We start from the raw sequence: 142,846 nt of genomic DNA, 5'->3' as shown, positions 1-142,846 counted from the left end.
GGTGTCCCGTCTGCGTCCCCTGTCCCAAACATGCAGGGGGGAGTGGGGCTGCTTGGCCACCCTGGCCTGCGCAGGGCGCAGGGAGCACCCAGCACCCTCGGGGTGTTCCCCACAGTGCCCGTGAGCAGGACAGCCCGGCCAGGAGAGAAGGGGCGAGGGGTGCCCGCCCCAAGAGCCTCCACGGGCCGTGCCTGTGCCGAGTGAGGCAGAGCCCATCCTCCCCTCCCAGGGCTGCCGTGGCTCCTCTGTGGTTCCCAGGCAGCGCAGGCATGGCCCTGCAACCCCCTTGGTGCCACCATCGCCGCTGCAGATCCCTGCCCTGTGTTGCTGCCCTGTGCCCAGGACATCTCCCAGGGCTGCGGGCACCAGGGACCCACTCCCACGTGCACTGTGGGGAGCAGGGTGCAGCGCTGGGCCTGGGGCCATGGGGAGGGAGTGGGCAAAAGTGATGGGTTTTGGCTGCTGTGATAAAACATCTGGGGCTGGGATTGCAACCACGGTGCTGACATGCTTCGGGCTGAGGCTACAGAGTGGGTCTAGGAAAAGTGCGATAGGAAGGAAATTCCCCCAGACCCCCTTCTCAGATGGCTGCGTGTCCTCTGTGACACCACAAACGTGCACGCCCAGGCTGGCCGTGTGTTTGTGGCTGCCGCTGTGCTCCACGTGCCCCGTTCTGGCCCCCTCTCTGCAGCCATGTCTGCGTGCGGGTCACAGCGACCGCGAGCATCCCGCGCCCAGGGCCGCAGTGGCAGATCCTAGGACTGCACTTCCAGGGCACAGGGCCATGCCGCGCATGCCTGCTCCACCGTGAGCCGCCGTGGGCTGCGAGGCGAGCACCGGGCGGGGGCTGACCCCGGTGTGAGCGTGACACCAGCTGCGAGCCCGGCTGCGTGAGTGTGCTGGAGGACGGGGACCAGCCCCATTGAAGCGTGGCTCTACCCCGTGCTCACAACACGGCATGAAGGAGCGGTGCAGAGCAGTCCCTGCACAAGGGCTGGGGCCCAGGGGCTGGGGGTTCTGGCACCTACCCACATTCTGGAGGCGTCCCTGGTGGCCAACACTGTCCTGGCGAGCACGTCACGCTGGAGGGCCCTGGGGGAGGCCAGCTGCCCGGTGTCCCACCCCGTGGCTGTAAGGTAACCTGCTGGCTGCCACCATGCCAGCGTCAGGCCATGTGGCTTTTCGGAGTACCCCTTCCCACCTGCTCCTCGGCAGCTGCAGGCTAGCCGCCAGCCCTGGGGCAGACTGAGCGGGAGGAGGTCACTGGCTTGTGTTGCTGAGCGGCCACATTGCTGCCTTTCCTGCGGCCAGGCCCTCTCGGGATCAGCTCTGCGGCAGCTCTCCCACTGCTGCTCCTGCCAGCCCCGCCGCACAGCCTGCCTGGTGCCTGGGCAGTGTCTGTGCTGGTGCCCCGGCTAGCCCCCAGCCCGGGGAGGTACCGGGCCCCGGGAGCAGCTTCTACAGGAATGGGGCTCCCATGCTGAGCAGGGCACCTGCCTCCCAGCCCAGGCCCTGAGGAACAGGGCTCTCCAGCAGCTCTGGGAAGGAGACCCCTTAAAAGGGTCACGTGCAGTGCTGGGAGGTGGAAGGGGTTGAGAAACCCCAGAGGATCCCCTTTCCCCCACCAGCCATGGATAAGCAAGCAGAAAACGGGCACTGCCTTCTCCTCCCACTCCAGCTTGGCCTGGGATGGGTCTCCCCTCACTATCGGGAAGCAGGTTCAGCCATCCCCATCCCCAGGGCAGCACGGGCAGACTGGCAGGCTGCTGTGGCTGTGCTTGCTGAGCAGTGCATCCCTGCCCTGGGAGCATTCCTCCCCAGCCCCGTGAGCTCCTGCGGAGAGGGGGCCAGTGGGGACGGCTCAGCGTCCTGCTGCACCCAGGCTGCTGCGTGGCTTGGGCAAGCGGCTGGGGAAGGGCAGGGTCTGCAGCCTGCAGTACCCCGGCCAAGCAGGGCCGGGAACACCCGCCTGCTCCCAGCCTCTCTCAGAGCAGAGTACCATGAAGCACCATCCTGCCAGGCGCCGGTCTGAGACACCATGAGCAGTACAAGGAACCATCGCCCTGGGGTGCTGGCACTAGGATCAGCAGTCCATAGGGCATCAAAACCAGCGCTGAATCTGCCAGACCACAGGGAGTGACAGGAGCCAGCAGCCCCGAAGGACACGGGAACCCACAGCCCACGGGGGCCCCAGGCCAGGCAAGGTGCTGGGAGAGCAGGATTAGCACCCATACAGAGCAGCCCTGGGCTCGGCCCCGCTCCTGACCCCACGGCTGCGGGGTGGGGCGGAGGAGTCCATGGGCCCAGGTCTAAATCCTGAGCTCGGCCTCCTCGGGGGGCTCCAGCGAGTGCTCGGCACTGATGGCGGAGGCAGAAGGCCCCTGTGAGATGCCAAAGGGTGAGACCACGGGGGAGCGGGCAGCCAGCGGGGACAGCGAGGGGGAGAAGCTGGGCGACATGGCAGAGGACGAGATGGAGCCCTCGTGGCTGATGGGCGAGCGGCGCAGCGAGGACGGGTGTGGGAAGGTCCTGCCTGCCGGCGGCTTGGGCGGCACAGACTTGGCACCCGGGTGGGCCACTGAGGTGATGAGGGGCGGGGGGTCGATGCGGGGCTTGGGCTCTGCCTTGGGCTTGGTCGGGAAGGGCTTGCGCAGCGAGCTCTCGTCCTTGAGGCGGGCAATCTCTGTGAAGACGCTTGCCAGCGGCTGGAACTGGGGGCACCAGTTCAGCAGGTAATCCCAGTTGTAGCTGCCGCGGAGCTCCTCATCACTGGCCACGATGGCGGTGAGCGAGCCCTCCACGGAGGGCTTGCCGTCCTCCGGGAAGGCATAGTCCTGGGGCTGGGAGGAGACGCTGAGGCCGCAGCGCACGCCGAGGAAGGCGCTGCCTCCCCCATCCTCACGGTACAGCTGTGGGGGCGGCCCCGGCAGCAGCAGCCCGGAGCCCTTCTTGCTCTTGAACCACTGGGTGCTCTCCAGGGCAGCCGGCTCGCAGGAGATGTCGGAGAGCTGGTCAGCATCTTGCTGGATGCCGGAGTCAGGGCCACGGGCGGAGATGTGCTCCTGCATGGAGGCTGTGATGCTGGCCACACGCGGGTACTCGTTGATCATCCGGATCTCATCGTCCTCAGCGGCTTCGGCGGAGCCTCGGCCGCTGGAGTGCGAGGGGTCCAGCGAGCCGCCCCGCGTGTAGGGCCCTGACGGCTCGCCCCCGTACCCCGGCAGGGCCTGGTGGTAAATGTGCTCGCCCCCGGGAAGTGCTGGCTCCTCGCGGCCGAGCTTCTGCAGGGAGCCGCTCTGTACACGGCCCAGCGGACCATCCCCCTCCGGCTTCTCGCGGCCCCGGCGGTGACGAGAGCGGACCAGCGCCAGCACAATGGCCACGGCAGCCAGCACCACCACAACCCCCAGCGAGGCAGCCACGGCCACCAGCAGAAGGTTGAGGTCCGGAGCCAGGCCGAAGGAGGTGTGCGTGACGTCGATGGTGACCTGCGCGGAGGCCGAGCGGGAGGCAGGCAGGGGGCTGCGCGCCTGCACCTCCAGGCTAATCTCACGTGGCTCCCTCTTGGCACGCCCGGCCCCGGCCTGGGGCTGGCTGTCCACGCGCAGGTAGATGGTGCCTGTGGTTTGGTTGACGGCAAAGTACGGTGAGGGCTTTGCCAGGGAGTACAGCACAATGCCGTCAGCCCCCTCGTCCTCATCTGTTGCCAGCACCCGCCCGATGCTCTGCCCTTTGCGGGCGCCCTCAGGGACCTCAAAGTTGAAGGAGGGGCTCAGGAAGATGGGATCGTATTCATCCTCCCCTGTCACCAGCACCCGCACGGTCACCGTGGCAGAGGCGTTGCCAGCATCAGTGGCCCTGACTAGGAGCTGGAAGGCTTTGGCTCGTTCATAGTCGAAGGTAAGTCGGGAGCGCAGCTCCCCAGAGCTGCTGTTGACGGCGAAGGCATCCCGGCCCTCTGCCATGCCGGGCTCCCCCACTGGCTGCTCCAGCACTGTGTATCGCAGTTCCCCGAAGACACCGGTGTCTGCGTCGATGGCACGCAGCGTGGTAACCAGCGTGCCAGGAGGCAGGTTCTCCCGCACGCTGGCACTCAGCACCTCCACCGGGAAGTACGGCTTGTTATCGTTGACGTCCTTCACCTCGATCACTACAGGTACCAGTGCAAAGTGCCCGCCCGGTGTGTCTGTGGCCTGCACCACGAGCGCGTGCAGTGCCCGGGCCTCCCGGTCCAGGGGCCGTGCCAGGCTCAGGGCCCCTGTGCTCTCGTGAAGCTGGAAGAGCCCATGCTGGTCACCTGAGCTGATGGTGTAGTGAACGTGGCCGCGGGGCCCCGAGTCAGCATCGTGGGCCACCACGCGCAGCAGCTCTGTGCCGGGGGGTGCGCTCTCGCTCACCGCTGTGCGGTACTCGGCTCGGGTGAACACAGGCGGGTTGTCGTTGACATCCTGCACGGTGATGAGCACAGGCACTGTGGTGCTGCGCTGTGGCAGGCCCCGGTCTGAGGCCGCCACAGTGAGGTTGTAGACTGGGATGGCCTCAAAGTCCAAGGGCTCCACAAGCACCAAGGCACCTTGCGTGCGGAGATGCCCCCCCACCCAGGCCACCCGGCTCTCCACCTGGAAAGCGTTGCCGCCATTGCCACTGACGATGGTGTAGTCGAAGCCAGCGTTCTCCCGGGAGAGGTCAGCGTCACCCGCCTCTAGTGTCAGCACAGTGGTTCCTGGGCGCAAGTCCTCGGGGACGCTGGCATTGTAGCGTGGCACCTGGAAGCTGGGGCTGTGGTCGTTCACATCCAGCACCTGGAGCTGCACTGTGGCCCAGGATGAGAGGCTGGGAGAGCCATGGTCACGGGCCTCCACCACCAGGTCCAGAGTGGGCTGGCTGGCGTTGAATTCCACCCGCCGGATGGTGAAGAGGGTCCCTGTGAGGGCACAAAGCCAGAGTCAGCATGGGGGCCAACAGGGAGCCGGGGAGGGTGTTAGGGTTATTGGCTGGAGGAACAGGCATCCGGGATGCTGCGGTGGGAGTGCCCGATAGACACACCACCACTGCCTTACTGGCCACCTCAGACAGCGACCTGGTGAGGAGCTGAGCCTGGACCAGCATGGGGGCACCTCCCTCTGCAGGCACTGTCAGAGCAACCCACAAGATGGGCCCCACACAGCAGCCGGCCCCACGCACCATTGCTGGGGTCGATGGCGATGTCAGGGCTGGGCACGGCCAGGTGGAAGGTGACATCCCCATTGCTCCCCGAGTCTGCGTCAGTCGCGCTCACAGTGAGAACGATGCTGCCTGCAGGCGTGTGCTCCGGCAACGTCACCTGGAAGAGGAGGAAGCCCCAGTCAGTGCCAGGTCCCCCATGCGTGCGCCTGTTCCCCCTTGCCTGGAGCCAGCCAGCAGGGCTGGGAGGTCTGGGGCTGGCCAGGGCAGTGATAGCCAAGGTGGCCCAGCTCCTCGCTGGCCAGGGCCTTCCCCACCTCGGCAGCAGGGCCATGGATGGCAGACTGAGGGGGCCTGTCCCACGGGCACAGCCCCTAGCCTTGTTAGTGACTCGCTCCCGGCCAGCTTCAGCATCCAGCTCCTGATCCTTTTCTCTACTTTGCTATTCTGAAGAACTCTTTAATAGCTGACATTTTCTCTGCAAAAGGTACTTTACACAAATCAAAACAGCTCTTGTCTTTTTGGTGTGCCAAACAGCGTGTACAGAGCTCCATTGGTCTGCGCTCTCACAACCTCCAAGCTTCCCAGCTTCTTGCACCTCTGCTCCAGAGATGCAGCACATTGCACGGGTCAGCTTTCATCCGGTGACCTGCCCATGGGGCCCCAGGCCAGGCCTCACCAGAAACGCTTGTCCAGGTTGTGAGCCATCTCCCAGCACTTCTGGCCTTCCCCCCTATTCCAGCATGCACCGTCTGCATGCAGCTGTGCAGGCCGCAGTTGCCGATCCCAGTGCTGCGTGCCCGGTTTCAACCTCCTGTCCACGCCACAGTGACAGCACAAGGGGTGTCAGGGTGTGGATGGGAGCCCAGGAAGAGAGGAGCCAGGACGGGCTCCGACCCATCCTCAGCGGGATATCTGTGCCTTGTAGGGCCAGGTGCGCCAGGCAGGAGCAGCAGAGTGGCTCGTGCAGGACGGCCCACGCTGCCTGGCACACCGCTGTGGACAGTACCTGATAGAAGCCCTGGCTGAAAGTCGGTGCGTTGTCATTCACATCCTCCACAACGACGGTGAGGTTGGCCTCGGTCTCATGGCGGGTGTCAGAGGCACGCAGGGTGAGGGTGTAGTGGCTGCGCTGCTCATAGTCCAGGGGCCCTGTCAGGGCAATGCGTCCCCCATACCGCAGCACGCTGAACGTGCCCACGGCATCACCATCCAGCATGAGCATGTAGGAGAGCGTGGGGCCCGAGTCCACATCATTCCCAGTCAGCTGGGCTATCTGGGTGCCCAGCAGCGTGTCTGTGGAGAGGCGAGGCATGAGCAAGCGGCCCCATCTCCTTGGAGCAAACCCAGCTCACATGGTGAGAAAGCGGCTCAGTCCGGAGCCTGAGCACTGGGGACAAGGGGAGATGCTAGGGGCAAAGGGCAAGGCCTTGGGAGCTGGGCAGGGCGCGTCCAGGCTGGCACAGGCACAGGGCACACGGGCCGAGGACAGAGAGCGGGCAGGGCAGGCGTGTGTAGCCAGAGCCTACAGTGCAGGCAGGGCTCAGGGATGAGCTGGGAATTCAGCTGCTTCCCTCGGGACACAGCTGCAGCACAGGGGCTGTACAACCCCCAGCACAGGCCGTCACGGACAGGGCAGTGCCAAAGAGCTCAGGGGGAGCTCGGCCAGCGGGTCAGCACAAGCCAGCCCTTGGCAAGGGAAGGGACGGGCCTCTCGGGGGGCTTCTCCCGGACCCACGGGTGTCCATCGCACCTCAGCTCTTGCCATCGGTGACCACTACCTCACGGGGGCTGAGCTGCACTTACTCTCTGGGACCCGCACCTCCCAGGGAAACGGGATGGTGGGGCTATTGTCGTTGATGTCCATCACCACAACGGTCAGCGTGGCAGAGCCCACAAGAGGCGGCGTCCCTCTGTCCATTGCCGTTACCACCAAACTGTGGGCAAGCACAAGGGCACAGCACAAGGTTGACAGACGTGCGGCCATATGTGTGAGGTAGCAATGCATGCATGCACAGCATCTGGAACATGTCGGGGGGGTACTGCATGTGTGCACGGAGCTGGAGCGTGTACATGTGGCAGTGGAACTGTGCGCAGCATCTGGAGCGTCTGGGGCAATGGATACGTGCGGAGCATCTGGAGTGCACGTGTGGGGCAGTGGATGTGTGTACATTGAGAGCGTGGCGGGGCAGGGCAGCATATGGATGCGCATCTGAGATGCGTGTTTGAAGGGCAGGGGGTTTGTGCCCCACACCTGGAACGTATGAGCAGGCACCGAATGTGGGCACAAGTGCTGGGAGCGTGTGGTGGGCAGTGCGTTCATGCACAGCCCTGGCATGGGCACATGGGACAAAAGATGCAGGCATGATTGGAGGCTTGTGCAAGGGGAGGTAGTGGATGCACCCATAGCATGTTCAGTCTGTGCAAGGGGCAGGTGTCTGGAATGTGTGTGGGAGACGATGCAGGCAGAGCATGTTGTGGGGTGCAGGGAGACAGGCATTTGGAGTATATCTGGGTGTTGGGGAACGCATGGAGCCTTTTTGTGGAATGGTGATGAGTATGTGAATGGAATGAATGCCCTAGGCCTCCCCATGCCTGGGAAGAGGGGAGAGAGACACGTAGCCACTGGAGCATGCATACATAGCCTGAGTCGGGTGGCAGAAGTTGTTCCTTGCATCTGAACCATGCATGTGTAAAAGGGTAGGGGAAGACTTAAATTCGCTGTGTGTAGTGTTTGCCATTACCTTACGTACGCGTGACTAGACTGGCTGGACGATGTCTAGAGTGTGTGCACACGGTGAGGGGCCGAGAGGACCTGGGCTGAATGCAGGAGGACTTGCAAGAGGGTTCAGGGCAGTGCACAGCACCTGGCGTGTGTGTGGCAGGGCAGAAGGGTGCAATGCACGGGAGCGGGAAGGGACTGAGCATATGTGGTCTGGATTAAGCAGGCAGGACAGGGAATGGATGCAGCCACTGCCCCCTCACAATCTTCTCAGCTTTGCAGAGACCAGGCTGAACAGAGCACTGGCTCATCTCATGGCCATCTGTCAGGCCTTCGATACCATTTGCTCCCCAAGTTAACACTAAGCCTAAGTTCCTGCTGTTTGGCAAAAACATTTTACAGGCAGGGCTGAGACAGCTTTGGGCAGCACCAAGTAGCGGAGTATCCTCTGCAGCTTGGGGATGCTGCTCCATGGCTATGCCCTCCTCGTATCTGTGAGTTAGTCCGGCTCCACTCACCGGGTCTGGGACCAGATCTCCCTGTCCAGGATGGCAGCAGTAGTGATAGTGCCGGTCTGAGGGTCGATGTGGTACAAGCCTGTCATTGGCAGGGACTGGTTGATGGCATAAGTCACCTGCCCATTTGCTCCTTGGTCCAGATCATCTGCCAGGACCTGCGAAGCCACATGAGAGATTCAGCAGTGCAGCAGTGGAGCCCTGCAACCCACAGCCCTCCAAGGCTAGACCTACCCGTAGGTGCCAGCCCCAGGCCCGTGGCACAGCACCCCATGCCCTCACCCCAGCAGAGAGGCAGGCCAGGGGCCCGAATGTCCCCATTTGTACCCCCAGTGATACCTGGATGACTGGCGAGTCATAGCTCTGTGACTCCCAGATGAACGCCACGTAGTTCTGCAGCTGGAAGCGTGGCAAGTTGTCGTTCACATCTTGCAGGTTAAGGTTTATGGCCATAAAGCCGAAGGAAGCCGCTGTCTCTGCCTGGACCACAAGGCGCAGCCTCGGGCTGGCCTCGAAATCCAGGCTGCTGGAGTCCTGAACTGAGATGGCCCCTGGGAGCAGGGAAAGAGCAGGACGGGGTGGGTGAAGAGGGCGTGAGTGATGCACCAGCACATCCATCCCTCACCTTCTCTTTTGTTCCCTTGCACTCTGTCCATCCCTCTGCCCATCCATCCATTCTCAAACAGACAGAGCAAACACACTGAGCTCTTCTGAGCCCTCTCCAAACTGACGCCCTTGTCATCAGTCCCAGTGATCTGCCCCGGGTGATAAATCCTGCACCTTGCTCAGGAAAGACATCTTCTGCTTACATTAAAGCATGCAATAGTCCTCCCACTATGGAGACACCATCTGGGGTATGGCCAGTTTAAAAAAGACCTGCTCCGTGTCAAGCCCCATACACAAGCTCATCAAGCCAAAGTCACTTAACTGCAGCTATTAGTCTAGGTCAAATCCTTACAAAGACACTGTATGAGCCGCCACAGTTCTCCTGCTAGGGGTCTGAGGACGGGCATCCATTCTTATCCTCCTGAGCCACAGTGCACCTGGGCTTTCGTAATGGCAAGGTATTGCTGTCCCACCCAAGAAGGTGGAGGGCATCCAAAAAGATACACTAAAATGACTGAATTCCTGCCCTGGGGAGCCCTGCAGAGCCTCACTCTCTCTGCAACCTGTTTCAGCATCTACATGCAACCACCCGGTGAACTGGTCAGGCAACAGGGACGCAGTACTCAGCATCTGGAGCAGCTGTGTGGCCTTGGACGAGCTTCACTTCTGCATGAGCTCTGCTGCCAGCTCTGCATGATAACGTGAGTTCCAATGCACACAGCTGAAACCAGGGCGTATGTCCAGGAATGGAAAACACAGATTACAGCTCCCAGCATGGCGGCCTGGTTTGGAGACCGGCTGTGCCCTCACCTCCTGCAAGCCAAGGGCTGGGAGCTGGCTGTGCTCCCTTGCCCCTCTGGCACCATTTGGCCGCCAGAGCAGGCCCTGGCCTCCAGGGCTGGCTTGGCCCGGAGGAAATGCAAGGAAAGCAGTCAGCAGCAGTCCGCTTTCTGAAGGGTTGTTCCTGCCTGGGACAGAAGCAGCAGAGCCTGAGGTGCCGCAGTATGGGGCTGATGATGCTCCTGTGACATTCCCCTGCTCTGGTCTTGTCCACAGCAGGCACCTCAGCATGCTCTCCAATGCCAAGCTCTCACACAGCTCCTGTGGACGTCACCTCTGGTCCTCCGTGGAGAGGAGATAAGCCTGGGGATGGCCGAGGACAGTCACGGACTGGTGCCCATGCACTGGCCCATAGTCGCAGCAGAGCTGAAGGACAGGGGCCCAGCGTAACACTGCTCGGCAGCTGGCACAGGGCAGGAGAGCAGCACTGTGCCAGCCCCCCTCACTGGTGCTCCAGCACCCTGGATCTGGTTGCAGCATGCAGCCCCTTGCCCTGGGAGAAAGCAGGGCAGTGTCTCACACACAGGCAAACGGGAGTCAAGCAGGGACGTGTTTTAAGGGAAAAATCCTGTATTCTGGGCACTTTGCCCGAGGGAAATGTTTCCTCGTTGAGATGAAGTGGTATTGCCACAGCAACCAAGTGCAACCGAGGTGCAGCCAGGACGTGGCCAGGGTGTTCTGAGAACCACTGGCGCACATAGCTCTAGCAGAGACAAGATGAAGGGATGCGAAGGGACAGGGATCACGGGGGGGTATGTGATTCTGTGACCCCATCAGGCCTTGCTGCGGCACAGCGTGGCACCTTGCCATGCAGACCAGTGTCACAGCCACACATGGTGGAGCAGAGCCCTGCCTATGCTAGCCAGGGCAGCAGGCAGAGGGGACCTCTCTGCGTGACTGACCTCACAGGTCTCGGCCTCCCATCCTGGGGAGCACGCTCCCTGCGTGCAGGGTCTGGCTGCAGAGCTGGGTGGAAGAGCAAGGCGCAGGAGCAGGGCTCTGTGAGGCCTGGCCCAGCTGTCGGCACAGGGTTTCGGTCGTGAGCCGGTGCAGTGCCGCACCAGGTCTGCTCAGGGGCAAAGCACTGGGCAGAGCTGAGCAGCTGCTGTACTCACACAGCCTGGCTCTGAACTGGGCAGATGGGACAAGGCACGGCTCTGCAGCCCCACGGGCAGCCTGGGAGTCACTTGGGGTTGCTTTCATCCCCGGGCTATAATGGCAGCCATGTAGGCTTCAGCTGAGACCTGGGTACACAGAGGAGCATGGTGACTGCTGGCTCAGAGATCTGAGTGCTGACTCGGGGACCAGACAGAATTGGCCAGGGTGCGACCCTGTCAGCCCCTCTTTCATGGACATAGGAGCTTTGGCCCAGCTCCACAGCTATGAAGTGCTCACTTCTGAACAGCAGCTTCAGACAGACACGCTCCTATGGCAGTACGCGAAGGCTGCTCCTTCAAAGACAGAAATCCTTGGGACTGAGAGCGTGCAGGGGAGCCCTGGGCAGAGCCGCTCTCCACAGTCAAAGACCTCTGTGAGCCCGACTGGGGTTTCAGTACACCTGCCCGTTGGCTCTGGGTTTCCCGAACTGCAGAGTACCAACTCCTGAGCTCAGTTTGGGGTTGGAGGTTACTCTGTTTGGGTGCCAGCATGCACCAGCTGACAGAGGAATCGCGGTCAGGCTGTGCACGTGGCTTCGTTGCAAGGTGGCATCAGGCCCTCTGGGACAGCCAGGGTGCAGGCAGTCCCGCAAGGGCAGCTCAGCATGGTGCTGGCTGCTGTGATGCAAGGCTGCGGCAGGAAACCTGCAGCGGCAGCTCAGGCTCGTCAGGACTCAGTGGGGCCATGCCCCAGTGGGGGTTGGGACTCCCTTCATGAGGTACAGTGTGCTCGTCTGGCCTCTCCACAGTGCTCTCAGTGCCCATGCTGTGGCTCACTTGCAGCAGCAGCACAGTGCAGTGAGTGGCTCACAGTGACACCAGGGCGTTGAGGAAGGAGCCTGTATGGTGCCTGAGCGGATGCGTGGTGACAGTGGGCTGCCATGGGCACTGGGATTTCAGATGGGTACTTGTGCATGGCTGAGCATTTCCCACCATGCCCATGGGTGACTTTGCAGTGGCCAGTACATAATCATGGTGCCAACGGGTTGCCTGCTGTGCCATACCATGAGTGGCTCGCAAGGACCTGCCCAGTGGCCATGGGCTGCGGAGGGCACAAGCAGAGTGTCAGAAAGATCTCTGTCAGGCTGGGATCCTGTCCCAAACCCAACCATCTAGCAGACACAAAAGAACAGGGCTTTAACAAGAAGCTCCAGCTTGACGTCTGGGCTCCAAGGACTGACTGTCTCGTATCATAGAATCATAGAACAGTTTGGGTTGGAAGGGACCCTTAAAGGTCATCTAGTTGAACTCCCTCCCTTGCAACGAGCAGGGACATCTTCCACTCGATCAGGTTGCTCAGAGCCCCGTCCAACCTGACCTTGAATGTGTCCAGGGATGGGGCACCTACCACCTCTCTGGGCAACCTGTTCCAGTGTTTCACCACCCTCAGTGTAAAAAATGTCTTCCTTACATCCAGTCTGAATCTACTCTCCTTTAGTTTAAAACCATTACCCCTTGTCCTATCACTACAAGCCCTACTAAAAAGTCTGTCCCCAACTTTCTTACAAGCCCCCTTTAAGTACTGCAAGGCCGCACTCAGGTCTCCCCGGTGCCTTCTCTTCTCCAGGCTGAACACCCCCAACTCCCTCAGCCTGGCCCTGTAGCAGAGGGGCTCCAGCCCTCGGATCATTTTGGTGGCCTCCTCCGGACCCACTCCAGCAGGTCCATGTCTGTCCCGTGCTGGGGACCCCCGAGCTGGGTGCAGGGCTCCAGGGGGGTCTGCCCAGAGCGGAGCAGAGGGGCAGAATCCCCTCCCTCGCCCCGCTGCGCACGCTGCGGGGGATGCAGCCCAGGATGGGGTTGGCTTTCTGGGCTGCCAGCGCACATTGCCGGCTCGTGTCCAGCTTTTCATCCCCCAGCACCCCCAAGTCCTTCTCTGCAGGGCTGCTCTCCATCCCTCCATCCCCCAGCCTGTGCCGATACCGGGGGTTGTGACATCCCAGTCTCTTCCAAAGTACAGGACAAGCACCAACCTCACAGCAAGGCACCCCTCACCCTACCCTCGGCAAGGCTTTCCCCGATGCCAAGGGATGTGTGGCCCTTCAAAGGCTGCCCTTTGAAGCAGGCAGTGCAAACAATGCCGGCTTGCCCAGTGTCCCTGGGCGCACCCTGCAACCTGCCTCACGGCTCTGCCTGGGGTATCAGCCACCCACAAGCGCCACTCATATGTTCAGCACCTGCTGATGGCTCAGGGGACAGTCTGGTGCAGAGGCAGGGCTCCCTCAGAATGCCCGCCGGACAGTAGTGGTTCCCCATTTATTGTCACCGTTGGGACTGCACAGCCAGCCATGAATCCATAGCAGTGCTGCAGTCACAGCAGCTTCATGCACACCAGAGAATAAAGCGCTGCAGCCCAGGTGCCTGGCTCCGAGGCCCCAACATAGGATGCGTCATTTGGCTGAACTTGCCATCCAAGGCAGGGGCTGCACCCAGATTGCATCTTAGCGATGGTCCTGGCCTCTGCTAACTCCTGAACTAGGCCTAGGAGTTTTTGAGGAAAGGTCCAGTTAGGAGGGACCAAAATTGTGGCGTGAGCTGTGCTAAGAACCTCTGGACAATGACAGGTTACTGCCCATGTCCAAATACTAATGCTATTTCATTTACTGGTATAGAGGTTCCTGTGTCTTTGGGGGGGGTCTGAGCGTGTGATAGCTGAGCAGGCGTGGGCAGAGCACCGGTGGCCTCCCACTTGCTGCTTCCCCAGGCGCCTTGGTGCCGTACCTGAGCTGGGCTGGATAAGGAAAGCATTCTTCTCGTTGCCGCTGACGATGCTGTACGTGATGCGCCCAGAAGAGCCCCCCATGTGCATAGCTTGGACGATTGCCACAGCAGTGCCTGGAAGAGAGTGAAACAGTGTGAAAGGGCCACAGAGTGTTGGGGCAGGTGGCAGAGGGGCAGGGTGCTGTGTGGGCAGCACGTGCTGTATCACAGGAACACAGCTCTGCCTGAGGACACCGCTGCCAGAGGAAGCGAGATCTAATGGTAACTTTGGGCTGGGAGCCAGGATTCGCGGGGCCCGTCCATGGCCCCTCTGTGGTCTCACTGTGACCCCTGGAGACCTTCCAGGAGCAGCTGGACACCTGTGACTGCCTACAGTGTTCTGAACACCCGGACACAAACCCACAGGGATCACCGCCCTGAACAGCCTGGGCACCAGTCAGACCCTGCAGTCCCTTGGGTCTACCCGAAGCATAATGGGGCTTCCCAAGGCCCTGCAGTGCTGCCTGGTTTGAGTTTCCCACAGCTTTGCCAGCACAGCACCCACCTCCCCTCCTGTCCTGTCCCATTTCATCCCAGCACTTGCTGGTCACTCTGCCCAGCTGATACCTGGGGCGGCATTTTCTGGCAGGGCCACGTCACTGGTGCTCCGGGGAAAGCGCAGCCCCCGGTAGGGCTCTTCCTGCAAATGGATCACCACCACACCAGTCGAGGAGAGTGCCGGTTGCCCCAGGTCTGTAGCCAGGATGAAGAGCGTCCGCTGGCGCTGGCTGAGCGAGCCCAGGGGCTGCAGCAGTTGGATATCCCCTGTGTAGGAGTTGATTGCGAAGGCAGAGTTGGGGGTGGCAAGGCGATACAGGATGGAGGCGTTGGCACCTGCATCCCTGTCCTCTGCCCTCATGGTGGCCACGACCTGCTTGAGTGGTGTGTGGCGGGACAAGTTGACAGTGAGTGGGCTGTGCAGGAAGGCAGGGGCATGGTCATTGACGTCTCGCACCGTGACCGTGACACGCACAGCTGCGCTCTTCGGCTCCCACGGTGCCGAGTCCACAGCCTTGGCCAGGAAGCTGTAACTGGGGTGACGCTCCCGGTCCAGCGCTTGGGCACTTCTGATGCGCCCACTCTGCGGCTCGACCTGGAACATGCCAAGTGACTCATTGCCCAGGTAGTAAGAGACCTGCCCATTGGTGCCCTCGTCAGGGTCCTCAGCCTCCAGCTGCAGCACCAGGGCACCAACAGGTAAGTCCTCTGGCACCTCCACCACATAGGTGGCCTGAGCAAAACCAGGTGCGTTGTCATTTAGGTCCAACACCCGCACGTTCACTGACATGGTGGCACTGCGCGGCGGGGTGCCGTGGTCTTGCACCACCACTGTGAGGCTGTAGGAAGCAACTTGCTCCCGGTCAAGGGCACGTGCAGTGGAGAGGACGCCGGAGACTGGGTCTAGGCTGAAATCCTGCCCCGGGTCTCCATCTGGAAAAGAAGAGAGGGAATAAGAGCATGACTATAACTGGAACAAGGAAGGACCTGCCCTATGCTGCCCAGAGAGGACAGCATGAAGTCCATCCCGGTGTGGCCTGGCAGGGAGGGTACAGCGAGCTGTTCTCTGTAAGGCCCCAGTGGGACTGAACCTCCTTGGTCCACCTCTTGTGTGTGTGTGCAAGAACCGGCTCCACCAGCTTACAGGCCAGTGTTGCTGCCACAGGGAGCCCCCAGACAACGCATGGCGTGATAACAGCAGAGATCTCACTTAGCAACCTGTAAATTCAGCCCGTCAGAGCAGCCAAGAGAGGTATGGAACTAGTCCAAGCCTGGGGAACCAGACAAGAGTCTGGGGAATGAGGAAGTGGAGCCTGTCCAGATCTTGAGGTGCTCTTTACTGGGGGCAGAGAAACTAGAGTGCTGAGAGGTGGCAGCAGCTACCTGTGGTTTGGAGCAGGAGAGAACTGAAGCGCAACAGGAACTGCCACAGGTGATGCTTCCCAGAGCCACAGGCAACCCAGGGTGAACTGCCCTTACCTCCCGCTGAGAAAGAAGCTACCGGGCTCCCTGCGCGCCTCACCTGCCACGTGGTATTCCAAGCGCCCGTTCTCGCCTCCATCAGGATCGGTGGCCCGCAGGGTGTAGAGTGCCACGCTGCTTTGGTTCTCGGGGACCTCCACAGAGCAGGACTCACTCTCTAGGTGTGGTGCGTGGTCATTCTCGTCCCCTACTGTTATCCGCACAGTTGCCTTGGAGAGGTTGGGGGGCAGGCCGCCATCCCGCGCATAGACTGCGGGAACACAGCAAGAGCACTGCAGGCTACCCCGCCGACTGGGCTACTGTCAGGGCTGTCACATGCCAATGCCCAGACAATCACAGGGGCAGCCAGGCATGGGGTCACTGGCGTTCCTGTGTGCTTAAACCACCCAACAACCCTCGTGCCTCACAAACGCCCATCCCTTCTCACAGCCTGCCCTCCCTGCAATACTGCCCTACCCCAGCAGCGGGGAGTACCCACCTGCCTCCCCTGTGCTCCCTACCCCCACGCCTGCCGCACCCTTCTCAGGCAGCAGCACAGCCCTACCCATCAGCACGTGTTGCTCCTGCTCCTCGCGGTCCAGGCCATGCGTGGTGACAATAAGCCCCGTCTGTGGGTGGATGGAGAACGGCCCCCCAGAGAGACCCCCATAGGACACCTGCCCATTGGCACCTGCAGGGAGGAACACGGTTTGAGGGCAGCTCAGCAGCAACCCCAGGAGCATCTCATTTGGCTCACAGCCCTGCACCTCCCTCCTCCCAGGCTTCCCACCCAGGGGACACCCCTTCTCCCAAGTAGCTAGTGATAGGACAAGAGGAAATGGGCTCAAGCTGCGCCAGGGGAGGTTTAGATTGGAAATTAGGAAAAATTTCTTCACGTAAAGGGTAGTCAAGCATTGGAACAGGCTGCCCAGAGAGGTGGGGGAGTCCCCATCCCTGGAGGTGTTCAAAAAACGGGCAGATGTGGCACTTTGGGACATGGTTTAGTCTGGTCTACCCTTGATTGGTTTAGTGTGGACTTGGTAGTGTAGGTTAATGGTTGGACTGGATGATCTTAAAGGTCTTTTCCAACATAAACGATTCTATGATTCTATGACACGTAGGCTGTGGGAGAGGACGATCTCACTCCCTGGCAAGCAAAGCTGGGGCAGAGATGTGTGGTGGAGGGAGGTACCAGCCCAGCTTCTGGAGGGGAAGATGGGCCAAGGAACCTCCAAGGAACAAAGGCCTTGGGGAGCAGAGGGAATCACAGTCCCTGTTCTCATTCTCAGCTTCCCCAGGGGTTCAGTCCATCTCTCATCTCCAGGCCAGGTGCTGATCCTTCCCTCCATGGTCACCCAGGCTCTCCAAACCAGGTGGGAGGGAGCAGAGTTCACCCAGTCCTGGGTGCTGCATCTCCATAAGGGCCCCTGACCAAACTGGGCAGCTCACCCTCGCCCTGCATCCTCACCCAGGTCCCGGTCCGTGGCCAGCACCTGCAGCACAGGGCTGCCAGCTGGCAAGTTCTCCATGATGTGTGCTTCATACTCAGGTTTCTCAAAAGTGGGAGCCTCATCGTTGACATCCAGCACCAGCACAGACAGCAGCTGTGTGGCGGAGCGGCGTGGGAAACCGTGATCCATGGCCACCACAGTCAGGTTGTGCTGCACCACCTCCTCCCGGTTCAGGGCCCGCACAATGGAGAGCGCGCCTGCAGACACAGGGAGAGCGCTATCGCGAGGCTGCAGGCACCGGGGTGAGCCGGCGACAGCCAGGTCTCAAGAGAGACAGCAGTGTCATGCCAACCAGGTGCTGTGCTCGGGGCTCTCCGCACCCCACAAGTCTCCCTCCTCCGGGTTCCCCTGCTCACGCCCTCCTGTGCACCATGCTACATCCCCACATATCCCTGCACCCTCCTCAGCCCCCATGTTCCCAGTGTCCCTGCTGCCCACCCTGCATCCTCTTGGGCCCTCACCAGTGCTGGGGTTAAGGTGGAAGCGGCCATCGCTGTTGCCTGCTCGCAGCGAGTAGCTCACACGCCCGTTCTCTCCCAAATCGTTGTCCTGGGCCACCACATGCAGCACCACGAACCCCGTCGGCTGGTCCTCCATGACGCTGACAGCAGCAGGTGACAGGAACACGGGCGCATTGTCGTTCTCATCAGTCACAAACACACGGGCCGTGACAGCTGCCGAGCGGCGCTGGCTAACGTTGCGGGCCTGGTCCGTGGCCTCCACCACCAGGAGGAAGGAGGCAGCAGCCTCCCGGTCGAGGCCCTGGCGAAGGGTCAGCAGCCCTGAGCGGCTGTCGAGCTGGAAGAGAGGCCCGGGGGGCTCCTGGTGCAGCAGGGCGTAGCGCACCTGGCTATTGGGACCCACACCATCTCCGTCCAGCGCCTGGAAGGTGAAGATGGACGAGCCAGCCTGGGCATTCTCGGGCACCACGATGGTGATGGGGTCTTCAGGGAAGGTGGGCGCCTGGTCGTTGCAGTCCTGCACATGGATCTGTACCAGCACCAGTCGGCTGGAGGGATAGCCGTTCTGCATGTCCTCAGCACTCACCTGAAGCACATGCCGTGCCCCAGCTTCATAGTCCAACTCCCGGGCAGCGTAAATCTCCCCTGTCACGCTGTCAACCACAAAGGTGCCATCCCCACCACCTCCTACCACTGTGTAGGTCAGCTGTCCTCGTGCAGGGGCATCTGGGGGTGCCACTGAGCCGATCACAGACCCCGGCTTGACCCCCTCGAGAGGGTGCAGGGTTAGTACAGTGGCATCAGGCCGTGGCAGCACCCGGGAGGATGGCAGTACCTGTGAGGAGAGGCAGCAGTGAGGGGCACGCACCAGGGTGCGGTGTGCCAGGAGGTCCTAGCGGGGAGCCAGCGGAGAGGGGGACGTGGGGCCTGCAGAGAGCAGGTGTCGGGAGGCAAGGTCTCAGCCCTTGTGGCCTAGCAAATGAATAGCGACCTGAAAAACGTACTGAGAATAAGTGTGGGTTCGACGGGGTGAAAGACGAGCTTCACCTGTGGAGCTAGGGTAGGTCAGGACAGACAGAGCTGCTGACTGGGCAGGGAAGGCTCAGGGGGGATCCTACCAAAGTCTATCAATACCTGAAGGGAGGGTGCACAGAGGAGAGCCAGGCTCTTCCCAGTGGTGCCCAGTGCCAGGACCAGAGGCAATGGCACAAGCTGAAACGCAGGAGGTTCCCTCTGAACATCAGGAAGCACTTTTCACTGTGAGGGCGACCGAGCTCTGGCACAGATTGCCCAAAGAGGTGGTGGAGTCTCCGTCCCTGGAGACAGTCAAAGGCCACCATGGTCCTGGGCAACCAACTCTAGACGGCCCTGCTTGAGCAGGGTGGCTGGGCAAAATGACATCCACAGGTGCCTTCCTGCCTCAACCATTCTCTGAGTCTGTGGTGATTGTGTTACACACTGCAAAGGCAACAGACTCCAGCAGAAACAATGCTGCGAAACATAAGCAAGAACGGGCAAGAGCAGCAGTACAAAGATAACCCAGTATGACCCAAAGATATATAAATACTATCACTACTTTTATTAAAGATACTGAAGTTAATTTGGGGATGAGATGCACCTGTGGATGGGAGAGAGGATGCATGAAGAGCCCTGGTGTAATGTGAAGGGAAAATGTGTTGCAGAACTCAGTGCACTCATGTCGAGGAGCTGGGGAAAAAGAGAATACAGCAAAACTGTCAGCCCAGCCCAGAGGGGTGTCAAAACTAACAGCTGTCAAGCAAATAGCTACATTATAGGGATGCAAACAAGTACTTCAGGGACGGCCAACCTGGCCGCAACACTTTGAAAGCTGCAGAACAACTTTAATGACAAGAACAGTTACAGACATGACCTCTCCTCAAGGTCAAAGGAAACGCAGTGTGTGTAACAGGCGTGCGTTTTAGCTGGGCTCTGACACAGTAGCACACGGGAGATCACTCATTAAGCTGGGGAAAGGCACAGTATGAGTACGGCTGTGTGATAGGAAGGACTAAAAGAGCAACTGGCTCAAGGAGAATGATTAGCAGGCCTTTGCAGAGATGGCTCTTGGTGCTGACATTTACTTCTGATAGGTGCAGGGGCAAAAGAAAGCTGAGTACGTTATGAACTCGCTGATGATGTTAGAGGGCACTGCCAGCACAGAGAAGCAGCAGAACATCAAACAGAGAGTCAAATGGCCTTGGGAACTGCGAGAACAGGGACAGGAAGATGTGAAAAGGTGTACTGTGAAAGCGCCTTGACTGGGAGGAAGCCGGAGTCTCTGCTGCGAAAGGAAGCTCATTACTAACACCACAGAAAGGACTTGGTTGCCTGGGCCAATACACCAGTGAGTGCCGAAGTTATACAGATGTGAAGAACACCCTGCATGTCAGGAACACTGTTTTCAGTAGATGCTGGGAAGAACTAATGTCTCCGTGCAGGGGACCTCTAAGGTCTTCTCTGCAACAGTATATCTAGGACAGGGTGGGCTGTCCCAGTCTGGAAAAGACAGAACCGCTTACTATTAATGCTGTTGACCACTTTACAAATGAGAACACGCACAGTGGCAGGCAGACCCATCCCTTCCCATCCCAGGTTCTCCACACAGATTTTAGGGCTGGATCAACAGCTGAGCAAGGGCAGGGGGTGCCCTGGGATGGAGGCAGTGGAGGGTGAGAAGGTGGGGAGGAAGGCTGCCAAGTAGCCCGATGGTGTCCTCCAAGAGGTGAGCAAGGGGTAGATGGTGCAGGGACAAGAGGAGCTGGGGTGCTGGATACCTGAATGCGAATGATGGCTGACGTGCTGCGAGGCACCGTGCCCCGGTCACTGGCTGTCACGGTGAAGATGTACTCAGCACGGTCAGACCGGCGCAGAACCGTGGCAGTCCGCAGCTCTCCAGTAGCCATGTGCAGTGTGAACCGCTCTGCCCAGGCTCCTGCAGAAAGAAAGCGAAATGCTGCAGGGAGAGGCAGAGAGGCGGGAGGGCAGGGGGCAGGTTGGGGCGGAGGAGGGAGCGCGGTGTGGCCGGGCTTGGGCAGTGGGCACCCATCTGCCTGCAAGGGTGATGGCTGCAAGGCAGAGAGCAGCATCAATTCGTCAGTTCTGCAGCTCATACCTATCAGTGAGTAGATGATGGTCCCATTCTCACCCTCGTCGGGGTCCTTGGCCTGCAGGGAGGCGACTAGAAGTCCCGATGGCTTCTCTTCCAGCACCTGCAGCACAGCCCAGGGAGCAGCTGAGTGGCACAGGGCACCCTTCAGATGACCCCCCCAAGCCCCTTGGCACGGCACAGGATCTGCACCTTCCTACTCCAGCCCTGCACCTCACCCAAAGTCACAGACTCCCTGGCAAGACTCACAGGCTGTGCCTGAGGCTGCACAACATGGAGAAGTCCACAGCAAAGCTGACAAAGGGAGGTTCTGCCTCGCCAGCCCTCCTCCCATTCTGCCCTGTTTAACAACCAGCTTAGCAGCACTGGGGCATGCTGCAGCAGTGAGCTGCAAGCTGATGGGAGGACACCATTTCACCCATGTTACATCCAAAGCCTCTACAGCTAGGAAAATCCAGGGCTCCACAACAGTCCCGGTTCTCTCCGCCCACAACAGATCCCTTCAGCTGCAAATGCAAAGGTGTGAGCGCTGACAGGCTCAGAGGCCAGTCACCCTGGCAATGGAAGGTGATTTCCTCAGTTCCCACCAGCTGGCCCAGGGAGGTTTGTGATTGCTGGACATGCAGCTGGCAGTTCCTCCTGGGCTTGGACACCTGGACTCTCAGGGCTTTTCCCTTCTCTCCTTTGCTCCTAGTTAGCACTGCTGACTGCCTGTCTGTAGGCACTTAAGATCACCATTTTATGCCAGTGCATCACAGGACCATCAAGACATTAATTACACACGTGCTCAGCTAACCCCACATTCTGAGGTGAGTTACCAGCTTCCTGACAGAGACCACATGTAACAGCATGCAAGCACCTTTCCTGGATAGTTATGGAAACGGAGGCATCCCCACCACTGCCCCTTACCACCGGTCAGTTTTTGGGAGTACCCTCCGCAAACAACCCACGCCCGCTGGCAGCCCTGTCTCTCCTCCAGCACAGACTCCTTGCACCTACCCACACCTCAGTGGCAGAGCATGTTCCCCACTTGGCACAGACGCTGCGGTCCCTTCCACACCAGAAGACATCAAATTCACATCCTGAGGTTACAGACCTCAAACTCACATCCTATCAGCACATCCCACAGCACAAATCATCCTCACAGATCCAACTGTGCTAGGTGATCTCTGTGTGGTACCACTTTAATGCATTTATGAAAAAGACAAGTGGAATCCCAGCAAGAATGCAAGGAAAGAGGCTGCAAGCTCCTGAGAGGAGGCAAGTATCAGTGCTGTTGCACAAGCTGCTGGCACCACGCTGGTGGCGCTTGGGAGGGGAGACCAGAGGAGCTGGACTTGTTTAGCCAGGCCAAGCAGTGATGTGACTGCACTCTGTAAACACTGGGGAGAGGGAAATTCCAGGGAGAGAGAAGAGCTATTTAAGCAAAAACACAATATTGGCATGAGAACAAATGAGTATAAAGTGGTCAGAAATTAGTTTAGGCTGGAAATTAAGAGATGGTTTCTAACTACCAGATCAAGGAATCTGGAACAGCATTTCACAGTAGTGATGGAGGCAGAAGACCTTCTAAATATAGCTCGGCTGTTTATGAAAAGGAGTGTCTGCGTGGACACCTCTGAGTGGGGCCATGCTTAGGAGGCCCCTTCCAACCCCTCTTCTGTAACAGGCTGGGGCACAGCCTGCCCCCCGTGCTGTCCCTAATTGTCCTCAACCAGGATACAAGGGGTTCCTGCTTCACATGCATGGTCACGCTCCTCTTCCACAAGGAATCGAACTCCGTCTGAGGAAAGCAGTGACTCAGCAGAGGAGTTAAGTAAGCAGCATCCACACAGGCTCCATGTCCAAATGCCATTTCAGATGCAAAAACAGAGGAATAAACAGCAATAGGAGTGGTCTTGCCTCTGCAAAAACCTCAGCCTTAGTAAAATCGCTACCAGGCAGGCTTGTCCAGGTCTGATGTCCACGCTCCAAGAAGGTTGTTGCAAATACCAGCTCGGTCCAAAGATCAGAGAGCCATCTCAACCACTGGCATAGCTCTGACAGTGGCTGGCAGTGGATATGTAGAAAAGATGCAAGAAATAGGGTACGTATGGAATAATCCTCCTGTGAAACCTTCCCAGCTTCCAGCAGTCTGTGGCTAAGTCACTTCCTGAGCCACAGATCATATTTTTGTTCAACAGCCTTTGATGGATTTTTTTTCTTTCCATGAATTCATCTAATTTTGAACCCATGCAACTTTTGGCAATGATTTCACAATTTAATTATGTTCTGCATGAAAAAGTACTGCCTTTGTTTATTTTAAACCTGCTGCCTGGTCATTTCTTATGAAGCTGCCTAGGTCTTGTATTGTGAAAAAAGCAACTTTTAGTTTCCCCGTGACTTTCTCTGTGCCACTCACTGCACACCTCTGTTATATTCCTGCAGTTTCTTCCATGCCAAAGAATGTTCAAGTATTTTCTTTCTGCATGGAAACCATTATCTACTGGAGATCACATTAACACCCTTCTCTGAACCTTTTCTAGCACTACTGCTTATTTAGTGGAATGGAGACAGGGCAGAGAGTGCATGCAAAATTTGAGATGTAGGGTAATGATGTTTTCTTTCATTCTCTGTTCCTTTTCTAATAAAACTCAGCATTTCATTTGCCATTTTGACTGTGGCTGAGCCCACAGCTGACATTTTCACAAAGCATTCATGGCGATGCCGCGATCTTCTCCCTAAACTTCAGTAGCCAATTCAGAGTCCACCACTGTGTAAGTGAAACTCATATTGCTTTTTGCCATGTGTATCCTTTTCCAGTTAGCAACAGTGAACTTCATCTCCCCTCTTCTTTCCTAATTGAACAGTAAAACAAGATCCTTCCACAGTTCTTCACAGGGAGCCCTCACCTTTATTACTATGAATAGACCAGTAACACCAACAAACAATCACCTCTTCTGGAGGATATATGAAAATGCTAAATACCAAGGATACCAGCACCAGTCCTGGGCACCCACCAGTGACATCCCCCCTCTGTGAAAACAGACATCTTCCTTCCCTTTGCTCCCTCACCCCTTTCCTAGTGATCGTTCCTTGGGAGGATCCATTACTACCGCAATTCCTGTGCGAACACCACCTGGTCCCGCCAGCGTGTTACCAATGTGCTTGAAAAGCTCATCTTGCAGCCCTGCAGTGGGAGATACCCCTCTAGCTGATGCTTAGAGCAAGGTGCTGATACAGAAACCTCCCTCTGCTTTGCCTAATGAACATCGATATGAATACTGCACTGAGCAAGTCTGCAATAAATCACTGAGCATTTACCATTCAGTTTTTACTTCTCCCTCCAAGCCTTTCTTCTACACCTAAATCATGATTAGCAGTGGCCTCTTCCTGTGCTTCACCCTTCTCTACCACTGTTTCTAGCAGGAGAGCTTCAAACCAAAGTGCTCAATTACTCGTTCAGTTCAAAACTGTCGTAGCATTTACTTGCCTTCAGGGCTCTAAATCTGTCCCAGCCTTGCTCTGTCTCCTGAAGGATGCGTAAGCTTTTGTGGTACCTTTGTACGAGAAGAGACCTCCTGAGCTCTAGCAGGACACTCCCAGCATTTCATGCCCCCAAACACTGGAATCAACTGCAGAGCCTGCTGTGCGAGTGTGTTGCAGGTGTCCCTGCACAGGAGACAGGACACTCAGCAGACTGCGGACACAGCGTGAGCAATGCCATTTTGCAGAGCCTGTTCAGCCGCAGTCTCAGCAATGCCACAGCTGGCTGGTCCCTGGCCTGCAGGAGTGACTCCAAGGCCAGAGCCTTGCTCAGAGAGAGGACAAGACTAACTTTGCCTTCCTCTGCCTCCACCAGGCCCTGAGAGATGCCTTCATCCAGGCCAAGCCTTGCCAGACAGTTTTGCAAGCAGAGAATGCCACCTGAACATGCAAGAAGAAGGCTGGGTAAGGGACGGCTGCAACCTGGAACAGGAAGGGAAAAAGTAATGAACAGGGAAGGCCTGACTGGAGTTGCAGTGTCCCCAGGGTCCTGTGCTCATCGCCACCCAGGTGCAGCAGTGACCTGCCAATACAGCCCTGCCTGCTCTGACCTGCCTCTGCTGTGCGGCTCAGGCAGGACCCGCGACAGAGAAAGGTTGCCATCACCACGGTGTTTTAAACCCAGCACAGCGCAGGTGGCTTTGAGCACGCTGCCTGAAGGGCAGCAACAGGCACAGCAAGCACATCCTTTCAGCCGCAGGTTCTCCCCACTCTGTGCAGAGATGAGGACAGGGCCTCGACTGCCCATCCTGCTCCGTTGCTGCCAGCGCCACTTGGCTGGCTCCAGCGAGCCCTCGCCACACGTGCTGCTCCACAGGGGCCACAGCAGAGCCGATGCAACCAGACGAGCACAGCGGCACAGACATAACGAGGTCTGCAGCACGCTCAGTGCCCGGGTGACCGCTGCCACCACACAGTGCTGAGAGGGAAAGCTGGGCTGGGACCCACAGCAGATTCTCAGAAAACCCTTGTGAGCGCAAAGTCCAGCTGGGCAGTGCTTTCTTGACCTCCCAGAAAGCCAAGTGGCTATACCAAAAGTCCCAAAACTTAGAGGTTAACTGCACCCTGTGCCTCCCTGCTTAACCAGTGTCTTACCCCTGGCTCTGCTGGGTCAGGTTTACGGCTCCCTTTCGCCTTCCCTCCTTGCCGGCATGTGTGAGCCAAGAGCTCCTGCCTGCTGGTCAGTCCTATTGGTCTCAGAGCCCTCTGCAGTCCTCACCTGCTCTGCGCACAGGGATGTCGGTGTTTCCCGAGGACATGCGCATCTTACCACATCTCGATCAGATTTACCAGGCTGCCCTGGCTGCTGCACGGATGCGACTTGTGCCTGCTTATCTCCCACCCTGAAACTCTCCTGGGTGCCCCTGCCCACTCCCTTTTCCCCTGCAGAACCGCTTGCCCCAAACCCAGAGGCTATCACACCCCTGCCTCACCAGGGCTCCAGCCCGCTGTCCCTACCTGCACAGGCAGCTCCTGACCACTGCCCACGTGAAGGAAAGCAGGAGCGTTGTCATTCTCATCCAGCACAGTGACATAGATGGTTCCTGTGGCACTGCGGGGTGGTGCTCCCCCATCCTGCACAATCACCAAGAGCTGGTAGCTGGACTGCTGCTCCCGGTCCAGGCTATGCTTGGTGCTGAGGTCCCCTGTGAGGGAGAAGTGGGGACACAGCTCAGCCCAAAAACCTCCTTATAGAAGAGCCTGTGCTCAGGTACCTTGCTGGGGAGCCCAGCACTGCAGGGGTAGGAAGATGAATATTCTGTTGCGGCATTGGCCTGGCCCACATCACTTCTGACCTGCCCTGGGCTTTCTCCCCAGCCAGCCCCAGTCTAGGAAGCCAAGAAGTCTCTCACCTGTCTGTGTGTGGATAAGAAAGTTGGGATCGTGCTGGAGCAGGCGGTAGGTGAGCCGGCTGTTCTGCCCAGCATCCCGGTCACTCGCCATCACCCTCCCCACACTGCTACCAGGAGCCTGATTCTCAGGAACAGTGAAGAAGTAACGCTCCTCACTCAGCCGGGGGCTGTTGTCGTTCTCATCAGTGACGCTGATCCGTACAGTGCTCGTGCCTGTTTTCCGTGCCTCCCCCCCTGCACCACTGCCTCCTGCCGAGGCCAGCACTGTGAGCACATACAGGTCCCGTGTCTCCCGGTCCAGTGCGCTTTTGACATAGAGCCAACCGCTCTCAGGCATGATGCCAAAGCTGGCAGCATCCCCATCTGCACGCAAGTGGTAGGTAAGGGTCATGGATTCTGCATCGCGTGCCAGGGCCCGCACCTGCAGGAAGCGGGTGGAGACAGGCACACCTTCCCGCACCTCCACGCGGTAGGTGAGTGTGTCAAAGATGGGCCCATTGTCGTGCTCGGCTTGCACATGCACCAGCAGCGTGAACGTGGAGCTGAGCTGGGGAACGCCACTGTCTCGGGCCACAATGGCCAGCCTGTAGGCTGCGCTGGCTTCATATTGCAGGGCCCCGATCAGTCGCACCGCCCCCGATGAGCGCTCCACACTGAAGGTGCCATCACCTCCTGACACCAGCTCAAAATTCACCTGACCGTTGGCACCACTGTCACGGTCCTCAGCCTGCAAAGTGTACACTGTAGTCCCAGGTTCTGTGGCCTCTGGCAGCAGAATGGAGTCAGAGGGGGCTGGGAACACTGGCACATTGTCATTCACATCTGACACCGAGATTTTCACACGTGTGTTGCTATAGGCAGGAGGTGAACCGCTTCGGGCCTGGACATCCAGAATGAGGACCGCCTGGGACTCATGATCAAGAGGCAGGTTGGTGTGGAGCTGCCCAGAGGCAGAGTCAATGGAAAAGTAGCCATGAGGATCCCCCGAGGAGATGGAATAAAAGATGTCGTCAGCATGACCTGTGGACAAGGAAATGAAGACAGGAAGAATGATCTGTGTACCCAAGTCACCTCCTCAGCCCCCTGCAGACAGCAGGAGGGCTGGGCAGTGGTGTCTGCAGCAGACCCTGGTTGGGAGCTGCACAGCAGCACTGTGCACCCGGGCATGTACGCACAGATGCACGTGCACAAGTTGAGGGACAATCACGCGGGCGCACGTTCGGATGCGTGTGCCTCTGTGCACGCACGGAGCTCCCAGAACAGGGTTGCTCTGTGAGGAAGCGTGGTACTGGACCTTCAGGATGGTGCAGGGACAGGGAAAGTGACTGCATACAAAAGGGACAAGCCCGTACCTGGAGGGTTCTGGGCCCGGACAGCCCCCACACTGGCACCCTGCAGCATGTCCTCAGGCACTGTGAAGAAGTACTGAGCTTGCTCAAAGACAGGGGGTGAGACTGTGCCCTCCACGATGCTGATGTTCACCCGGGCATTTGGCTGCGCCTGCAGGCCCCCACCATCTTGTGCAGAGATCACCAGCTGCACCAGGGTGTTGGCTTTACCACTCAGGGACCATGAGAGGGAGATGACACCTAGGGAAGAAAGCAGTTCAGAAGGCACCGTGCCTGCACCCCTGCCTGTCATCTGGCACCAAGGGAACAGGCCAAACCATAAGCCTGAAAAGACAGACCTAAGGGGGCAGCAAACAATGTGTGTCACAAGGGAGAGCTCTCCATGGAAGAACTGGAGTAAAGAAGAGGAACCCTCCTGGGAAAGCCTCCCCAAGTCCTCCTTTCTCAACCTTACGCCCAGCTCTGAGCTAAGCAGTGGTAAGGGCTGGGGGAAACGAGCCAGAGGGCAGGTCTTGGGAGAGGGGAAGGGGGGACTAGGGCTTCCAGTGTGGGGCGCAGGGTGAGGGTCACGGCATAGCAGGTGGGATCTGAGCTGGGGGGAGGCTCTTGGAGGAAATGTAGAACTGAAGGACCATCCCAGACAGGCCCTACAAAAGAGGCAGCCCTGCATTAGGATGGCTGGTAGGCCTGTCTCATCCCAGTCACATTCTGGGAACTTGGGGAGCAGTGTGGAGAGACCCCGATGCCTGTGCTGAGCACAGGACAGCTTCCTGTCCTGCTGAGAGCCCCTGGCACCACACGCCCATGCACTCACCTCCCCAGCAGAAACTGCTCTGGCTTTGGTGGCCAAAGCAAGGCAGAGCAGAAGTAGCCAACGAGAAAGGTGGGACTGAGTGCGACAGAGAGTTATAGGGAAGGAGAGTAAACTGAGCGGGGGAGAGAAGGGAACTGGGCAGGGACAAGAAACTAAGCAGGATACAGCCTGACGGGGCAAAGCAAGCAGCATGCAGGAGGAAAGGCACAGCGAGTCAGGGATGGGGAATGGGGGAGAGGAAGGAAGATGGACAAATGAGGAACAGAGCAGGGAGCAGAAACCAGAGGTCAGAGACTGAGTCTGGGAAGGGGCTGCCATAGGCTCAGGAAGCTAAGGCAGGGAAGATGTGGCAGGGGGAGGAACAGACTTATTCTGGTGGCACATTGCACTGCTGAGAAGGCCAAGCAGTGACCCTCAGGCTGACTTTTATACCTGCCCAGATCCCACTGCTCTGACTGCTGCCCAGTCTGGCTGCCCCCTGAGCGCTCTCTCACCTGTGTCCTTGTTGAGGGAGAAGAGAGGGGGCGAGTTTCCCAGGGCGATGCGGTAGGTCACTTTCCCGTGCAGCCCCTCGTCCTTGTCGTGGGCGGTAACACGCAGCACAGCTGTACCTGGCATGCTCTGAGTGCTGATGCTGGCAGCGTACTCCAGTGGGTAAAACACTGGCCGGTTGTCATTTATGTCCTCCAGGAAAACCTTCACATACACCATGGAGTTCAGGCCACCCTGTGGAAGGACCAGATCAGAGACGGTGCAAAGAGCAGGGGCGAGGACAACAGTATCCCCTGCACAGTGCTGAGTCAGCAGCACTGCATCCCCGCGGCCCCTCCAGCACTCACCCCATCAACAGCAGTGATGGTGAAATCATAGGCAGACGTGCCCTCATCACGATCCAGAGGCTGCACAGTGCACAGCTGCCCTGTGTGCTTGTCGATGCTGAACTGTGTGGGGACAACACTGCCGATGCCAGAACCGATGGAGTAGGAAAGGGAGCCAAAGCTGCCGCTGTCTGCATCTGTGGCTGTCACCTGGATGAGGGAAGGCGCTACATGAGCAGGGCCAGCATCACAGAGAAGACCACGAGCCAGACCCAGCCCATCACCACCACTGCCTCCGCAACCCGGTGCTGCCCTCTGCTCCATGGCCCACAACCACTGCACAGTCTCAAAGCTGGCCAGAGTAAAGCAGCTGACAGTTACTGCCTCAACCCTGCCATTCTTGTCCCAGACAAGCCACCAGTTCCTCTGCAGTCCTCCCTGCAAGAGGACAGGGCCTCCCAGGGGCTCACTGGTTGCAGACAGTGCCCTGGGCAGTGCTGCAGGCAGCTGTGGGGCACCCCAGGATCAGTCTGTGCTGTCCGGGTCCCCATGAGGGGACAGAGGTAGGAGAGCACAGCACTGCAGGCTCGCAAGAGCTGCACCAGCACTATCTAGTGCTGCCATGGGTCCCTGCACCACCAGAGGTGCCTTGTTTCAGGTGACACCTCCCCTCTTGCACCCCGGGCCAACATCCATGACCCAGGTCAACAGACTTGCCTTAGCACAGGAAAAGGCCATACGGAGAGGGTGCAGAAAGGCCAAGCCTCGCACAGATGCTACGGATCTAGCAGCCAAGCATCCTCATTGCACCCAGCTTGATCGGCCAGCCAGGGACAATCCGCGCTTTCACAGCAGCTGCCCCTGGCCCTCTGCTCCTTCTTTTCTGCAAAGACGCTTAAGACAAGACAGGAAGAAAAGCAGCCCCCTTTTCACCACGACCCTTGCTCCGTCCTGCTCTCAGAGCTCCGTGCCCAGCAGCGCCGGGCTCTGAGGATGGTGACTGAGGGTGGCATTGCCCTGTGCCAGCCAGGGCCACCGGAGCCTGGGGCACATGAATTGCATTAGCAGTTACAGACACAGCAGGAGGATTAGAACTGCTCCCTGCTTGCAAGGCCCCAGTTCCTCCTTGGGCTCCTTGCAGAGCTCAGGTCAGCAGAAAACAGCTCCTTCCCCCTGACCCCAGCATCACTGCCCGTGGCTCATCCACCAGCTGGGAGCTCTGCACGGAGAACAAAGCTAGAGGACGGAGCCAGGAGGGAGGCAGCTGGGCCAGGCCCGGGTGAAGTGGAGTTCAGGCCTCGTCAGCCACAGCTCCTCCCAGCAGCAGCGCTGGGGCCTCGGCTCCCGTGAGCGAGAAGCACAGGAACGTTGCACACGCGCCAAGGAAAGGGCCCAGCTGGGGGCTGCAAACAGCTCTTTCCTTTGGGCAGGGCCCCTAACCTGAACCACTCATCCGATCATCAGAGATGGAGGAACAAGAAGAGAGAGTGCAGAGAACAGCTGGGCCAGGGAAGAGAAAGTAAATCAGGCAGAGGTGGGACCTCCCTCCCCCAGACCATATGCTCCGCACCTCAGGGAGGGGAGGCAGCACCTCAGCCCCTCGCCAGTTCTGCTGCCCAGCGATCCGCAACCTCCAGGGAGGGGAGGCAGCACCTGCAACACACCCTCACCAGCCCTCCTGCCCTGCTGCCGGTGCTCTAAGGGGATGCCTGAGGGGAGGAGCTGAGAGCGCATCTACAGAGCACCACGCTCCCTGTACAGAGTATTTGCTCCCCAACCCTGCAGCAGCTGCCAGAAGAAGCACCATGAAACAGGATCCCCCTTCCCTGCTCCAGCTGCAGAGCACTCAGAGCCACAGGTGCCATGACAGCAGCCTGGCCAGAAAGCACTTTGGGAAATTGGACCCACCTGCCTCCCCGCCGAGTTCGACATCCTCCCTCCCTTCTGCCCCAGCTCCCTTTGCTGTGGAGCTGCTCATCTGAGAGTGCAGATCTGACCTCACTGACGTGGCTGAAACCTATGTTCGGGTTACCTGTATTCTGGCTCCGTGCTGGATGTTATTAGTGCGTACCAATACACCTGAGCTGTGTGCTGTGCCTGGGTTTCAGCTGGTAGCATTCTGCACCACTGCAGATGGGAGTGCACCTGAAACTGATAAGCTGCCACGGTGACTGGAATAGGCACTACGGGGCAAATTAATAACTCCTTTCCTTCAAAATGAACTGCTTATCACCTGAAAGTGCTCTAAAATGCATGTCAGCTGCTTTAATACGCTGTACAGCAACAAGCTCTGCAGCAGAGTAAGATATTTTCCTTAGGCTCCTCAGGCCAAGGGCTCTGGTGCTTCCAGAGCAGCCTCACTTCCCCACCTTAACTATCCTCTGATGGTCGCCATCCTAAGAAAGATATACACAGGGGAAGCTATCTGGAAATCCAGCTTTCTGCCACAGGAGCTGGGTCAGATTTGGGGAACAAGGGAGAAACAGATGAGCTCTCACTGTTATGCAGTACGGCACCATCTCCCTGCCAGACTGCCTCATGGAGCCGGAGGCAAAACTAGCTGTAGAGCCAGGGCAGGGCACCCTCAGAAAAGTTCCCCATTCACATGTGCCCTGCACTCCACCACCCCATCCTGTCTGCGGGACCGTCTGTGGACCAACAGTCTAACACAAACCCTGCCTGTACGAGCCCACTCGGGATCCGAGGGGTCACGTCACTGCTACACCAGCACTGGTGCAACCACCACGGGAGACTTGTGTCTGGTCCTAGTCTCACTTGGCAGGGTGGTGCTAAACTAGTGCCCAGAGAAAAGCTACAGGAACAACAAAACACCTGAAGGAGCAACTAACTGTGCTAGCTCAGTGTGGGGCGGCTGGACAGTTTGCTTAGCGTCTCTGCCACTGTGTGGAGAGGCAGTGGGGCTGTGGCTGGGGCACCCCCACGCCGAGCTCTCCTGCCTGCAGGCAGCGCCTGCAGACTGCTGCTGCCCGGCGTGTGCGTTCCTTGGGATGGGGCTGACCGCCCGCCTGCGGCCAGCCCCCGCTCAGCAGCGCCTGACGCAAGCCCCGACGACAGCACAGATCCCCGCTGCGGCTGGGGTGATGCCTCCTGGGGACTGACAGGCAGGACAGGGTTTGATCAGCCACTAGGTACGGCAGACGCCTCAGCCTAGCTGGCATGCGTAGCTGGGACCCACGGCTGCAGACTGCAGAGCACACGCAGCCTGGGACATGGTGCACATTTTTAGCTGTAAGGATAATCAACCACCAAAAGGGCTCATGAAGGCCTGTGGTGAATTCACCACTCCTGGAAATTTTTAAACCAGGTCTGGATATTTTTCTAGGAACTTTGCTAGAAACTAATGCAGGGCAGCCCCGGGCTCTGTATTTAGTGCCTACCCCAAATCTTGGATCAACAGCTGGTTTTACTGTAGCTTACTTATGAGGCTCCTGATGTTTGCCTGAGAAATAAGAAGGAAATGAGGTCAAGCTGTCAATGGGACAGCCCGGGAAATGCTCCATTCGGGGCTGTGGAAGGCCTGCTGCTTGAATATGTGGGAGCAGGAGTGAGAGCTCTGAACCTGAGTGGAGCCCCTACAGCACCCTCACCTCTGACTTCTCTGAACATCCTGCAGGGCCAAGACTGGCTGTTCCCAGGAGGAGCTGTGTGAGAGGAGAAAAGAGAGAAGGAGAAGGCTGCAGCTGGGAACAGGGCACCTGCATGAGCTTGCAGGGTCAGCATGCAGATATGAGATGTGCACAAAGCTGTGGGGTCACCTCATCTGCACAGGACACCTGCACAAACTGGCAGGATCACCACGGATGCACCAGGCACAACGTGCAGAGGTGAAGTGCGTGCTGTGTTTCTGCCCAAGACTACAGTATGTGCAGCTGCAACCCCATGTGCCAAGAACAGAGCTGTTCACAAAGCGCAAGGGCAGGGGGACTCCCCACATTGGGTGAAAATGTTCTGTGCCGTGTCGGTGGACAGCAGTGACACCAGAGCCCAGTACTCTCTCCCCATGCTGGGACTCCAGAGGGTGCTCCATGAGACAGGGAGCGCGGTGACTCTGGAGCTCTGACATCAAGAGTCCAGATGTTCCCATTCACAGACCCAGCCAGATCAGTCCGTAGTGAGAAGGAAGCCATGGTGAATTGTTTCTATGGTTCATTACGTTCTCTGTTGAACGTAATCACTTCCAATCACTGCTGCTACCCCTGCGTCTGATTCTGCCCTTGTCAGACTAAGGGGCAATTGTTCTCAGAAGCCCTCTATGTATTGGTATTGGTGAATGGACCAGGCAACCCATCCCCCTCCTGGATAAACCAGCTGCACGGTCAGAGTGTTTTCTGGCCTGTAGCTTTCCTGTTCTGTCTTGTAGGACCCCATTCTCCAAAGGGAAATCCTTTGCCATCGGGAGATAATGGCTGCATGAATGCATCCTGCTAGTGCATACGGGATGTGTTGTGACAGCAATCAGCTCCTTGGTCTGGAAGAGAGAGGGAGTCTGAGACTCAGAGTCCTGCAGAGCGTCCTGCTCGAGTCCCGAATGAGGCCAGGGTTTCTGAGCCGCTCAGGACCAGGGCTCCCACCTGTCTTTCGGCCTTGTTAAGATGTGCTTGGCTGCAAGCATGGTATTTCTCTGGAACCTGCTGCAGCTGTGCACAGCACATGGAGCATTCCTTGTCCTCTCATTCTACCCACAGCATGCTCCTGGGATAGCCCAGCCTTCACACAGCCTCATGGCTGCAGAGCATAGCCTGGGCTTGAGGCACTCGATCTCTCTTCATGTCTGCCTTCCCTCTTGCAGGGCAGCAAGCAAGGCAGCACAGCACAGCCTCAACCTGTGAGGACGTGCTGGCAATGCCTTGGTTCAGGGCCAGCCGGAGCTGGTTGCTGTCCAGCAGCGCAGGGTTCAACAAAAATGCAAAAAAATGTGGAATTCCTTGCTTCAGGGCACAGTGATATCTAATGGTATAGATTCAGAAAGCAACTAACCACATTCAGAAAGAAAAGTCCACTAAAGGCTTTAAACACAAGGACATCAATGCTGGGCCAGGAAATCCCCGAGTTGAAGCTGGGACAGTGTGCCAAGGAGGCAGCAGTACCTGAGAGAAGCCTCTGGATCATAGACCCTGGATCTCACAAAGAACTTCAATTTCACAGGCCAACCAGGGGTGACACACAGTTGGATCTGCTGTTGACTAGCAAGGAAGAACCGACTCAGGATGTGGTCATCAGCAGTAGCCTTGGCTGTAATGCCCATGAAGCGGTATTGTTCAGTATCCTAAAGGGAGTGAGGAAGGACAGCAGCAGAGTACAGACCCTGGACGTCAAGCAAGGCTTCAGCTTATACAGGGAACTGGTAGGTGGGAGGGATCCCATGGGAGGCAGCTCTGAAAGCCAAGGGAGCTCAGGAAAGCTGGCAAGGCTTCAGGACAACATACTCCAGGCACAAGAACAGACCATCCCAGTACTCAGGAAAACAAGGAGACATATCGGCAGATGGCCTTGGCTAAGCAGCAATGCAAAAAGGCAGCATATGGGAGGTGGACGCAGAGGCAAGCTACAAAGGAGGAATTTATAAACATTGCCCAGGCATGCAGGGATGGTGTCAGGAAAGTCAAAGTTCAAGTGGGGTTGAGACCTGCAAGGAAAATTGAGGGTCCTAAGAAGAGTCTCTACCACTACATTGGTAATAAAAAGCTGAATAGGGGTCCATTTCTGAATGTGGTGGGTGATTTAGTGACAGCAGACACAGAGAAGACTGAGACACTCAACGCCTCCTTTACCTCAGTCTTCACCAACAAGGTCTCCCAGGCCTCCATGCTTTTTGAAAGAGTTCAAAGAGCTACCAGACAAGGATGAAGACTGAGTCAGGATTTCTTCAGGAAATTTGATCCATATGAACCCATGGGATCCAACAGGCTGCATCAATAGATGCTGACAGAAATAGACTTGCAGGGCTGCTCTTTCAGATGTCGTGGAGATCAGGGGAGATCCCTGACAACTGGAGGAAAGCAAATATTGTACCCCACCTTCAAAAAAGGCCAAAAGGATGATTTGAGGATCTACACTCTTGTCAGCCACACTTTGGTCCCTGGGAGAATCATGGAGTGAGTGCTCTTGGAGCATGTTTTTGGCCACATGGAGGAGCCTGGGAGGGGAACAGCGAGCACAGATTGACCGTCCTGTTTGCTTTCTGCGATGTAATGATGGGATCTGTGGTTGAAGGGATGACAGCTGTGGATGACAATTGCCTTGACTTTAAGAAGGATTTTGACACCTTCTCCCACAATCCTCATATCCAAGGGAGGATGTTATGGTTTGGAGGGCCGGACAACCGGGTGGGTCCAAACCAGGTTGCAGAGTTGGGCTCAGAGGGTGGTGGTTCATGAGCTGTGCTCTGCATGGAGTGGAGCACCACAGAGACCAGCACGGGGACCTCTCCTGCTTAACATCTTCAGCAATGACCCAGTGCAGGCACAGAGTGCACGCTCGCCGAGGTTACAAATGACACCGACCCGGGGAGGGGGAAGCGGCTGACACGCTCGAGGGCAGGACCGCACCCCGAGGGCCTCGGGCAGGCGGGAGGAACGGGCCAACAGGAACCGCGTGAAACTCGGTGAGGACAAATGCCGAGTCCTGCTCTGGGAAGCAGAGCACCCCTGCGACAGCACAGGCCGGGACTGCCAGGCTGGGGAAGTGTCTCGGAGGAAAAAGTCCTGGGGGTCTGGGTGGGCAGCAAGCAGGACATGAGCCCCAGTGCACCCTGGCGGCAAGGAGAGCCCAGCAGCACCCTGGCCTGCGTGAACAGGGGCACGGCCAGGAGGCTGAGGGCAGGGATTATCCCCCCCTCTCCTCAGCCCTTGCTAAACCACATCCAGACACCGCATCTAGTTCGGGCCCCCAGTCCAGGAGAGACCTCGACAAACTGCAGCGAGTTCAGGGGTGGCCGCTGAGCCGGCCAGGGGCTGGAGCACCTGCCCCGTGAGGAGCTGCTGAGGGCCCGCGGCTTGTTCAGCCTTCAGGAGAGAAGGCTGCAGACCTCACAGCAAGCTGCCAACACTGATGGGGGGCTTATCAAGGAAACAGAGCCAGGCTCTTCACAGTGGTGCACAACAGGAGAAGAAGAGACCGCAGGCATTGGTTGAAACGAGAACTTCAGGCTGGATACAGGGGAAAGTTTTTTCCCTGTGAGGACCCTCCAGTGTTGGAGCAGGTTGCCGAGAGAGGTTGTGCAGCCTCCATCCTCGGAGGTTTTCAAGACGCTCCTGGATGAGGCTGTGAGCAGCCTGCTCTGACCCTGCTGCTGCCCCTGCTTCAAGCAGGAGGTTGGACCAGAGACCTCCCAGCGTCTCTGCAGTCTGAATTACTCTGTGACTCAGTGATCCAGCTGTTGCACCCTTTCCCCAGCACAGGCTATTGGACACTAGTAAAGCAGCATACTCTGCTATAAAGAACTTTGCTGTCCTAGAACTGCTCTTTGGCTCCTTGTCCATCACTCAGCGTAGCCCTGTGCTGTACATCCCTTTATCTTGAACACTGTAGGATTCCTGTCTCAGAACTCACAACTGTTGCATACTCAGCAGTAGCCCCGGATTTGCTGCTGCAAATCCAGCCAGTCCCAGCAATAGATGCTCCCTCTCCTCTTCTCCCAGTGACACACAGGCTAGTTCACAGTTCTTCCTCTGAACCCATGCACTCCTTTCCTGTGCAAGGCATTTGGGAGGGCTCCAACACCACAGTCCCCAAACCCCTGTTAATCTTATAGGCAGAGGGCTGCAGGACTAGTTGGGTTTTCCTCAGATATCTGTGTCCCTACAGGAGGGCAGGAGCCTTGCACCAAGCCAAAGGCATACAGCATCCCTCCACATGCATATACCACCACGTGGCTCTGCAGCTGCCCCGACTTCTGTTCATAACCCACAGCAGGGGTCACAGCATGCTGAGGTCCAGTGGGGAACAACAACAGGTACAGATTCCCAGGAGGTCTTTCCAACAGAATCTCCATCTCCAGACACATAAACATGCAGTGACACTCGCAGACACTGCAAACAACAGTGATTCAATATATTACATCCTACAAAGCCTCCAGCCACCAGTGTCACATAGCAGAATGTACACATGTTCATGTGCTCATTCTCTGTTCCCTCAACCTTGCCTGCAGGAGGCTGCTCTCCTGCAGCACTGCCTTGGCTTCACTGACTCCCTGCACTAAACCTGGGCCCGTCTCTAGCACCTCCTGAACTTCTGCCTTGGGTGTTTTCACAGCTCCAGCATGTCCAGCGTCCATCTTTCATACAACTCTTTCCACTCCTGGGTACTAGGGAGGGTAAAGCCTCCTTGTGCTGGCACAGGCTGAGAGTTTCCAGGTGATATATAGTCAGAGAGAGAAAATACTCACTGGGGAAGGAAGAAAGAAGCATGAACCAACCCCCTTCCCAAGGGCCATAAGACACCCACTGTATTTGGCTTGGAACAAGTTTACACTAAGGCAAAAGACAGCAGTGGTCAGCAGGATCCTGTGCCCTTCATTAGTTAATGTTTCAGTCCTAACAAGATAGGCTGGCAATTTTAAGGTTATTTGGAAATAGGTTGTATGCTTGGGTTTTGTTGTTTCCTCCTTACACCAGACAAGGCAAATAAGAAGAGAATAGAAGAGAGAACAAGTGACACACTGCGTAGCGGTGCAGACCAAGAGCTGGGCTGCAAAGGAAAACCTGATGGAGGGGAATTAAGATTTTGCTTACTAAACAAGTGAAGCAAGAGGAGGGAGAGGCAGGGGGTAGCCAGGGAGGATATACCACTTCAATATGAGGGGACAGCCTGAACCAGAGGCCAGCATCCTGGTGCTGCTGAAGGAAGCAGACAACCTGGAAATCCAGCTGGAGATCAGGTGCTGGAGACTGAATCAAGGGCCAGAAACTAACAGCATCCTTAGGGGAAAACCTGTATTTCACTACCGACTTTGGAGACAAGATGCTTAGTATAGGCAGTTACTAATCAGTGCTGCAGCCATGCTGGTAAAGGGTCTGGAGAACAAGTCTTATGAGGAGCGGCTGAGGGATCTGGGGTTGTTTAGTCTGGAGAAGAGGAGGCTGAGGGGAGGGAGACCTTATTGCTCTCTGCAACCACCTGAAAGGAGGTTGTAGTGAGGTGGGTGTTGGTCTCTTCTCCCAAGTAACTAGTGATAGGACGAGAGGAAATGGGCTCAAGCTGCACCAGGGGAGGTTTAGATTGGAGATTAGGAGAAAATTTCTTCACGGAAAGAGTGGTCAAGCATTGGAACAGGCTGCCCAGAGAGGTGGGGGAGTCCCCATCCCTGGAGGGGTTAAAAAAACGGGCAGAGGTGGCACTTTGGGACATGGTTTAGTGGGCATGGGGGTGTTGGGTTGATGGTTGGACTGATGGTCCTAGAGATCCTTTCCAACCTTAGTGATTCCTAGTTTTACTTTCATTAAAAATAACCCAGCCACCAAGCCAGGAAACATGAAATTACTACAAAACCCTTAACTGGTTTAGTGTGGACTTGGTAATGTTAGGTTAATGGTTGGACTGGATGATCTTCAAGGTCTTTTCCAACCTAAATGATTCCACGATTCTGTGATTTTATGATTCTATGCCCCAGAGCAGGATGGGGGAGAGGGGAAAAAGGTACTCAAATGCTCACAGCTGCTGAGTGGGCAGTGAGCCCTTACAGACAACCTCAGCAGGATGTTTTGTACATTGGACAGCCGCTCCATGTCTACAGAAATTGTTTGCGACCACCATAAAAAGGCTGAGGATGTTCTCAAGTCTATATGTATGACAAACAGTGAATATTTAGAGACAGGATTAGCCAGATACTGTAAACTCAGACTTGGGAGTATCATGACAGTCATGTGAACACTAGTATGTAAAAGGCATGCCAGCAGGACAAATGTGCTAACTGAAAACCACCCAAAAATGCAAAATGTTAAAATAAAATAGCTACAGTTTGGCACAAACACCATCTGTGTGCCAGGGAGGAGAACTGGGAAAGGCCTAAAGGTTGAGAGGCAGGGGGAAAAGGGATAGGACAGTAAATGCAAAAGGAACTGCACAGTTTAGTGGTAGCATAAGGCTGGGATATGTCATTGTTGGTTTTGCATTAAAAATCATAGAATAGTTTGGGTTGGAGGGGCCCTTCAAAGGTCATCTAGTCCAACCCCTCTGCAATGACCAGGGACATCTTCAACTAGATCAGGTTGCTAATGTCAAGTCAGGAAAAGAAACTGGATGAAAGTGACAGACAAAATATATTCTTCCTTTCATATAACGGATGCAAATGACATGGCATGTGCCCCTTGGGACCATCCAGGGGATGAACCTGATGCTATGTTTTGAAGACTTTTCTTTGATAGGTATAGAAGAGGCTACTACCATCTGGGGCCTTTTCTGCTGAAATCACTAACTGAGCATTGTAATGACATGAAAACGTAGCTGTTTGCATTCAGTTCCCAACTGGATTTGAATCTGGCAAGGGATGTCAAAGTCAGAGAAGAAGGGCTTCTATAAGCGCACAGGTGACAAAAGAAAGGCTAGGGAAAATGTAGGCCCACAGCTGAAGGAGACAGAGGACCTGGTGAGACAGGACATGTAAAAGACTGGGGTACTTAATGTCTTCTTTCCCTCAGTCTTTACTAGTAAGACCAGTCTTCAGGAATCCCAGGTTCCAGAGACCGGGCTGAATGCTGGAGTAAGGAAGACGTACCCTCAGTTGAAGAAGATCAGGTCAGTGAATTCTTAAGCAAACTGGACGTACATAAGTCCATGGGCCCTGCTGGGATGCACCCACAAGTGCTAAGGGATCGGGCAGATGTCATTGTGAGGCCACTCTCAATAACCTTTGCTCAATCATGGTGTTTGGGAGAAGTCCCTGAAGACTGAAGGAAAGTAAATGTCACTCCTATCTTCAGGAAGCAGGAGAATCAAGGTAACTACAGACCAGTCAGCCTCACCTTGATCCCTGGAAAGGTGATGGAGCAGCTTAATCCTGGAAACCATTTCCATGCACAAGAAGGAGAAGAAAATCATCAGGAGTAGTCAGCATGGCTTCACCCAAGGGGAAATCATGCTTGACCAACTTGATAAATGACTGGCCTGGTAGATGAAGGAAAAGCTGTGGATATTGTCTACCTGGACTTCAGTAAGACCTTTGACACTGTCTCCCATAAGATCCTCATACACAAGCTGTTAAGGAACAGTCTGCATGAGCAGACAGTGAGATGGATTGAAAACTGGCTGAATGGCTTGGCCCAGAGAGTGGTGATCAGTGGCACAAAGTCTACCTGGAGTCCAGTAGCTAGTGGTGTACCCCAGGGGTCAGTACTGGGTCCAGTCCTGCTTAACATCTTCATTAATGATCTAGATGATGGGGCAGAGTGTACCCTCTGCACATTTGCTGATGACACCAAATTGGAAGGAGTGGCTGATATGCCAGAGGGTTGTGCTGCTGTCCAGGGGGACCTCGGCAGGCTGGCAAAATGGACTGACAGGAACTTCATGAGGTTCACCAAGAGGAGGTGCGAAGTCCTGCACCTCGGGGAGGAACAATCCCGTGCAAGAATATATGCTGGGGGCCACCCAGTTGGAAAGCAGCTTGGCAGAAAAGGACCTGGGGGTCCTGGTGGACACCAAGTTGAAGATGAGACAGCAATGTGCCTTTGCTGCAAAGAACACGAATGGTATCCTGGGCTGCATCAGGCGTGTTGCCAGCAGGTTGAGGGAGGTGATCCTTACCCTCTGCTCAGCACTGGTGAGGCCACAGCTGGCGTGCTGGGTCCACTGCTGGGCTCCCCAGTGCAGGAGAGAGTCCAGTGAAGGGCCACGAAGATGATGAAGGGACTGGAACATCTCTTCTATGAGGAAAGGCTGAGAGAGCTGGGACTGTTCAGCATGGAGAAGAGAAGGCTCAGGGGCGATATCATCCATACATGAAAGAGGACACCGAAAGGATGGAGCCAGGCTCTTCCCAGTGGTGCCCAGTGCCAGGACCAGAGGCAATGGCACAAGCTGAAACACAGGAGGTTCCCTCTGAACACCAGGAAGCACTTTTTCACTGTGAGGGTGACCAAGTTGTGGCACAGGTTGCCCAGGGAGGTGGTGGAGTCTCCATGCTTGAGCGTATGGAAAAGCCACCTGGACATGGTCCTGGGCAACCAACTCCGGATGGCCCTGCTTGAGCAGGGCGGGGTTGTACTAGGTTATCTCAAGAGGTCCCTTCCAAACTCAACTGTTCTGTGATCTCCAGCCAGAGGCCCTCCTGAACCTCCCAGTTCCCCATTCAGCTCCAATCCTTCTGAGATCGCTGATCTGCTCCACCAGCCCTGCACCACAGCCCTGACAGCACTGTGCAGTAGCATCCGCTATCTACCCCTTCTTCCCTGCAGGCTTGGTGAGAAGGCTTCACTTGTGCACCCTGCAGCTACTGCAGCTGGGTGTGCTGCGGCTAAAGCAGAGCAGAAGTGGACGACAAAGAGGAGCAGCAAGACGCCTCAGGGTTAGGCAGGACAAAACCAGAGCACCGGTCTTGGGGATCTATGCCTGCTGTGAGGGAAGGAGGACAGGTGCTGGGCCTGTGTGCCTCTCCCACTGCATGGAGAGCTGGGACGACAAAGATGGGCCTTGTCACTTGTTACTAGGCCTTGTTACTTCACGCCCTCCTCCCAGTCCCCCAGCAAGACAGGAGGGAAGAGTGGAGCCAGGGCACCGCAAAGCTCTTACATTCCCCTGAGCTGGGCATGGATGGAGAAGCACAGCCCCACACTGGGGACATCAGCTGCATCACCTGTAGGAGTCAAGGCTTCTCCTTCCCACAGACCCATCTAAAGGGCAACGCCAGAGCCCCTCGAACACAGCCATTCCTTGCGTTCCCAGCCTTACTGCTGACCCATGTATCCCCCTACACAGTCCACAGTGCTGGAAAGGGATGGAGTGCTTCTCAGCAGCTCGGGCCTCCATTCTCTGGCTGTCCTCCCCATCTCCAGCGAGCGCAGTCAGCAGGCAGGGAGCTCATCTGGAGCCCTGCCCTGGCTGGATCTCTGCTACGCACATGTTACGCTGTGGCTTTGGCAAACATCTGGCTCTGGGCTCCCGCCCCTCAGAGTGACGGCTCTTGGTGGGAGAGGAGGGGAGGCTGGCGCCAGTGTGGTCAACGATCCCACGCACGGCTCCCTTTGCCTGAGCGTGTGCCAGGCGTCCTGCCCTCCCCAGCCCTGGCACAGCTGCTGACCAGCTAAAAGCAGCCAGGGAGCGGCCACAGCTGCTATTTCAGGAGCCGTCTCTGGCTCCCGGGCTGCATCTCAGCCTCCAGCATGCTCAGGCCTCGGGGGAGTAAGCGGGGTCAGGGTTTGGCCCCAGCGACTGTCCAGCACACGTGGCCAAGGCGGGGGTCAGACCCCGAGGCTGCAGGGAGCACCATGTCCGGCTGGAGCCCTCTGCACAGCTGCAGGCACTGCCTGCTTGCACCACTGGCTTCCCGCAGCCCAGCAGCTACAGGGCACGGGCAAGGGCCCTGGCTGGTGGCCCCACAGGCACAGCCTAGGCACGGACAGGCGCAGGGCTGCCACAGCCACGCACAGCAAGGTACGGAGAACCGGGGCAGCCTGTGTCCTCCAGCACGGCTCTGGGATGGGGTAAAGGCCTCAGTTTTGAGGAGGGGAAGCAGTTTAATCATAGGCATTGGCAGGGAGGTAGGAGCGTGGAGGGTGAGGCTGGGCAACAGGCTGCAGGAGCCTGGGGGTGAACACTGACCTTCTGGGAGTCCCGGTGCCTCTGAGCGCAAGGGCAGAGCAAGGCACAGAAAGACAAGGAGCGAGGCTCGCACACACGGGCACCCGGGTGTCCCTTCTGGTGGAGCAGCAGGGAGGTGAAATGGGAACTGTAGCAGGGAGCTACAGGGCACAGGGAGCCCCAGCAAGCGTGCAGGAGCTCGGGAGCCGAGCAGGGCAGGGAAGCTGGGCCTCTGCAGAGGAAGAGTGCTCAAGGTGGGGGGCTTGAGTGGGGCAGCAACAGCGCGGGCTGGCAAGTGACGGGGTCTGCCCACAGCCTCCTGGGGGGCACCGGTGCCAAAAGGGCTCCAAACCAGGGTGTTGGGCTGGGTGTCAGCTGTGCAGAGCTCGGGCAGGGAGTGCTCACAGAGCTCTACACAGCGAGATGGGACACGGCTGGGCAAACCATCCAGGTGAGACTGGGGTTCAGGGCAGCACGAGATCTAGCATGCCAACCAGGGTGACCCTGGGCAACGAGGCAGGGATGGGGAGCAGGCAGAGGCTGGAGTGTCCCACGGGCCATGCAGGTGAGGGAGAGCACTGCCAGTGAGAGCTGCCCGGGGGGCAAAACAGCGAGGGTCCCTGCGGGGAGCAGGCAACAGCAGCTGGCAGCAGCCAAGGGCTGTGGAGAAAACAAGAGGGAGCAGAGACTGAGGGGCGGCATGCTGGCGGGCTGGGGCTCCGGGAGGGGAGGCGCAGGGACTGGCACTTTGGAGGACAGCGTGCACAGGTGTGGGGCTGTGGGGGGACACGGAGGAGGGAGGGTGTGAGCAAGTACTATGGGAGGAAGGGGAGTTAGAAGGGGCCTGGAGCTGAAGCAGAGGTGAGGGAAAAGGGGCAGCTGTGAGGGGGCTGGGGATCGGTGTAGAGGAAGGAGGGAGCTGTGCGAGGGGGCTGGGGGGAGGAGCAGAGCATGGGGGGAGAGGAGCGCGAGGGGCTGGGGCCTCTCGGCTGCAGTGGAAAAGCTGCTGCAGCTCCAGGGGAAATGCTACTTGAATTAATCATGGCGCTGGCTGCTGTGCCAAGCCCAGGAGGAGGCTGCTGGCAGCGCAAGGAAATAACTTTCACAGGAATTTGGAACAAATGCAGCTCTTCTGGCGGTAACAACAGCACTCACCTCCCCCACAACCTCCCCATGTACCAGCATCTCCCCTATGTCCCCACTCCTTGTGTACCCCCAGACTCTCCCACATGACCGCCTGCTCTCCCAGAAGCATGAGGCATTCCCTCCCCTCACGCTGCTCCCCAGCAAGCTCACAGGCATCTCCCCATCTTGCCTCAGGAAGCTTGCCTTCTTGTTTCTGAGGAGGGGAGGCCTGTTTTATGTCGTGCAAAGGTCTGAAAATAGGTTAATGCTAAATCCCTTGTCCCAGGAAAACGAATGCATGTAGTAATGTCCTCTCCACCTCCCGCCACTCTTTGGCAGCAAAGTCAGCGAGCATTAGTCCTCTTGCTGTTCCAGTCCCTATGCACGGCTACTCCCCGGGTCCTGTCACAGCTGCCCCGTTCAGTAGCATAACCGACGCATCAGGATCATCGGTCAAGACTCTCTCAGTAATACAGTGTTTGTGGCCTGGTCTAGCCTACAGCACTTAATGCAGGTCTTTCTATCTGGGGCACAGCCCAAGAGGCTGTCCCGGTGCTGTGCATGCAGCACAGCCAGTCCCACAGAATCACAAATCACTACTCAAACTTCAAAACTCACCAGACTTGTCCTCAAAATTGCAAGATAAGACTACACGTTAGGTGTTGCTGGTCAGCTTTTGATTTCTGATGTTCCCCAACAATTGTGTGTATGAATGCAAAGGAAATATGTAAACCCTGGTTCCAAAATCATTAATACTGGATCTGTGCAAGAATCAATAATCCACCATCTCATCTCATCTCATCTCATTCACATTTTTGTCAAATCAGCCTGTGCTCACAACATGGGGTTTACACAGCTCTCTGTGCTTTATGCTGGCTGCCAGAGGACAGACAATACTTGATTTAGCATGAAAAGTTAGAAAGGCCCAGAAAGACAATATCTGACCATGCATGCAGCTTGCTGGTACAAAGTCAAGTGTTTAAAACAAATTTAAGCCAGCAGGATAAATTTATACCAGAACAGTGCTTCACATCATGTAACCCTAGCATTTGAATGTAGTCCGATGAGCCCTAAAGCTTCTATATTATCAACTCATGGCCACAGGGAGAAACAGAGACAACCCATCAGTGACTATCCCTTGCTCTATTTTCTGCTGGTGTCGTGTTTGCTGGTTCCCTGGGCTCCTTCTCCACTGGTACTCCTCTCTCATCTCAGACTTGAACTGTGAGTTTGCTATTTCCTTTGCTTAGTGCTCGTGCAGAGTCTGCTACTGTGGGACCTGGCCCATGATAAACACGAGTAATAAATAAAGAAGATGTTATGAGATCTTTTTTCTTTCTCAGGATCTCAGGCCAGCAACCTCCTCTGCTCGTCTCTGTTCGTACACCAAACACAAAGACCGACCTTGCAGTGAGGATGGGGTGTGTAACGGAGCAGGAGACCTGCAGACGTTCAAGTCTCTTCTGGTCACTCACATGGCCTCCCCACTTCCCCACTGTTCGGCCCACAGAGAGCAGACATCACCATCTGAAAATAGACCTGCTCCTCCCAGGGATTTTTGCTTAGAAACATGGCAGTCCAATGGAGAATCGAACGCATTCAGTTCTGTGCTGACCTTGGAAGCTGTCCTGTGTCCTGCACATCACGCTGACAGGGCCTGCCCATGGCCTAAGCTCTCGTGACCATTATGCGGGTCCGGACCAAATCCAGACCTTGACGGAGACCCTTTAGCCTCCCAAGGCAGGATGAGCCCTGATGCCTAGAAGCCACGGACAGATGGAGTCAAGTGGTAGCAACACCACACAGGGGCTGTGGGGCAGCACACCTGACATGGGTGACCCCGTGGGACACGGTGCCGGCTGCCGTGCACCCTGACAGCGTCTCTGAAGCCCTCCTGTCTGGGGCGGCGGGGGCACTGTGGCTGAGCGGTGGCCACACCGGGCAGCTGTACTCTGACACCTGGGCTCCCTGCCCCAGCTCTACCCAGCTCCCCGACCTGGCTCGCTCCTCCTGCGGCCCAGTGCCGAGCCGGCAGCCTGGCCAGCCTCCTTTCCCATCCTCTCACGTTTCCCGGCTCAGAGGAAGCAGCAGCAGATGTGTGAGCTGTTTGCTTTGTGCCGAGGCCACGCGGGAGTTACCTGCACTCAGCCCAGACGCGCCGTTTCCAAACGAAACATGAGGGCTGAGCCAAGACCATCGAAATCTGGCCAAACCCTCAGTTGCTGCCGGCCGCCGGGCCAGCACCTTCCCCTGTGCAGTGTGGAGCTGGGCTGGCCCCTGCGCTACACCGGCCTCACCACGGCCAGGCAGCCATGTGCTAGACCACCTTCTCTGTGCCATCCCCGTAGCCCTGCACCGCCCCGGCCTCGCCGCGGATCCCGCTCTCCCTCCTGCCTGTCCCCGCACATGCAGTCAGGAGCCCAGCCGCCATCTCCAATTGCATTTCCAGAACGCCTTCCCACACGGCAAGCGGCACTGAGCAGGAAGGCACGGAGAAGGAGAGAGAGGGGGGCCTCCCTTCAGGGGCTGCCGCAGCCGAGACGTCCCTGCACACGCCTGGGGCCTCCACGCTCACCCAGGGACGCATGGCTCCTCCACTCCAACCCTGTCCCTGAACCCACCCCCGCCCTTGACCCCTTCCCCATCTCCGTCCCCAGCCCTGGTCCTGTCTCTGTCCCCATCCCCACCCACCTGGGACAGTGTGGAGTGTTGCCCTGCACAGACCAAACCCAAATCTTCCCCCACCCAAATCTTCCTCCTCATCTCCCACCCTCTTCTTCTGCCCAGACTTCCCCCCCAATCCCATCCTGACCCGTCCCCTACCCCCACAGATCTGCCCCATCCTAAACTTGGCCCTGCCCCACGTCCCTTCTCTGTTCTACACCTGGCCCTTACTCTGACCCAATTCCTCCTTCCTCCCACACTCTCCCCCGCAGCTCCGACCCCCCATCCCCTGCACTCACCCACCCCACAAGCCCCTCTCCAGCACTCCCATACTGTCAGTCCCCTGCAGTCACACACCCTGAGCGGCTCACACCAGCCCACATGCTCATAACCCCCCCATGCCCCAGCAGTGCAGCCACAGCACACCCCTAGGCCAGTTTTTCTTGCCAGCTCCACTTCCTCCTCCAGGCCCATCTGGAGGCCCCTTTCCCTGGCCAGGTTGCAGGATCTCCTCCTGCCTTGTCACCTGGGCCCCAGAATTCCTGCTCCCCCTCGCCCCCTCCTCCTGGCCCCATGGGCACTGCTCACCACCTGGCCCCAGAGACCCTCACGGCCCCAGCCAGACATCCCAGGGCCCCATGACTCCAGCAAAGAAGTGCCCCAAACTTCACAGGTGCTTGTCCTGACGGACAGTCTGGACGCTGCCGTGGTTGGCAGTGCCTCGCTGCAGTACCACACCAGTTCCCCACTGTCAGCCCCAAGCCCCGCGTCTCCCCATACTGGCTCAGATGGGCTGCATCGCCTGTCTCCAGCAACCAGGGCGCCAAGGCCTGAGCTGTGGTTGAAAGAGCAAATGCAGGGAAGACAAAATACAAATGGCATCACTGACACATCTTGGGGTCCGCAGAACCTGTCAGAGGGGCAGCACCTCTCCAGGCCTCACCTGTGACCTCTCACTACTTGAAGACTGATGCAGCACGTGTGTCTCAGCTCAGATCCCACAGGTGCTGTTTCCAAGGTAATATAGTAATACCAATTGTGCATAATTAATGCTAGTGTTCTCAACCAGCCTTACAAACACTGATGAACCCAGGCTAATGACCTCACAGGGGGAGAGACAAGTTAGCAGCTTGGCTACAAGCAGCTTCCTAGAGATCTTACCCATGTTCCTGAGCACCCTTTTGAGTGTCCTGGCCTGCAAGGCAGCTCCATGCTTGTGCAAGCAAGGCCTGGCACAGTGGGCTCCAATCCTAGCTGTCAACACCATGCTTTGCACAATGGACATCCTCGAGGTGTGCCCATAGGATCAGCGATATCACCCAGTACTTGCATGCAGAAAGGGTGTCAGCGTGTTCTGCCCCATTTCCAACTCACACTGAGCATGGGGCTATCTGTTCTAGCATTCCTGCTGCAACCATTGCCCGTCTAAGCCACGACAACCGCACCAAACAGCCTTCAGTGGCAGGTCTCCCATCCCACACCTCACACAGCCCTGGCTGTGCCCGCCTCAAGCTCAGCTCCCGACAGTTGTACCTACCTGTAAGAAGCAGGTCCCAACAGGGGTGTTCTCCTTCAGGGACACGTTGTAGAAATTACTCCTGAACACTGGCTCATTGTCATTGACATCCTGCAGGGCCACATGCACCACAGCGGAAGAAGAGAGGGCAGGGGTTCCCCTGTCTGTGGCCAGCACAGTCAGCTGAGGCTGAGGATCCTTCTCATAATCCAGTGGGGCAGCGGTGGTGATGATACCTGTGGCAGGGTCAATGGCAAACCAGCTGGAGTGGGTGTCACGGCCATGCACAATACTGTACCGCACCTCCCCATTGGGACCCTGGTCCTTGTCACGAGCTGTCACCTGCAGGACAAAGCTGCCTGGGTACACAACCTCGGGGATGCTTTGTTTGTACTCCTGCTGGTCGAAGAGTGGAGGGTTGTCATTGATATCCATCACTTGCAGGACAAAGGCTGATTCTGCCCGGAGTGGAGGTGTTCCTGAGTCAGTAGCTGTCACCCGCAAATCATAGGAGTCTCTTTCTTCCCGATCCAGAAGCTGGTCCACACAGATCAGGTAGATGATGTTGTCCTTGGTAGTGAGGGCAAACTTACCATCCCCTCCCTCCAGTGTGACATTGACATTGGAGTACTCACCATAGTCTGGGTCAGAGACAGAGATGCGTGCCACATACTGGCCAGGCTGGGCTCCCTCAGAGATCTGAGGGGAGCCATCTTCACTCAGGAAGATGATAGTCATGGTGGGCTGGTTGTCATTGTAGTCACGCACGTGAATAGTGACAAAGGCTGTGGTGACCTCAGGATGGACAGCCTTATCCCTTGCCTGCACCACCAGCTCATGCACCTTCCTTACTTCATAGTCCAGACCCTTGTTGAGCTTGATGACTCCAGTCCGGGAGTCAATGGTGAAGTACTGGTCAGGATCGCTCTGCCGCCGGTTGATCTCATAAATCACATCCCCATTGTCACCTTCATCTGCGTCAGAGGCAAAGACCTGCAGGATGCTGCTGCCAGGTTTCAAATTCTCTGAGATGAGAGTATGGTAGCGGCTCTGGTTGAAGCTAGGAGCATTGTCATTGATGTCCTGGATGGACACATCCAGCGTCATCTGGGTACTCCGGGGAGGAGAGCCACCATCATAGGCTTCCAACAGCAGCGAGTATGATGAACGGTTCTCCCGATCCAAGACGTTGCTGACTACCAGGTCCAAATACAGGACCCCGTTGGGTCCTCGACGTGTTTCCAGGCGGAAAGCCTGTCCCACATTCTCTCCCTTAATCACATAGCCTTGTGTATTGAGTAGGCCACTGTCAGCATCAAAGGCTGGGTCCAAGGGAAATCTGCTGCCAATGGGTGTGTGCTCTGGGATCTGGAAGGTGCTGTGTTGTTTGGGAAAGGCTGGAGCATGGTCATTGATGTCATTCACTTGGATGTTCACTTCTACTGTTATGCCCTCTGGGGTAACAGCAATGAAGCTGTAGCGGTCTCGAGTCTCTCGGTCCAGGACACGAGCAGTTTTGATGATACCGGTGTTCTCATCTATCCCCAAGTCAGTGGTAACACCGCTGCCCTCCTGTGCTGAGATGAAATACATGTAGGCACTAGTTCCAGGGGGCAGGCCAGCACTGATGTCCCCAATGATGGTGCCAGCTGGCTGTTCCTCATCTATTTGTAGATCCAGGGTGCCCAGGACAGCAGAGCCCTTCCCTGCTCTGAGGCCCCCAAGAATTAGCAGCTCCAGCAGAAGCATGGCTGACCTCTTCATCTGCTCCATTGCTAGTGACTTGCAGAGCAGAGGGTGGCTCGATCTCCTTTGCAGCGTACGCTTTAATCCTGCATGGAATGCAGACCAGAGGATGCTGGTTAAGAGGGAGCAGCAAAGGAAGGGCAGGGAAAAAAACATGGAGAGGGAAGACCTGCCATGTACTTGCTTGCCCGAGTGCTCCGTATCACCTGTCCCTCACAAGGAGCGAAGGTGAAAATGTGTCAGAGCAGAGGGTGCCCAGACTGAAGGCCTGGGACAGCATCTAAAGTCGGCCAAGCAGGTCACACCTGACGGTGCGCAGAGGTTAGCAGCTAGTACCCTATCACATAGGCTGTTTCCTACATAGTCGAACATTCCTCCCAACCACCCGCCCTCCTGGCAACACTGCACCCAGCTGCCCTAGAGCAGAGTGCTCCTCTGCCTTTGACAGCTGAATGCTTCCTGTGAGGCTGAGAGAGGCTGGCTGCAAAACGACAAAGATTTTTGGGCAAACAGCAGCCTAGCACCTCTCCACCCTGACAAAAACTGTTTTCAAACTGGGAGAGAGCTCAACAAGTGACTGTGTTGAGAGCCCTCCGCCCCCCACCCCCAGTAGGCCTTTCAGGACCACAGGGATGTAGGTGCCAAAAACCCATGAAGTTCAAATCTGGTGTCCCTGGGAGGGAGCAGCAGAACTGGAGCGGGCTTACATCCAGCGAACAATAAATCAGAATGGCTGTATTGCAGAGGATGTACCCACAGCTGGGAATGCCCAGGATAAAATCAGACAGGGCCCATTGTTTTGCCTGGCACAGAGATCTGTGGATGCCCCAAGCTGGTACCATGGAGGGTGGTGGCAGTACAGTAGGAACGCAGCAACTCCCTCTGAACTGCCAGCTGCTCTGGCTCCTTCCCGGTCCCACACCCTCCACTGCTCACTCTCCTCCTTTGTCTCCTTCTCACTGCTCCTTGCTCGTTCTGGCTCCTTCACTCCATTTCCCCCTGCCGTAGCTTCATTTCACTGCAGCGGTGGGGGAGGGACGAGCAGGGAGGAGCAGCTCCCTGCAGCAACACCACTACTGGACACGCTGGACGCGCTCCCGGTGCCCAAAGGCTGTCAGCCCCCCAGGGCTCTGCCCACCCTCCCTGTGAACAGCCAGAGAAATTCAGCAGTCAAGGAGCTTGTGAAGAACACCAGCCCCAGGGCTGCTTTCAGCCCCCGGTAAACGAGGCTTAGTGGTCTGCAGGGATGGCGGCAGCATGAGCTCACACTTGGACTCTCTTGAAAGCATTTGCTGCTGGTCCCATAACCACACTCAGGAGCCGCTCATGTCAGATGCAGGATGGCAGGAACCTCCCTGCCTTGGGGGATGGAGGTGGCTGACATTGCCTAGTTTGGGGACTAAGAATGTTAGCCCTTGATCTAAAGAGCCCTACAGCAGTGTTAACCCTTTCCAGAGGATGTAGGATGATTATTCCTGGGTCCTCTTTCCCACCTCGGGTCAGCTGTTTAGATTGGGTTTCCCTAAAAGAAAAATATTAAAAAGTGTTTTCTACATATAAAGAATTGTTTGTTTACTTCAGTGGGCACCCAGTGTCTGAGGTCTATGGCAAGTAAATCCACATACCCTTCTTGCACCTAGCAAGTATGAATCCTCATTATCTCTCAGGAGCAATAGTCAAGAGAAGCTACTTTTATCCCTGTGGGATGCTAGCTGGGGATGTGCACTAACTCAGTGGTCCCAGACAGGTCTCTCTCTCTCTCTGTTGGAGCCAGTGAAATTTCCCCAGCTGGAGGGGCAACTGTATACATCCAGAACATGCAGTGCTGGGGGGATGCTGTCCAAGTTTGCTTCTGTGATGAAACTGTACCATCCTAACTGTGACCCAGCTGCTCTGGTCATGGGAAGGTACAGGGCAGAGGGTTAAAGCCTTGGTAAGAGGATAGACAAAAACTAAATAAAAATGAGAGTAGAAAAACAAGTAGAGGGACAAGGCTCCCTGGGGCAATCTCAGTGGCTGAGGACAGGATGAAGCTGAAAGGTCTTGGGTAGTGCCTGGAACACACCAGGGCACAGATATGGGGGAAAGAAACACTCGGTTTGATTAGTGATGTGGCTCTTGAGAAGCAGAAGGGAGTGCAGCAAGGCTTTGGGGGCTGCTGGTGGGGAGGACAGGAACTGGAAAAGCTAATCTGGGGAGTGTGAAGAGCGGCGGAGAGCATTGGGGCAACCGGAGAATAGAAATTAGGGTCCTTGGGGTGGGGAACTGGTGATGAAAGTCTGTGTAAACTTCTCCCTTTCCATCCTCCCTGGATACAAGTGGGTAGTTTCAGAGCCTAGCCACCTCTTGGGTAAGACATGCAACTGCCAGGTTGCCAGATTGCAGCAGTCCAGGATGGGCAAAAGGCCGTCCATGGGACTAGCAGCCCTCTGTTCCTATGAAGTTTGCAGGCTTGGGTCATAGAGGAAGACAGCAGTGACCTCAGTGGATGCAGAGTCACCAAATCTGAACAGCTGCTTCCAATTAGCAGATAGCTCAGCACTAGGGGCTGGCTTGACTGGTCCAGGCCCAGCCTGTGTAATGTGAGCCAGACTGCCCTGCTCCCTCTCTGTCCCTCCCACCACCGGGCACCGAGTTCCCTAGTAAAAAATGGCAGCAGAAGCCTCTGAAGAAAACTGCTAGCATGAGAATCTGTCCAGAGAGGCGTTTGGGGTCCAGAGCCATAGTAAGGAGGTTGACAGGAAGGGCATCTAAAATGGAGTGAGCTGCAAAATACATAAGCATCTCCAAGCCTAGGGCTGACAGGCCAGGGCACGGGGAGAGCACAGCCTACACTTAGCAGATGTCACATTTAGGAAAAAAAAAAAAGATATGGAATGACAGAGGGACCACTGTATGCATCCCTGCCTGCCTGCCAGTGGCACCTCGCATCTCATGTCAGCCATGAGGAAGGGGAAGCAGGCCCACACCGGCCCCAGCAGAGAAGCTGGAAAGACGGCACCCACTGTGCATGCCACAAACAGATGTCAGAGTGCTTGCTGTGCAAAAGCTCCATCAAAGCTACAGATGCTGCTGATGCCATACCCAAAATCTCACATGAGCGGCCATGACTCATGTAATGATGTTTTTGAGACTCCAGTCCAGATGAGAGAGGATTCAGAAGCCCGTTTAATCTTTGCTGAGCACCAGTCACTAACCTGGAATATGCTTTTCTCTTCTACATTCACACAGATCTCGCTCTCAAGAGTTTCAGATTCTCTGCCCTCAGAACCAGACACAGCCCAGGCTTGCCTGAAGGGCAGCCTTAGGCTACCAACTCACTTTCAACCTCTGCTTGGTGTGCCACTACCTACAGTCATCTCTATGCCTCCTGGCCCTCCTACCACCTCCCACCTGGCCCTTCAGGACCAGCACCCTATTGCTCACTCCCAGCCCAGCCACACAGCCTCACTTCCCTCTGAGAGCGGCTCCGAGCAGCGCCCAGCGGTGCTGACCACCCTCTCATGAGGATGCAGTCAAGCTCCGCTGCGTCCCATTTCTGTGCCACACCAATGCTTCCTGCAGGCTGTCCTGTCTCTGGAAACACTTCCCCCACAAAGGAAGCTCTGATAAAATTTCCTCACGCATTAGCCAGTTCCCACAAGCCCAGCCCACATGCATCTCGGCACCGACCGGCCCTGCCATACTGTATGCCCACCGCAGAGGTGCTGCGGGGGACCCGTCCGCTCCCTGTCCACTGGTGCCCCCAGGCTGTCAGGGCTCTCTCTCCCTCGGAGCTCCTGGGCAGCCCGGGCCCCCCGGCTCTCGGGGCTCCCCGCCCCGCTCGGGGCTTCCCAGCCGTCGGGCCCCCCGCCTGCTGCTGCTCCCCACCCCGCGCACAGCCCCGTCCCCGGGCGCTCCCGGGGTCCCGCACAGCGCGGTCCCCGAGCCGCAGCTCCGCCAGCCCCGGTCCCCCCCGCCCGGCGCCTCCGCGGCTCCTCTGCCGCCACCGCCGAGCGCCCGCCCCGCGCCGGCTCTGCCCCTGCGGCGGCACCCGCGGCGCCGCTCCCGCGCCCGCCCCGTCCCGCTCCCCGCTGCCAGCGCCGGCCCCGTCCCGCTCCCCGCTGCCAGCGCCGGCCCCGCTGCCGTCGCGCCGCGGGCGAGGCCGGTCCGGCCGCGGATCCGTGGTGCTGCGCCGCCGCGGGCGCGCCCCCCCGCCCCCCCCCGCCCCATTGTCTGCGCAGCGGAGGCAGAACAAAGCGCCCGGTCCCGGTCCCGGTCGCGGTCCCGGTCCCGGTCCCCGGCCCGCCGTGCGGCCGTGCCGACGTGCGGAGCGCCGGGCGGGGGCGGCAGGGCAGCGGCAGCCGGTCGGTCCCCGGCGCTGGCACTTACACCGCGCGTCCCGCTCTGGCCGCGCGCACATCCCGCAGGATCCGGCCCCGCCAAGACGTCCCGCAGCCGCTCCGGTACCCCGGTGCTCCGGCGCCGCGGCCGCTGCCGCACCGCTCGCCGCTCCGCTCTCCCCAGCGCTCCGGTGCCCTCCCGTGCCGCGGCCGCCCCGGTGCCTCGCTGTGCCGGCCTCCCGGTGCCGCGGCCGCCCCGCGGAGCGCTCGGCGGCAGGCGGCGGTCGGCGCTGGCTCGGCGCGGAGGCTCCTGCTGAAACCCGACCCAGCGCCGCCCTCAGCCCCCCGCTCCCCCCGCCGCCCCCATCCCCGCCCCGCCACCGGAGCGCGCTGGCAGCGCGCGGCCCCGGGGCGGCCCCGGGCGGGGGTCCGGGGCGAGGCGACGGCGCGGCGGGGCACGAAGGGGCCGGGGAGCCGCGTCGGGGCGAAGGCCGGCAAGGGCGGCGAGGCAGGGCTGGAGCCGGGGTAAAGAGGGACGGGGGGAAGCCGCGGGCGCCGGGAGCGCGGGGAAATGGGAAGGGGTAGGCAGGAGCAAGAGGCAGGGCAGCGGGGGGACGCGAGAGGGCAAGGAGAGGGCTGGGCAGATGGCGGGAGGCTGCGGGTGACATTGGGGGGCGCGTGGGGACACCGTCGCAGAGGCGCAGCCCACAGAGCCCAGAGCCCAAGGACCCGCAACCTGCCGACACCTTGACTCGCATCAGGGCTTCCGATGCGCAGGCTGGAAGGTACTCATCTGCAGTGCCCGCACTGCACGTGGCTGGGGCCCCAGCAGTCTCTACTAAGACACGAACCAGGACTGGTGAGTGACTGGCTTCCCCGCCGGTGGCCGGCTCCCTGGCTCAGCCTGGCCACTCTGTTGTCCTCTGCTCCAGACAGGCCAGGGCGCAGCAGCATTGGTGTGTCTGCTGGGGGCCACTCAGCTTCCAGGCCACTAATCACTACTGGGCCTTCTTTTATTTCTTAGTAGAGAAACTGCCATTGGCTACTGGCTGCCACAGGCCATTGTTAAGATCATCTGCTATAAAGGCCACAGCTTGGTCTGCTTCATCAGGAAAATGTCTAGGTTCTTCCAGCAGTGACAATCAATTCAAATAAATAGAATCATAGAATGGTTTGGGTTGGAAGGCACCTTAAAGATCATACAGTTCCACCCCTCCCTGTCACGGGTAGGATACCTTCCATTAGAATATGGACCACCAGACTAATTTCATAGAGAAGGAACCCTTCGATATTCACGTGACTGCATCCCTTCCTGAATACCACATAGGCCGAGCTGGATTTAGAAATAAAAAAGAACTCTGGATTACTTTTACTGATCTAAAGGTACCCTGGAGAAACCAAATCCTTTTGACTCCGAACAGCACATCTTACAATTCTTATCATACACTCACCGAGGTATAATGTATTCAGTTTATTTCCTCCTACATCTATCTTCCAAAGGTCACAGGAAGGCAGGAGAAAAGTTCAGAAGGGAGCGAGGATGGTAAAGGTCCAGATCAGCTTCAACACATGGAACAATTTAGGGAAATGGAGAAGAGGACAATGAAATCATCAGTGGTCTATGGAAGTGATTTTGTTCAGCTCTGCGGAGATGATTTTGTTCACTGTGTCTTCCAAAATAAAAGAGGCATGAAATGAGGCTAACAGAAGCCAAGATCAAAACAAACGGAAGAAGGTGGTACTTCATGTGAGGGGCTGTGGGCCTGGGAAACTTCTTGCCATAGAATGCTGTGGATGCTTGAAATTTACATCAGCCCAAGAGGTGCTTGGATTAGTTCACAGAAGAGCAATCCTTCGACGGTTCCTGAACAGAGGAAACTAGGTTTCCTCCAGCTTATGAAGTCATGTGAGTCACAAAGAGTTGGGTCTGGAGGTGTACTTAGGTGAAATACTGTGTGTGCTTCTCCTGTTCTTCCACACCTTCCTGTGCATCCACTCGTAGCCACTGTTGGAGCCTGGGCTAGAGCGAGTCTTGAGCTGACTCCCAATGAAATGGTCCTTATGATCTTGTGTCTGTTCCAATTTTAACAACAGCATTTCAGCCTTGATTTAGCTATCGTGTCTTTATTTCTCTTTATTTTTGTCTACAATTGTTTTTTCTTACATTACCTTATTCCCTCCCAGGTATTTTCAGAAACAGCAGTAAGCTTATCATTTAGCATCTCTTCTTCTAAATTAAACCTTGTGCTCTTACTCTTATCTTATGATCAGCTCCCCATTGCTGTTATCCTAGTTGCTCTTCCATAGGTATGTCTTCTAGTTTAAATTAATGTCTCTTTAATGTAGCAGATCAGAATTCCCACCGTGTTCTGAAGAAATGTCATCTGCACCTTACAGAAAAGCATTTATTTCTCTACTGGAAATGTCTTGCTTGCTGTACTTAGGGATGGCATTCGCTTTTTCGTAGTTGCATCATCTGACTTATCTTACATGTGAGTCACAGACAGGTATTCTTCCTCTTCTGTGATTTCTAACTAGGGTCATTTCCAGCTTCTGGCCAAGTATTTTCTAATGCACTACTAAGAACAAGAGTGATGTGATTTAGGCATATATTCTCCACGGTTTCTAATACCTTGGTATTTGCAGCAATGCCTTTATTGATAGGGGTTCAAATGCATTAACTTTTACTTTTTGATAGATTAATCAAATACATGGGACCGATGGTGCTGAAAGATGTTGTTGACATGATCACAAGGCTGCTGTCCATTATATATATAAAAAATGTGCCTTTAGGGAGGTCCTTGATGACTGGAAATAAACTAATACAGCTGGCAGATCTTTAATGACACTTTCCATAGAGCGCAAAAGCTCTCAATCCCAGGTGTAAGAAATCAGGAAAGGAAGGCAAGAGACCGGCATGGCTGAGTAAAGACCAGCTGGTCAAACTAAAGGGTAAGGAGGAAATGCATAGGCAGTGGAAGCAGGTACAGGTATCCTGGGAAGGGTATAGGGATCTTGCCCAGTTGTGTAGGGATGGGGTCAGGAAGGCCAAGGCGCAGCTGGAGCTGAACTTGGCAAGGGATGCAAAGAATAATAAGGGCTTCTATAGGTATGTCAGCCAGAAAAGGAAGGTCAAAGAAAGTGTACCCCCTCCCCGATGAACATGACTGGCAAACTGGTAACAAGAAACGAGGAGAAGGCTGAAGTACTCAGCCTGTTGCAGATGACACCAGGTTGGGTGGGAGTGTTGATCTGCTTGAGGGTAGAAAGGCTCTACAGCGGGATCTGGACAGGCTGGACCGATGGGCCAAGGCCAACTGTATGAAGTTCAACAAAGCTAAGTGCCGGGTCCTGCGCTTGGGTCACAACCACCCCATACAATGCTACAGGCTTGGGAAAGAGTGGCTGGAAAGCTGCCCGGCGGAAAAGGACCTGGGGGTGTTGGTCGACAGCCAGCTGAATATGAGCTGGCAGTGTGCCCAGGTGGCCAAGAAGGCCAACAGCATCTTGGCTTGTATGAGAAATAGTGTGGCCAGCAGGACTAGGGAAGTGATCGCCCCCCTGTACTCGGCGCTGGTGAGGCTGCACCTCGAATACTGTGTTCAGTTTTGGACTCCTCACTACAAGGAAGACATTGAGTTGCTGGAGCGTGTCCAAAGAGGGGCAACAAAGCTGGTGAAGGGTCTAGAGCACAAGTCTAGGAGCGGCCGAGGGAACTGGAGTTGTTTAGCCTGGAGAAACAGAGGCTCAAGGGACCTTATTGCTTTCTACAACTACCTGAAAGGAGGTTGAAGAAGAGAAGGCTCCAGGAAGACCTTAATGCAGCCTTTCAATACTTAAAGGGGGCTTATAAGAAAGATGGGGACAGACCTTTTTAGTAGGGCTTGTAGTGATAGGACAAGGGGTAATGGTTTTAAACTAAAGGAGAGTAGATTCACACTAGATATAAGGAATACATTTTTTACACTGAGCGTGGTGAAACACTGGAACAGTTTTCCCAGAGAGGTGGTAGGTGCCCCATCCCTGGATACATTCAAGGTCAGGTTGGATGGGGCTCTGAGCAACCTGATCGAGTGGAAGATGTCCCTGCTCGTTGCAGGGGGGGGGCGCGGGTTGGACTAGATGATGTTTAAGGGTCCCTTCCAACCCAAACTATTCTATGTTTCTATGATTCTAACGTTACATTCACCTTTAAGAAAGGCAAGGAGGAACTCAGAGAACCATCAGTTTGTCAGGGTCATCTCCATACCCAGAAAACTCATGGACCATATTCTCTCAGAATCCATTTTTGAACATATGGAGGACTAGGAGGCAATCAGGAACAGTCAGCCTCGATTTAGCAAGCACAAATCATGCTTCACCAGCCTGATTAACTTCTCTGACAAAATGACCGGCTATATGGATGAAGGGAAAGCAGTAGACACAAAGTGCCTTGACAGCCTTGACAGTGGCTCCTACAGAATTTTCATTTATAACCTGAGGAAGTATGGGCTGAATGAATGGAGCATTAGGTGGGCTGAAAACTGGTTGCACCTCTGGGCTTAAAGGGTAGTGATCAATAACTCAATATGGGGTTGGTGCCTGGCAGCCAACAAAGTACACCAAGCATTGATTTGGGAGCCAATATTGTTCAGTATCTTCATTAATGTTCTATGTGTGCAAGTTGCCGATGACACCAGGAAGGGTGGCTGTTACGTTGCACAGCAGAACCTTGGTCCAGAGACATGTCTAGAAACTCAGAGAATTGGATCAGCAGAAACCTCATGAAGTTCAATTAGAAGTGCAAAGTTCTGCACCTGAGGCAGAAAAAACCCATAATTGGTACAGGTTGGGAACCAACTCGCTGAGTTGCAGTCATGCTGAAAAGAACGTGAAGGTAGGGGTGGGCACTGAATTAAGGGTCAATACTATGCTTTCATTGCAAATAAGGCAAACAGCTTACTGCACTACTTTAGGAGAAGGGTGAGCAGCAGATCAAGGGAAATAATTATCCCCCTTGATTTGGGAGGTGGTGAAGCCACGCCTGGAATCCTATGTATATTTTTGGCTCCCCCTGTTCATGAGGGATATGGAAAAGCTGTAGGAGATAGGTAGGGGCCTGGCACACAAGATTGATTTATAGAGACTGAAGAAGCTGGGCTTGCTCAGTCTGGTGATGAGTAGGCTAAAGGGCTTTTTAATGGCATCCTACTGCTACTTGAAGGACAGGTTAAAAAGATGATGGAACCAAATGCTTCTTTGTAGTAGCAAACAATAGAACAATAACAATGGCCACAATTACAGCTTGGGAAATTCAGAGTGAACGTTAGGGAAAGTTTTTTCACCAGGAGGGTAGTGTAGCACTGGAAAAAGCTACTCACAGAGGCTGTGAATCTTAGCACCTAGCAAGTTCTCAAGGCTGATCTGACCTAGTATTGTTGACAGTCTGTCTTCAAATGAGAGGTTGGACACCCCTTTTAACCATGAAGGGTTGTCTACTATGAATCTATGAATTTCATTCTATTTCTGTTATACTATTCCTTAATAATAGCTTTTTGCTTTTATGATGTTCTGGTCATCCTCTATACTCACAGTGCCTCTTTACTTTGTGTCACTGATCAGCCTTATCAGTATACTTCCCCCCCCCCCCCCCCCCGCCCCGAGATCTTTACTGAAAAAAATTAAATAGATAAGCTCCAAAACTGATCCTTGAAAAGACTGTGCATCTCCTCAAGCATAAAACTTCTGATTTACTGCTAATCCTTTTTTTTCCCCCAGTCTTCTACATCTTACAGTTTTCGTATTTTGTCTTCTTCATTTGAATAAATAATTTCTCATGTATTACTGTAGCACTGCAGTTCAGATAGTTGGATCAACCTTCTTCCCTAGCCCCCAAAAAATCACGTATAAATAAAGTTGTCTAATGTGCTAGTCTGGCAGGATTGGCCAAACTTTGCGATTTATTGTCATGTTTTCAAACTATCATTTCCCTTTAAGATCTGCCTTGAATCCTTTATACTGCTGCAAGCAATCTGCATTTTCCTTCAGTATCTGTGATGTTTCTCATTCTTCAGCCCCATGGCATTACCCCAGATCATTAAACAACCCTCGTCTCAGACTTGCAATTTGTACACAAATGCTGCCTCTGCTTAGAGATGGAAATTAGTGGATCCCTTTTGGTCGCCTAGTAAATTCTAATTTACTATATATTCTTGGAGCCCCTTGGCAAGAAAGGAGAGAACAGAACCATATCACGTGCTTGGACATTCAGAGAGATCTTGGACAGTTTTTCTGACATGCAAGTATCTGTGGAGCTGTATGTGGACCAGTAGAAAAATGCAAGTCAAGCTATGCCTTGTAAGAGCAACTAAGACACAGGAACAAGAGTAGAAATATGCTATTCAACTATTCAGGGCAGAAGGTTACTGGTAGTAGTAAAGGTTGGGACAGGACTGTAAGGCTCCCAGCTGTGTCATGCCTTTTGATAGAATTATTAATGATATGGAGACCAGAGTATGGAGAAGGGAGCAAAATTTGAAGATGACCGAGTTCTTTGGATTAATCAGTGCTTTGGTGAACTTAAAAAATGGAAATAACATAGGAGCTGGTGAAACATGGCAAACTGGAATCAGTAGTGACCAAAGCATAGCTGGAAGGCAGCACAGAAAACATGCTCTCTGCATGCTTTGTGTTTCCCTAGATCTACAGGCAAATGCTGCAATGTTATGGGATGTTGTGCTACCTCTCATGTTGTTATTTTGCTGCCACAATGACCCTGATCCTGGAGTCATGCACATCCCCACCCAGACTGGACTTTGCATGTTCTCACCCTCATCCATAGCAGGTGGGAAGTGGTCTGGCAGTTTAGCACCTTCCTGCTAGATGGCATCTTGCTCCTGAACCAGATAGTAGCAATCTGGCAGGTAGCCCAGCAGGACTAAGTTGCTCAGAGGCTTCCACTCTTGCATGCTGGAGTCTGGCTCAAAAGTCCCAAACAGGAAATCCTTCTAGGATTTGCTTAGGCTCTGATTCCCGGATCTTCACAGCAAGCAAAGGCTTCCTGCGTTCAGAATGGAGGTTAAAAATAAAAGAAGGTAGGCACCTGCTAGGAACATACATGGCCGGGGACAGGCGGGGCGGGTAGGGAGGGAGGGAAGTGAGGGGACAGCTTTCCCTAAGACAGGAGTAAGTTTTTTCAGGTGAGATCCCAAGTTTGCCTCTGCCATTTAGAATGCCCTTGAAATCCATGAAATATATAGAGAGAGTTGCAAAGTCATTTCACCTAGCAAACGGAGCTGGTACCTCAGCTTTGCAGCTCTATATTCACAGCCTGGTCAAAAGGAAATGCTGCTAGTGCACTGCTGCTGGATGTAACCTGAGTGGATAGCTGTGAACCTTACCGTGGAAGAGGAGTTCTGCATCTCCTGCTTGCCTAGATGGATGCAAAGCTCCCGTCAGATAAAGGTCTTGCAGCAGGCATATTTCTGTGCCATAGGGTTTGTTCATGAGCAGCCTGGAGCCCTGAATGTAAGGTCCTCTCCCTGGGCTGCATGTGGTGGATGGTTTTAGGGTAGAGCAGGTAGAGTTCATGGCTTCTGTCAATTTGTTTATGAAAATGCTTACAGCCTTGGAAATTTGGTGACACTCTGGCAGTGTTGGAAGCAGCTGGACTGAGCAGTGATCTTAACATCACAGTTATGCTAAATCATGCTTGGAGTAAGGATGCCCAGCAATCACCTCCCTTTGCTTCCCATCTTTCTCATGGTAGCCTGGTAAGGACTCCCACAGTCTATTTTCCAGGGCTCTATCTAGAACAGTCCTAAATGTCCCAAACACTTGTCAACCTTGCCTCCTTTTTTTAGAGAAATTGTCTAGCACAGCAAAACCTGTGAAATAGTTGGGCTTATAATGTTGCTCCTTGCCACCTCCTTGTCTTGAACTTACATTATACCATGCATCTTGCAGGCTGGGAGTCCCACTGCTCATCATTTCATCTGTCCCAGCCCTGGTCTTGTTCTTAATTTTGCCAGTTCCTTGCATTCCCAACTAGCAGCTCTCTTCTAATTCAGCTTGGGACTTCTCAAACAGCTCTTTTGGTATTATTTTAAGTTATAGCAGCATCTAAAGGTTAAGACTTCAAGTGCAGCAATAAGACAATTCATGTCCAGAAGAGAAAATAACCGAAAGTGAAGACAAGTAGGTAGATACAACAAAGAACATGGGAGGATAAGGCTACAAGTGAGATAGCAGTCATATTCTTTGCAGGTACTTTCTAAACAGCATAGCATAGGCAGATTTTAAACAGTAGAAAAAAAATCTAGGGCGCTCAGCTTCTTCATTCCCATGCGTCAAAGAGGGTTCAGTTGAACCCAGAAGCCCCCGTCATGCTCAGCGGATGTACACCTAACTAGTTTGTAAAGTCCTCCCATAATGAATACTTCATAAACCTGCCAGGCAATCTGTTCAGTGCTGAATTTTCTTTGCTATTTTTTAAACCCGTTATTTCTTGTACTATCTGTCATGAACACTGGAACTAGATTGTTCTCTTTGCAACTGTCTTTTACAAATCAAGGTGGTTATCATATCTTCTCACTCTTCTTTAAGCTAAACTGCCCCAGAGCACTGAATCTTTCCATATTGCATTTTCTCAACCTCTAATCATCTCCTCTGGACTTTCTCAGATTTGTCTCCATTCTCTGAAGTGCTCTGACTAAGATTGGACACAGCACTGTGGCTAAGGGCCTTATCACAGCAAAGCAGAACCAGAAATGTTACTTCATGCATCCTGCAAGTCATATTCCTGTTTATATGATCTCCTATGATGTTATTTTGTTTTTGCAACAACATGTCCTCAGCTGATTCATATTCAACCTACAGGTCACTATAAATTAAACACACAGAACTACTGTATAGACTGTTGTTTCTCAGTCTCTATCTGTACAGCTTATTATTCCTACCAAGCGGATAATCTTCTTACCAAGGAATAATAATAATTTTAATATTTCTATCAATGTTGTTTAGTATCTCGACTAATAATCTGCAAGGAAGTATGGACTGACTAAACAGAAGCACACAGAACAATAGGGAAATTATATTACTGCAGGGTTAGTGATGTAAATGTAATGTTCAATATTTACAAAAGACTGTAGACAGCTCGAAGTGGTCAGAGAAGAGTTGTAAGAATGAGTCAAGATCTGTAGCACAAGTTTCCGCACGGAGAGCTTCAGAAAGATTAAAAAAATAGGTGATTTCTAAGGATCTGTAAGAAAGAAAATTTTTAATTGTGTATGATGTTTCAATCTAGCAAATGAAGGCAGAGCAGGAGCAATGGGGTGGAACTGCAGTTATACAAACTAAAAGTAAAGAGCAACAGTTCAATGGAAGGAAGACTTCATCACCAGAATAACTTAAAAAAAGGTATAACAGATTCCTAGCAGTCAAGGTTGTCCATCTTCGGCTGGACAGGGTGCTGGGCCATCTTGTCTAGACTGTGCTTTTGCCAAGAAAGGTTGGCGCAGATGACCCTTGAGGTTCCCTTCCAACCTGGTATTCTATGATTCTACGATCTTTCGCAAGGGATGTGCTAGCTCAGCGGAAGTTACACGGTTTGAAAGAGGAATGTCTCCCTGAGGTTCTGTGAGCTTTGTGACTCCCCCAAATCACAGACAGTGTCTCCCAGTCCTAGTGTCTGAACTGCCCTCTAATTCTGTGTGCTGCTTGCCCCATTAAACTCTTCCCAAAGAGATGGCTGAACTGTGTCAAATCAAGGAACGATTTTTACGATGAGACAAGGGAATGAGAGAATGATGAGAAGGAAACCATCTAATATATTTTAGTCTGTGTGCCAAGACAAAACTGAAATCAACATTTCCAGAGAGAGGAGTTGACTGAGCTGAGGCCTGTGCTACTGACTGCTCTACTTCCTGTCCTGGCTTCTTCCATCCTCCTCTTCTGGAATCTCTTCATCCACGTTTCTGCAGCAGGGTGACCTCATTTGGCAGCGGCCTCTGCAAGCATACGCTGACTAAAGCGCACCGTTCTCATAGGTGCCTCTTAGAAAGCTGCTCGCTAAGGCCTGGACTTCCTCCCTGGTAGCAAACAAGTCTCCTTCTGTTCCCCTGAAAATCAGCTGGGAGGAAGTGAGATGGGGAGGTGGTTTCCGAAATACTGTGGATTATGATTACAGACATAGTCTCAGAATCCATGGGGTGGGGGTGGGGAGCACAGGAGTTGCGTGGGGAATCCAGATTATTTTCATGTGAGGTGAACATGTGCCTTTGATCAATAGCATTCACAAACAGATACAAACCTGATGGCAAAGGGCCTGCTGGTGTTTTGTAAAAGGAAGAAAACAATCTGAGGAATATCCCTTCCCAAAGAACACAGCTTTCGCTTTGGAAGACTTTTCTATATATAGTGAGGTGATTATTTCAGAATGGAAAATGTTTGTTCAGGAAGGAAAGGCTCTGAGATCAGCAGAGTCAAGTCTCACCCACATGCTGCCGACTCCATTGGACTCTTCTGCCTAGCAGCAGGGAACTGGGAGGAGTCTGCAGGGCGATGTGACTGCCCAGGAATCACCCGCCTGTACCTGAGTTCTCCTCCCTCAAGACCTCGGATTCAAGCTCTGGTCTGTCACAGAGAGGCAGGTTCTGAAGTAAGATCTGATGATTCCTCCAGGAAAAAGAAAAATGCAGATGGTCTGACCTTCTATTTGCCTTTGACAAATTAAGTTTATCATCCACAACCAATGCACACGGGGATGCAATAAAATATCCCACAAATACTCTGTGCTCCTGTATATGCCAGCGGGCGAATTGGCAACACTGTGCACACTGACCAAACAGTCTGTGCTAAATATGCTGCCTGCATATTTAAGAGCTGAACTGCACTAAATATACCTTTCACAAACAGACACAGGAAGCTGTGGGTCTTAAACTAGAGAGGATGGCACCCAAACACACGCACATCGCCACTCTCCGCGCCCCGCTCCCGGGAAGGAGCGAACCGGCATGATGCGGCTCCATCTAGTGGAAGTTTACATATTACACAATCTTAATCTCGTGAATATTAATTACACAATCTTAATCTCGTGAATATTAGCTGTGTTGTAGCATTGCTTACAAGTCCCAGATACAGACCAGTATGTGTGCTAAGCTCATCGTGTTTAAAGCATTTAAAAAACCGAAAAAAAAATCATTAACTTGCAGTTCAAGCTGCTATGATGCCCATAACTTGACAAAGATGTTACCATTAGGCAGCATCAAACGTTCTAATCCAAGTCACAATCCAAAAACATCCCATAGGTTAAAAATGCACATATAAGCCCATCACACACTTTAAAAAGTTACTCGGACCTCCACGTTAAATCACAGCTGCGTAGCTCCCCCAACAGCAGAATCGGGCTATAAACAACCACTTAGTTGATTCTGCTTTATGTAACCCTTAAGGGCCATAACTGACCTAAGCAGAAGAAAGAAAGTAAATTTAGTTTATGTCCTGGTTTCGGCTGGGATAGAGTTAATTTTCTTCCCAGTAGCAGGCACAGTGCTGTGTTTTGGATTTAGTAGGAGAAGAACGTTGATAACACGCTGATGGTTTAGTTGTTGCTCAGTACTGCTTATGCCAGGCAAGGACTTTTCAGCTTCCCAGGCTCTGCCAGGGGCACAAGAAAGTGGGAGGGGGCACAGCCAGAAGAGTTGATCCCAACTGCCCCAAGGGCTATTCCATACCATACGGCGTCATGGGCAGTATAGAAACTGGGGGGGGTTGGCCGGGGAGCAGCGATCGCTGCTGGGAACTGTCTGGGCATCGGTCGGCGGGTGGTGAGCAATTGCCTTGGGCATCACTTGCTTTGTATATTATTATTACTATTATTATTATATTGTTGTTATTATTATTTTACTTTATTTTATTTCAATTATTAAACTGTTCTTATCTCAACCCAGGAGTGTTTCTCACTCTCACTCCTCCGATTCTCTCCCCCATCCCATCGGGGCAGGGGGAGCGAGCGAGCGGATGCGTGGTGCTGAGTTGCTGGCTGGGGCTAAACCACAACAGTTTATGAGTCAACTTAATGATTCTTACATATCTAAAAATAACTCAGGCCATTGTAAGGCACTGTGAGATGGAAGAAGGGACAGGTAACCCAGGAGGAATACAGAGATGTTATCCAAGCAAGCAGATATGGGGAAGGGAAAACAAAAGCCCACCTGGAGTCAAATCTGGCGAGAGATGTGAAGTGCAACAAGAGAGGCTTCTGCAGGTATATCAACAGCAACAGGAAGTCTAAGGAAAATGTGGGTCCACTGCTAAATGGGGCAAGCACCCTGGTGACAAAGGACACGGAAAAGCAGCCTTCAGGAATCCCAGGCCCCTAAGACCAAAGGGAAACTCTGGAGCAAGGAAGACTTACCCTCAGTGGAGGAGGGTCAGGTTAGGGACCACTGTTAGCAGACTGGGCTTACACAGGTCCGTGGGACCTGAAAGAATGCACCCACAGGTGGTGGGGGAGCTGGGTGACATCAATGCGAGGCCACTCTCAATTACCTTTGAAAGGTCATGGTGGCTGGGGGAGGTTCCTGAGGACTGGAAGAAAGCAAGTATCACTCCTATCTTCAAGAAGGGCAAAAGGAAGATCCAGGGAATTACAGGCCAGTCAGCCTCACCTCAAGTTATTATAGACAGAGAATTATATAGACATGCCCCATTTTTTCCACCCTTCCTTACTGCATTGCCCACCTCATGGACACTGTCAGTAGAGCACATCAGAGAGGTTTTATAGTATTGCCTAATTAACTTCTGGAAGGTGTTTAGATTTTGTAAGGAAGGCAGTTATAAAACACTATAAACTGGAAATTGTACCTTCTCTGCTTTGTGTTCCTGTGACCCGCAGGCAATTTAGTGGCTGCCAAAGACTTCCACCATTAATCATAGATAGGATCCTTCCCTGTTCATGTTCATCAAAGAGAATATCATAGAGGAGAAGAGGATCATAAACTTTGAAATGTTGAATTTAAAAACACACTAAGGCTTGTGAAAAACAAAAAAAAAAAAGATTTGAAGGTGAAACTAACACTCTGGCTTTAAAATCTGTGAATCCATGCAATAGCTGTGGGACTAGCATTCTCTGCAGTTACAGAAAGTATCACACAATTTAAATAGAAGGACGAAAAAACATCTTGTGCAGGTGTTCTTAAAGGTGACGTGAGAAGTGTTTAACCCATCCGGTTACTGGCAGTGTTCAAGGTCAGGCTGGCTGGGGCTTTGAGCAACCTGATCTAGTGAAAGATGTCCCTGCCCGTGGCAGGGGGGTTGGAACTAGATGATTTTTAAAGGTCCCTTCAACCCAAACCATTCTATAATTCTATGATTGTATGACTGTGATTACCCTCCCCAATGTCAGTGTACTGGATGACTGTCCCTTTAGTGTCGGCCGACAATGACAGAGTGTTTTGTGCTGATGGAAAGACAGTAAGCAATCGGAATCCTAGAACAGTTGATGTTGAAAGGGACATCTGAAGAACTTCTGACTTTGATTCTAGTCAAATCCCTCTGCTCAAGGTAGTGTCAACCACAGCAGGTTGCTCAGGACTGTGTCCAATTTTGTTTTGAGTATCTCCAAGACAGGAGACTGGCTATACAACATCTCCGAGCAACCTGATCTAGTGTTTGACCCCTCTCATAGGAGAAAGTCTTTTTGTACGTTTAAATGGAATCCTGTCTTTCAATTTGACAGTGTCAGTGAGGTGGAATACCTTAAGAAACAGTGGGAAAAGTGGGTTATGTCCATATCGTTATTCTCTGTAATAAATGAAGAAGTGAAGGAAAAACAGGAAACAGAGAAGTGAAGGAAATGATGCTGAAAAATGAGGAAGTTCATAATAGTCCTTGGTTTTACTAAGGTTTGTTTCACAAACTGGGATTGGGTACCTCCAAACGAGAATATATATGGTCTTCATAAGAGGGACTGAATCACAGAAGAATTGAAGTTGGAAGGAACACCTAGAGATCTAGTCCACCTCCCCTGCTCAAAGCAGGGACAGCTAGAGCCTTACTAAAGTTGAGGCAAACATCCACTGCTCTCCCCTCCTACACCAAGTCATCTCATTGTAGAAGGCTATCAGATTAGTTAAGCATGATTTTCTCTTCATAAATCTTTGCTGACTACTCCTGATCACCTTCTTGCTGCCTTGTGTTTGGAAACGGTTTTCAGGGAGAGTTGCTCCATCACCTTCCCAGGGACTGAGGTGAGGCTGACTGGCCTGTAATTCCCTGGATCTTCCTTTTGCCCTTCTTGAAGATAGGAGTGATACTTGCTTTCTTCCAGTCCTCAGGAACCTCCCCCAGCCACCATGACCTTTCAAAGGTAATTGAGAGTGGCCTCGCATTGATGTCACCCAGCTCCCCCACCACCTGTGGGTGCATTCTTTCAGGTCAGATTCCAGTCATTTCTTCCCTCTTCATGCATCCAAAGGTAGCTTTAGCTCTTTTTGCTCCAGTACTGGGTTTTAACTTGCTTGTCTTCTACCAGTGTAAACTATTTCAGCCCTGATTTTTCCGGACAGTCCCATAATTATGGAAATGCTTTGCATTTGTCTCTGTTAAGAGCAACCTTGTTTGAGAGGATCCAGTTTACTAGTTCATTGTTTCTTACTTACCTGTTTATCTTTCAGCCAGTGTTAGTATCATCTGCAAACTTTATCAGCAACGACTTATTTACTTTTAAATCACCAAAAATACTGAAGCAACACTAAGCTTCAAGTATTCCTTCTGAAAACTTTTCCCTCTGAGACATCTTAATATATTTAACATATGTTTAGATAGATGTGCTACTTTTTAATGAAAATGTCATGGAGTATTATGGAGCGTATTATAATTTGAACTAACCTCTTGTTCTCTGTTGGGGAACCGACAGCCTTCAAGCAGAGGCCTACCCTGACTGTAGTTGACTGCTTTTGGGCCCTCACCATAAGAAGTCAGCAACCACCATTTCACCGTGCTTCATTCATCATTTGTCATCATGTTCCTGCTTTGAAATTCAATGTAGTTGAGTAGTCTGGTCCCCAAAATACAACTAATTTAAAAACAAGTGCCTTGTCACTGGATCAATGTTTTCTGTGTTATGGACAGCTGATGAACCACTGGTGTGGTGATTAACCTTGGCTGGCTGACAGATGCCCACCAAGCCACTCTCTCATTCCCCCTCAACAGGACAGGGTGAGAAAATAAGATGAAAAAGCTCATAGGCTGAGACAAAAACAGGGAGATCACTTACCAGTTACTGTCATGGGCAAACCAGACTCAACTTGGGGAATATTAATTTAATTTATTGCCTATTAAAAATAGAGTAGGATGGTAAGAAACAAAGACAAAACTAAAACCACCTTCCCCCAGCCCCCCTTCTTCCCAGGCTCAACTTCACTCCTTCACTGCTGACACTTCTACCTCCACCCCACCCCAGCAGCACAGGGGGATGCCAATGGGGGTTGTGGTCAGCTCATAACACTCCATTACTGCCGCTCCTTCCTCCTCACGCTGCTCCCCTGCTCCAGCATGGAGGCCTTTCCACAGGGTACAGTCTTCCAGCGAAAGACTGCTCCAGCAGCGCTCCTCTCCATGGGCTGCAGCTTGCTTCAGAGCATATCCCCTGCTGTGTCACCGGATCCTCCGCAGGCTGCAGGGCGGCAGTCTGCTCCATCGCGGTCCTCCGCGGGCTGCAGGGGGACAACCTGCGTCACCATGGTCTTCTCCTCCTCCCCCTCCTTCTTCGCTCACCTTGGTGGCTGCAGGGTTGCTTCTCACATTCTTCTCACTCCTCCCTACGCAGCTGCTGCCCAGCATTTTCCACCCTTTCTTAAATACGTTACCAGAGAGGTGCCGCTAGCATTGCTGATGGGCTCAGTTTTGGGCAGCAGTAGGTTCATTTTGGAGCTGTCTGGAACCGGCTGGGACCGGCTAGAACCAGCTGTGTCCAGCACGGGGCAACCATGGCCTCTTCCCACAGCAGCCGCCCTGCAGCTCCGCCACTGCCCACGCCTGAACGCCTGGCCGCACAAACCCAGTGCGCAGCCATGGCCATAGCCTTTGACACACACGTATATATCTTAGCACTTGCTACACTGAATAATGTAAATCTGAAAAGGATGTTTAAAGATGTGTTACGCTGCCTGAAAAGAAGTTGCTAATGCCAAGACAGAAATCATTCCTCCAAGAAAACTGTGAGAGAGGGAAAAAAAAAAAAGGAACTACTCATTATGGACTTTAAATAGTAGAGGTAACAGCCACCCCACTGCCCTTTAAAAATGCTGATACTTTTTGCAGTGAGTGGAAAAGGGAGATTTAGGATATTATTGCTGGAGAATACTATTTCTAGAGAATAAACAGCACAATTACTCAGAGCTGATGCAGTAGTTGGAGTGTGGAATATGTACTTGCCAACCATAATGTAGGGCTACAAAGTTGTCTAGCATTTCAAAGAATATATTGTAAATGAGACATCACAGAAGAGCCACAAAGGTGTACTGGAGATAAGAGAAGACAGGATTTTACCCCCCCCCCCCCCCCCCCCCCCCCCGTTGTTTAACTTGTATTTCTTGTAACTATTACTCAGCAGACTAAGAGGAACTATTGTTTTATGTTTATGTGGTTAGCTCTTTGGTCAGCCTTCTTTTTGCTTTATTGTGGTAACTGAATATTGAGAACAAAACTGAATATGGGTCAACTGATAGGGCGGATCAACAAATCCCTACAATGCAAGAAGGCTCAGAGAAGATGGTCACAGGTGATGTAATCCTGAAGCTCAGCGAAGAATATGGGGAGTGACCGCAGCTGCTGCAAAGCAAGCTGAACTTAACACAAAGGGGACTGGTGGGTGGCCTCTATTTTAGATAGGGGCAGTATCAGTTGAGTGAATCAACTGGTTGTACAAATGGCTTTTCGTGAGTTAATCAAATAGGTGTGAATGTCTTCCTGAGCTAGACAGACCAGCATGGGCTAAGTATAAACATGGCTTAGCCCAACATAGAGTATAACAACTGAGCAACCAACAAAATGAACTTTGAAGAAAGCAATGGGCTTGAGTTGGCTTCAACCCATGTATCCTCTCCCCAGCAACTGGAGATACCCAGCATCGTGACAGTGAGCATATAGAGACTGGTAACAGGAACCGTATTTGTATTGAGATTCAACTGTATAGTGCAATTGCTATAGTATGTTTGTGTTGCGATTTCAGTATACTGCTGTATCACTCTGCTAAATCAAATCCCATGTAATGCCAAGTATCTTCAAATAAGTAAATCCGCTACCAAACATTAAACCCTCCTCGTGTGGAATTTCTAAAAGAACCTGGTCAGAGAGTATTGGACACTGACAACCGACCAAACAAAATAGAAATGTTTTTTCCTGAACTGATGGACCAATAAGTAGGGGGATATAAACAATCTGGATTGATCTGAAACCCCAAAGGTATGCAGCATTTGCATTTCACCCCGCAGCAATGCAAGTAAGTAATACTAGCTTGAACTGCTACTTGTGCATGAAGAGCGCTCTCAGAAATCACAGACAAGCTGTCTTGCTACTCGGGACTGCTAATAGACAAGACCATCCCACATAAATCCCATTACCTCAATTATCTACACGATGTGTTCTTGATTTCCAACTTCCTTCTCATGTCACATACAGAATCACTGAAATATCACCACAGCACGTACCAACAGCCATCTTGCAGCCAATACTGCCCTCTCAAACGTTTCACGTTCTCACATCATTGGTGGATTCTAGCATGTTGGCTAAGGTGGCTCTTGGTATTCCTTTGAAGCTACAGCACTCTCTAATGCAGTGTTACAGTACTTCAGCACTCTGAATCCGAATCCCTGTTTTAACAGTCTAAAATTTCAACCATGTTTTTGTTTGTTGTTTTGTTGTTGGTTTTGAACTGAGGCCCAATATCATGCTTTCATTGGCTAAGGCACCAGACTTCCCTGGCTGAATAAGTGCTTCAAAAAGATAATAGAGATAAACTTAGAATCTATAGCAATGGAAAAGAGGCTGATTTCTACACCTGAGCAGTATGGAGTCAAAAGCACAGGACACAGTAGTAATAAGGATATAGAAATGCTCATTTCTCAGATGGAAACATGCTCATTTCTCAGATTTCTCATTTCTCAATGGAAAAAATCAGAATTTAATTTTAATTTGGTTCTTACATTGCCTCTGCATCCCTGAATGGAAAGAACGGGCATACATAACTGCAGCAATTGATAATGGAAGCAATTTTTAACCAATTCTACCACTTTAGGAGTGAAATATTTGGTAAATATCTAATGCAGTACCTATGTTTAGGAAGAGATTTTTTTAAAAAGTATTTTGAACAATTACAGGTCTGTTAGTTTGATTGTAACAGAATGCAAAACTGTCCTGGATGGAATCTTATAAAACAGACCAATTCAGCTCAAAAGCAGGATACGAACTTTTAACAGCCCAAGTAATCAACAACATTAAAAACTTAACTAATGATGTTGTGAGTTTCTGGTCATTGGTAACTCCTGAATCAAGATGTGTTTGTGTGTGGTTTTGCTTTGTTTTGTTTTTTTGCCAAATGTATGCTAGTAAGTCAAGGAAAAGATTATTCAGAGATGTTTTATGGCATGTGTTTTACAAGATGACAGACTGATTCACAGTACTCTTTTTGTGGTTTTATGATTTATGAATGCTAGTAACTGTATCCCAGATTAATTTGAATCCTACTGTTCTGAAGATAAAACCCATGGTTACACATGAAATTAGACTGCAGATCTTATAATTGCAAGACATAATTAAACAAAAGGGTCAACAAGATTCAAGGATTGGAGGTTTTCAAGGATGAGCATATTCAGTGTTATATTACCATGGATTGCAAAAAAAAAAAAAAAAAAGCTTTAATTATGGGAATATGTCTGCTTTTGGCATAAGTCAAAGCTGTATCCTGCAAATAGAAAAGGAGGCAATTGGAAAGCAGAAACAGATAATTTCTAAGTGACATAATTCCTAGGTCATGTAAAACTGAAGCCAAGGGAAAAAGAAATAATAAAAATCTCACAACACTAAAGATAATAAAAATGGTATGCTTTTGTTTTTGAAGGAAACTAAGAACAAAAGAAATCCGGCAAAGGGCAGTCTGTTACATGGAGAGAGTAAAACTGTTAATGATGCCAAGAAGGAACAGTTGGTCAAAATTCTGGTTTGTATGTGTGAGAATGTGTTTGTATGTGAAAACATTAGAAGATAATAAACAGTAGTCTGGCAATAATAAATATTTTTTTTTCAAATCAACGGGCCAAATTGATTTGCACCTATGAGTCTAAAGAAGCTCACTGAGGAGATCGATGGTTCACTGATCCTGAATAAGCATGGGGCTTGGACAAGACGACTTCCAAAGGTCCCTTCCAACCTCAGTCATTCTCTAATTCTGTGGTTCTGTGTTTATCATAGAATGGTTTGGGTTGGAAGGGAGCTTTGAAGATCATCTAGTCCAACTCCCCCGCCATGGGCAGGGACATCTTTCACTAGATCACGTTGCTCAAAGTCCCACCCAGCCTGACCTTGAACACTTCCAGGGATGGGGAAGCCACAATTTTTTGGGGCAGCCTGCTCCAGTGTCTCACTACCCTTATAGTAACGAATTTCTTCCTTATGTCCGATCTAAATCTACCCTCTTTTAGTTTAAAACCATTACCTCTTGTCCTGTCACTACAGGCCCTGGTAAAAAGTCTCTCTCAGTCTTTCTTATAAGCCCCCTCTAAGTATTGAAAGGCCGCAGTAAGGTGTCCTTGGAGCCTTCTCTTCTCCAGGCTGAATGATTCCAACTCTCTCAGCTTTTCTTCATAGGAGAGGTGTTCCAGCCCTGATAATTTTTGTGGCCCTCCTCTGGACCCACTCTAACACGTCCATGTCTGTCTTGTGCTGGGGACCCCAGAGCTGGACGCAGTGCTCCAGGTGGGGTCTCATCAGAGCAGAGTAGAGGGGGAGACTCACCTCCCTCAACCTGGATATTGTATCCTCAACCAGGATACAATTGGTTTTCTGGGCTGCAAGTGCACATTGCTGGCTCACGTCCAATTTTTCATCCACCAGCATCCCCAAGCCCTTCTCTGCAGGGCTGTGCTCAATCCATTCATCCCCCAGGCTGTACTGATACTGGTGATTCCCCAACCCAGGTTCTGTGGTTCTTTAATGAAGGCAAAATATGATTTTAAGCACCTTAAGCATTCTCCATTCATCATGGATCTGACAAACCTGAAAAAGTGTTCAAAGTAAAATCATGTGAGCAGGGGTCACAATAGTAGAGGAATCAGAAAAATCCAGATTTTTTGTTTGACTGTCAGATGATTACTCATCCCTGTAATTCCACTGGCAGTTTGCGTATCATTTCTAACTCTTCAGAAGTGTATTGCCATAGCAAGTGTAACTCTGTGAAGCTGCACTGAATTCATTAAAATATTTTGTCCAAGAAATGGTTGAAACTTAACTTTCAGCGGTTCCTTCCCCCCCCCCCCATCCTCAAAACCAGTATTATTTCAACAGTGTAGCCCTATATTTACATCCTAAGCATCTTTCTTCAGTAAAAACATCTTTGTGGTTTTTGTTTTTTTTTTTTTTTTTTCTGGAAGATGAGATGTCTTAGAAAAACTTCACAACGTTTCTCAGGAGCTTGTGTGTTTGTGTTATACAAAAGGGAGAGCTGGCAAACTCTTGGAGTGTTGCAAGTTCTTACATCTATCTATTCAGTTCTAAAATTGCAGGCAAAAAAACCCTCCACTAAAACAACAATACCCCCCAAAGAGCTGTCATGTTCCCGATCAGCATCCAAAAGAGAAAAAAATGCCTTAGAAAAAGTACTGACAAAGCTAAGAGGTGTGTATGGGGTGGTGGGGTGTGTGTTTATATACATAAATTATAAAAATATGTATACAAATATACATTATTCTAATATATATTATATATTATAACATATACATTAGAATAATCATGGTATGTTAGACCAAAGATCCATCTAGCCTAGTATGCTTTCTTTGACAGCACATACCTAGAAAAACATGAGAAATGAGGAAGCATATCATGACACTTCCCCAGAATGCCACAAACAGCTTTGTACACAGACTAGGACACCTTTTCTTGCTTTTACGAAAAAAGTGAAATATAGTTTCGTTCTATCTGAATTTTTGAAACAACCAAATTACTGAGGATTTGGGCATAAATTTTCTCACATTAAAAAGTTTTCTTTCATTATTGTCATCAGTTTAAGAAATGCCCACCACATGTATATAGAGGGGTGTGAAATGCATACCCCATAAATGAAGACATCGGTCCAAAAGGTAAAACATCCAATGGGTCTATTGATCCGGACGTTTTGAACTGGTACTGTGCAGAAGGAGGGCAAACTTTAATTTTGTGGTTATATCCTGATCATCACTGAGGGATGCTCAGCTAAACTCGGATGCTGCTGCAGGTATTACAGTAGTTTCTTTGCAGCAGTTTAGAGAAACATTTGCTAGAGACAGAAAAATGCACACTGGCCAGTGAACGATGCCTGCTGTTAATGTAGGGCTCTCTGCTGTTACCAGTTCAGATGCTCTTGAGTGGCATCATAGAATCCTGTGGCAAGGCACCTTCTACTTCTGCAAGAGACTCCACTTCTTCACGAGAGACTCTTCTCTAACACTCCTTGTTTCTCTCTCTATTCTTGTGACCTAATTCCTCTTGGTATAATTCCTCTGTGAATCTTAACTGTGTGGGTCTTTTTCTTAGAACAGCAACTCTCCAAAAGTTACCTGTTAGCAAGTTGCCAAGCAAGATTAATTTTTACATACTCAGGTATTGATCTACCAGGAGGCAGAGCACTTAAGAACTCTCCTGCTTCCCCTCTTATTAAGGCTGACTTGAGCAGCTGACTTGAATATTACGTGCCACTGTTACAATTGTGAGGCTCTTGATCTAATGTAAGCATGGCTGAGAAAATGGGTGGGTAGCAAGAAGGCAGAATAGTGGATGGCTGTCACTGTTCATTTGGGATACATTTCTGCGTGAAGCATCTCCCTCTGGGCTTGGACACCCAGGGAGACAGCTTGCTTATGCTTTTGCTTCCTGAAGGATGCTATGTAAGCTGGATGCTTCCTGATTTCATCTGGCCCTGGCATCCTCTACTTCTTTCTTCCATGCACATTGAAAGATGTTTGAGACTAGACTGAAGTCTTGAGCACTCTTCTTTCCTAGTCTAGACGGGCATGTTTGCTGCACCAATTACCTCTAGTGCTGAAAGAGGACTCACAGATTGCTTTCAATGCTTTTTTTGCCTCAGTCTTCAATGCTAATGATAGAACTTGGGCTGCCTGGTCCTCTGAGTTGGAGGGCCACAACTGTGGGAACAGTGACTTTCCATTTGTGGACACTGAAATTGTAAGGGACCAGTTGTATCAGTTGAATGTGCCTAAGTCCATGGGACCTGATGGGATTCATCCCAGAGTAGTGAAGGAGTTAGCAGATCTTACAGCAGGACCCCTCTCAATCATATACCAAAGATCTTGGGAGTCTGGGGAGGTCCCTGCTGAATGGAAGCTAGCCAACGTTATTCCAATTTACAAGAAGGGTGTGAGGAAAGACTCAGGAAACTACAGACCTGTTAGTCTAACCTCATTACCTGGAACAATTATGGAGAAGATCATACTGGGCGCTATTGAAAGGCACTTAAAGGACAATGCAATTATCAGGCACAGTCAAAATGGGTTCACAAAGCAAAAGTCCTGTCTAACTAACTTCTATGATAAGGTCACCCGCCTAGTCGATGAAGGGAAGGTGGTGGATGTAGTTTTTCTGGATTTTAGTAAGGCTTTTGATACTGTCCTTCACAGTATCCATCTGTTGTCCAACTGTGAGATGAGCAAGTACATAGTGCACTGGATGAAGAACTGGCTGAACGGCAGAGCTCAGAGGGCTGTAGTGAATGGGGCTATATCTGGCTGGTGACCGGTCACCAGTGGTGCTCCTCAGAGCTCAATCCTAGGGCCAGAGCTGTTCAGTATTTTTATCAGTGATCTGGATGCAGGAGTTGAATGCACCGTTAGTAAGTCTGCTGATGATACTAAACTGGGAGGTGCTCATGTCCCCTTGAGGGACATGAGGCCTTGCAGTGGGATCTAGATAGAGTGGAGGATTGGACAGTCATCAGTGGCATGGAATTCAACAAAACCAAAAGCCAGATTCTGCCCCTGGGATGGAGTAATGCCAGACACAAGTATAAATTGGGAGAGAAGTGGCTTGAGAGCAGCCCCGCAAAAAGGGACCTGCGGGTGCTGGTTGGCGGCAGGCTCAATGTGTCAGCAGTGTGCCCTGGCAGCCAAGAGAGCAAAGTGCATCCTGGGGTGCATCAAACACAGTACAACCAGCCGGTCAAGAGAGGTGATTATCCCACTGTATTTAGCGATGGTGCAGCCCCACCTTGAGTACTGTGTACAGGTCTGGGCCCCACAATTTAAGAAGGATGTGAAGGTACTGGAATGGGTCCAGAGGAAGGCAACAAAGCTGATGAAGGGGCTGAAAGGCATGTCCTATGAGGCATGGCTAAGGACACTGGGTTTGTCTAGTTTGGAGACAAAGAGACTGAGGGGCAACTTCAGTGCTCTCTACAGCTTCCTGAGGAGAGGACGTGGAGAGGGAGGTGCTGATCTCTCCTCCCTGGTACCCAGGGACAGGATGCGTGGGAATGATTCCAAGCTGCATCAGGGGAGGTTTAGACTGGGCATTAGGAAGCATTTCTTTACAGAAAGGGTGGTCAAACATGGGAACAGGCTTCCTAGAGAGGTGGTTGATGCCCCATACCTGTCAGTGTTTAAGAGGCATTTGGACAATGCCCTTAATGCCTTAATGCTTTAACTTTCGGTCAGCCCTGAAGTAGTCAGGCAGTTAGACTAGATGATTGTTGTAGGTCCCTTCCAAGTAGATCTATTCTATTCTAATATAGAATAAGAATAATATTTTCTGGTTTCATTGTTGTCAAAGGCAAAAGACCCTTCTTAGCACTTTCCCAGGTCTGTCCCATCCAGTGCCCAGATCTGCACTTAGAGAGACAACATATCCAACATCACTCACCTAAGAAACACAGGGACGTGCAGTGGCTTTAGCATCCTCTGCCACAGCCATGTGACAGAATGAACAATATGCAGCTTTTAGAACTCTCCAATTCTGAGAAACATTATCCCTCACCTACATTACACACAACTACAGGCCATCTGTTTTATGCTTACTATTGATACTTTATTTCACAAATAAAGAAGCAAAATATAAGGTTTAAGTGTCATTTATAGAAAATTAACACATCTCACAGCACTTGCTTTGTGCCTGAGTGATTTTGTGCATCACAGGTTTTATGTCTCACTGACATTGTATCCTGTAGCCTTGGAGGCTGAAGTCCAGAGCCCACTGTGCCACAAACTCACTATTCCTTGTAAAAATACCATCTACAAACTTCATCTTCATTTCTAGAGCAAACAATTTAAGAGTCACATAAATCCTTTGAAATGCTGCACTTGAAATCCTCAGAACATGTTACCTGGGATTACAATAACAGAATAAAGTAGGTAAGAAATTTCTGCATTTGTGATGGGGAGAAGAAAGAGAAGAATGAAAGCAAGGGAAAGAGAAAGAAGAGGTTATTTCTTGTTCCTTTCCTGTGGGAGGAAGCAGAGAGCTCTTACAAAGAAAGAATTGAAAGCAGGAGGAGGAAAGAGTTTGAGGAATGAGCTAAAACAGGCTAAAGGCACCTGAAATTGAAGACAAGGGAGTAAGTAAAACTTTGAACCTTCCCATTTTGAACTATGAAGATGGCAAAATGAGAGCAGGGGGAAAGGCAGTGAAGTGGCAGAATTCAGACTGTTTATGGGAGTTTGTTAAAACTAGTGCGGGAGGTGAAAGAGATCCCAGGAGTGTGTAAGGGCTGAGGACTTTCAGGGTTGAGCTTGTAATGGAAGAGAAGGGGAAATGAATAAAGGGTAGAGGACAACAGAGCACGAAGAGTATTAGCCAATGGAGAAGTGTGAGCAATGACTGTGAGCAGAAGAGAAAGAGCCAAAAATTGAAAGAAGAGAAAGGCACGCAGGGTGGACCTGGTGACAGCAACACTGAAAAGCTGAACACAGCACTGCTCTGAAGAGGAAAAGAGGGAAGGAAGCAGGGTAGGGGAAGAGGGAACAATGGAAAAGCAGCAGTGCAGCATTCCCCTACAGCCTGACTCGATTCAAGCAACATGATCCATCAGGAGTTTAGACCTTGAGAAATGTCAAATAAAGGCATCGAAGTCTCTGAAGGACTCCAGACGTAGACAGGGAGGCCATGAAGATGCCACGGACAGATGCATTTTTTACAGAGGGCATTTCAGAATCAGCAGGAGAAGGCAAGGTGATGTTAAAATCAGCAACATGACCTGGTGAGCAAGCAGAAAAGATGGAAGGAAATATTAATCAAACTAAGGGGGAGGGAAGGAAGTAGCAGCTCTTGCAACAGGGATGCAGGATTTAGATTTATGCTTCCAGTGGGAAAGCAAAAACAAGGCAGAGAAACGATCTAGCAAAGGTAATGTGAACCACTAACAGATAAGGGTAACAAGATGGAGAATTCACATCAGCAAGGCAGGAGGAATAAAAAAGTATGAATGGCACATAAACAAGAACACTCCCTCAAAGCATCTGAAAAATGCTGAGCACATAATTTTCATAGCAGGACCCCAAAGTGCTGGACTGTACCAGGCTACCCCGGAGGAAAAGAAGATGATGGCAAGGCAAACGAAGACAAAAACATCTTCCACATGTTTGCAACATTCCCTGCTAGGTTATGAACAGCAGTAGCCCAAGCTTTACATTAGTCCTTTGGACAGGTTAGGACAAGCCCGTAGTGCCATTCTCCATAGTACGATGTCACCTCAAGCAGAGTAGAGAGATGGGACAAAGGTGAGAAAAGCCTGTTGTGCTTCCCTTCCATTTCTAATTGGTGTTTGCTTTACTCTGTTGCTCCTAGTCTGGCAGAGGGAGTCCTCTCCTCTCGGAAAGAGCTCTGTTCTGGATCTTACTAAGAATTGGCCTCATCCTCCAACAAGGATCCTTTTCCCATGGGGTGAGAACATGCTCCGTTCCTGCAGCCCTTCTCACTGTAATAGACTGGACTGGGACTGCACTGTTCATCAACTCCTGCAACTGCAAGCAGCCTGGCTGCTCTGCACTGATGGGAGATAATTAAAACCTTCCTTGGTACTGCTTTCTCCACTCAGAATAGAAAGTGCCTCCCTCTCCATTATGAAACCCAGCCCAGCCCAGAACAAAGGCTAGAAGTTTCTGGCAAGTACAGATCTCACCACAAGAAAGCAGGGGCCAGCATAATTTATATTGTTTCCTCCCTTGCCATCTATGTGTGGGGCCCCAAAGCGATGAAGTCGTGGCTCAGATGCTATAAACAAGGCCAAATTCATGGACCAGAGACTCCCTGGAGACTGGCTAGATGTCTGTGTTAGGTTAGGAGTTCCTGGGAGCAGAGATAATAGCAAGATGAAGCTGAGAGAATGGGAAGTTGCAGAACTGGGGGTTAGGACACTGGAGAGATACCTTGCCTTTGCTAGTCCTTAGTCCGATTCACCTGAGCCTCCCAGGACGAAATTGGTAAAAGTGATTCTGGTTTTAACATCATGTGGATGAGGAATTCTAATTTGGGGAAAGCAGCACTATGTCTGCTGGCAAACGTGGCGATATAATACTGGTGATCCTTGACACGTCAGGAAATTGGTAAGAAATAACATCACCTGCCAGAGGAACACAGAAGGCATCACATACCTGGGAGCCTGATGAAATTTACTCACAGTCCAAATACAGATTGGACTTCATTTTCTGAAAGTCCTGTTGTAGTTCCACACTGGTTAATTTTATAACCATTTTAAAACTAAAGGGACTCTGCGCTTTCAACCTCTGAATGTAGGGGAGACCTCAAACTAGAACTCCTTTCAACTTGTAACCAGAATGGGTTTGAAATGCTGATCCCAGAACACTGACATTGTGCCAGTAATCATTACACTAATGACATACACATATGTAATACCAATCCTTCTCTGCAGTCGTACTTGATGATTGTTGTAGGTCCCTTTCAACTGAACTATTCTATTCTACTCTATTCTATTCTATGACATTGTCCTTTTTATATACTCTTCAAAGTACCTTTTGGTCTAGCTATTTCATCAAACCGAGAACTCATATTCTATTGGTCATCTCATGCAATCAATAAATCCTTTAATTCCTGCTTTCCAGGACACAGCCACCAATCTGTAACTGTGAACTGCTCTGTGGGACTCTTCTAGAAACAATCCTGCTGGCTGACAGTCATCCATTGTAAAATACAGCAACAGAGTTTAAGTCAAAAGTTGATTAATTACTGCTCAGTGTTTAATCAGCTCTTCAGGTACTAACTGACAAATGCTTTACAGAAATCCCTTATCTCTCTCCTTTTTTTTCCCTCATGCTTCCCCCCTTGGAGGTATGAAACTTGGTCTTATCCCCATTTTACAGATGGGGAATTGAGACAGAGATTTGAGGAGGAAACAATGTAAGAGCCAGATTTTTGAAGGCTTTCAAGTAACCAAAGAAACTATGAAACAGCCAGTGTGTAATTTTTGCATTTGGAGAGAAGGCGGCGGCAGGGTCTTTATCTCTAAAATACAAAGGGAGCTCTGAGAGGCTTGAGTCTAGAGATTAAAGCAGCTGGAGGAGCAGCACCCCCATACATCACGCCTCTAAACACACGCAGAAAAGTTACTTTTGAAACTTCCCTCAATGGAAGTTAAAGGCTCCTATCTTGCTCACACCTCTTTGAAAAAAATCCACACTGGACAATAACTCAAATGGGAGTTCAACCTGTTTAGGGAGAAAAAGCAAATTGAGACGGTGTGATAAGGTCTTTGAATAGCATGAATGTAAGTGTAATACAGCATAAAGTGCCACATCAGTTCATCAGAAGTATCATGGGTGCTTTACCCCAATCCATGTTTATTCACAAAATGTAGAGAATCACTGAATGTAAATGCAACAGATACATTTGGTAATGTGTTACTTAAAACGGGGAAAGCAGCAGGTAGTACAGGAACTCTGTGGTGGGTAAGGAGATGAAGAGTGCCTCCCACCAAGCAGATGAAAGGCAGAGTGGGGGATGGTATCACTTGATATGAAGCGTATGAGCATCCTCTTGCAAGGAGAAGACGTCAAGACATTTTTCGGAAAGCTCTGCTAGTTTTTCAGAAAGAGTTGATCATAGCAGTGCCTAAGGTCAGGCTCTTGTCCTTCAACATGGAATGGACAACATCATTTAATGAAGTTCAGAATTATTAACAAGGAGATTTTAAAAGACCACAATATTACGTGGGAATAAAACAGGGAAGCAAACCTCCTAGGGTATCAACATATCTCCACTGGTGGTATTCCAAACAGACATTTAATTATCTTGCTCAGAAATATATATTGGTTGTATAGTTAATGGCAATCATCACTTTCTCTTACAATGTGCGGTCAACCCTTCCACTATTTTGCCCAGGGCTGATACTGTATTGTGTCCAACAATTTCACAAGACATGTAATTTTCTTCCTATAAATATCAGTGCACTGGCAATTCCCCAAGATCCTTTGGTCCAAGATCTCTGCAAAACAAAAACAAAAGAAAAACAAAACCCCACCTCAACATGCTTTGTCCTCACATCTCCTCAGCTGCTTCTTTTCACCCCATCTTGTTGATTCACAAATCTAAGTCCATTATAATACCGGTGCAAATGTTATCCCTCCAGGCTAGTATTGTAGCCATATCCTTACCACAGTTTCCCCTTCTCTACTGCACAGTCTCTACAAGGCAATAAAACAAACCACCTCTTTTATCCTTTAAAAGTCCTCACAACTGTTTCCTGCACGTCCTAACTTCTGTGACAAGACACAGGATGATTGTTTCTTCTCTCCACTTCCAACGTCACTGCCCAGTATCCAAGGATATCTTCTAAACTCCCTTTCCAGCACTCTTTTTGAAGGAGAAGAGATTCCACTGAACACCAAAGAATGTGAAAATCACAATATCTTCCTTGACAGTAATGGATTTTTTTTGGAGATGTTTACATTCTTAACAATGACTAGGAAGTTGTTTCCTGTGATTGTGCTCAAAGTGTTCAAAGTCAGGCTGGATGGGGCTTTAAGCAACCTGATCTAGCGAAACCCCATGGCAGGGGGGGGTGGATGAGATGATCTTTAAAGGTCTCCTCCAACCCAAACCATTCTATGATTCTGTGATTGTATCTATTAATAAAAATTAATCACAGCCTCTGATGACAGACATATATTTTGTGAAGTGTCTAGGCTGTACACTCAAGACTTCCGTGTGCATACAAGACTTACAAGTTATGTTGTTTATCTATAAATTTTGCCACGCTGGTCTTAGCCTGACAAGGCCTTGCCCTGTCACTGACGCCTCTCTGTGGTATTACTTTACAATAAAATGATCAAGATCTGATATACCATATGTTCTCCTGGATCCAATTCTTACCACATTGTCCTAGATTGGCAGATGAATCCAGCCCTCCACTCTTGCAGTGACTGGGAGCAACAGGAGAGTATCGGTAGCGTTAGAACCAAATATTTTGGGCAGCAATATTTTTAAGGCACAGTCCTACTGCTTACCACAACACAGACCTGTAACCTTCTTATCATTCCTAGAACTGTTTCTCAGGTGCAAGCTGATACAGAGATCATGCTGCAACTGATAACCTTCAGCATGCATCCAAGTGGTTGAGAAAGCAGAACAGTAAGGGAAAATGCTTGTAGTGGATCAGAAGCACAGATTTGTGTTGCTGAGCCAGCCCACAGAAAGACTCAAACTTCTTTGGCCCACCTTGAATTGAAGTCAGAGTCTTGATACTGTGGATACCGAGTGCCCTTCTGTGGGAAACAATACCTCCCATTTCATCTCTTCTCTTGTTGAGCGGTGCTGGTGCCTCACCTTCCATGCTGGGTAGCCTGGCTGTGCTTCTGTCTCTGGAGCACTCCCTGTTATTCATTTGGGGTTCTCTGACGTCAACTCTGAGGTCAGGCAGGCAGGGCCACGCCTGTCCCTTGCCTGCTCCCAAACACAAAGGACTATAGATAGCTGCTGCAGCAAATGCTTTTCATTATGCACTCCCCTCTCCTCAGACCGCCCGCCCAGTTGGGGGTGGGAGCAGTATGGGGCCCCTAGATGCCTGTGCTGCTCTGCTATGTGTTTTCTGTTATTTGGGGTGAGCTGTGCATTCCTCACAGGCTTCGAATGTCGTGCAGCGCCCCGGGGGGATCCTCAGAGGAGTGGGAGGAGAGACCAGGCAGGGGAAGGTTGCCCACGCACCCCAGGGAAGAGGCATCCCCTCCCCCATGCCAGCCTGTGAAGATGTCCAACCCAGAGGGAAGCGCCAGGTCTGTGACAGCACACCCTCCACACGCACATCCATCCCCTCTCAGAAATGTAGCTCAAAGCTTTCTACTTCCCACTAGCAGAACTCGCTTAGCTAGCCTTAGTCTGGCAAAACACGGACCAAGAGGTGATAAATCTGTCTGCTTGTACGCTTGGAGTCAGTGCCAGAAAGAAACAATTTCAGATTAAGACTGTGAATCAAGAATAAATGGATATAAATCGGCCATTAATAAATGCAGCAAGAAATCTGGAGGAAATTTCTAGCTATTACAGCAATCAGGCTCCAAAACATCCTTCCAAACTAAGAAGGACATAGAAGCAAAAATTCCATCTGCTTCTAAACTAGAGCCTGATAAAATTATGATCGATTACAGGATTTTGTATCTGTGACAGCTAGGGATTGGACACGCAGACCCAAGAATGGCTGCACACCACCTTCTCATCCTTTACCTAGGAAATCTGATATGGAGACTCCTTTCCCGGAGCACACATGCGGTGTCTTGTACTAAGGAGAGAAAACTAATTTCCCAGGCCCCCCCCACCCCCTTGTGCTCTTGTGTTAAACCCAAGATGCCCAGTTCATGTTTCAGTGCTTCTCACAGAGTTTGCAAGAGAAGATTGTTACGGATATAGAAATGTAGGACTGGAAAGGACTTCCTGGGATGGCTGGATATGGCGAGTTCAGTGGCCGCTCCCCAACTTGCTGCCATGTGTTTTGTTCCACCATAATTCTCAGGGTGCTAGCATAATTGCAATTCCTGCAGGCTCTGAAGTGCCAGCAGGATAGGCTAGCATTCCCTGTAAGTCTTAACCTGTAACTAAAACATAATTTCCAGATCCCAGAGATGTGACAAGATCAGCAAAATGATGAACAGCTAGGAGAAGGGAACCTGGAGGAAAAGGAAGCCTTGATCTCTGCAGAAACCGTGCACGCATCTAGAATACACATATAAGAGCTACCATAAGGTACTGCATCCTGCACTACAGCTGCAGCAGCTAGGACTAGCTACCTCAGGCATGCCAGGAATCACCTGAAACGTAACATTAATAAAATACATCTCAGAGAACAATTTTCATGTGGTTGTTGATAAAATGCTAGCACTGGGCTGAGGATTGAGCTTTAATGGGTCCCAGTTAGAAATACGCATACTGACCATTCTCTATAAAAGTGACTTTTTGGGATTGTAACTTACTGAATGCACAATATACTCGTTTGTGGAGCGCATGTGCAGACTCACTGAATCGGAAGTAAGCGTCGCACTCGCGACATCTCAGGTAGCTCAGGCTACCAGGGCTCCTCCACCACCCCTAGCACAAACCCTAAAGAGGGGTACACGGAGCATTCCCCTCCCCCACCGCGGACACTCCCACGGCCTCTGCCCGTTTGTCCTCAACGCCGCCCCCGAACCCGCAAGCAGCCCCGTCCCGAAGCGCACGCAGCCGCCGGGGCCGGCTCTGCTCTAACGCGCAGCACCGGGAGCCGAGCACGGGCGGAGCCGCTGCGGGCCCTGCTGCTGCGCGGGGCTGCGCGGGACTGCGCGGGGCTGCGCGGGGCTGCACGGAGCTGCGCGGGGCTGCGCGGGGCTGCACGGGGCTACGCGGAGCTGCACGGGGCTGCGCGGGGCTGCACGGAGCTGCGCGGGGCTGCACGGAGCTGCACGGGGCTACGCGGGGCTACGCGGGGCTGCGCGGGGCTGCACGGAGCTGCGCGGGGCTGCACGGGGCTGCGCGGGGCTGCACGGAGCTGCGCGGGGCTACGCGGGACTGCGCGGGGCTGCACGGAGCTGCGCGGGGCTGCACGGAGCTGCGCGGGGCTACGCGGGGCTGCGCGGGGCTGCACGGAGCTGCGCGGGGCTGCACGGAGCTGCACGGGGCTACGCGGGGCTGCGCGGGGCTGCACGGAGCTGCGCGGGGCTGCACGGGGCTGCGCGGGGCTGCACGGAGCTGCGCGGGGCTGCGCGGGGCTACGCGGGGCTGCACGGGGCTGCGCGGGGCTGCACGGAGTTGCGCGGGGCTGCACGGAGTTGCACGGAGCTGCACGGGGCTACGCGGGACTGCGCGGGGCTGCGCGGGGCTGCGCGGAGTTGCACTGGGCCCCGCGCCCCCCGCCCGCCGAGCCGCGCGCCCCGGGCAGCTCCGCACTCTGCTCCCGGCGCGGCGCTTCTCCCGCCGCCCCCCCTTACCGCGCGGAGTCTGCCCGTTGCCATGGCGACGCGCTCCCGGCTCTCCCTCGCTACCGGGCCCAGGTACGGGACTGCGCTCGCGGGTCCGCCGGGTGCCGCCGCGGCAGCGCTGGGGGCGGGGGGCGGCCAGGCCGGGACCCCGGGACCGGGATCCCAGGGGCGGCCGGGCCGGGATCCCACGCGGGGGCGGCCAGTCCGGGCCGGTCGCCCGGGGGCGGGGCCGCCAGGGGGGGCGGGGCCGCCAGGGGGCGCGCTCCACCGGCAGCTCCCCGCCCCTGACGCTCCCGGGCCGGGCGCCGCGCGCGGCGCGTCACTGCCTGCGCCCGGCGGCGCCCTCGCGCTTCCCGCCGCTGCCGCGCGGCGCCCCGGGGCGCGCAGGATGGGCCGCGGGCGTCCGGGGGCCCCGCGCCCCGCCGCCGTGAGTGAGCGAGCCCCGGCCGGGCGGCGGGGCCTGGACGGGCTTCGGTTACGAGGGGAGGCAAACGCGGAGGGGGAGGCTGGGACGTGAGCGGGGTTCGGCGGCGCCGGCGGGAGCTCCCCTCCCCTCCCGTCCCCTCCCGTCCCGTCCCGTCCCGTCCCGTCCCGTCCCCTCGGAGCCCCCTGGCGCTGCCTGGCCCCGCCGTCCCGTCCCGTCCCGTCCCGTCCCGTCCCGTCCCCTCGGAGCCCCCTGGCGCTGCCTGGCCCCGCCGTCCCGTCCCCTCCCCTCCCCTCCCGTCCCGTCCCGTCCCGTCCCGTCCCGTCCCCTCGGAGCCCCCTGGCGCTGCCTGGCCCCGCCGTCCCGTGCCGTCCCCTCCCCTCCCGTCCCGTCCCGTCCCGTCCCGTCCCGTCCCCTCGGAGCCCCCTGGCGCTGCCTGGCCCCGCCGTCCCGTCCCGTCCCCTCCCCTCCCCTCCCGTCCCGTCCCGTCCCGTCCCGTCCCGTCCCGTCCCCTCGGAGCCCCCTGGCGCTGCCTGGCCTCGCCGTCCCGTCCCGTCCCCTCCCCTCCCGTCCCGTCCCGTCCCGTCCCCTCGGAGCCCCCTGGCGCTGCCTGGCCCCGCCGTCCCGTCCCGTCCCGTCCCGTCCCGTCCCGTCCCCTCCCCTCGGAGCTCCCTGGCGCTGCCTGGCCCCGCCGTCCCGTCCCGTCCCGTCCCGTCCCGTCCCGTCCCGTCCCCTCGGAGCCCCCTGGCGCTGCCTGGCCCCGCCGTCCCGTCCCGTCCCGCCCCGCCCGCGCCAGCGCTGTGTCCTTGTCCCGCAGGTCCAGGGCACCGGCGGCAGCAGCGCCCTCAGCAAGTGCTCGGCGGCGGCGCGGGGCTACATCCGGGACCGGTTCCTGCGGCTCCTGGTGGGGCGGCGGCAGCGGCGGCGAGCCCCGCTCATCCACCGGTGAGGAGCGGGCGCTGCGCGGGGCCCTGCGCTCCGGTGGCCGCCGAGCCCCGGTGCCTGCGCCGGCGGGTCGCAGCCGGCTCCCGTGGGGCTCGCGGCCCCCCTGCTCGGGCTGCGGAGGGGCGCCGGTGGTTCCCCGGGCCCCTTGAGCTGGCCCTTCTGCCTAAGGCACAGCTTTTTGACGTGCGCTTCAGGGAGAGTACGCGTAGCGGCAGATCGCGACTTGCAGAGCGCTGTCTCTCGGTGACGTAACCTTTTCAGAGTGTTGGTTTAATTTTACGTGGCTCATGGGCAAAACCTGAAAGCGTTGTCCTGAGTACAGTATGTCACCAGGCCGGTTCCTAGCTCCTGTGTTCAGTGCTGCTGAAAACTACTTTAGATGAGGTTTGAAAACTAACGTACTGAAAATGTTAGCGTGTCAATAGTTTTCTCCTTAATTGTCAAGAACATTACAGTTTCGGTAAGGTATTTGGTGGCTCAGGGAAACAATATTATCTTTTGAATCAGTGGTGTCTCACCAATAGGTCTTCTCTGGAGCTTTGCAGGACACAAGCATGAATGTTTTAATGTGTATGTGTCGAGGGTTCTATGCTGATATGGTAGTGGAGTTTACATAATATGAGGCTGATAGTTTAATGCAATCAAAATGACTGTGAATTGCCAAAGGCGTTTCATTCAGAAAAGAAAAAAAAGCGGTATTTAAGCAGAAGCTTGCAGGCCTATGAAGACAGGTGTTGCTCATCAGGTCAGGAAGCTGAGCCTGTGTTGACTTGCCACATGACACTGACATGCCAAACTAAATTAATAGAGTTATGTATTGCCGTTGTCAATACTGTCATCACGAGTTTTGGGACATTTTAGAATATTTAGTGAAATCTTTAGTCCCTGTGAGGCATGGGGTTGATAACATGCTTGTTAAAGGGGGGGATAGGAGCTGGTAAGCTTGTTGGGGACAGGATGAAACTAACTGAAAGAGAATGCTGAAGAAGAAGAGGCACCAGTCCCTGCCAGATTAGACTTACTTAGTTCCATTCATTCAAAAAACAGAGAGTGAAATTCCTTTCCTGACTTTGCTTCTCTTCCCTTTTTTGTTCCCCTCTCACTGCATTTGCACACACTGTGATTCATTTTGTTATACCCAATAGGCCCCATAAGTAAAGCGGTTAATTTCATATTGTTATGGCATCTGATTTGGGGCAGGAACTCAGGTATTGGCCACCCAAATTGCAGGAGAGCATCCTAACTGTCTGGATTCATACTTTTTTCATCCAGTGAATATTTGTGCAAAACGGAACAGGTCCAGCTAGGATATCTACACATTTTCTTTGGGTTATCCATTGGTTAATAAACTTACTGAATACAGGAGATCTGTATTTATTAACAAGCTCTAGATATGACAAAATCATCAGACATCTTGCAGTGCAGGTCTGTAAATGTGAGGTTATTGGGTAGAAGCTGAGAGAGAAAAAAAATCTTTTTTTTTTTGAAATGGAGGATGCCAGTGCTGGAGAAATAGGATTCCTGGACAGTGATTACAACTGAATTTTATTCCACAGGGGTTATTACATCCGCGCCCGTGCTGTAGATCACTGTGTTCAAGACTTCCTGCTGAAGACCCAAAGCCACCCTAGGACACAGGTGCATTTTCTTTGTCTGGGTGTACTGGCAGTTTCCACTATATGTGTGAAAAGTCTTTTTGGTATCTTGGCACTGCAGTAGCTTTTTAGTGCATCTGTTGTGATCCTTTCCAAGAAGAGCACAGAGAATTTGACTGGCACTTCTGTGGCTGTCCATTTGTAACTTTGACAGAAATATCTGGGAGGGGGCAATACCTACACAAAATTCTTCTACCTCTTGCAGGAGATTACCTGATTTTGTTACTCTGCAGATGATGTTATTGAATATTTTTCACACCTAGACGCTCAGGATGCTGCTAGAGTTGAGGATAACTTTTTCTGATACTTTCTTTGCAGATCCTGTCTTTAGGTGCTGGCTTTGACTCCTTATACTTCCGTTTGAAGGACATGGGTCTTCTGCATCACACTGTGGTATATGAGGTGGATTTCCCAAATGTGGCATGCCAAAAAGCTACTCTGATCAAAAGAATAAAAGAGTTGTCAGCGCTGGTGGGAGATATCAGAGAGGAAGGATTAGGTATGATATTTATGGAAGGTTTTCTAGGAACTAAATGTTTAGAAGAGGCAAACATAACTTCAGCCTTTAAAAAGTGAGGTATGATGGTAGAGGCACTACGAAGTTGTAGATGAAAAGCATGTTCATTTTCTGAAAAATTTTGGAACAAATAAATAATTCGTAAGCACTGGGAGATAACACGAAGTTGTATAGCTGCCAGAATGGACTTGTTAGGAGCAGGTTATATCAAACCAAGTTCAGTTTCTTTCTGTTAAAATTTCTGAAGTACTGTGTCCAGCTTTGGGCTTACTAGTACAAAGACAGTGGCAAACTGCAGCATGTCCAGTGAGAAGTCACAAGTGATAAAGTGATGGAGCACATGACATAGGAGGGAAGGCTGAGAGAACTGGGTTTGTTCGGCCTTAAGAAGAGGAGGTTGGGAGGGAGGTGAGTCTTACTGCAGTCTTAACTACCTAATGGGAGAGTATAGAAAAGATGGAGCTAGACTTCTCTTGGAGGCATGAAGCAAACAGTCAAGGGGCAATGCTTGCAAGTTGCAGCAAAGGAAGTTCCAGTTACATAGAATGCACATGGGTTTTTTTCTGCCATGTGAGTAGTTAAAAATGGAAACATTGCCCAGAAAGGTGGTGGAATCTCTAGCCTTGGAGATAGTTAGCGCTTGACTGGACAAAACCTTGAGCAACCTGATACAGGTAACTGCTGCGAGCAAGGAGTTGGACTAGATGACATTCAAAGGCCCCTTTCAACCTAAATTATACTGTGATTTATGGGCTTTATGGGTAGGAGAGAAGGTGTGACTCTTAGGTGTCTTGCTTGAGGGTAGGATAGCTCTGCCAGAGGGATCTGGACAGGCTGGACCGATGGGCCGAGGCCAACTGTATGAGGTTCAACAAGGCCAAGTGCCGGGTCCTGCACTCAGGTCACAACAACCCCATGCAGCGCTGCAGGCTTGGGGAGGAGTGGCTGGAAAGCCGCCTGGCCGAAAAGGACCTGGGGGTGTTGGTCGACAGCCAGCTGAACATGAGCCAGCAGTGTGCCCAGGTGGCCAAGAAGGCCAACAGCATCCTGGCTTGTGTCAGGAATAGTGTGGCCAGCAGGAGCAGGGAGGTGATTGTCCCCCTGTACTCGGCACTGGTGAGGCCACACCTGGAATGCTGTGTCCAGTTTTGGGCCCCTCACTACAAGAAGGATGTTGAGTTGCTGGAGCGTGTCCAGAGAAGGGCAACAGAGCTGGGGAAGGGTCTGGAGAACAAGTCTTATGAGGAGTGGCTGAGGGAACTGGGATTGTTTAGCCTGGAGAAGAGGAGGCTGAGGGGAGACCTTATCGCTCTCTCCAACTACCTGAAAGGAGGGTGCAGTGAGGGGGGTGTTGGTCTCTTCTCCCACGTAGTTAGTGATAGGACGAGAGGAAATGGGCTCAAGCTGCGCCAGGGGCGGTTTAGATTGGATATTAGGAAAAATTTCTTCACAGAAAGAGTGGTCAAGCATTGGAACAGGCTGCCCAGAGAGGTGGTGGAGTCCCCAGCCCTGGAAGTGTTTAAAAAATGGGCAGAGGTGGCACTCTGGGACATGGTTTAGTGGGCATGGTGGTGTTGGGTTGGTGGTTGGGCTGATGATCTTAGAGATCCTTTCCAACCTTAATGATTCCTAGTTTTTACCTTCATTAAAAAATAATCCAGCCACCAAGCCAGGAAACATGAAATTGCAACTCTCCCCTTAATTGGTTTAGTGTGGACTTGGTAGTGTTAGGTTAATGGTTGGACTGGATGATCTTAAAGGTCTTTTCCAACCTAAATGATTCTGTCATTCTATGACTGTAATAAAACATTAGTCGTTATGTTACCTGACTCTTTTTTTCGTCTCCAAGGCAGGAAAAAATGAGCCTTACGAAACTACCGTAGAATATAAGCAGAGCTGAAGGGATTATTATGCCAGCTAAGTAGTAAGGGGCAGTTCAGTGGCAAAATGGAGGAGTGTAAAGTATGGGGTTCACTAGAGGTTTCTCCTGCATCTGATTTCCTTCAAGATTTCTATTAATGTTCTAGATGATAGATGAAAATACAATAAACCAGCAGGAAACAGGGAGAGTTTCAATACGGTGGATGAGAGTAGGATTTTGACAAAGTACATGAATGGTCTGGAAAATGTGGAATGAAATACAATAGGGACATACGTAAGCTGCCATGTCTAGACTGTAATAATCAATTTAAATACAGGTGGATGGAAGACACATACAGAGCTAGGTGCAGCGCACAAGTCCCTGGCTCCCTTGAGCAGTTGAACAAGTCTTAGTGAGTAGCTCTTCCATGAGCTTGTTAAGTTTTCTCTTGAATCCATTCACTTTTTTAGTATCAGCAGCGTCCTGTGGCAAAGAATTTTGTCTATACCAATAATCTTAAAGTACTTCAACTAAAAGGTAGGTGTCAAAAGAGTTGGGAATACCCTACTCTCTGTGTCCAGAGGGCAGGAGGTGATGGACAGGCAAGTTAGTTGTTAGAAGAAATTAACAGGGAGCACTGGGACAGGCTTCTGAAGACGGCCGTTTTGCCTCCAGTAGTGGATGCCTTTGAGAACAGTGCAGATTAACAGTTCTCAGGACAGGTATAATTGTTGGATTGCACTGATACAGAGACATAGAGTAGGTGATTTCTAAAGGTACTTTACAGTTTGCTTTGTTTATGATTTGGTTTTGGTTGGAACAGGTCAACAAGCTACAGCTTATGATATTGTTATGGAGTACAGAGGTATGCCATGGTAATGCTTGCAAATCATAAATTGGAATTTATTTCTGAGAATCGTGACCTGTGACACTAGTCCTGGTCTTTGCAGAGAGCTAGCATGTGCTGGTTCAGGATTGAATGCTGTTTTATAGAAATGAAATTATTTAAAAACCAACCAACCCCCAAAAACTTAAAATTGGTTTTATGGTTGTGAGGCAAACCATTCAAATTCTATCAAAGCAATGGTACTTTCTTAGCCTAAACTGAAAGGTCTATAAATGAGCTCCCTTAAGATTTGATTCTGAATTATAGTGGTTCTATAAAAATGTTGTTAAAATAAATGTGATAAAGTTTTGTTGTTATAGTAAATGTGATTATGAGAAATCAGGAGGTGAAATTTGCATTAGGAATGATGGAGTTTTAGATCTGCATTTAATGGGTCACATTGACACTATCCCTTTATGGTTCATTTAGTGATGGAGATTTTCTTGTACATGTCTCAAAGAAATTGAGTTGATGGGCACAGCCTTGTGAGTGATTGCTTGTGGGTTTGATTTTTCTGCTTGTCCCTTTTGGTGTCAGTATTGGATCAGCACTGTAGTGAGACTGTGTCATTTTTGTCTCCCAGGAGTCATTACCTTTTCTGGAGAGGATTATAAATTACTGGGAGTGGATTTATCAGAGCTGTCTGAGCTGGAGAGAGCCCTGGAGGAAGCAGGACTGGACAATGAAATCCCCACCCTCTTCATAGCAGAGGTGGTGCTCACCTACATGGAAAATAGAAGGTCAGTTGAATTTTCCTCTGCTAGCTAGGTGGCAAAATGAAAAGGACAGGCTTCTTTGTATGTATGTCACCTGGGGCTGGGAAACCTGCTGTCTTACAACTAAAGCCTCAGGAATGCAGTGGAAGTCCCAAACAGCTCCTTACATCATCATTGTGATGGGGTAATTGATGTCCACATGACATCCTAAAAGGGGTGGTGGGGGGGAAAAGCAGCAGCAAAACCTTGAAGGAGCGATCCTGAGTTTTTTGTTCTTTTCATCCGCTGAATTCTCTGCACAGATGAGGGAGGAGATGTTCATAAGTCCCCAGCACAGGATTCTCTTTTGTGTATTACCTCTGTCAGGATGCCTTAATAGCATGCTTTATGGTGTTGCAGGAAGATATATTGCATCTGCCATATGACAGGTGGGCCCTCAATTATTTAATTCTTATGCACAATCTGCCTGACAGGTCAGATGCCTTGATTCAGTGGGCAGCAGAGCATTTCTCTCAGGCATGCTTTCTGCTGTATGAACAGATGCACCCAGAGGACCCCTTTGGACGTGTCATGCAACAGCATTTTAGCCAGCTGAACTCTGCACTTCATTCTTTGTCACAGTACCCGGATTGTGAAGCACAGCAGAGACGCTTTTTTGAAAAGGTAAGCACCTGCAGCTCTAGGGCACACATGAATCATGATTTACCTGGGAAAGATAGTAACATTAAATAACTGTGGAAGTCATCAGCTGTGTCAGTTACGGGTTGAAGCAAACAGGGCCAAGGCTGAGACGCTGCCTTCTCCAGCAGCATGACTAGTCATCTGAAGGTCCTGCCAACCAACTTGCAGCCTACTTTCTGGTATGGGATTAAGGCAAGATGGGTTCCTCTGAGACTTTTGATATTATAAATTAAGTTCTTAAGAGCTTTACAGGTAAGAGATCTATCCTCAGCAGATTCTGGGCTGCTGCTGTTCCAGCTAGACACTCTTAAAGGCTCATGTGGGTGTTTAAATTAGGGTCTTTGTTTTCTTGTGGGAAGTGAGTCTATGCTTCCAGAGGTAATGATTTTGAGGGATTTCTGTTTTAGGGCTGGACTGAGTGCAGTGTTATGGATATGAATGAATTTTTCGCCTGTTGTACTCCAGAAGATGAGCAGCAAAGAGTACAGGCTCTGGAGCCTTTTGATGAATATGAGGTAACCCTCCTTTATTCTGAACAGCAGTGACCTGGCTTTGATATGATAAGGTGTTTGCAATTTCTTGTGGTCACAGTTCTGTACAAGAGCTGCTGAGGCACAGGTGTTCATGTAGGCAGAAAGGATCTTGAATCAGACTTAGTTAATGCAGAGCCCGCAGGAAGGTCCGTGTGAAGCTGGGGTGAGTAGCATTGGAAGAAGACTCTCTTTGGTGTTAGAAAAGCTTCTTGTTCCTTCCTCAATGAGTGGTCTCTCAGGGAGACAGTCTTAGCATAGCAAACTAGCTTGTGGTATAAAAGATGTTGTAGATGCTAAAAGTTTGCCTGGGTTCATGGGGCAATTATTTTAATGAAACAGCAATCCATTGAGGGTTACTGAATACATAAAAATTCACCTGATGCGAGGTTCCTGACTGCAAATGGTTGCGAGCATTCCTGGGAGAAGTAGATGCACTTGTCCTGCTCTCTTGCGTTTCCATAGGCTATTACTGTTTGTCATTGTTGGATACAGGTTACTGGTTTCAGATGTTTTTTTGGTCTGACTTTGTACAACCATTGCTATATTAATGGTTGAAATTTAACTTGCCATTTTTATGTTAACTGCTGGCAAAGTTTGCGACTATTTGAAGTCTAGAGGAGAAGACAAGTCAAAGATACTGAGTAACTTTGAGATAAATATCCTGTAGGATACTTACTAGAAGTTTCTCTTTTAATTTTGTGGTTCTCTGTTTATAATTCTCTCTAGAAATCTAACACCCTGCAGTATGAAAACAATTTAATGTGCTTGCATTCATTTTGCCAACACGCAGGATTTGCTCTGCTACGTGAATGCAAAAGTGATGACTGAAAGATGCTGGCAGATTTGCAAAGTGGTGTAGAAATGTCTACAAGAATTACTGTAGATCAAGGCAATTGCTCATACAGTGAGAAAGTAAAGACTTTTTATCATTTTCCCTATAGAGCAGGTTAACATGTACAAAAGTCCAAGCTGAAAATTGGGCATAGGAGTAAGAGATGTGATAACAGAGAGTTTTACAATTAGCCTTTGAGATAAAGATAAAGTAAGATCCAGGTCTTACTGGAAATGAGCCTGATTGAGTTAGGTAAGGATTGTAAAATACAGACTTAGTGCTGAGGGCAACTAATTTTTAGAATAATTTGCCTAGAGACAAATAGTGGGTTCTTCCATTTTCAGTATTTACATTAATTTTTGGATATCACTTTTCAAAAGATGCTTTTTGCTTCTGGTAGAAGTTGGGGCAGTGATGCTAATATTGTGGTTTCTTGTGCCTTTTAAATTCATGTTTATGCCTTCTAGTCACATAGTTGTCTGAATATATCCCACCCCATGGGAATGAGCATACTCAATTCCCTAATGTCCATAAAAGCCAGGGTGGACTCTAGTATTGCTGCCAACTTCCTGTACAGTCTTCTTGCTTGTGCTTCTGCTTCTGAGTGATTCCAGGGCCAGACTGGAAATCGTGTGTGTATTAGTGACCAGCAGAGACCATGGTGCACCTTTGAACATTTGTGATTTCTTTGGGATCACTTATATTCCATGACCTTTAAGAAACCTTAATCCCTCTGGTATACAGCCCTCCCTCTTTTCTGTGATCAGAACTAGGAAGCATAAAGGGAAGCTGATTTCCCCCCCCCCCCCCCCAAAAGTTCCTCATGCAACGTATAATTAAGCTATGGAACTCCTTGCCACAGCATGTTACAGATGATAAAAGTTTATGTGAGTTCAAAGAGCAACCGGATAGGTTCATGGATGAGAAATCTGTCAAGGATTGTTCAAATACAAAGACACAACTTCTTGCCTGCAAAATCCCTGAGCTGTAAATTTTTGAAGGCTGGGGTGAGGAAGGTATTTACACGCTTGCTCTTTCTCAGATTCAACATTAGTCCTCTGGTTTTGGCCACTGTTGGGAACAGTGCTAGGCAAGGTTGGTCTTTGATTTGATCACCCTGGCCATTCTGAGATCATTACTACTGCTTGCTTTAAGATTTTGAGGGGGATTGTTTGTTTTTTTTTCTTTGGGCTGGCTATAGGAATGGCATCTGAAATGTTCGCATTACTTTGTCTTGACGGCATCAAAGGGGATGGAACCTTCCTGGACTCCATTGCTCTCCAATATGACAGGTACATACTGACTAGTTTTCGTAGTATTCTTTTATCTCATGCAGGCTTCTCTGAGAGATTGTAGGAGACAGTAAAACCCTGGAAGGAACAGATGGGACGCTGCCATCTGAGTAGCTTTCTCCATCCTCTAACAACAGTTCTGCTGTCCACGGAGAGGCCAGGGCCATGTCCTGACTCTGGTGGTTCTGGTTGGTTTCATTCTTTCAGTTGATTGAACCTTCCAGTCTGAACAGTCCTTCTGTTTATACATGGGGCCCTCCAGTGCATGGCTGCAATGCCAGGCTACCCTGCTCTTCCTCCCGTTTTTGGCATCCCACAGACTCTCCCTTTTCAATTTATTCCTGCTTGCCTCCATACATGGCTCTCTGAGCCATTCTGTCCTTCCAGCTCCCAAAAGGTTGTTATGTTTTGCTTACTGCACTATCGAAGTATTGTCCAGCAGAGCACTCAGGAGCATGTCACCAAGCTTGTGCTTTGTTTTGTTATTCCCTGTGGGTGGAATTGTACATGTAGTATTTCTGTTTCTGAAATGCTTTTAAATCTGTATGTTGCTTTTTGTAGATGGGAGAAAAGTGGTACAGCTGGGGAAAAGCCAAGACCAAAACTGTTTGCATGACAAAAAGAACTTGGCAGCTTTAGCAGTCCAAGAAATTCCTGCTTTTGGCTGCTTGCTTCCTTTTTCAGGGTGGAATGCAGAAGGTTATTTTTAACCTGTTTCACATCACTAGTCTTGTTCACAGTATAGCATCACAAGTAGTTCTCTCTGCAATTGAAAGTCAAAATCTGTGTTCTAGGGAGCAGGAAAAGCAGCTGGAAAAGGATAAGGCAGGATGGCATTCCCTAAGCCAAGAAAGCCACTGAATGCATTGTATTTGTGTCTTGATTAGATCTGAAAATGTGTAGTGAAATCGAAGCTAAATGAATGTGGGTGTGGTTAAATGCACTGTGTGATTGTCACTGGTCCTTATGTTAAAACCTTAAAGGCTCCTGAACATGCAGGATCTATCCTTAAGTTAAAAAAAAAATCTTTGCTTAACTGATACTAATACAGTAAAGACACTTCATTCATTAGAGACAGGAATAGGGTCTTTCTGCTGCTGTCTCTGTTGTATTCAAAACTGGTAGCAGGGGCCTTCAAAGCCTGGTAAATTGTCCATGCTTAGATATTTTTTTACTGGGAATGGCAAAAGGTATGTCTCAAATACCAGTATGTGCCCCCAACTATCCTCTCAAGTGGATTTGGGTCCCTGTTCAAGAGAGTGCAAGTACTAAATCTTCCAAACAGAGCATGGTAAATATATTTTCTGAAATGAAAAAACCCCTCAGTCTTAAAAAGATCAATCTGCAGGAAGACATTAAGCCCAAGGAGATGAAATTTTTGACTTCATCAAACAACAGAAAGTAGGACCTTTCACTAAACAACATCAGTACAGGCAGTTTTTCTGGGTATGGCATACAAAAAAAGTAGACTGAGAGCTGCTTCTCCTCCACCTCATCATCTCTTATAACACAAGAATAAGGCACTTGATTAAAACAAAGAGGATGCAAATTCAAAACTGATTAAAAGAAAACAATTTGTACAATGCATAGGTGGGGTAGAGTCCTGTGTTGAAAGCTTGTTTCATACTAACGGTTATGGTATTTAGAGAGAAGATATTTAGGTAACTGAAAATATTCTCTTACAGTAGGACCATTGGAATTAACAGAGATTATTTTTTATGCTTTAGAACTTTATTTCAATGCTTTTGTGAAGGTGGGATCAAAATCTAGCAAGAAACTTTGAAATCCGGCTTCCAGGTGTTTGTCCTTTTTATGTGGTTCTTTGCTATTTAAGTAGCCAAATCTTGTCTTCATTAGACAATACCTCCTTTTGAAGGTATTGCAGTGATTTCTGTCTTGCTATGGTTGTTTAGGACACTGCAGTCTCTTAGTCTTACCTCCACCCCATTAAAGCAGTCTCAGAACTGTGTCAGGAGTTGAGGGAGCACTAAGCAGAAGTTGAAAGTTGGCACGGTGGTAGTTTAAACCATTACAGCTTGATTTCTAGGGCATGTCGGATTGTCTGTGTGCTCTGTCAACTTGCTTCACAATTTTTTCTTGAAAAGGTGAACAGACTTGCTTAATCTCTCATATAAAATGTAGTTCTTGGTTTCTTTTGTGCGTAAGTTCTTTGGTTCTCTTTGGCTTACAGTTCCTTGCCATGATGGTCCTGTCAGGGTGGCTGGGAGTATCACTGCAGCAGCGTGTGCAATGCACTCTGAAATTTCTGGCCTGAGACGTTACGGTCACCACTCTGTTCTTATAAAACCCAATGTGATTCTCACCACTGGAGGCTTTGGGGAGGAGGATGGACAGCACTGCCGTATGAGAAATTTTCATGTGCTAATTAAGCATGCAGGCTACTGGAAAGCTGGCTCTGTAAAAAAGGAAAATCCTGATAAAAGATGGGGTGAGTTCCCATACTGATGGCAAGTGTAAGGAAGACGTTCTTGTGCCAACAACAAAATAATGTCTAGTGGAAAAGTGATGTCACAGTGCAATTATGCTGGCAGTCAGGGAGATCTGAAGGTTATGAATGCTAAGTGTCGGGTCCTGCACTTGGGTCACAACAACCCCATGCAACGCTGCAGGCTTGGGGAAGAGTGGCTGGAAAGCTGCCTGGCTGAAAAGGACCTGGGGGTGTTGGTCAACAGCGGCTGAACATGAGCCAGCAGTGTGCCCAGGTGGCCAAGAAGGCCAACAGCATCCTGGCTTGTGTCAGGAATAGTGTGGCCAGCAGGAGCAGGGAGGTGATTGTCCCCCTGTACTCGGCACTGGGGAGGCCACACCTGGAATGCTGTGTCCAGTTTTGGGCCCCTCAATACAAGAAGGACATTGGGGTGCTGGAGCGTGTCCAGAGAAGGGCAGCGGAGCTGGGGAAGGGTCTGGAGCACAGGGCTGGTGGGGAGCGTCTGAGGGAGCTGGGGGTGTTCAGCCTGGAGAAGAGGAGGCTGAGGGGAGACCTGATCGCTCTGCAGCTCCTGACAGGAGGGGGCAGGGAGGGGGTGTTGGGCTCTTCTCCCAAGTAGTTAGCGATAGGATGAGAGGAAATGGGCTCAAGCTGCGCCAGGGGAGGTTTAGGTTGGATATTAGGAAAAATTTCTTCACAGAAAGAGTAGTCAAGCATTGGAACAGGCTGCCCAGGGAAGTGGTTGAGCCACCATCCCTGGAGGTATTTAAAAGATGCGTAGACATGGCGCTTAGGAACATGGTTTAGTGGTGGACTTGGCAGTGCTAGGTTTACGACTGGACTTGATGATCTTAAGGGTCATTTCCAACCTAGATGATTCTATGTTTCTGTAAATTTCATGCAAGAAAGATCGGTGTGAACCGTAATGTTTTATATCTCTGCAGATGAGCGGTTGTACCATACTGTGTCATGTCTCTCGAACAGCGTGGCCCTGGTGGTAGGAGGACGAACATCCCCATCAAGTGCAGGCTTGGGAATGTTGTGGCTAAAGTTCCCTGAAACCTGTAATGCCTCGGACCCAGGTGACATTACCGTGGAGCTTGTAAGTGTGCAGCCTGCTGCTGAACCAGCTGCTTTGCGTTGGAGACACAGCACAACTGAAGTAATATTCAAAGGTAAAAAGCCTGGAAAGAGTGCAAATGGCTGTAGGTATGTGGAGGTATACAAATTCTAGAATATATGGGGCAGTCCTGTCCAGACAGTGAGGTCTGAAAGACAAATTGTCATGATACAGCCTTACTTTTTATGTCGTACAGGCTATACAGTTAATGTTGGTGCATTGTATTCCTTTGTCTGAAACAACAGCTTTTTGCTGACCATTTTGGAAAGAGTATGATCTTGATAGATTCATCATCACTGTAGAGAATCCAATTACATTTCATAAAGATTTTGTTCCAGTGGTGATTTTTTTTCCTGGGCTTGGAGACTCAAGGCTTAAACTCCATTTGAATACATTTTTCTTACTGTATCTACCCAGTTCTTGTGTCTTTTTGTTTGTCAAGTCCAAAAGTATTTGTGAGAGGCTTTACTAAATCTGACAAAAGGGAAAGACTGAGCAGTCTCAGCTGAGTTTCCTGAACTGATCAACTGAATTGGTTGATGCAACAATTGAGCAGGATTTCAATTGTCTATGCCATTAATACATGGTTGATTTGTTACAGAACCTATGCAACAAATACCTTGTGATAGTGACTTTTATTATAGATGAGCTGCAATCTTGTTAGTTTTCTAGATGCAGGGCAGGAATCAAAAAATATATATGATTGTATAGTGCCAAAAAAAGCTAAAAGCTCATAACGCATTTTTGAAAGTGCTACAATATATATGTGCAACTGCAATTTGGTTGGCTCCCCTCTCACAAACACACCTACCCACAAATGAAAAGACTAATTTTCAGCTGTTACTGTTAAGGTGCAGGATGTGGCCAGACAGGCATACTGACCAGCAATCTGTTTACATATGGCTAGTCCTTTTTATCCTTTTATTCCTCTGGCTTCCTGTGTTTGTACCTCCCCAAATCACCTAAGTCCATCCCTTTTCCTGCCTCTGGTTCCTATACTCCCATAATAAGTCTTACGCAAACCCTAAATGCTCTTCCCTTGCATCTTATAACGTGTCCCATACCCCTAGACAGTACTGCCTCAAAGGTGCTCCAGAGTTGCTCCCGTTCACTCATTTTGATGGGTTTCACAGCTGGACAACGGGGCTGACAGTTCTCCTGGGACAGCCCTGGGAGGAGCTGGGACAGATTGTCTGTTTCTGTAAGCATGTAATTGGGGTTCTCTTGCCTGCACACCTGCCACTGCCTCTCTGTGCTCCTCTTGTGCATGAGGAAATGAGCCTTTTATGGCTCGATTGCTCTCCTGGGATGGGTCTGGAAGTAGCTGGGGCAGGGTATTATTTGGGCTCCCCCACTTTGTTTTGCCTCTGTGCTCCTCTGTGGGTATGCAGGTGAGCTTTCTGGCATGTAACCTAGCACTGCTAGTGAGTGAGGCTTTGTAATGATCAACAGATGCTTAAAAGAAAAGCAAAGCAAATGTTAAGAATTCTTAGCGTTAAGAATTACTGGTAAAGGAACGAGAACCAGAATGAAGAGTACCGTTCTGCCATTGTGTAGAATGGTTTGGGTTGGAAGGGAGCTTTGAAGATCATCTAGTCCAACTCCCCCGCCATGGGCAGGGACATCTTTCACTAGATCACGTTGCTCAAAGTCCCACCCAGCCTGACCTTGAACACTTCCAGGGATGGGGAAGCCACAATTTTTTGGGGCAGCCTGCTCCAGTGTCTCACTACCCTTATAGTAACGAATTTCTTCCTTATGTCCGATCTAAATCTACCCTCTTTTAGTTTAAAACCATTACCTCTTGTCCTGTCACTACAGGCCCTGGTAAAAAGTCTCTCTCAGTCTTTCTTATAAGCCCCCTCTAAGTATTGAAAGGCCGCAGTAAGGTGTCCTTGGAGCCTTCTCTTCTCCAGGCTGAATGATTCCAACTCTCTCAGCTTTTCTTCATAGGAGAGGTGTTCCAGCCCTGATAATTTTTGTGGCCCTCCTCTGGACCCACTCTAACACGTCCATGTCTGTCTTGTGCTGGGGACCCCAGAGCTGGACGCAGTGCTCCAGGTGGGGTCTCAACTCCTTCGACCTGCTGGCCACACTTCTTTTTATGCAGCCCAGGATACAATTGGTTTTCTGGGCTGCAAGTGCACATTGCTGGCTCACGTCCAATTTTTCATCCACCAGTATCCCCAAGCCCTTCTCGGCAGGGCTGCGCTTGATCGATTCCTCCTCCAGTCTGTATTGATACTGGGGGTTGCCCCGACCCAGGTGCAGGACCTTGCACCTGGCCTTGTTGAACTTCATGAGGTTCATATTGGCCTACCTCTCAAGCCTGTGAGTAGGAAAGAAATTAAGAGGCTTTGAGATCTCTTCTTGTCACTTGAAATATGATAATTTACAATTTTGTATACCACGTAATCCCCAGTGCTAAGTAGAATTGAAACCTGGGTACATAATCTGTTCTGGAAGACTAATTCTTTGAGATCATTTATGGCTGAAGTTATTCATGCTTGGTCACACCAGAATGAAGTTTCAGAACTTCCTCTCTGAAGGGTAATATTTTAATTCTGGAGCATTATGGAGCAGGATCCCTAACTCTTTATCTGGAAGAAATGTTACTCTTCTGGTAGCAATTGACAAATATTCAGTAGTTCCGAATAGGTCTAGAATCAAGCCCTGCAGTGGCACACTGAAGGTTTGTCTAGTACAAGATACTGACTGTAAGGAGCAGAAACTTCAGCAGTTGTTAGCAAGTCAGTGGTGGGCCTTACTGGAATTAAGGAGGTGAGCTGTCCTTTCGAAAGCTGTTTCATTCTCCAGTAGCTGGCAGGGAGCTATTGTAAGGGAACACCAGGGGAATTGTGAAGCAGTTGTTAGTGTAGTCTGGAGCATACTTTGAATTTGTGGAGCAGTGTTTAACACCATAATGTAGTTTAGAGTTCAGCCTTCCAGTCTAAATTTTATATCAAAGCAGCAAATGCTAAATGGGTAAATAAAGTTTTATAAATAATACATTGGGTTTTGTCTTTGTCAGACTGTGTTGTATCATCTTATTTTTGCCTTGATTTTGCTTTGTAGCTGAAATAAGTGACCAACACTTGTGTTATTTGTACAGTCCGTTATGAAGAAATGAGCTGACAGGGCATAGTGCAGTTAACGCACATCCTTGACATCTACCCAAAATACTTTTGCACCTTTTGTACCTCCTTTTTGAGGCTTCTCCAGATTAACTCCTGCACACTTACATTATTATTGTCTCCCTTTTGCATGAACAAATACGCATTCTTGTTGGCTTATGAGGATTTATCTGTTTTCTTGGGATAAATAGATGTCGTTGTGTTGCTATGATTTATGTACTTAGGGTTTTCTAGTTTTATTAGTTCTACAGGTGTAATCTTTGCACTGCCTAAATTTTCATTCCTTAAGTCCATTAGTTATATTAAAAAACATATTTTCTCCTTTTGCTTTTGAGACTATAGTGTGTGATTTCCATTCAGACTTAAAACATTCAGAAACCACATAATATAAGTGGATGATGGAGGTCTTCTGAATGACCACAAACATGAAGAATACAGCTTCTTAGTAAAAGTATTTAGTCTTCCATGTGTTTTATAAAAGATCTAGATACAACAGTAATTCCTGTATCTATGAAACAATTTCTTGCGTGTCTGGAAATGTTCATCAGGTTGCAGGATTTCTTAATAGAAATAGTGTATAAAACTTCTACCTGACTGCATTAATTTCTATCTTTGGTCAGCTTCCCTTCTATGCAACAGAAATTTTTGCTTTTGTGACATACCAAATTCTAACTTCTCTTTTCACCTGGTTGTCTTTTTCCATAGGCGAGAAGTACCTGTTTCTGTATGGTGGCCGCTCTGCTATGGAGCCTGTGCTAGGGGATTGGTATTTCCTGCACACTCAAGAACTTTCCTGCACTGTGGTAAGAACTTAGTGGGGCCCTGGGGAGCAGAAATTGCCTTCACTTCATAGGTACATGCTGCTGTATTGGAAGCCCAACTAAATCACAGTGGTATTAACCATAGTGAAGCGGATGGCACTGGCAGTACTGTCACACTTCACGGTGATTAGAGTTAGAGCTAACTTCTAATCACCTTGCTATTTAGTGGAATACAGTCTTCACAGAATAGTTGAGGTTGGAAGGGACATCGGGAGATCATCTAGTCCAGCACCCTTGCTTAAAGCAGGTCTAACTAGAACAGGTTGCTCAGAATATTGTCCAGTTGGGTTTGGTTATCTCCAAAGATGGAGACTCCACAACCTCTTTGGGCAACCTATTCCAGTGCTTGACCACCCTCATAGTAAAATGTGAGGGGTTTTTATGTTTAAGTGGATTTTTTTTAATTTCAGTTTGTGCCCATTGCCTCTTGCCCTGTTGCTGGATACTACTGAGAACATTCTGTCTCTGTCGTCTTTCATCTCTCCCATTAGGCATTTATACACGTTGAGGAGATTTCTCTGTGAGCATTCTCAGTCACTGAGGCAAGCAGCTCTGGTGCTGGCGCGATCCGTAGCAGACGCTCTAGCATGGCGTGCAGGGGCGTCTCCTGAGCTGGGGAAACTTCAAGGGAGCGCAGAGACGGGGCCAGGAGTGACTGCGGCCAAGCCCCCCACACCTATGAGAGAAACCCCTAGGTAGCACTTGTGACTAGGGCAGGCAAACAGGGCGTGGTGCGGCAGTTTGTGTGGCAAGGCGCTATAACTTTGCTGGCTCAAGCAGGGAGCAATGGTGTCTACCCAGCAGAACGCTACGTCCACAACTAATGCAGCTTCCCAGGCAGAGCTCCGATGGGAACATGCTGCTACCCGGGTGTCAGGCTGCAAGATGTGCCCTACTCCTATAGCAGTATGAGACGGCAGTAGTGAGCACACCTGTGAGAGGTGCGCCCAGGTAGAGGAACTCCTCAGTTTAGTGGCAGAGCTCCGGGAGGAGGTGAGTAGGTTGAGGAGTATCAGGGAGTCTGAGAGGGAGATTGTCTACTGGAACCACACCCTACCTTCCCTGGGACAGAACTGCCAGGCAGACCGGAGACATGACACGGAGGATTCCCTAGCCTCTCTCTGCCCAGCAGAATGCAGTGACTTAAGGGATAGAGGAGAATGGTGACAAGTTCCTGTGCAGCGCAGCAGGCGCATCTTCTCCGTGACCACCTCACCTTTCCAGGTGCCCTTGCATAATAGGTATGAAGCTCTGGAAGCGGAACCGAACAACAATGAGGATGATGGTCCGTCTAGGTTGGACATGTCGCCAAGGTTAAGTCGGCCTATGCCCTGTGTCAAAACCACTTCCATTAAAAAAAAAGATGGGTCATTGTCATAGGAGGTTCTCTTCTGAGGGGAACAGAAGGCCCAGTATGCTGACCAGACCCACTTCTTAGGGAAGGCTGCTGCCTCCATGGGGCCTGGGTCAAAGATTTACAAGAAAACTTCCTGCGCTGGTATGGCCCTTGAATTATTATCCATTATTGCTTTTTCATGTAGGCAGCAATGAAGTTGCAATAAGAAATCCAGGGGCGATCAAAAGAGACTTCAGGGCCTTGGGACAACTGGTTAAGGGTTCAGGAGCACAAGTAGTATTTTTCTCTATCCTTCCAGTTACAGGGAATGATGTTGGAAGAAACGGGAAGACCCAGCTGATCAGCACCTGGCTCCGTGACTGGTGTCACTGGCAGAATTTTGGGTTTTTTGATCACGGGTCAGTCTACATGACACCAGGCCTGCTGTTGACAGATGGGGTGCACCTTTCTGAACAGGAGAAAAAGGTCTTTGCACAGAAGTTAGCAGAGCTTATTGAAAGAGCTTTAAACTAGATTTGAAGGGGGAAAGGGATAAAACCAGGCTTGCTAGTTACGAGTCACAGTACGGCACACCAGTGTTTGAGGGACAGTGTGCTAGTGAGGTCCTTCAGTCTGTGCCATGACGTGCCGAGTACACTGGAGCACATTAAAAATGTGTCTGTACTAATGTGCGCAGAATGAGGAATAAATGAGGAGCTAGAAGCTTTGGCCGAGTCCCAGAGCTACAACATCATTGGCATAAGAGAAACCTGGTGGGATGAGTCCTGTGACCGGTGTGCAGTGATGGACGGTTGTAGGCTCTTCGGGAGGGATAGGCAGGGCAGGTGAGGCAGGGGGTGGTGGTGCTCTGTATAAGGGAGGGGTTGGATTGTATGGCGCTTGCAGTTGGCAACGACACGGTTGAGAATCTCTGGGTAAGGATTAAGGGGAAAGCAAGTAAAGCGGATGTTGTTGTGGGAGTCTACTGCTGACCACCCAGCCAGGACAATGACACTGATGAATTACTCTATAAGGAATTAAGGCGTATGTCTAGATCAGCTGCCCTTGTCCTTATGGGTGATTTTAACTTCCCAGATGTTAACTGGTAACATCATACAGCAGACACAAACAGGTGCAGGAAATTCCTGAAGCACGTTGAAGATAACTTCTTGGTGCAGGTACTAAAGGAGCCAACTAGGAAAGGTGCCCTCCTAGATTTGTACTTTGTAAACTGCAAAGGACTTGTGGGCAAAGTGGTGATTGGTGGCTGTCTTGGTGACAGTGACCATGAAGTAGTTGAGTTTCAAATTGTTGGTGACAGGAGAAGAACTGTCAGCAAAACTTCGACCCTGGATATAGGGCCTTTGGGCTGCTGAAGGAACTAGTTAGTAAAGTCCCTTGGGAATCTGCTTTTGAAGGCATTGAGGTCCATGAATACTGGTCACTTTTTAAGAGCCATCTCTTAAGAGCACAGGAGCAGGCAATTCCAAAGTGCCAGAAGTCAAGCAAGTGGGGCAGAAGGCTGGCTTGGCTGAGCAGGGATCTTATAGAACTTAGTCGGAAAAGGAAAGTGTATGGACATTGGAAGCAAGGACAGGTGACACAGGAGGACTACAGGGATGCTGTTTGCCACTGTAGGAAGAAAATTCATGTGGTCAAAGCTTGATTAGAGTTCAAGCTGGCCAGTACTGTGAAGGATCACAAAAAAGGGCTTTTTAAAATATGTTAACAGCAAAAGGAGGATCAGAGATTAACATTGGTCTGTTACTTGATGAGGTCAGTCACCTCACAGACAGGGACATAGAAAAAGTGGAGACTTTAATGCCTTCTTTGCCTCTGTCTCTAACACCGATGGTGGGCTCTGGGACACCTGGAACCCCCTGTTGGAAGATGGTGACTGAGGGAATGATAAACTCCCAGCTAACTGAACTTGTTTGAGACTTGCTGCTCCAGCTGGATGCACATAAATCTGTGGAGCCCGATGGAATTCATATCAGGGTACTGGAAAAGCTGGCTGATGTTATTGCAGGACCTCTTTCCATTATTTTTCAATGGTCTTCACAGTCTAGAGAGGTCCCAGTTGACTGGAAGCTGGCAAATGTCCCAATTTTCAAGAAGGATGAGAAGGAAGACCCTGGTAGTTACCGGCCTGTCAGTCTCACTTCAATGCCTGGTGAAATTATGGAGAAGATTATCCTGGGAGTTACTGAAAAACACTTCAGAGACAATGCAGTCATTGGTCATAGCCAACATGGGTTCACGAGGGGAAAGTCCTGTTTAACTTAATTTCCTTTTATGACAAGGTCACCCATCTAGTTGACCAAGGGAAGCCAGTAAATGTGGGTTTTCTTGTGGATTTTAGCAAGGCTTTTGATACTGTCTGTCACAGTATCCTTCTGGACAAAATGTCCAGCATGCAGCTAGACAAGTCCATAATATGATGGGTGAACAATTGGCTGACAGGTCAGGCTCAAAGAGTTATGAGGGTTACATCAGGCTGGCAGCATCACCAGTGGGGTTCCACAGGGCTCAATTATAGGGCCAGTGCTCTTTAATGTTTTTATAAATTATCTAGATGCAGGAGTCAAACGTACATTAAGTAAGTTTGCTGATGATCCTAAATTAGGAGGAGCTGTGGACTCCCTCGAGGGTAGAGAGACCTTACAGAGACATGTAGATAGACTAGAGAGCTGGACAATCGCCAACCGTATGAAATTTAACAAGAGCAAGTGCTGGGTTCTGTACCTAGGATGGAGTAATCCTGGTTATACACAGAAATTGGGGGATGAGAGGCTGGAGAGCAGCCCTGCGGAAAGAGATCTGGGGATTTGGGGTGATGGCAAGTTTAACATGAGTCAACAGTGTGCCCTGGCAGCCAAAAGGGCCAACCGTGTCCTGGGGTGCAAGCACAGCAGAGCTAGTCAGTCGAGAGAGGTGATTGTCCCACTCTGTGCTGCACTGGTGCGGCCCCACCTCGAGTACTGTGTGCAGTTTTGGGTGCCTCAATATAAGAAGGACATCAAACTATTAGAGTGTGTCCAGAGGAGGGTGACCAAGATGGTGAACGGTCTTGAGGGCAAGACTTACGAGGGGTAGCTGAGTTCACTTGGTTTGTTCAGCTTGGAGAAGAGAAGGCTCAGGGGTGACCTCATTGCAGTCTACAACTTCCTCAAGGTGGGCAGCAGATGGGGCGGTGCTGATCTCTCTTTGGTGACCAGTGATGGGACACAAGGAAATGGAATGAAACTGTGTCGGGGGAGTTGAGATTGCACATTACGAAAAGGCTCTTCACTGAGAAGGTGGTCGGTCCCTGGAACATGCTCCCCAGGGAAGTGGTCATGGCACCAAGCCTGTCAGAGTTCAAGGAGCATCTGGACAACGCTGTTAGTCATGTGGTTTAGTTTTATGTAGTCCTGTGAGGAGCAGGGAGCTGGACTCAATGATCCTTATGGGTCCCTTCCAACTCAAGATATTGTCTGATTCTGTGATCCTATGATTCTCTTCTTGAGGGCAACAAAGATGGTGAAAGGTCTCCAGAGCAAGACTTGGAGATGCACACTCACATACACACAAGGTTCAGCAAAAATACAAATGCACTGGTTCTCCCCTCCAGCACGTGGGTGCTGTTGACCCATGGTCCTACTCCAGCTTCTGGTGCTGAGATTCTCACTTGATTCAGTTGCCCCAGTCACCCAAGTAGTTGCATCTGGGACTTGCACAGGTCCTGTGACCTGTGGTGATCTTGTCCCAGTTGTCTGGCACTGAGACTTCTACTTGTGCCACAGGCCCAGGGGTGCTTACATCCCCAGTCTGACTCCAGTTCATGGTCCCAGATTCACTCACATGGCCCCCCCAGTAGCTGGCACTCTGGACACTAAGTCTGTGAGAGCCAGGAAGATGCTGCCAAGATCTGTGGCCCCTCCAGCTCCTGATGCTGACACCCTCACTTGCTCCAGTTGTTGGCACAAAAGGCCCAGGAATGCTTTCCCTCCCCTGCTCTGACTCCAGTTGCTGGCTCCATATTCACTAGTGTTTGCCTCTGCGGTTGCAGGCACCTAGTCATTGCATCACTCGCATGGGTTAGAGAGTGATATTACACACAGAGATAGTTAAGAAAGGATTTAATCAGTAAGATAGATTGATTGGGTGCAGTGCTCAGTCAGACAAGTGTACTGACCAGTGACTGTTCACATGCAACGGACTCCTTTTATACCCTTTTCTGTTTGTTCCCCCTCTTTGTTCCCCTTTAAACATTCCTTAATAAGTTTTATTTAGTCTCACAGGCCCTCCTTTGAGTCTTCTGAATCCTCTTGTTCCTCACTTCCCCCTCTTACCAGTTGCAAAGTCCAGGTTGGCCCTCTCCAAAGCTATGCCTGGAGTTTCTTAATGGCCCATGGATGAGTGATTGGAGACTTTCGATCTATTTCTGCATTATCCCATGTCTGTCAGGTTTGTGTCTCTGTGTGTTTTTGTTTATCAGTTCCCCCTTTACTTATTATTCCATTTGCATTAAAAGTGACTGCGATTCAATAAGCTTAGTGAAACAGATGCTGTCACCCTCCACATATGCTTTGAACTTCTTGTATGGAAGCCAAATCAACTTCATCTCAGGTCCTCAGAAATACAGAAACTGATAGTGACAGACTGTAAATATCTGGAAGATAATTGGGAGGTAAGTGACCACCAACAAGAGTTCAAGAAGTAATTTGTTTAACATTGTTTATTTTTCTATGGCATGGCAGTAGATTTTGTCCTGAAGAAAGGGTATGTATCATGACTTTAGTAGGACTTTGACACATCTTGTGTGACACTTTCATAATGTACTAAGAAAACATGATTTAAACGTGAGTATTGCAGAGTAGTGCAAAATTATTTGGAAATCAGACTTTGAGAATATTTAGAAATCACGTTGTGTGGAAATGGTGGTGTCACACAGGATCAGTCCTGGGGTCCAATTCTTAATGACAAGAATGATGAAGCAAAGAGTATTTATATTATATAGGCAGTTAACATGTAGGCTCAATACTACATTAGTGGACAAGATGAAAATCCAAAATTACTTTGACATGGAAGAAATACTTGTGGAAAAACAAATTGCAGTTTATTAAAGATAGACTGAGTTTTAAAAATAGTGCATAGCACAATTATAGGGTGAGAGATCCATAATTACAGGAGATCACAAGCTAAACATGAGTAAACAGTATCATGCTGTTTTGGAAGGTCCAAACTGTGTGTTCAGGTATGTAACCAGGAATATTTTCTGTAAGACACATGAACTGGTCCTTCTGTTCTCTTCAGTGCTCTTAATCTCAGCAGAACCCTTGTAAAATACCCAAAGCTGATTCCAGAGAAAAAGAGGTGGGCAGGATGCAATACAACTCTATAGATGCATGCAACGAGAATGACCAGACAACATACCTTACAGGGGAAGATTTTGAAGGACTTGTAGCTGTTGAGTCTGGAGAAGATTCAAGATGGAAATAAATCTTCAAATATGTAAAATATAGCTGCAGAGAGGACAAACAAATTTTTCTCAATATTTACTTTAGGTAGTACAAGGAATCTATAAAAAGGGCAACTTCAGTTGTACACTAAGAAAAACTATTAATTGTGGAGATAGTAAAGTGCTGCGATAGACTGCCTAAAGAGGTGAGAAATCTGTGTCACTGCAGACTTTCAGAAACTTAAATAACCATCTTTAGTGCTTGCACTAAAGGTTTTCTTTCTGCATATTAGTGCTGCAGTTCAGCATTTTATCTTGCTCTGTATGAGCCACTGGTGACCTGCTCTGCTGGTCACAGCATTAGTCCACATGTTTGTAAACTTGTGGTTCTCAGGTGCATGTATTGAACGGAAAGCAGCATGCAAGAATGCAAATAAAGTTACCTCTAATAAATGTGCAGAAATAAACCCCTCTAAAGACTGGACAATACTAAATACACTGAGGGCCAGAGAAATATTGGAGGTCGTGTAAATGGAAACATTTCTACTTAGCCATCCCTACAGGAACATGTGTCGGTTGAGGTTTTTTTATTGTTCCCTATCACGCTTACTCTGTTCACCTCCAGCAACTGTCGCAATCCTGTGGCAGGAAAGACCGTTACATCCCACAGGACATGCAACAGGAGATCATTTAAGAGCCTGGATGTGAAGAAGACACTTAGCTTGGCAAACTTCAGCCTTGGACTTATGTTTTCCTAGATTCCTGTTGAGGGTGCAGTACCAGAAAGCCGTCACTCTCACAGCGCCTGCAGCTGGAAAGGAGGAGTGCTCATTGCAGGAGGTCTGGGAGCAGCTGAGCAGCCCTTAGGCTCAGTTTTCTTTCTGAGGGAGCTTGAACAAAGCTTTCAGTGGCAGACAGTAGAGACATACCCTTCTCTCGTCCCAAGGTAAGTAGAAGGCATTCAGCAGTGAATCTTTGGTCTGTCTGTACCTACCTCTCTTACTAATGGCGTTCAATCTCATTTTGAACTTGCAGGTATTCACATACTGCACATGTGCATGATGGAAAACTTCTGCTTGTTGGTGGAGTGTGGTTTCACTCGTCCTCTGTGCCAGGCATCACTGTCATTGACTTAATGACTGGTCTCTGCTTGGACTATGCAATTAATGTGGTAAATACTGAAAATTTTCTTTCAGGGTGAACAGTGTCGTGTGAAGGAACATGGTTACTTTAGGGCTATTCCCTGAAATGAAGTAGGGAATGTAAATTAGGCAAATTTGTGAGTAGAATAAACATTCCCTGTTTGAGGTAGAATCTAATTTTGAAGTGCTTTTACCAGCCTAGAGAACATAATAGTGTGCAGAAGACTGGAAGGCATGGAGCCGCTCCATTCCAGACAGGGGAAGCAGAACTGAGATGTGCACAAACACAGTAATTTCAGGATGTCTATGGAAGAAGAGATCAGATCAAACCAGAGCCTCAGTTACTCCTTATGGAGGTCTGTGGTATCATTTAAGTAAAAACTTCATGGTGGAAATTGCTGTGTGCTATAGCTGCTGCCTGAAGTACAAGAATAAAACAGCATGGAAATACTGGAAACTCCACTTAAACATAAGAAAACTTTTTACTGTAAGGGTAGTTGAACACTGAACAGGTTGCTCAGAGAGGCTGTGGTGTCTCCATCATTGGAGATATTCAAAACCTGACTGGGCAAGGTACTGAGCAACCTGCTGTAGTTGAGCCTGCTGTGAACAGGTGTGGTTGGACTAGATGATACTCAGAGGTACCTTCCAACCTCAACTGTTCTGTGATTCTGTTCTGTGATTCCGTGAAGAGCAATCATACAGGTGATGTCACGTAGCAGGATTTTGGCATAGTCTGGGCAAAACTTAGTTTAAATCTGTGAGTAGCCCTCATCTGTGATAATACTGCCTGGAGTACAAGAAAGACGTGGACCTGTTGGAGCGGGTCCAGAGGAGGGCCACAGAAATGGTCAGAGGCTTGGAACACCTCTCCTATGAGGACAGGCTGAAACAGAGTTGGGGTTGTTTAGCCTGGAGAAAAGAAGGCTCTGGGGACACCCTACTGCAGCCTTTCAGTACTTAAAGGGGGCTTATAAAACAGATGAGGACAGACCTGTAGTGATAGGTTAGGGCCTGTAGATAGGACAAGGGGTAATGGTTTTAAACTAAAGGAGAGTAGATTCAGACTAGATATAAGGAAGACATTTTTTACAATGAGGGTGGTGAAGCACTGGAACAGGTTGCCCAGAGAGGTGGTAGGTGCCCCATCCCTGGACACATTCAAGGTCAGGTTGGATGGGGCTCTTAGCAACCTGATCTAGTTGAAGGTGTCTCTGCTCACTGCAGGGACCTTTAAAGGTCCCTTCCAACCCAAACCATTCTGTAATTCTATGAGAAAGCTTCTATTGCTTGGCAAATTTTTATTTGTCTTTTATGTAAAGAAATTTGTATGTAAACAAATTTCTTTAGATATCTGTACATATGGATCCTGTCCTTGGTGAAACTGGAATTTGTGACTGGTCTGTTTTTTATAATAGGCAGTATGTGTGCACCTGGCTGACCTTGCAGCATTTTCCTGAGGGCATAAAGCATGAAGTATGCTTAAATGTAGTTTAGTTTTTCCTTACTCACTGTAGCAGGAATTATAAGTGGCCTAGTATCCTTTAGATAAAACAGGCTACTCTTGTTGGATAGTGGTGAGGATGGGTACAGTGATAATAAAGTTGTATCTAAAAGAATAGGACTTTTTTATTTACATTGAATAAGTGGATGCAAATTGATTGGTAGCTGCCTTTGCTTATGAGCTGTTTGCTTTGAGTTAGGTGAAACTCCGTAGGCTTTTGAACCTACCAGTACTGTCCTAAAGTACTGATAGTACTGTACAATGTGGATTAGTCTGGAATTGTCAGTGATTTTCTGTGCAGTACTGGATACTATTAGTATTACTGCTTTGATACATGCGTTAGAAGGTGACAGCACCAAAGCCACCAGCTGGCAGCTTTCTCTGTGCTTGAAAAAGCCGTGGAACAGTTACCATGGGCAGATATATCTCTCTCAATCACTAACCCTTAACCTTTCTCCAAGAATATAGACAAGGGTACCCTCATAAAAGTTGCCTTCTGTCTTGAGCATTTTACAAGGGAAGCCTCTACAACTTGTCCTCTTCAGATTCCAGTGGCCCCAACAATAGCTGAATTGCCAACACAGCAGTTTTGTTACTGCTACAGTCTGTTACCTGCAACAAGTGTGTCTCCAACTTTGAATATGGCTTTCAGTGGCAGACTCTGAGGTTTCAAATATTGGAGGTCAGCATGAAGGAGCTTCTCTTCAGATTGTCAGATGTTTCTTGGACCTCAGATGTATAACTATATACTTTAGGCTGTCTCCTTTGTGGTGAATGTTCATTGCTGCTTCTGATAAAAGAACTAGGAGATATCAAAAGAAGCTGGCAGGCAATGTGCTTCAAAAGAGTGCTTCATATGAAACATAGTTAAGCTCTGGAACTCCCTGCCACAGGACATGAATGCCAAAGGTTTACATGGATTCAAAAAGTGACTGGCTATGTTCTTGGAAGGAAAAACACAAAGGTTCAGGGAGTACAAAGACATTCCTTCTCATTAAAAATCACTGAACAGCAAGTTGTTGAGTGTGTGGAGTATATTAGAAGAACGTATCATTGTTTTCTTGTTCCTGTGTTCTCTAGCTATCTATTTTTGCCCACATTTGTGGGTGGTATAGCAGACTAAATGGTCCTAGATGGGACCCAGTGTGGCTGTTCTTAACTTTCCAATGAAGGTACCATATGAAATATCTCTACAGCATTGTATGAGGTACACATGTGTTGAAGTCCTGTATGTTCAAAATCTCCTTTCCTTTTTTAGGAGCATCTGGAGTGGCCATTAATGCTACATAATCATAGTAGTGTCTTTCTGCCAAATGAGAAGGAGTTGTTGCTTATCGGCGGTGGTGGGAACTGCTTCTCCTTTGGGACACACCTGAACCTGGAGCCTGTCTCGTTGAGCCTCAGCAGCATCCTGACCAGCCACTGACTGGGACCAAACAGGACTGAACCATGCTGCTGCACTGTGGTGAGACATCTATCCACTTGTAGGTCCAAGACCAGCAAAACGTTTCCACAAAGGTTTTGTATCCAGAATGCTTTTGTAAAGGTGGGATAGGGAGGGACAGTTATGACAAGGGGTTGCATACCTCATCTGTCTGGTTGGTTTTTTTGTACTGCTCTTTGTGTTGCTATGAATAAAGTATCTCAAAAGTAGCTCTGTGGTGATAGCCATAGTCCTTAGAGGTGAAATGAGGAACAGTGCTGTGTTGAAAAGGGACATGACTTTGCACAGTGCTGACTTGGAGGTACAGTGAAGTCACTGAGTCAAAAAGCCATTGGAAATGTTCAGTCAAGCGTAATTAAATAAGTGAAAGGAAGTGTATCATAGGTGTCACGATCCAAACTGGGCTGCCCAGGGAGGATAGTGGTGGTTCTGTGATTCCCTTGGGTTAAATTAAGGTGAAATGACACCAAATGATCGATTGAACACCTTACTGATGGGAAAAAAAACAACCTGAACTTGGAAAGCATAACAGTACACAACATGGGTTCTAATTGAAATACTTATAAGAAGAAAGGAAAAAGAAGAAAAGGAGAGAGAGAAGGAGAGAGAGATCGATCACCACCCTTGGATCCTGCAATGTTGATGGTAAATGTGGTAGTGGACAGTGGAGCCTCTTCAGCACATGTCGCCTCCCCTTCTGGTGATATTGCAAAATCTTTGGCTTCTGGCCAGTCCATGATTACTTCCAAGATTCCTGGGCAACTGGGGTTTCCTATTTGAGCCCGTTGTGTGATCAGTGCAACCCACTTACTCCATGTAGCATCGGTTGCACGATGTGTAGAGGGGACCCTCCCTTTGAACATGCAGCCCAGCACCGGCAGTCGGGGTGCCAGCAGGAGCTGTGCTTCAGTACCAACCACTTCTGAAGCAGCTCGAACCCCTTCATATGCTGCCAACATCTCTTTCTCAGTTGGAGAATAGCGGGCCTCACATCCTCTGTATCCCTGACTCCAAAACCCTCGGGGTTGACCTCGAGTCTCCCCTGGTGCTTTCTGCCCGAGGCTCCAGGTAGGGCCATTCTCCCCGACTGTGGTGTAGAGCACATTTTTAATATCCTGCCCTGTCCGGACTGGCCCAAGGGCTACTGCATGAACTATCTCCTGTTTAATTTGTTCAAAGGCTTGTTGTTGCTCAGGGCCCCATTTGAAATCATTCTTCTACCAGGTCACTTGATAGAGAGGGCTTACGATCTGACTGTAATTTGGAATATGCATTCTCCAAAAACCCACAATGCCTAAGAAGGCTTGTGTTTCCTTTTTGCTGGTTGGTGGGGACATAGCTGTTATTTTGTTGATCACATCCATTGGGATCTGACGACGTCCATCTTGCCATTTTATTCCTAAAAACTGGATCTCCTGTGCAGGTCCCTTGACCTTACTCTGTTTTATGGCAAAACCAGCCTTCAGAAGGATTTGGACTGTTTTCTTTCCCTTCTCAAAAACTTCTTCTGCTGTGTTGCCCCACACAATGATGTCATCAATGTACTGCAGGTGTTCTGGATCAGTCCATGGCAAATGGTAGGGCTGTGTTTCTACCCCTGGGGCAGTTGATTCCAGGTGTACTGGAGCTGTGGCCTTGTGGTGGTACATCTCATTCATAATGAATTGACATAATCAGCAGGATTCATAGACCTGCATTCATGACAGGCCTGCACTCTGCCACCAAAGGGATGGAGAAAAATGCATTAGCGATATCAGTCATGGCATACCACTTGGCCGCCTTTGACTCCAGTTCATACTGAAGCTCTAGCATGTCTAGCATGGCAGCACTTCATGGTGTGACTTCATTCAGGCCACAATAGTCCACTGTTAGTCTCCACTCCCCATTAGACTTTCGCACTGGCCATATGGGACTGTTAAAGGGTGAGCGAGTCTTGCTGATCACTCCTTGGCTCTCCACTTGACGAATCAGGTTACAGATGGGAATCAGGGAGTCTCGGTTGGTGCGATATTGCTGCCAGTGCACTGTCGTGGTAGCGATCGGCACCTGTTGTTCTGTCATGGTTTAGCCCCAGCCAGCAAATAAGCACCATGCAGCCACTCGCTCACTCCCCCTACCCCGATGGGATGGGGGAGAGAATCGGAGGAGTAAGAGTGAGAAACACTCCTGGGCTGAGGTAAGAACAGTTTAATAATTGAAATAAAGTAAGATAGTAATGATGATGATAATAATAATATAATAATGATGATAATAATACACAAAGCAAGTGATGCACAATGCAATTGCTCACCACCCGCCGACCGATGCCCAGACAGTTCCCGAGCAGCGATCGCTGCTCCCTGGCCAACCCCCCCAGTTTATATACTCTGCATGACGCCGTATGGTATGGAATAGCCCTTGGGGCAGTTTGGATCAACTCTTCTGGCTGTGCCCCCTCCCAGTTTCTTGTGCCCCTGGCAGAGCCTGGGAAGCTGAAAAGTCCTTGCCTGGCATAAGCAGTACTTAGCAACAACTAAACCATCAGCGTGTTATCAACGTTCTTCTACTAAATCCAAAACACAGCACTGTGCCTGCTACTGGGAAGAAAATTAACTCTATCCCAGCCGAAACCAGGACATGTTCTTTGATCCTCAGCAACCCCACAATAGAAGGGTCCTTTGAGAGACCAGGCAAGGTAGACAGCTGTTTTTCCTCCATCTCCAAAGCAGCTGTACCAAAAGCCCACTGGTAGCCTTTTGGGTCCTAGAAATACCCTCTCCTGAGGTAATCTATGCCAAGGATGCACGGAGCATCTGGGCCAGTCACAATGGGGTGCTTCTGCCACTCATTCCCAGTTAGGCTCACTTCAGCCTCCAATACAGTGAGCTGTTGGGATCCCCCTGTCACTCCAGAAATACAGATGGGTTCTGCCCCTCTAGAGTTTGATGGCATGAGGGTACACTGTGCACCAGTGTCCACTAGAGCCTTCTACTCCTGTGGGTCTGATGCTCCAGGCCATCGAATCCACACAGTCCAGTAAACCCGGTTGTCCCTTTCCTCCACCTGGCTGGAGGCAGGGCCCCTCTAGTCCTGGTCATAATAATTGTTACCTACTTCTTGTAAATATAGATCAGAAGTCCCTTTATTGAGATCAGGAGTAAGATCAGCCCTTCTACTCTGTCTGGGGAACTCTCTGCCCACTGGAGACTGGAGTGGCAATTTTCCTGGAAGAACCCCCTTTTGTGATTGTTTTTCCTTGCAACTCATGCACCTGTGCCTCTAGGGTTAAGGTAGATTTTCCATCCCACTTCCTCAAGTCCTCTCCATGGTCACACAGGTAAAACCACAGGGTACCCCGTGGTGTGTACACTCTATATCTTTTCTCTATATCCATCTATCTGGGCTGGCCAGAGCTTTGGGGGCTGGCCCCTTTGGCGTGGGAGAAATCCCCGGACATTAGCAAGCCCCGTGCCGGCTTCGGGCAAAAAACGCCCCTGAGCGGGCCTCATACGTCGGGGCATAGGCGGCACAGGTGAGACCGCGGCCCCAGGCTCTGTGGTGGCGTGGAAGCGGCAGCAGTGGGGGCCGATGGCCGGCCAGAGCTTTGGGGCCTGGCCCCTTTGGTGTGGGAGAAATCCCTGGACGTTCGGAAGGTCAGCGGCAGGGTTGGGCAAAAAGCACAACTGATCATGCAAGAGATATTGGGGCCCCGTTCCTGTCCTACCTTATTCGCCGCCATCTAGGATGTCTCCATTCAGTCATTTATCTCTTGAGGACATCTGTACGTTGTTGCGATGCCTTCTGGAGTTCTGCATTGTGTCCTGGAATCTTCTTCTGTCTCTATTTCAGTCTCAGCCCCCTTCTCCCATCATCGTGCCTCCTCCTGAGGCCATCCTCATACCCCACAGTCCTCTTTTGGCTGTCTCTGACCTTCTCGCTCCCTGAGAACCTTTCCTCATGCCATCTTTCATCTCCAGAACACTCATGTTGTTCTCTATTCTAGCTAGGATACCTCTGTTCAGTCCCTGCCCCCCTGAGGACATCTGTAGTCTGTTCAGATGCTCTCTGGACTTCTTCATCATGTCCTGTAGCCTTCTTTTGTCTGTCCCTCTCGGAACCCCTCTGCTACTGTCCCGATGCCTCCTGAGGCATTAGATGTTCCCTGCAGCATGCTTTTAGATCTGTAAGCCACTTTGGACTCATTTTGTTGCAATCGCACCTCTCCCAAGATCTCTGTTCCCAAAAAAAGAGCATTCTTTTTCTGCTCTATGCCATCTAGGTCACCTCCTGAGACCTTCCTTGTGCTCCACAGTATTTTGGTGGCACTTTACCTCCCTTTCAATCTCTCTTATCCCTCCAAGCATTTCATGACCCCCCTCTGCTCACAGTCACCGTGCCTCCTGCGACCTTCTTTGTGTCCCACAGCCCTGGTTTAGCTCTGTAGTGGACTTTGATCCTCTCTCGTTACCTCTGAACCCTGTCCTTGGGCTTGTTTGTGCCTCAGAGCGCTCTTACCATCCTGTCTGCCATCCATGGTGCCTCCATTTGGCCCCCGGCCTCCCGAGACTCCTCCAGACTTCCTCCTTGTGTCCCTGAGCCTTCTTTGGTCTCTCTGGCCCATTTGGGAGCATTCCAATGGTGTCATGATGCCTTTGAGGTTGCTCTTAGCACACTTTTAGCTTTGTAGTGGACGTCACACCCCTCTCATTCCCTCAGAAGACCTCCTGAGTCCCTATCTGTGACCCAGCCCAGTCATTCTGTCCTCTCTTCCCTCTAGCTGTGCCTCTATTTGTTCTGTGGCTGGCTGATGACATGTTTACTCGGTTCAGATCCCCTCTGAATTTAATTGTCATGTCTCCAGTCCTTTTTCTGTCTATCTGGTTTCCTCAGGACATTTTTTTCCTCCCAGTCATGATGCCTCCCAAGACCTTTCTTGCACTCCACATCCATCTGTCACGGTTTAGCCCCAGCCAGCAACTAAGCACCACGCAGCCGCTCGCTCACTCCCCCTTGCCCTGGTGGGATGGGGGAGAGAATTGGAGGAGTGAGAGTGAGAAACACTCCTGGGCTGAGGTAAGAACAGTTTAATAATTGAAATAAAGTAAAATAGTAATGATAATAATAACAATATAATAATGATGATAATAATACACAAAGCAAGTGATGCACAATGCAATTGCTCACCACCCACCGACTGATACCCAGACAGTTCCCGAGCAGCGATTGCTGCTCCCCGGCCAACCCCCCCCAGTTTCTATACTGCCCATGACGTCATATGGTATGGAATAGCCCTTTGGTCAGTTTGGATCAACTGTTCTGGCTGTGCCCCCTCCCACTTTCTTGTGCACCTGGCAGAGCCTGGGAAGCTGAAAAGTCCTTGCCTGGCATAAGCAGTACTGAGCAACAACTAAACCATCAGCGTGTTATCAACATTCTTCTCATTCTAAATCCAAAACACAGCACTGTGCCTGCTACTAGGAAGAAAATTAACCTTATCCCAGCTGAAACCAGGACACTATCCACCCCTTTTTCTATACCATTTACACCATGCACAGGGCCTCCCCTTTCCAATGTGTTCTAATTAATCACTACCACTTTCCCTATCTTGATATCTACACACAGATATCATTCCCTTCGTCTACGGGCCATCCCTCTAAAATGTCCATTGAGTTCATTTAGCCCAGGACTTTGGGTTCCATCCGTCATCACAGTCTTTCAGAGCAGGAGAGGTGGTGTGCAGTGTTGGATTGCTGTATGCTGAAGCCAGTTCTCATTTCAACACGGTTTCATCAAAGTTCATTTTCATTAAGCCAGGCAATTCTTACTGTAATACCATTGATGGGGCATATAGCAGCCATAACATACAGCATTATATACTTAACATTAACATACTCTATTATTATATTAACATTATTACTATATTAACATACAGTTAAGAGATAACATACAGTATTATATAGCAATTAACATCATACAATTCAGTTCATTGACTATTTTCACCCAAATTCAGATTCCCTTGAGGTACACATTGGGCTTCCCCATCCTTCCGCATCACCCACCAAGTGCACCCAGGTCCTTGAGCAAAAGCAATCCCACGAATGGGTTTGCCTTTGCCAGAGGGGGAAGTAACCCAGACTGTCTTCCCCGGCATATTTTTCATGTGCACTACAGGAACTTTATCTCCTTCTACAGTATGTAGAAGTTTTGATTGGGCAGGGCCAGCTCGATTGGCAGCTCCCCTGGTGTTGACTAACCAGGTGGCTTTTGCTAAATGTGTATCCCAAGGTGTGAATGTCCCAGCACCCATTGCTCTCAGGGTAGTCTTTAACAATCCATTGTATCGCTCGATTTTCCCAGACACTGGTGCATGGTAGGGGATGTGATACACCCACTCAATGCCGTGCTCTTTGGCCCAGGTGTCTATGAGGTTGTTTTGGAAATGAGTACCATTGTCTGACTCGATTCTTTCTGGGGTGCCATGTCGCCACAGGACTTGCTTTTCAAGGGCCAGGATGGTGTTGCGGGTGGTGGCATGGGGCATGGGATATGTTTCCAGCCATCCAGTGGTTGCTTCCACCATGGTGAGCACATAGCGCTTGCCTTGGTGGGTCTGTGGGAGCGTGATATAATCAACCTGCCAGGCCTCCCCATATTTATATTTCAGCCATCGTTCACTATACCCGAGGGGCTTGAACCACTTGGCTTGCTTGATTGCAGCGCATGTTTCACATTCCTGGATAACCTGTGCAGTACTGTCCATAGTTAAGTCCACCCCTCGATCACGAGCCCATCTATATGTTGCATCCCTTCCTTGATGGCCTGAGGTGTCATGGGCCCACCGAGCTATAAATAATTCCCCCTTCTGTTGCCAGTCCAGATCCACCTGAGCCACTTCAATCTTAGCAGCCTGATCCACCTGCTGGTTGTTTTGATGTTCTTCAGTGGCCTGACTCTTAGGTACATGAGCATCTATGTGACGAACTTTTACAACCAGGTTCTCTACCTGGGCAGCGATATCTTGCCACAATGCAGCAGCCCAGATGGGTTTGCCTCTGTGCTGCCAGTTGCTTTGTTTCCATTGCTGCAACCACCCCCACAGGGCATTTGCCACCGTCCATGAGTCAGTATAGAGATAAAGGACTGGCCACTTTTCTCTTTCAGCAATATCTAAAGCCAGCTGGATGGCTTTCACCTCTGCAAACTGACTCGACTCCCCTTCTCCTTCAGCAGTTTCTGCCACTTGTCGTATAGGACTCCATACAGCAGCTTTCCACCTCCGATGCTTTCCCACAAGACGACAGGACCCATCAGTGAACAGGGCACATTGCTTCTCATTTCCTGGCAGTTTATTATACAGTGGGGCCTCCTCGGCACGTGTCACCACCTCCTCTGGTGATATTCCAAAATTTTTGCCTTCTGGCCAGTCCATGATCACTTCCAGGATTCCTGGGCAACTGGGGTTTCCTATTTGAGCCCGTTGTGTGATCAGTGCAACCCACTTACTCCATGTAGCATCGGTTGCACGATGTGTAGAGGGGACCCTCCCTTTGAACATGCAGCCCAGCACCGGCAGTCGGGGTGCCAGCAGGAGCTGTGCTTCAGTACCAACCACTTCTGAAGCAGCTCGAACCCCTTCATATGCTGCCAACATCTCTTTCTCAGTTGGAGAATAGCGGGCCTCACATCCTCTGTATCCCTGACTCCAAAACCCTCGGGGTCGACCTCGAGTCTCCCCTGGTGCTTTCTGCCAGAGGCTCCAGGCAGGGCCATTCTCCCCGGCTGCGCTGTGGAGCACAGTTTTTACAGGCTGTGCTGCCCGGACTGGCCCAAGGGCTACTGCATGAACTATCTCACGTTTAATTTGTTCAAAGGCTTGTTGTTGCTCAGGGCCCCATTTGAATTCATTCTTCTGCCGGGTCACTTGATAGAGAGGGCTTACGATCTGACTGTAATTTGGAATATGCATTCTCCAAAAACCCACAATGCCTAAGAAGGCTTGTGTTTCCTTTTTGCTGGTTGGTGGGGACATAGCTGTTATTTTGTTGATCACATCCATTGGGATCTGACGACGTCCATCTTGCCATTTTATTCCTAAAAACTGGATCTCCTGTGCAGGTCCCTTGACCTTACTCTGTTTTATGGCAAAACCAGCCTTCAGAAGGATTTGGACTGTTTTCTTTCCCTTCTCAAAAACTTCTTCTGCTGTGTTGCCCCACACAATGATGTCATCAATGTACTGCAGGTGTTCTGGAGCTTCACCCTGTTCCAGTGCCATCTGGATCAGCCCATGGCAAATGGTGGGGCTGTGCTTCCACCCCTGGGGCAGTCGGTTCCAGGTGTACTGAACACCCCTCCAGGTAAAAGCAAACTGGGGCCTGCACTCTGCTGCCAAAGGGATGGAGAAAAATGCATTAGTGATGTCAGTTCTGGCATACCACTTGGCCGCCTTTGACTCCAGTTCGTTGAAGTTCTAGCATGTCTGGCACGGCAGCACTCAGTGGTGGTGTAACTTCGTTCAAGCCGCGATAGTCCACTGTTAGTCTCCACTCCCCATTAGACTTTCGCACTGGCCATATGGGACTGTTAAAGGGTGAGCGAGTCTTGCTGATCACTCCCTAGCTCTCCAGTCGACGAATCAGGTTACGGATGGGAATCAGGGAGTCTCGGTTGGTGCGATATTGCTGCCAGTGCACTGTCGTGGTAGCGATCAGCACCTGTTGCTCTGCTCCCCGGCCAACCCACCCCCAGTTTATATACTGAGCATGACGTCATATGGTATGGAATAGCCCTTTGGTCAGTTTGGATCAACTGTTCTGGCTGTGCCCCCTCCCACTTTCTTGTGCACCTGGCAGAGCATGGGAAGCTGAAAAGTCCTTGACTGGCATAAGCAGTACTGAGCAACAACTAAACCATCAGTGTGTTATCAACATTCTTCTCCTACTAAATCCAAAACACAGCACTATGCCTGCTACTGGGAAGAAAATTAACCTTATCCCAGCCGAAACCAGGACACCTTCCCACTCCAGATCCACCCGAGCCACTTCCACTGGAGTGGCCTGGTTGTCCTGGTTTTGGCTGGGATAGAGTTGTCTCCCTAGGAGCTGGCACTGTGTCTACTCCAACCCTGGTGACAGGCACTGTGCCTAAACCAGAAAACCAACCCTTGCTCGTATTAGTTGGCCCTACAGACATGAAAAAAATACACAAGAAAATCAGCTCGTGTAATAAGGGATGAAGATGAACCAGGGCCATCACGAGAACAGGACAGGCAGAACCCATAAATGAGATGGTAACCACCCAATCCCTATCCCTGAGTGAGCTGCGAAATATGTGAAAAGATTTCAGTCGTCATACAGGTGAGCACATCATCACCTGGCTGCTCCGATGCTGGGATAATGGGGCCAGCAGCCTGGAATCACAGGGTAAGGAAGCCAAGCAGCTGGGATCCCTTTCTAGGGAAAGGGGCATTGACAAAGCAATTGGAAAAGGGGCACAAGCCCTCAGCCTCTGGAGGCGACTTCTGTCAGGCGTGCAGGAAAGGTATCCCTTCAAGGAGGATGTTCTATATCGGCCGGGCAAATGGAGCACCATGGAGAGAGGTACCCAGTACCTGAGGGAATTAGGCGTGCTGCAGGTGATTTATAGTGACCTGAACAATGAGCAGTTATCCAAAGATCCAGATGAAGTCAGGTGCACACGACCCATGTGGCGGAATTTGGTATGGAGTTCACCAATTACATGGGAGATAGTTCATGCAGCAGCCCTTGGGCCAGTCCGGGCAGCACAGCCTGTAAAAACTGTGCTCCACAGCGCAGCCGGGGAGAATGGCCCTGCCTGGAGCCTCTGGCAGAAAGCACCAGGGGACACTCGAGTTCAAATCCCCTTTGTAGTTCCTCATTGTTATCTCTGAGGCTTCTTTGGTCTCTCGGGCCCCCTCAGAACTCGTGCGCTCCCTTTGCCGAGCTCTCGCGAGACATCCCCTATGCCTCAGAGCCCCGTTCCAGCTCAGGAGGGCACTCTGCAGTCCTCTTGTCCCCTCAGAACCCTTCCTGAGTCCGCATCTGTTACCCCGGTCGTTCTGTCTGTCCTCTCACCCGTTCAGTGCACCTCCGTTCAGTCCACGGTCCCCTGAGGACATCTGTACTTTGTTCAATTCCCTTTTGAGCTCATTGCATCCCAGCGACTCGTTTAGTCTCGCCGGCCCTCTCGGGACGTCTCTAATCCCTGTGATGACACCTCTCGTTCTGTCAGAACTTTTATCAAAGCCATCTTTGTGCTCTACAGTAGGCAATTTCTTTTCTGTCTTATAGCATGTTTCTATTTGGCAGCCTGTACCCCAAAAATGTCTATCATCAGCTCCGATCTCCTCTTGAGTTTTTCAGAGAAACAGATAGCCCTCATCTGTTTTCATTGATGCATCTCCCAGCACATTTTTTTGTTGTGTTTTGCAGTTTATTCTTCTTCTGGTTGCTTAGGTGTTAATTAGGCTGGTTGGTATAGTTTCTGATATATTTCCTGTATTTTCACAGGATTTTTATTTTTTCTCTCTTTTGGGAGTCATCTGCTTCCGCTAAGGGAGTCAGTCGGAGCGACCGTCTGGGTGCCTGTGCATCGTCGGCAATTCATAGCCAGTAATTTACTTGCCGATCTGACATATTTTTGCCAAGGAATTCTTACAGGATCTAATTCTGCTTTGTCATTTGGTCCTATTGCGAATACCATTTTGGCAGAAGTTAGGTAGCACCTGTGGTACTGCTAGAATTGAAGCCTAACCCTATAGCATTTTGGTCTTTTTTTGATGGGACACTAAAGCACATATAATTTTAAATAGTAACATCATTATTGCATTTAATGAGCTGTTTTCCTATATAGCTTAGTATAGTATTTATCTTTTTCTACTTATACTCTAGATAAATGAAGCTTAATTTCCTACCCGGTCACATTGTCAATGCCATAGGTGTCATAAAAGAGCAGATATTGTCATTTCTGGTAAGGGTCGCTTTCTCTCTTCAGCCCTTTGCATGCCATTATCTTGTGGCAGGTAAGGCAATTCCTGTTGCTCCTCCGACAGCCTTTATGCCTTCTGGTGTTTTGCCCCTCCCCTCTCCCAGGTGACTGTGGGTGGGGTGGTGGGCGGGGCCCGGGGTATTTAAGCCACAGCCTCGGCTCAGGTAGCTCATTCTGCTCCTGGGCTTCTGCAGTATCAGTGTTCTCATGCTTTTTCAGTTAATAGGAGCTTTTAGGCTGTTTTTTGTGTGTGGGCAGGCATTGTTTGAGGTTTACAGAAGCAGAGGTGTTTCTTTGAGGTAAGGACCTGAGGACTTTTTGATGTTCAGTTTCATATATAATAGAAAGTAGACTTGTGTCTGGCTTTTTCTTTCTCAGTTTGGTAATTTTGTATCAGGTTTTTAGGGGCAGCCAATTGGTTTAACAGTAACTTGTTTTAATTGTAAGTGCTTTGTGTTTTGCTGGACTTTGTCTTTGTTCAAGACATAACTTTGATAATTAATTGGTTTTCCTGTGTACCATCTAAGTCCTTATATCTTAATAGGACTGTTAGTGGAATGACTTAGTTACAGATTCAGGTGAGTATCTTGTATGTATCTTTATATAGAGTTTAAGCATTTCTCAGAAAAGCAGCATGGGCATAAGCTATAACATTTTTCAGCATATGGAGCAGCTTATTGTTTTTCCCGATTGCCCACAGAGTGCTTTTTGTCTGTTGGAGTCTTAATGGTTCACAGCAGAATTTATTTATAATGTAGGTGTTCAGACATCATTTATTTTGCAGGCTTGTGACAGAGCCCAGAGTTTATGGGAAGATACACGACAGGAGGTGGTCACAGCATGCCAGGCAGGGACTGGAAGAACAGCTATTGAGGAGCAATTGATAAAGGGAGTTTAGGGGTGCAAATACAGGGCAGGAGTTGTCAGGCAGGAACAGCCTGCCTTCCTTGACAGTTCAGGAGAGAAGGGGTTCCCAAAGTTTTGGGACCAGAGGGTAGTTGGGAAAGGGAGGTGGGTTCATCAGCATTTCTCGGATGAGTTTCACAGTTTGTTTTGGGTGTAAGCGAGGCCTGTTCTATTTCAGTCTCACCATGGCTGATGGGCAGCCTGACCGCATTCACGTGAGATGAGGCATGAACCGTCTGGGCCTCTGCGTAGCCTTGTGTGGCTCTGAATGTTGGACGAGGCTTGTCTTGGAAAGCTTTAGGTATGTTAAGGTATGTTAAGATATATTCTCCAGAACTTTGAGGTCTGTGTTTGTCTTTACCTTTTACATCATTCATTCCCTGATTTAATTTTCATGTCCATCCCTTCACTGTTGGTCCCTGTGTCACAGTCCTCATTACTTAGAGGTGTCAAGTATGCACTTTTTTCTGTGTAGGCTTGCATCACTGTCTTACCTGGTATTTTTCTGAGAAGAAGATGCATCTGAAGTGCACTTGTAACAGTCTCCAGCCAGGGGTTTGTCTCTTATTGCAGTCCTGGGCATGTGAGGTTTTTGTATTGCTCTCTGACATTCTTTTCTCTCCAAGTGCTCTATGAGGTCTGCTCTAGTGTCAGTAGCAGTAGTTATGTTCTGTGGTCCTTGTTCCTCTGTGTTTTTATCATCAGTTTTTGTAGTTGTAAGGTGTCTATCTTAGATCTTTGAGCTAGTGTCATGCCATTGTGATTTTTTTCTGTTGGATGACAGGCTCTGTAATTCCATAGGGTGCTTGGTAAGCAATTAGGGCTCTCTGTTGAAGAGTTTGTCTCTGGTTTTGCAGGCTCTTTGGGAGCTGCCTTTGGAAATGGGTGAGCCTGTGTGGTGAGCCATGTAGCAGAGACAAGGAGCGGGGCCTGGTGATTTATTGCAAGGGCAATGTTAATGTTGTCTCTCGGTATCCTAGGCGCCTCAAGCAACAATGGTGACAGTGTCCGCCTCTCGAATGGGCAAGGAGCAGGCAAGCGGAGGTCTGCAGCATGTCAGGGATGTGGGATGTTGTGGCAAATGTCCATATTGATGTTTGATGCTGACTGCCAGTGTTGTCTGTGGATTGGTTTTTGGTTTGGGGTCTTTTGTTTATGTGGGTTTTTTGGCAGATGTTGCAAGGTTCCTCTTCATCTGCCAGATTAATTCTGTGGATTGAGTGTTGTTTTTCTTGTTGAGGATCAATTTGGGCTCTTGGTTGTTTGAGAGCTAAGTTGAAGCATGGGTGCTGGAGAGGGGTCTGCAGAGGGAGGGGATGAGGTTGGCAGTTGCAGGAAGCAGTTTCCAATACAGCATAGGGGAGAGGCCTGTCCCAAAACGGTCCCCTTTGGGCAGGGAAAGCCAGTGGGTTGTTCTTCAGCATGAAGCTAATGTGTTGAGTAGGGCGGTTCCAACCTGTCTGTGTTTGTGTAGTATGTCTTCTGTGTCTAAGACTTTACTTAGCTCTCTGCTCTTTTTGTGCTCAAGGAGCATTGCATGTGCCTCGGTCGCTATCCTAGGGTCTTGAATGCCTGTAGTCATCGGCATAATGGCAATCGGGCGCTTCTTTTTGCAAGCATGGATCCATGTTGCATCTCGGAAGTTTCTGGATGGTCCTCTTTTGCAGTGGCATTGCAGGCTGTGTGAGCAGCTCTGCTGTATAGTTGTGCCTTTTTGCCAACTTGGATTTTTTCTTGCGTTGTTACCTTCATAGGTCTCGAAGCCAGACTTCTTGCACACTCATCTTCTCAGTTTTGTGAGTAATGTCTTGTCACGGGCTGTGATATTATACTCTTCCGGAGCGGTCATAGAGCCTCTTCCTGTCACAGTCATGGTCCCACAGGTGCTCTTGTGCCCACAGCATCTGCTGTCTGGGAGTTGTTCCTCTGGCTGAGAGGTTTTCCTTGGTTTTGATGCCTGCTGTTTGCAGGGTTCTGTGCGGAGTCAACCTGAGCTTCTGTGCGGTTGGCTTGGAGCCTCCCTGTCTGGGGGTGTCTTGTCAAGGTAGATGGAATAGTGATCGGAGCCTATGGTTAATATGTTGATATGCCAAGACTATTGAGGCTAAGGTTGTACAGTTTTCTGGGATGGAGTAGTTGCTAGTAGGTTGTGTGTTTTCATGGGGAGGTGCGGGGCTGTGTGGGAGGGTCTGTTCAGGGGTAGCGAAGTGGATTATATCTCAAGGTGTTAAGGCTTTTTATGTGGTGGGCTTAAAGGTTTTGGGGGGGGGGGGGGTATGTTAGTGGTTTGGGTTTTTTCCTGGTAGGCTGTAGCTGGTGTCTCAATGGTATTTCCAATTGGGAAGAAGCTCTCTGGAATTGTTAAGGTATCAGTCTGCATCACGGTGGATTCTTGGATAATATGTTTTTTGTAGATGCAGAGGGATGACCAGCCTACCAAAGGGTGACATAGGAGAGCCAAGTGGAGTAGTGTAAGAAGGTGGGTTGGTGCATCATATTAGAGGGAAGATGTGACTAGTGGCTATATGACTTTACTATGGATGGTATTTTTTTATTTGACGGTACAAAGGGAGGAGCGCCATGGGATATGGGCACCAGAGGTGTTTTGGGCAAGGTGATTGGCAGCCTGAAGTAGTGGCTGTTTTGAGGGGTTGTATTGCTGTTTGAAGTAAAAATTATCCCTTGTCATTTGGGTCTTACAGGTGGTGTGCTATTGTCATTGTGGCACCCTGACAGCAGCAGATGAAGCCCAGGCAACCGGCCAGGGTGAAGCAGCAGGGCGCAGGCACGGGTGCAGGCAGGCTTTCCTTTTGGGTAATATTTCATCATGTGTCTTTTTGCTTGGGTGTTTCCAGGTGCCCTAAGCATTGTCAGGGGGGTGATGCTGCAGGCTGACGAGATGGCCGAGGAGGTGCGCCTGTCTTGGCGTTTAACAGCAAAGCATTACATGGCAGCTTGGTGGAAGTATTTCTCTTTTGGTTTTGCCGGTTCAATGGGGGCTGCGTTTGGAACTGGATGAGTATTTGAGGTGAGCTAGGTAGCAGAGAGGAAGAGCATGGGGCTGGTGATTTTTCTCACAAGCAGAAAGGTAATGATGTGTCTCTTAGTATCCTAGGCACCTCAAGTGACCACAGCAACAGCATCAGAGTCTGGAATTGGCATGGAGCGCATGAGTGGGACCGAGGTGGAGATTTTGCGGGAAGGTCTGTATTGGCCGATGCCATGCTGAGTGCTGGTGGTGTTGTCTGTGGATTGGTTTTTTGTTTAGGTTCATTAGGTTGTTGGGTTTTCTTTTGCAGATGATGTAGAGGACGCTGGTGACTGCAGGAACCGTCCTGTGGGCTGAGTGTGATTTATCTTGTTCAGGATGGATACAGGCTCCTGGCCCCCTGAAAGCTAAGTTGAAGACGGGGTACTGAAGAAGGGTCTGTGGAGGGGGCAGGACAAGGTTGGCAGTTGCAGGAAGGGGTTTTAAAGACAGTGTGGGGGGAGGGGGCTGTCCAGGAAGCAAACCCTTTGGACAGGTAACAGGAGTGGGTTATTCACGATTGTGCTGCTAGCATGTGCTGGGCAGGGTGGCTCCATCCTTTGTCTGTTGTGGTGTTTGTGCAGTCTGTCCTTTGCATCTTAGACCTTCCTTGGGTCTCGAAGCTGTATATGTGCTCAAGGAGTGTGGCACATGGCTTGGGCACCATCTGTACAGTCTCAAATGGTTGGACTCATTAGTACAGTGCAAATCAGGCACTCCTTGTCTTGCATTACTAGCTTGAAGTGTGTGGATTGGTATTGCATGTCAGAAGTTTCCGGATGATCTTATCTTGTGGTGTGGTTTGTGGCTTTGAGCAGCTCTGCTCTCTAGCTGTCTCTTTTCACAGACTTGGATTTCTTCCCTGCGTCCTTTCTTTTGTAGGTCTTGAAGCCAGGTTTCTTGAGCGTTCATATCCTCAGTTTTCCAAGAAGAAACTTCTTGTTGCGGCTTGTGATGGTTTTTTTTCTTTGGACTTGCTGTAGATCCTCCTTCCATCGAGGTCCCTCAGGTCTTCTTGCCTGATGACATCTTCCATTGCGGCAGCGCTCTTCTTGCCAAGAGTTTTCTCTCACCTTTGAGGCATGTTTGTGGGGTTCCATGCTGCATCTGTCTGTGCTTGCATGTGTGTCGGTTGGAGCTGCCCTGGCCCTGGGGGTGTGCAGCTGGTGGCCTGTGGCCTAGTGTTAGTAGTCTATGGTTGTTGTGTCGATATGTCTAGGCTGTTGAGGCTAAGGTTGTGCAGCGCTCTGGGATCGAGCAGACATTCGCAGGTTGTGTGGACTGCTTGTTTTAATAGTGTTTTATGGGGATGAGCAGGGCCCTGTGGGAGAGTATGTTCAGTGGTAGGAAAGGAGATAGCATATTAAGGTGTGCAGGGTTTTATTTTATGGTGGGGCTCCAAGCTTTGGTTTGGTGTTTTTGCTTTCTTCATTAATGGCAGGCCCTAGTTTGTGTCTCACTGGTATTCCTAAATGGGAACCACCCCTCTGAAATTGTTCAGGTATGACTCTGCATCCAGGTGACTTGTTGATAATGTTGTTGCAGGGTGACAAGTGGCACTCCAGAGAGTGATGTAGGAGAGCTGAGCAGAGCACTGTAAGAAGGTGGGTCCATGCATAGTATTAAAGGGAATATCTGGTTGATGACTATCTGGTGATACTGTAGATGTTACTTGATTGGTGGTAGTGGTGTGTGTTATTTTTTATTTGAAGGTCTGAAGGGAGGAGCACTGTGGGATACCAGCACCAGAGCTGTCTCTAGGCAAGGTGAGCAGTGACTGGTGGGCTGAGGCAGTAGCTATTTCTCATGGGTTGTACTGCTGGTTCAAGTTAGAATCATCCCTTGTTTGGGTCTTACAGGTGTTGTGCAAGTACCAACATGGCAACCTCAAAACAGCAGAGGAAGCGCATGCAACTGGCCAAGGTGAACTGACATGGGGGCTGTGATGGGTGCGGGCAGGCTCTTGTTTTGGGCAGTATATTGGCATGTGTATTTTGTTGGGTGTTTGCAGGTGGTGAACACAGGGTCAGAGGGGTCATGCTGCAGGCTGACAAGCTGTATCGGAAGGTGAGCCTTCCTTGGCTTTTAAAAAGAATGCATTACATGGCAGCTCAGTTGAAGTATTTCTCCTTTGATTTTGCAGGTTCGGTGGGGGCTGCCTTTGCAATTGGAAGAGTGTTTGAGGTGAGCTGGGTAGTAGAGAGGAGGAGCCCAGGGCCAGTGACTTCTCGCAAGAACAATGGTATCTGTGTCTCTTGGTATCCTAGGTGCCTCAAGTGACAACAGTCACAGCATACAACTCCAGAATCAGCACAGAATGCCACAGTGCATCTGAGTTGGAGGATGTTGAGGGAAAGGTCCGCATTGACCAATGTGATGCTGGCTGACCGGCGCCGTCGTGTGTGTGGCTTGGTTTTGTCTTGCAGAAGATGGAGAGGAACCTGGTGACGGGTGGATTAGTCCAGTGGGCTGACTGTGGCTGTTGCTGTTGAGGATGGATGCGGACTCCTGGCTGTCTGAAAGCTAAGTTGAGGCACCAGGGCTGGAGAGAGGGGTCAGTGGGGGGAGGTGATGAGGTTGGCAATTGCAGGGAAGGGGTTTCAAAGAGAATGTAGGGGAGGGGGCCATCCTTGGATGGTCCCCTTTGGGCAGGTCAAGGGAGCAGCGGCTTCCATGTCAGCATGATGCTAGGGTGGGCCAGGCAGGGCGGTTCCAGCCTGTCTGTCACTTGTGTGGTCTGTCTTCTGTGTCTTAGACTTTCCGTGGCTCTTGACATCGTCTTTGCACTTGAGAACTACTGCGCACCCTTCAGAAGCCACTCCTAGGGTCTTGAATGCCTGTAGTCATCCTCATAGTGCTGATCAGGTGCTTCTTGTCTTGCATTGTGAGCTTAAAGTGTGGGTTGCTCTTGCATCTGGGAAGTTTCCAGATGGTCCTCTTCTGTGGCATCATTCCTGGCTGTGTGAGCAGTTCTGCTCCCCAGGTACCTGTTTCTGCAGAGTGGGATTTGTTCCCTGTGTTATGTTCTTAGGGCTTGATGCCAGGCTTCTTGCGTGTCCATCTTAGTACTTGTGGGAGTAACATCTTGTCACAGGCCATGACATTCTACTCTCTGGGCTCGCTGTAGAGCCCTCTCACATCAAGGTCCCGCAGTTCACCTTGCCTGACGGTGTCTTCCATTCGATTGTCATTCTTCTCGCTGAGAGTTTTTTCTCTCACCCTTGAGCCGTGTTGCTTGTAGCATTGTGTGGAGCATTGGTCTGTGTGTGTTTGGCTAGGAGCTGCCCTGCCCGGGGGTGCAGAGTCGGGGGCAGGTGGAATAGCCGTGAGAGTCAAGGATTAGTATGTTGCTTTGCCAAGACTGAGGCAAAGGTTGTACGGTCATCTAGGATCAAGGAGCCATTAGCAGTTTGTGTGGACAGCTCTGTAGAGAGCCATGTGGGGAGGGGCTGTTTGGGGCTAGTGAAGTAGGTGCCACCTCAAAGGTGCTAAGGCATTTTTCTGTGTTGTGCCTAAATGAGGGTTTTGTTTTGGTTTGCTTAATGGCAGGCTCTAGGTGGCATTTGGAAATGGGAATGAGATCTCTGGAACAGTCAAGGTATTGCTCTGCATCTGGGTGACTCGTTTCATATATTCTTGGTTTTGCAGATGCAGAGGGATGAGGTGTGCACCAAGGGGCGCTGCAGGAGAGCCGAGCGATGTGCTGTAAGAAGGTGGGTCAGTGCATGGTATTAGAGGGCAGAGGTGACTGCTGGCTATGGGACTACAGGATGGATATTTTTTCTTACTTGCAGGTCCAAAGTGAGGTGGATGAGAGCACCGGAGCAGGCTCGGGCGAGGTGAGCTGCAATTGGTGGTGTGAAGTGGCGGCTCTTTTTCCGGGTGTTGTGTTACCGGTGAAGTTCTCAGCAACCCCTGTTGTTTGGGTCTCGCAGGTGGTGTGCAAGCCTTGATGAAGCCACCCAACCTGACAGAGGCTGGGCGAGCTGTGGAGGTAAAGGAGGCCAAGACAGGGATTGGTGCGGGCGGGCTAATGTTTCCAGTGGTGTCTCAGCATGTTCCTTTTTGCTTGGCTTTTTGCAGGTGCAGCACGCAGGCTCGGAGGGGTGACCGCTCATGCCGATGAGCGGTCCGAGAAGGTGAGGCGGTCGTGGGCCGGGGTGGACTCTGACAGCCTGGTGGTGGTGTTATATCACAAGTAGGTTGAAGTGTTTCTGGTTTTCATTTTGCAGGTTCTGTGGGGGCTGCCTTTGGCCTGGAGGAGTCTTTGAGGTGAGCTGGGTAGTAGAGAGGAGGTGGCCAGGTGTTGTGGTTTAGCCCCAGTCAGCAACTCAGCACCACGCAGCCACTTGCTCACTCCCCCTACCCCGATGGGATGGGGGAGAGAATTGGAGGAGTAAGAGTGAGAAACACTCCTGGGTTGAGATAAGAACAGTTTAATAATTGAAATAAAGTAAAATAGTAATGATAATAGTAACAGTATAATAATGATATATGAAGCAAGTGATGCACAATGCAATTGCTCACCACCCGCTGACCAATACCCAGACAGTTCCTGAGCAGCGATCGCTGCTCCCTGGCCACCCCCCCCCAGTTTCTATACTGCCCATGACGTCATATGGTATGGAATAGCCCTTTGGTCAGTTTGGATCAACTATTCTGGCTGTGCCCCCTCCCAGTTTCTTGTGCGCCTGGCAGAGCATGGGAAGCTGAAAAGTCCTTGACTAGCATAAGCAGTACTCAGCAACAACTAAAAACATCAGCATGTTATCAACATTCTTCTCCTACTAAATCCAAAACACAGCACTATGCCTGCTGCTAGGAAGAAAATTAACTCTATCCCAGCCAAAACCAGGACACCAGGGCCAGTGACTTCTTGCAAGTGTCATGGTATCTGTGTCTCTTGGTATCCTAGGTGCCTCAAGCGATGACGGTGGGAGCCTCTGACTCTGGAATCGGCGTGGAGCACGGGAGCAGAACGCCACAGTGCATCCAAGTTGGGGGATGTTGCGGGAAAGGTCCACGTTGACGGATGCGATGCTGGCTGACCGGCGTTGTTGTGTGTGTGGCTTGGTTTTGTCTTGCAGAAGATGGAGAGGAACCTGGTGACGGGTGGATTAGTCCAGTGGGCTGACTGTGGCTGTTGCTGTTGAGGATGGATGCGGACTCCCGGCTGTCTGAAAGCTAAGTTGAGGCACCAGGGCTGGAGAAGAGGGGTCAGTGGGGGGAGGTGGTGAGGTTGGCAATTGCAGGGAAGGGTTTCAAAGAGAGTGTAGGGGAGGGGGCCATCCTTGGATGGTCCCCTTTGGGCAGGTCAAGGGAGCAGCGGCTTCCATGTCAGGATGATGTTAGGGTGTGCTGGGCAGGGCAGTTCCAGCCTGTCTGTGTCACTTGTGTGGTCTGTCTCCTGTATCTTAGACTTGTCTTGCCTCCTGGCATCCTGTTTGTGCTCGAGGGGTGTGGCACACCCCTCAAAGGCACCCCTAGGGTCTTGAACCCCTGCATTAGAGGGGTTTTGAACCCCTGCAGTCACTGGCATAGCACCCATCTGGTGCTTCTGTTCTTGCACTACGAGCTTAAAGCATGGATCAGTCTTGCATCTTGGAAGTTTCTGGATGGTCCTCTTTTGCAGCGTCGTTCCTGGCTGCGTGAGCAGTTCTGCTCCGCATGCACCCGTTTCTGTGGAATGGGATTTGTTCCCTGCATCGTTACGTTCTTAGGGCTTGATGCCAGGCTTCTTGCGTGTCCATCTTGTCAGTACTTCTGGGAGTAACTTGTTGTCACAGGCTGTGACGTTCTACTCTCTGTGGGGGCTCGCCATAGAGCCCCCTCACATAAAGGTCCCGCGGTTCACCTTGACTGACAGCATCTTCCGTTTGGTTGTCGTCCTTCTCGCTGAGAGTTTTCTCTCGCCCTTGAGCCGTGTTGCTTGTAGCATTCCGTGGAGTGTCGGTCGGTGTGCATGTGTGTGTTTGGCTTGGAGCCGCCCTGCCCAGGGTTGGGGCATCAGAGGCAGGTGGAATAGTTGTAGGAATGGAGGGTTAATATGTCATTATCCCTAGGCTGTTGAGGCAGAAGTTGTATGGTCATCTTGGATGGAGTAGCTGTCAGAAGCTTGGGTGGTCAGCTCTGAGTAGTGTTTCTTGGCCCTGAGCTGAGTTATGTGGGAGGGGCACTTCAGGGGTAGTGAAGCTCATGCCATCTCAAAGGTGTTATGGCATAGTTTTCATGTGGTGCTTAAATGTTTTTTTGGGGGTGGTTTTTTTATACTGGCAGGCTGTGGTTGGGCTGTAGATTGTATTTGTAAATGGGAATGAGACCTCTGGAATTGTCAAGGTATTGCTCTGCATCTGGGTGATTCATCTGATACTTTTATTTTTGCAGAGGCACAAGTCACGTACTGGTGAGTGACAGTGGAGGTGAGCATAGTCACTTAATCTTGTTTTGAGGCTGCTCTTCAGAAGTTTTGACAAGTTTTTGGGATTTGCTGATATCCTAGAAGGTCTGAAGATGACTAATGTTGCTGCTATCTATATGAAGGGCCTTAAGCAGGATCCAGGAAATTACGGGCTCATCAGTTGTGTTTTAGTCCCTTGGAACTTTGGAATGAATGCTCCTGGGGGCTATTGCAAGTCAAATGAAGTACATGAATGGAAAAAGCCAGCACAGATTCACCAATTGCAAGTATTTCTTGACAAAGCTGATGGTTTTCTCTAAGTAACCCGCTCGCTTGATTTATGGCCAGCAGCGGCTGTTGTGTACCTTGATTTCTCCATGGTTTTTGATACGTTTTCCACAGTTGCCTCCTCAATTTTCACAGTGAGTACAACTGGCTATTGGAATAATCTCCATAGGGAAGCAGTGGATTTCCCAACACCGGACAGCTAAGATTTGGTTGGACAGGGTGCTGGGCCATCCTGTCTAGACTGTGTTTTGCAAAGAAAGGCAGTACCAGATGATCCTTGACATGCTTCACCAGCTGGTATTCTACAATTAAGGTAGGTCATACTGCAGCGTTGGAGGGAAGAGGAGTCTTGTCAGTAGGTGACCACGTGAAGGTTGGTGTATGGGAGTTTTTTTGGGTGGGGTGTTTTTTGAGTCTGTGAAGCAATGAGCAAAGCGGGGTATGGACTGTGGTGGTGTGTGCCCCTCAGACTTTTTTTCTCTTTGAATGCTTTATCATCTCATATACTACTGCCTGACCATGGCCTTGTGTAACGAGTTGTTCAGTTGGGTGTCCCTTAACTGTATCAGAAAATTTGATGTGGCTGATGCAGAGACCAGCCCTGTCCTTATCAGAAACTGTGTATTACGGTTCATGAGGGGAGCGAGCACAATTGGTTCCCCCTAACAGAATTGAAGCAGTGCGATATCCTGATTAGTGGAATTCTAGTAATGACTGACCTGGATGGAGGGTCAGATGGAGACTTAGACTCAAGCCAATCATCTCAAGCTCCTGTAAAACAGCAGTCCTAGGTGAGTTCCTTTGAGCTGTCCTGGACCGCAGCGTCCCTCCCCAGCATTCCCTCTGAGCGGGATGCCTCTCGGTGACAGCAAACTCTTAGTTTGCTATCATCGGTGGTGTATCGTCAAAGACTGCTGGCGGAGCCTGGATTGAAACCCTTCGCTCCTCGAGGCTCAATGCTTGCCCGTTGAGAAATGCCAAGACATTTGATGTGAATACTTTACTGAACTCAAGGGGAATTTTTAACAGGTATAGCTTATACATATATGTATGTGTATATGTACATGTATTCATGTCTATGTGTATGCGTGTGTGAATCAGTTTAAGTTGTCTGTAGATGTATGATTTAATTAAAGGGATTTCCATACTGCTGCCTTATCCTTATTGCTATAAACCGTTGACCAAGTCTGAGACTAAGACTGGACCTAGCCGCACCTAGACTCCTCTCTGAGGAGGAGTTTAGAAAGCAAGGGGGTCTATTCTGAACCTCGTGACTCAATGGGAGGGTCCTCCTTATTCCCTGCAGACACAATGTCTCTCACTCTGGTGTTACCTAACTGTCTTTTATGCACTTATTCCATGTACTAGATATACATGTGTATATATATTATCCTTATTCTTGTAAACTGTTGACCAAGTCTGAGACTAAGACTGGACTTAGCCACCCCTAGACTCCTCTCTGAGGAGGAGTTTAGAAAGCAAGGGGGTCTATTCTGAACCTCATGACTCAACGGGAGGGTCCCCCTTATCGCCCACACCCCCAGTCTCTCTGTGAATCATTACAACTCTGTGTAACTTAATTTGCCTTTATGCAATTCTTACATGTAGTAATAGAGTGAACCTTGCTGTCTTTGACTCTGTAACTAAGTCCCCGTTTTGATCAATTTTGTCTAATTGCTTTGTTAATCACTGACGACTGAGTGCTATTAAGACATTCCAATCAAATATTGCAATGTGCTACAGTTAAAATCTCATCTGTTACTATATCAGTGTGTGATGTTACTCATTCTAGATAAAGTCACATAATTATCAGGATTCATAAATGTGTATTTGTAACATGGACACGGGAGCTGACTCGGGCAAGGTGAGTAATGATTAGCAGGCTGAAGTAGCAGTTATTTTTCAGGTGTTGTGTTGTCAGAAGTTCTAAGCGTTGCCTGTCATTAGTTTGACACATGGTACATGAGCTTTGATGCAGCTGCTGCGAACAACAGAGGCCAGGTGTGCGACCAGACAAGGTAAAGGAGTGGGAGATGGGAATTGCTGCAGGCAGGCCATGGTTTTGTGAAGTATCTCGGCATGTGCCTGTCGCTTTGGTTTTTTCCACGTGTGGCAGACAGTGTCGGAGGGGCATACCAGCAGGTAAGGAGTGGTAGGAGGTGGTGAGGCGGTTGTTGACTGGGTCACCATGTAATAGCAAAATATTATGTGGCATCTTGCTTAGGAATTTCCCTTTTGTTTTTCTGGGAGCTGTGCTGGCTGCCTTTACAATTGGATGAGCAGTTCAGGTGATCTGGGTCACACTGCAGAAGAGCATGGGGCTGTTGCATAAGTGTGGTTTGGTTTTTTGTTTGTTTGTGGATGGATTCAGAGCTCTGGCCCTCTGTAAGATAAACTGAGGGACCAGGCCTGGGGAGGGAACAAGGTTGGGAATTGCAGGGAGGGGTTCTAAAGTTAGTGCAGAAGAAGGGGCCATCCAGGAATAGTCCCCTTTGGGCAGGTAATCAGCGCAGGTTATGCATCAGCACGATGCTTGCGTGTGCCGGGCAGGGCAGTTGCAGCCTGCATCTGTCCCGTTGTGTATTTTCTGTAAGTCCATTTTCTGTGTCTTATACCATAGCTTTGTTGGGTATTGATGTCTCTAGGTCTTTGATCAGTAAGCACCTCTGTAGCACTTCCATGCATCTCAAATGGATCGACTCATCAGGGTAGCACCAGTTGAGTGCTTCTTATCTTGCCATTAAAGTGTGGACAAGTCTGGCAAGCATTCCATCCTAGATGGTTGTGAGTGCTCATCTATTGTGGTGGCAAGCCGGGTGGTGCCTGTAGTGCTGCTCTTGAGGGTTCTTGTTTCGTTTCCACAGCTGTCTTTAGGGGTTCTGTCCTTGCGAGTGCTCATCTATTGTGGTGGCAAGCCGGGTGGTGCCTGTAGTGCTGCTCTTGAGGGTTCTTGTTTCGTTTCCACAGCTGTCTTTAGGGGTTCTGTCCTTGCCTCCCTAACGGCCGTAGGTCTTGACTGCCTCCCTAACGGCCGTAGGTCTTGACTGCCTCCCTAACGGCCGTAGGTCTTGACTGCCTCCCTAACGGCCGTAGGTCTTGACTGCCTCCCTAACGGCCGTAGGTCTTGACTGCCTCCCTAACGGCCGTAGGTCTTGACTGCCTCCCTAACGGCCGTAGGTCTTGACTGCCTCCCTAACGGCCGTAGGTCTTGACTGCCTCCCTAACGGCCGTAGGTCTTGACTGCCTCCCTAACGGCCGTAGGTCTTGACTGCCTCCCTCTCATGCATCTAGTGGTCTGGATTTGATACTAGCTTTATGTCATGGGCTGGGGCCATTGTCTCTCTTTTCCAGGGATGCTATAGAGCATTTGTGCCGTCGCAGCACCGTGGGACTTCTCTGCCAGAGGCTTATTTCCTATGGGCATCATGCTTTCTTTAGTGTTGCATATCATGGTCACATTGTTGGTGGTGTCTGTGTGTTGTGTCTGCATGCTGGGGTCAGAGCCGCCCTGCCTGGTACAATAGCTTTATGGCCATAAGGTTACATGTTGATCTGGCAATAGTCTTCAGGCAAAGGCTGTACAGTCCATTTATGGGTCAGTAGCTGCTGTCAGCTGCCCCAGTTACTTCTATTGTGTTTTGTGGGAGCTCAAGGTAGGAGTCTGGACTGTGGGGAGTGGCAGTTTTCCCAGTAGCTGAGTGGGTTGAATTTTGATTCATGTATATGCAGGGCTAAATATCTGGGTGTGGGGTTTGTTTATTGTTAGCTGTGGTTAGATGTATGCAAAAGTAAGACAGACTTTTAGTCTTGTTAAGCTGTTGGTCAGCATTCAGGTGACTTGATTTACATGGTTCAATTAGCACGGCTTGTTTGGGCAGAGGTTGTCCAGGCTGGGTTTTTGGATAGCCAGTAGGTATCAGCAAGCAAGGGCGTGCAGTCGCTTCTGTTGCGTTTTGCACGTGCCCCGGGGTGATTTGGATCTCCGGAGGAAATCCTGAAGCATGTGTTACCAGAGCGTACAAATTGAGGCAAAGAAGGAGCAGGACCAGAATGCGTCATGAAGAAGGTGCATGGTGAGATGGTTCCGGGGATGGCCTTTAGAACTGGGGTGCTCTGCCATTGTGGCAGGTGGGTTGTGAAACAAATGCATCTTGAGTAAGAGGTGGAGTGAGCGGTTGTTGAAGGAGCGTTAGTTTCTGAAAGTGTATAATGTTGCATGTGTGAAGTAGTTTATTGCAGGTTGCATTTAATGTTGACAGTAATTTTTTTTAGTTACTAACAAAAAAAAACTCAGGTGGGGGATTTTTGTCTTTTGTCCCCTGGCTGTGTTTTTTTTCCCCTGAGGTCCTGCATGCTCTCTGAGGTGATGTTTATTTCCAATGTTTGGGGGGAGGTCGGGCTCAGGATGGGGTTTTAGCAGGGAGGGTGATTTTTGAGGCCCCTGGGAACAGCACTCCTGGGGAGCACTGCAGGCCAGTGGTACAGTTGCATGTGTTGAGAGTGAGGGTTAGTTGGTGTGGTAGCTGAGTGGTGTGTTTAAAATGTACCTAACATTGTATGGTTGTGTGGTGGGGTTTTATTATTGTTTGTTTGCAGGTTGCATGTGGAGTTGTGACTTTTTTTGCAGGCAAATACAAGAAATTATAATAAAAAAACCCCAGCCGGGGGATTTTTTTTTCTCCCCCAGCTGGGTTTTTTTTTCCCTGGTCCTGGCCGCTCTGTGAGGCGATGGTCATTGCCAATGTTTGGGCGGAGGTCAGGCTTGGGCCGGGGTTTTTGCAGGGAGGACAATTTTTGTGGCCCTCGGGAACGGCGTTCCTGGTGAGCTCTGCAGGTGGGTGGTGGAGCGCATGTGAAGAGAGTGAGGGCCAGTTGGTGCGCTAGGTGAGTGGTGTGTTTAGAATGTATCTAACCTTGTATGCTTGTGTGCTGGGGTTTTACTGTTGTTTGTTGGCATGTTGCGTGTGGAGTTGTGTATTAGCTTTGCAGGCATTTACAAGAAACTATAATAAAAAACCCAGCCGGGGGATTTTTTTCTCCCCCGGCTGGGTTTTTTTTTTCCCCCAGTCCTGGCCACTCTACGAGGTGACCGTCATTGCCAATGTTTGGGCAGAGGTCAGGCTCAGGCTGGGGTTTTTGCGGGGAGGGCGATTTTTGAGGCCCCCAGGAACAGCATTCCTGGGGAGCACTGTCCTGCAATGTGATGTTTGCCTGGTATTGCCAAGAGGTATGTCATCTAGCCAGTGGCGATGGGAAGATGATGGACAATCTTGCAGCTGAAGGGTGTGTGGAATTGGAGTAGGTCGATAGTGTTGAAGAGGGCCAGCTTGCGAACCAGGTGGGCTTAGCTGTATTGTGTATTGGTATGAGTGTAAGTTGTTATGAAGGGCTTTGTAGTTTCTGATGTAATGATATGATTTGATTTTTATTTTCATGTGGTGCTCTGGAAGCAGAGAGTCTGAGAGGAGCTGAGCTGGGTCGCTTTGTGCCCAGGAATAGAAATTGCAGAGATGGTGTCGCTTTGAAGAGAAAAAGTTAGAGATGTAAAGCAATAGACTGAGTACC

General features: G+C 50.7%; 1 protein-coding gene across 1 annotated transcript; it reads left to right on the top strand.

The window, feature by feature from the left end:
• Window positions 1-87,329: 87,329 nt before the first annotated feature.
• Window positions 87,330-115,658, top strand: LCMT2 (leucine carboxyl methyltransferase 2). Its single transcript, XM_075722208.1, has 14 exons — window positions 87,330-87,368; window positions 88,183-88,310; window positions 89,867-89,948; window positions 90,284-90,464; window positions 93,813-93,969; window positions 94,419-94,608; window positions 95,034-95,141; window positions 97,193-97,283; window positions 99,475-99,732; window positions 100,677-100,907; window positions 104,692-104,789; window positions 112,345-112,532; window positions 112,622-112,757; window positions 115,491-115,658. The coding sequence occupies exons 1-14, from the start codon at window positions 87,330-87,332 to the stop codon at window positions 115,656-115,658; spliced, it is 2,055 nt and encodes a 684-aa protein (XP_075578323.1).
• Window positions 115,659-142,846: the final 27,188 nt, after the last annotated feature.

This window comes from Pelecanus crispus, chromosome 1 (assembly GCF_030463565.1).
Source record: "Pelecanus crispus isolate bPelCri1 chromosome 1, bPelCri1.pri, whole genome shotgun sequence".
Lineage (NCBI taxonomy): Eukaryota > Metazoa > Chordata > Aves > Pelecaniformes > Pelecanidae > Pelecanus > Pelecanus crispus.
The sequence above is the reverse complement of the archived record's forward strand: the minus strand, read 5'-3'. Positions and strand labels throughout refer to the sequence as shown.

Coding starts and splice junctions, on each gene's coding strand:
- LCMT2 (XM_075722208.1), top strand. CDS start 87,330: ATGGGCCGCGGGCGTCCGGGGGCCCCGCGCCCCGCCGCC. Junction 94,609..95,033: donor AGAGACGCTTTTTTGAAAAG/GTAAGCACCTGC, acceptor TTTCTGTTTTAG/GGCTGGACTGAGTGCAGTGT. Junction 97,284..99,474: donor ATTGCTCTCCAATATGACAG/GTACATACTGAC, acceptor TTTGGCTTACAG/TTCCTTGCCATGATGGTCCT.